Source organism: Jaculus jaculus, chromosome 1, assembly GCF_020740685.1.
Source record: "Jaculus jaculus isolate mJacJac1 chromosome 1, mJacJac1.mat.Y.cur, whole genome shotgun sequence".
In the NCBI taxonomy this organism is placed as follows: Eukaryota; Metazoa; Chordata; class Mammalia; order Rodentia; family Dipodidae; genus Jaculus; species Jaculus jaculus.
Window position 1 is genome coordinate 160,062,400 of NC_059102.1, and position 124,531 is coordinate 160,186,930.

A 124,531-nucleotide genomic window follows, 5' to 3' on the forward strand; every position below is an offset into this window, starting at 1 on the left:
GAGTTTTACTTTGGAGGAAATAAGCAAGTTCTCACGTATAGGTTTAATTTAATAGGAATATGTCGATAACGTGTATAACCCAGAGCAACAGGTTTTCTCAGCTGGTCACAGAGATGTCAAGTCATATACAGAGAAGATAATAAGCTGTGTTTTAATTTTTATTTTATTTTTTGGTTTTTTTGAAGTAGGGTCTCACTCTAGCACAAGCTGACCTGGAATTCACTATGTAGTCTCAAGGTGGCCTTGAACGCATGGCGATCCTCCTAGCTCTGCCTCCCGAGCACTGGGATTAAAGGCATGTGCTACCATGCCCAGAAACTGGCTGTTTTAATAGGCCAATATGCCCCAAAATAATTTTGGCTGTGGACTGGTAACACTGACTTCTCCACAATTGCTGTAGACCATTGTGGAAGTTCTGGTGACACTGGCATGGCGTCTGGGAACCTCAGGTTTTGGATCCCCATTTGCCAATCTTTACTTTGCCCTTCGTGCACATGGCAGCCTGTTGTCCCCTGTGGCTAAGGGACTTTCTCTTAATTATCTCTGAATACGCAGGGAGGTAGCTCTTCAGGAGAGTGATATAATTCAAAAGAAACTCCTAGATCATATTAAGTCTATTAGCCATTATGATCTGGTTATCATATATCTATGTGATTTTTCTCTTTTTAATTTTTTTTTTTCTAGGTAGGGTCTCACTCTGGCCCAGGCTGACCTGGACTTCACTATGTAGGCTCAGGGTGGCCTCGAACTCACAGCAATCCTCCTACCTCTGCCTCCCGAGTGCTGTGATTAAAGGTGTACATCAATGCCCAGGTGATTTTTCTTATATATGCCATGACATTTACAGGTGACACATGAGCATTATATCCAAGGCTGAAAATACAAAAGAGGAAACCAGTGGACTCTGGAGAATTCTCAAAGTCCAGTTATACAACTGTACTTTGAAAAGAAACAGGTTAAGCAAACTTAACTGCGGTTTAGGACTGAATTTTGATAGAGAGAAGGAAGCTGCCCTTTGCAGAGACCCAGTGAAAGAGGCCCAGTGAAAGAGGGCTGTAGTCATCCTCTTAGGCTGGGGCAAGATGAGTAGCTAATGGAAACTGTTTAATGGGGTGGAGAGTAGGTTGTTTCCCAAGGATGGGTGGGAAATTAGCCCACATATTTGCCCAGCTGTCTGCAGCAGCTGCTGCAGAGCTGGAATTACCCAGGTGCGTGTGTTCAAGCCCAGCCCTTGCTGGACACTGCACCAAGGTGTGCTGACTTCTTCTGGATTCAGCCCCAGATTCAGAATAAAAAGCCTGGCTGCTCAGGTGGTTTCTGGTAGGCTTTTTCCTCTTTCTCAGCTTCTGGGCTGTTCATCTCTCAGCATCTGATGTTTTCATCCACTGGTAAGGTTTTGTCCTTCCCACCCTGACAGTTTAGCTGCTGCCAGCATGGGAAAGGATATACATGAGCCCTTAGACCATGTGAATGTATCCACTCCTCAATAAATGTAATATACCACATAAATGGGCTGAGGGACACCAAAATCACATAATCATCTCAATAGATGTAGAAAACGCATTTGATAAAAATCCAACATCCCTTTATGGCAAAAGTCCTAAAGAAACTGGGAGTAGAAGGAACATATTACAACATAATAAAGGCTATTTACGACAAACCTATAGCCAACATAATACTAAACGAGGAAAATCTTGAAGGTTTCCCATAAAATCAGAAGCAATACAAGTGTCCACTGTTGCTACTTAAAAAAAAAGTTTTAATTTATTTGACAGAGAGAGAGAGAGAGAGAGCGAGAGAGAGAGAGAGAGAGAGGGAGGGAGGGAGGGAGGGAGGGAGAATGGGCATGCCAGAGCCTCCAGCCACTGCAAATGAATTTCAGATATGTGCTCCACTTTGTACATCTGGCTTACATGGGTACTGGGGAATTGAACCTGGGTCCTTAGGCTTCACAGGCAAGTGCCTTATCTGCTGAGCATCTCTCCAGCCCTGTTCCTTCTTTTTTTTTTTAATTATTTTTATTTATTTATTTGAGAGAGAGAGAGAGAGAGAATGGGCATGCCAGGGCTTCCAGCCATTGCAAATGAACTCCAGACACATGTGCCACCTTGCACATCTGGCTTATGTGGGTACTAGGGAATCGAACCTGGGTCCTTAAGCTTTGCAGGCAAGCACCTTAACTGCTAAGCCATTTCTCCAAACACATTATTCCTATTTTTATCTAATATACTACTGGAAGTCTTAGCTATAGCAATAGGGCAGGAAACACACGTAAGTGGGATACAAATTGGAAAGGAAGAGATCAAATTATCATTATTTTCAGATGATATGATTTTATACATAAAGGACCCTAACGACTCTACAAACTGTTAGAACTGATAAACAATTTTAGCAATGTAATGGGATATAAAATTAATGCACAGAAGTCTGTAGCCTTACTATATACTAACAACAAACATGCTGAAGATGAAATCAGGGCAACACTCTCATTCACAATTGCCTCAAAAAAATTAAAATAACTTGGAATAACCCTAACTAAGAAAGTGAAGGATCTCTACAATAAAAACTTTAAAACACTCAAAAGAGAAATTGAAGTAGACACTAGGAAATGGAAAGACATCCCATTGTCTTGGAATGGAAGAATCAATACTGTGAAAATGTCAATCTTACCAAAAGCAACCTACATATTTCATGCAATCCTTATCCAAATTCCAATGGCATTCTTTACAAATAGAAAAAAAAAATCCTAAAATTCATTTGGAAGCAAACACACACACACACACACACACACACACAAACCCTCAAATAGCCAAAACAATTTTCAGCAACAAAAATGAGGCTGGTGGTAACATACCTCATTTTAAGCTATATTACAGAGCCCTAATAACAAAAACTGCATTGTACTGGCATAAAAAAGACATGTAGATTAATGGAAGAGAATGGAGGGTCCAGATGTAAACCCAAGCAGCTACAGATATATATGGATTTTTGCCAAAAATATTCATTGGAGAACAGCCAGCCTCTTTAGCCAGGCATGGTGGCACATGCCTTTAATCCCAGCACTTAGGAGGCAGAGGTAGGAGGATTGCCATGAGTTCAAGGCCACCCTGAGACTACATAGTGAATTCCAGGTCAGCCTGGGTTACAGCAAAACCCTATCTTAAAAAGCAAACAGGCACTTCTTTTAATATTCATACCCTTATATTAATGCTACTCTCACTTCTCTTTTCAGATGGCAGTGACCTTGGGATGACCCAGAAGGTATCACGGTGCTGGAAAGAAGTGACTAGAGTACCGAGTAACATCTCGATCACATCTTCCAAGGCTCAGGGTCTAATGCAGAAGAGGTGGTGGAAAGAATGTAAGAGCCAAAGGAAGGGTAGGACTCCTTACAACGTTCTCCCTTCAGATATAAAACGGCCTCGATATCCATGACCTCATAGTGCCTGACACTACCTACACAAGACCATCATAAGAGGAGGGAAAGATCATGACATCAAAATAAAAGAGAGACTTACTGAGATGGGGAGGGGATATGATAGAGAATGGAATTTCAAAGGGGAAAGGGGGGGGAGGGTAATACCATGGGATATTTTTTATAATCATGGAAAATGTTTTAAAAAAATTGAGAAAAAATTAAATTAAATTAAATTAAAAGAAACAGGGCTGGAGAGATGCCTTAGAGGTTAAGGCACATGCCTGCAGAGCCTAAGGATCCAGGTTTGATTCTCCAGGTCCCACGTAAACCAGATGCACATGGTGGCGCCTGTGTCTGGAGTTTGTTTGTAGTGTGGCTGGAAGCCTTGGCACAGCCATTCTCTGTTTGTCTGTCTGTCTCTCCCTCTCTCTTTCTGTCTCTAATAAATAAATAAAAATAAAACAAACAAAAAGCCTCTTAAAGAGTGGTGCTGGGGAAACTGGGTATCTATATGTAGAAGAATGAAACTAGATCCTTATCTGTCTCCATGAACAAGAATCAAGTCCAAATGGATCAAAGACCTTCATATCAGACCTGAAACTCTGTAACTTCTAGAGGAAAAAGTAGGGGAAACACGTCAACATATTGGCATAGGCAATAGCTCTCTGAATATAACTCCAGTTACTCAGGAAATAAAACCACTAATCAACCACTGGAACCTCATGAAATTAAAAATGTTTTTTTCAGCAAAGAACACTGTGAATAGAGAAAAGAGGTAACCTAAAGAATGGGAGACAGTCTTTGCCAGTTATACATCTGACAGAGGGGTATATCCAGAATATACAAAGAACTCAAAACAACTAAATAGGGCTGGAGAGATGGTTTAGCAGTTAAGGTGTTTGCCTGCAAAGCCAAAGGACCCAGGTTCATTTCCCCAGGACCCATGTAAGCCAGATACACAAGGTGGTGCATGTTTCTGGAGTTTGCAGTGGCTAGAAGCTTTGGCATGTCCATTCTTTCTCTCTCTCTCTTTCTGTCTGTCTTTGTCTCTACCTCTCTCTTCCTCTCTCTCAAATAATAAATAAGTAAAAACAAAAAATAAAACACTGTACTTCTTGTTAAGATGGTGGCGTAGGTACCACACCAAAGCAGCCTAGGGGAGAAAAAGCCAATAAAATAAAATAAAACCCAGCAAAATACACTCTTCGATTAAAAAGTGAGGTGTATAAGAAACTACCAATGGCAGCAGAGAAGTAGGAGAGGTCCAGAGCATCCAGAGCCCACATGGGCAGGCAGAAGCGGCTCCAGCAGAGGCAGCACCAGGTCTGTGGCTGTACCAGGTCTGCGGGGCCACAGCAGCAAGGCTCGGCGTGAGCCAGGTGAGGGGACTTTCTACTCACCAGAGCTCTTTGCAAACTCAAGAAACATGAAGGGAGCACTGCAGTGACCAGCAGAGGAGCACATCAAGAGGTAGCGAATCACGTGGACCAGCAGGAGTATTAAAACCACCACCCACAGCCTCCCTCCCCTACCACCAGTGCAAGTGCCAGCAAGCACCAGAGCCCAGGGGAAGGGAGCTCACAGCACCCAGCACCAGCGACCAGAGCAGTGATCCAACGGACCCAGCCAGCCTACTTGAACCCACAGGGCACCAAAGAGGGACCCAAGCAGGAGCACAGCATAACTGAGACCAAAACCATCCCAAAAGGTAACTGGGATTGCACCAGGTCAGTACCCGCCAAATAAGACTGGTATATAGGCCTGAACCAGAAGTGCTAATTGCACCTTCCATATCAGGATAAATTATATGTTAAATCTGATGGATGGCTGGATTTGCCATTCTTAAATAAGCCATATTTTGGGCTTGTTATTTGTTGCTTCTTGATTTATAGTGGCTTTGCTTCCTCTTCTGTTGTACATTAGGGAAGGGTCTCACTTGGTCACAAGCTGACTTGGAACCCTCAACAGACCAGAAATCTTAACCTCTTAGTTGACAGGATTAAGGGTGTGGGGCAACACACATCTTAAGGGAAAGTGCTTTGTTAGAGGATCTGGTTGTCATAATACCTACTCTTGCGTAAATACTCTGTGATGTTTTTCATTGAATGTGTACATTGTTTAGTTAAATTTTAGAATCTGTCTGTATTTTGTTCCACTCAGCCTACTTGAATACTCTCATAGCAGGCAAACCCAACATGTAGGGTCACTTTTGTAGATACTCTGAGAGTCTTAAGAGCCACACCTAGGACATTAAGCTCCTACCTGAAGATATATAACATCAGATTGATTGATAAATCTAATAATACTGCAGCTAACTAGAAAATCCAGGCATTAAATTAATCCAAGATGCAAAAATATATACATTATAACACAAGAAACACCAAAACTCAAGACAATATATATCCACCAAAAAGTATTAATGCATCAGAAATGACCACCAGTGAGAATGAGTTAGAGGAAATGCCCAAGAAAGATTTCCAAAGAATGATTGTAAACATGCTCAAAGAAGTCAAAGATGAAATCAAAGGAATGAAAGAGGAAATCAAAGGAATCAAAGAAGACACAGAAAACCAATTTAATGAAATAAAGAAGTCAATACAAGACATAAATAAGGAAATAGGAATAATAAAGAAAAACAGTCATAATTACTAGCAATGAAGAATACATTGAGAGGAACTACAAAAAAAAAAATGGAAAAAATAAACATGCACCTTTCAGTAACAACTCTTAATAAAAACAGCCTCAATGCTCCAACCCAAAGACATAGGTTTGCAGACTGGGTTAAACAGCAGGATCCTTCAATTTTTTGCCTGCAAGAAACTCACCTTTCTACAAAGGGTGGATACTATATTAGGGTGAAAGGTTGGAAAATGATGTTTCAAGAAAATAGGCCTAGAAAACAAGCAGGGTTGCTATCCTAATATCTGACAAGGTAGACTTCAGCCCAACATTACTTAGGAAAAATAAGGAAGGTCACTTTATATTGATAAAAGGCACACTCCAACAGGAGGACATTACAATCCTAAACATATATGCACCTAACATGGGGGCTCTCAACTTCATCAAGCAAATGCTAATAGAAAGGTCACAGATTGTAGTGGGTGACTTCAACACCCCAGTCTCATCAATTGACGGGTCATTCCAGAAAAAAATAAACAGAGAGACATCTGGATTAAATGAGGTCATAGAAGAAATGGACCTAATAGATATATACAGGACATTTCATCCAAATGCTGCAGAATACACATTCTTTTCAGCAGCACATGGAACATTCTCTAAAATGGACCATATATTAGGACACAAAGAAAATCTTAAAAAATACAGGAAAATTGAAATAATTCCTTGTTTTTTATCTGGCCATAATGGAATCAAACTACAAACCAATACCAAGAAAAAACTATAGAGCATACACAAAATCATGGAAACTAAACAATACACTACTAAATGATGAATGGGTCAATGAAGAAATCAAGAAGGAAATCAAAAAGTTTATAGAGTCAAATGATAATGAGAGCACAACATACCAAAACCTTTGGAACACAATGAAGGCAGTCCTAAGAGGGAAATTTATAGCTTTAAGTGCCTATATTAAGAAATTAGAGAGGTCTCAAGTAAATGACCTAATGCTTCACCTTAAAGCCTTGGAAAAAGAAGAACAAGGCAAACTGAAAATCAGTTCATGGGAAGAAATAATAAAGATTAGAGCAGAAATTAATGAAATAGAAACAAAAAAAATCCAAAGAATCAATGAAACAAAGAATTGGTTCTTTGAAAGGATAAACAAGATTGATAAACCCTTAACAAATCTGACTTAAAGAAAGACAGAAAAGACACAAATTAATAAAATTAGAGATGAAAAAGGCAGCATCACAGCAGATACCAGAGAAATTCAAAAAATCATGGGGACATACTATAAAAACATATACTCCACTAAGTATGAAAATTTGAAAGAAATAATGATTTCCTTGATTTATATGACCTAAATAAATCAATAAATTAAATCAAGATGAGATTAATCACTTAAATAGACCTATAAAAATTATGGAGATACAAGCAGGTATCAAAAATCTGCCAACTAAAAAAAGTTCAGGCCCAGATGGATTCACTGCTGAATTTTGCCAGACCTTCAGGGAAGAGCTAACACCATTGCTTCTTCACCTTTTCCATAAAGTAGAAAAAGAAGGAATCCTACCAAACTCCTTCTACAAAGCCAGCATCACCCTGATACCAAAACCAGGCAAAGATAGAACAAAAAAAGAAAGTTACAGACCAATCTCCCTCATGAACATAGATGCAAAAATTCTCAACAAAATATTGGCAATCGGAATACAAGAATATATCAGAAAGATCATTCACCCCTACCAACTAGGCTTTATCTCAAAGATGCAGGGATGGTTCAACATATGCAAATTGATAAATGTAATACATTATATAAATGGACTGAAGAACAAAAATCACATTATCATCTCATTAGACGCAGAGAAAGCATTTGACAAAATCCAGCATCCCTTCATGATAAAAGTCCTACAGAGACTGGGAATAGAAGGAACATATCTCAATATAATAAAGGCTATTTATGACAAGCCTACAGTCAACATATTACTAAATGGGGAAAAGCTGGAAACTTTTCCACTAAAATCAGGAACAAGACAAGGGTGTCCACTGTCCCCACTTTTATTTAATATAGTACTGGAAGTCTTATCCATAGCAATAAGGCAAGAGATGCACATAAAAGGGATACAAATTGGAAAGGAAGAGATCAAGTTATTATTTGCAGATGATATGATTCTATACATAAAGGACCCTAAAGACTCTACCAGCAAACTGTTAGAGCAGATAAATACCTATAGTCATGTAGCAGGATACAAAATAAGTACACGGAAATCAATAGCCTTCCAATATGCTAACAACAAACACACAGAGGATGAAATCAGAGAGTCACTCCCATTCACAATTACATCAAAAAAATAAAGAAAGAAAGAAAAAACAAAGTACCTTGGAATAAACCTAACCAAGGAAGTGAAATGAAAACTTTAAGACACTCAAGGAAGAAATTGCAGAAGACACTAGGAAATGGAGAAACATTCCTTGTTCTTGGATCAGAAGAATCAGTATTGAGAAAATGGCAGTCTTACCAGAAGCAATCTACACATTTATTGCAATCCCCATCAAAATTCCAATGGCATTTTTCATGGAAATAGAAAAATCAATCCAAAAATTCATTTAGAAGCACAAAAAATCTTGAATATCTAAAACAATACTGAGCAACAAAAATAAGGCTGGTGGTATCACCATACCTGATTTTAACCTATACTACAGAGCCATAGTAACAAAAACAGCATGGTACTGGCACAAAAGCAGACATGTAGATCAATGGAACAGAATAAAGAACCCAGATGTAAGTTCAGGTAGCTACAGCCATCTGATATTCGATAAAAATGCCAAAAAAACTCAGCGGAGAAAAGACAGCCTCTTCAGCATATGGTGCTGGGAAAACTGGACATGTTTTAATAGATGTGTTTTATTAGTCTTAGAAGGATGAAAATAGATTCTTCTCTCTCGCCATGCACAAGAATTAAGTCCAAATGGGTTAAAGACCTTAACGTCAGACCTAAAACTCTGAAGCTGCTAGAGGAAAAAGTTGGGGAGACCCTTCAACATATTGGTCTTGGCAAAGACTTTCTGAATATAACCCCAATTTCTCAGGCAATAAAACCACAGATTAACTGCTGGGACCTCATGAAATTACAAAGATTTTGTTTGGCAAAGGACACTGTGAATAAAACAAAGAGGCAACCTACAGAATGGGAGAAAATCTTTGCCAGCTATACATCTGACAGAGGATTAATATCTAGGATATACAAAGAACTCAAAAAATTCAATAATAAGACATCAAATAAGCCAATTAAAAAATGGACTATGGAACTAAATAGAGAGTTCTCAAAAGAAGAAATACAAATGGCATATAAGCATCTACAAAAATGTTCTACATCCCTAGACATCAGGGAAATGCAGAATAAAACTACATTGAGATTTCATCTCATTCCTGTCAGATTGGTTACCATCATGAAAAAAAATGACCATAAATGCTGGCGAGGATGTGGAAAAAGAGAAACCCTTCTACACTGTTGGTGGGAATGCAATCTGGTCCAGCCACTGTGGAAATCAGTGTGGAAGTTCCTAAGACAGCTAAAAATATATCTACCATATGATCCAGCTATAGCACTCCTAGGCATATATCCTAAGGACTCATTACCTTAGAAATACTTGCTCAACCATGTTTATTGCTGCTCAATTCACAATAGCTGGGAAATGGAACCAACTAGATGACCCTCAACTGCTGAGTGGATAATGAAGATATGGCACATTTATACAATGCAATTCTACTCAGCGGTAAAGAAAAATGAAGTTATGAAATCTGCAGGAAAATGGATGGATCTGGAAAGGAAGAATAGATTAATGGGGGCAAAAAGTCCTAAAGTGAGGTTAGGGGAAGAGTTCGAGTAAAGGAAAGGTGGAGGGAGGGCTAATCAACATCTAAGAGGATATAAATAAATCATATGGAAACCTACTTTTTTGGACAATGGGTCACTCAGGAGCTGTAGATTATTGCTAGAAAAATTTCAGCGCCAGCGATGGGATACCTTCCAGTGAGTTGCTGGCCAGGGAGGTCCTGGATGCCCCCAAAACATAGGCCATTGCCGAGGCCCTTGGTTTCCCACCAGGAATAGATGGTAAGACCCTATTGCTGAAGACTCTACATACTTGGGCTGCAAGATCACTGAGAAATCCTGCTGGAACTGAGCAGATAACCTCCTCCATATAGGCCAGCTGACAGAAAGCTGGAAGAAGCCTTTCTGCATGCAGTTCAATAAGAGAGAGAGAAATCACCAGTGAAGATACTCAACAGTGGACACTGCAAGCCTTATATTTGGCCAGCCAGGCCAAATGAGCCAAAGTATGTAATAGTGGCATGTCTGTCATGGTGGAAACCAACTGCCCTCTAATTGGACTGCAGGCCTGCTCCCTGATACTGAACACTTAAAACAGGGATAGTCATGAGTCCTAGGGGTGTAACATCTGCTCTTGTCTGGCTAAATGTATATACTATGCTTATCAAACTGCCCAGTAAGCACTTCTGTTAATGTTCACACCCTTATATTAATGCCACTCTCACTTTTGGTTGGTAGAGAATCTTCTCTTTTCAGATAGCACTGACCTTGGGATGACTCACAAGGCATCATGGTGCTGGAAAGAGGTGACAGGAGTGCTCAGCACTGCAATATCTCTATCACACCTTCCAAGGCTCAGGGTCTATTGCAGAAGAGGTTGTGGAAAGAATGTAAGAGCCAAATGAAGGGTAGGACTCTTTACAACGTGCTCCCCTGAGACACAAAATGGCCTGGATATCCATGATCTCACAGTGCCTGACACACCTACACAAGACCATCATAATGGCAGGAAAAGATCATGACATCAAAATAAAAAGAGGGACTGATTGAGATGGGGAGGGGATATGGTGGAGTTTCAAAGGGGAAAGTGGGGGGAGGGAGGATATTACCATGGGATGTTTTTTATAACCATGGAAGTTGTTAATAAAAATTTGAGAAAAAAAAAAAAGAATGTAAGAGCCAACGGAAGGGTAAGAGTATTTATAACGTAATCTTCCAGACACAAAATGGCTTGTATATTCATGACCTCGCTGTGGCGGCACTATTTACACAAAACCCTTATAATAAGAGGAAAATACGATGACATCAAAATAAAAGAGAGACTGATTGAGAGAGGGAGGGGATATGGTGTAGGGTGGATATGTGAAGAGGAAAGTGGGGGAGGGGAGGGAATTACGGTTTATTGTCTATAATTTTGGAAGTCGTCAATAAATTTTTTTTAAAGGGCAGTGGGGAAAAAAGAAGGAGCAGAGCCTATGAAGGCAGTAAGTTTTGGGGTACTTCCATCCTAGGTTTAACAATGGAGAACAAAAATAGTCAGCTATTTGGATCTAAGCCTTAAGGTTGGCCAGGAAGCTGGGTGTGGTGGTACATGCCTTTAATGCCAGAACTCGGGGAGGCAGAGGTAGGAGGATCACTGTGAGTTCAAGACCACCCTGAGGGGCTGGGGAGATGGCTTAGCAGTTAAGGCATTTGCCTGCGAAGCCAAAGGATCCCGGTTTGAGTCTCCAGGACCCACGTAAGCCAGATGCACAAGGGGGTCTGGAGTTCATTTGCAGTGGCTAGAGGCCCTGGCGCACCCAGTCTCTCTCTGCCTCTCTCTCTTGCTCTCAAATACATAAATAAAAATAAAGTTAAAAAAAAGTGTAAGCTGAAAGTAAACCCTTAAAAAAAAAAAAAAGGCCAGATGGGAGGGAATACATCTCTGATACTGAAAACTTAAAACAGGGGTAGTCATGAGCCCTAGGGCTGTAATGGCTGCTGTTGTCTGGCTAAATGTATATACTATGCTTATCAAACTGCCCAGTAAGCAATTCTGTTAATGTTCACACCCTTAGATTAATGCTACTCTCACTTTTGTTAGAGAATCTTCTCTTTTCAAATGGTAGTGACCTTGGGACGACTCAGAAGGTAATTCTGGTGATGGAAAAAATTGACCACAGGGCTTAGTACTACAATATATCTATCACACCTTCCAAGGCTTAGGGTCTAATGTGGAAGAGGTGGCGGAAAGAATGTAAGAGCCAAAGGAAGGGCAGGACTCCATACAACATGCTCCCTCCAGACACACAATGGCCTGGATATCCATGACCTCACAGTGCCTGACACTACCTGCATAAGACCATCATAAGAGGAGGAAAAGAGTAAGTCAAATCAAAAGTAAAAGAGAGACTGATTGAGATGGGGAGGGGATATGATGGTGAATGGAGTTTCAAAGGGGTAAGTGGGGGGAGAGGAGTATTACCATGGGGTATTTTTTATAATCATGGCAGTTGTTAATAAAAAAAAGACCATCCTGAGACTACAGAGTGAATTATATAGGTCAGGAAAAACAAAACAAAACAAACAAAAGAGGTTGGTCAGGAGACTGTCCAATATGGGGAACAGTGAAGTTTTAGAAATTTGAGAACCTATGGAAGGTAAGAAGTGTGGGGGTGTCTGAAGATTAGACACCAGAAACCTCCTGGAGGAGGGTGGTAGTGGTGGGGGGCTCAAAAGGAAAGCAGGGGTCCCTGGGCAATTGTTTCTAACCGGAGGCTCCCAGGGCAGTCCTCCAAGGACAAGACAAGAGAGCCAGGTCTGTCTTTCCTAGGTACCTTAGGAAGACAGATGGACGGAGGCTGACTCACCACCTCCCTAGGTTGCAAGAGGGTCCCTGTTAGGAGGACTTGTCCCAGGTTTGGCACCATATGCCAGGAAATAAAAAGGAATTGAAAGAGAGAAGATTGACTCAACAGCATACACAGGCTTTATTTGGGGAAAGCCAGAGAAGGACTCTGATCAGGCAGGTCAGGAACACCTTCCCTTATAGACCAGGAAATACTTATGGGGTGGTGGAGGCCTTGGAATTTTTTGGTTGCCGGGTGATTCACTTTGTTTCAGAGCTTGGGCCACTACATGGAAGTGATAATTGGATGGGGGTCACTCTTAGGAAATAGAGAGTTACCATGAAATGGCAGCCAGAGTCCAAAACTGTAGACATTCTGGTTCTGGGCTGGAGAGATGGCTTAGAAGCTAAGGTGCTTGCCAAAGCCAAAGGACTCAGGTTCAATTCCCCAGGACCCACATAAACCAGATACACTTGGTGGCTCGTGTGTCTGGAGTTCATTGGCAGCAGTTGGAGGCTCTGGTGCACCCATTCTCTCTCTCTCTCTTTCATAAATAAATAAATAAATAATTTTTTAAAAATTTATTTGAGAGCAACAGAGAGAGAAAGAGGCAGAGAGAGAGAGAGAGAGAGAGAGAAAGAATGGGCACGCCAGGGCCTCCAGCCAGTGCAAATGAGCTCCAGATGCGTGCGCCCCCCTTGTGCATCTGGCTAACGTGGGTCCTGGGGAATCGAGCCTCGAACCAGGGTCCTTAGGCTTCACAGGCAAGTGCTTAACCACTAAGCCATCTCTCCAGCCCATAAATAATTTTTTTAAATAACTCACTTTAAATAAAGATATTCTGGTTCTAACAGATATGTGTGACTGTAACCCCAGCATTGAGAAGGGTGGAGACAGGCAGGATTGCTGGCTAAAAAGCAGAGAGTTCCAGGTTAAATGAAGGACGACCCTGTCACAAGGAAATGAGGTGGAAGAGCCATAGAGGAGGACACTCGACTTCCTTTACTGGCGTCTACATGTATGCACATAGGGCACACACATCTGCAAATACATGCGCAGACACATGTGTACCCCACCCACATACCGCACATACTACACATTCCAAAAAAGTTCAGTAAAAGAGCTGGCGTGTTGGCGTATGCCTTTAGTCCTGGCCCTGAAAGGCTGTCTGGGGCTACAGAGTGAATTCCAGGTCAGCATGGGCTTAGAGTGAGACCCTGCCTCAAAAATAAAATAAAATATAACTAGAGAAAGCAGGAGGACTGGAGGCATTGCTCAGTGGTAGTAACTAAGGAACTTTGGGGTTCCTTACCAATGCACAATATGCACCAGTAGTTTGGGGTGTTCCAAGATTCTTATGACTTCGATGAATGAAATCCACAGGCCAGCGGATAAGGTTCAGAAAGATTTTATTAAAGCTTAGAGCTTTAGAAGGGAGAGCTTTAAGAGAAGGGACGCTTAAGCTCCGAATGTAAAAGAAAGCCAGGCAGCGCTCTTGCCCAGGGAGGAAAGAGGACATTTGAGAAGCCCACCTGGAGACTCAGATGGAGGGTTTTTGTTTGTTTTTAATATTTTATTTATTTGACAGAGAAAGAGGGAGAGAGGGTGAGAGAATGGGCGCACCAGGGCCTCCAGCTACTGCAAACAAACTCCACACGCATGCGCCCCCTTGTGCATCTGGCTAATGTGGGTCCTGGGGAATCAAACCTGGGTCCTTTGGCTTTGTAGACTGCTAAGCCATCCCTCCGGTCTCCCACCTTTTTTAAAAATAAGCCTCATGGATGGACAGCTGGCTTAGCCAGTTCTTGCCTCAGGTATCTGGAGTCTCTGGAAAAGGGCAATCTTCCCAGAAATCTTAATTCTCTAGGAAGGGCCTTTTCAGAAGGGAGTAGGGGACAGAGATGAGAAAAAGCCAACCCTTCTGATGCTTCTGCCCTGCAGGGAAGTGTAAAGATTTAGACTTTTTCTCCGACAGGCCCAGGGACAATTCCTCCATTTAGTTAAGGAGAAAGCTGTTTACTTTAGGGCTCTGTCGCCCTAAAACTCTAGCCAATTTTTATCTCTTACAGTAAGTAGTGCACTTGCCAAGCATGTGCATAGTCCTGAGTTCTATTAGTATTTCAGACAGAGGAAGGTAGGAGAGAGATAGAGACAGAGGGAGAGAGAGAGAGAGAGAGAGAGAGAGAGAAGAAGTAAGAGGAGAGGGCTGGGGAGAGCTCAGTGGGCACACCTACCAGTGAGGGACAGTGGCAAGGCCTAGAAGGTGCTAGAAACATTAGCAGTGCCCCACCCAGCAGCACCGACTTGTGCCAGAAATCTGAGGTGATTCTCCCAGAAATCATGACAACTGGGCTCAAAGAGGTAAAATAGTTCAAATAGGGTCACACAATAAACAGGAAAATAAGCTAATAAGTGACATTCTAGCCTGAAGCGGGCTCCTTGCAACTGTCAGGTGCCCCTCCTTTGTCTCAAGTGTACCAGTTGGTCACAAACTGGAAATAAAGCCACCACAATTGCTTATCTAGACAGGGACACCCTGATTGTGTGTGGGGGGTGGTGAAGTTGGGGGAAGATGATTAACACAGGGACCCTGTGAGGGTTTCCTGCACGACGCAGCATTTGCTGTCAGAGCCCTGATGAGTTTTGTCCTGTGATCCCGAGGGACTTCCGTCCTTATCAGCGAACTTTTTTTGTTCTTGTTTTCTGAGGTAAGGTTTCACTCTAGTCCAGGCTGACCTGGAAGTCACTATGTAGTCTCAGGGTGGCCTCAAACTCACAGCAATCCTTCTTCCTCTACTTCCTGAGTGCTAGGATTAAATGAGTGTGCCACCACGCCCAGCTATTTTTTTTTTTTTTTTTTTGAGGTAGGGTCTCACTGTAGCCCAGGCTGACCTGACCTGGAATTCACTTGGTGGTCTCAGGGTGGTTTTGAACTCATGGCGATTGTCCTAACTCTGCTTCCCAAGTGCTGGGATTAAAGGTGTGTACCACCACACCTGGCACTTAAAAAAAATTTATTTTTTGAGGTAGGGTCTCACTCTATCTCAGGCTGACCTGATTCACTATGTATCTTAGGGTGGCCTTGAACTCATGGTGATCCTCCTTACCTCTGTTTCCCAACTGTTGGGATTAAAGGCATGTGCCACCATGCCCGGCAAAAAATATTTTTTATTGACAACTTCCATAATTGTAGACAATAACCCATGGTAATTCCCTGCCCCCCACACTTGCCTCTTTGAAACTCGACTCTCCATCATGCCTCTTCCCCCTCTCAATCAGTCTCTCTTTTATTTTGATGTCATCATCTTTTCTCCCTATTATGATGGTCTTGTGTAGGCAGTGTCAGGCACTGTGAGGCCATGGATATCCAGGCCATTTTGTGTCTGGAGGAGCACGTTGTAAGGAGTCCTACCCTTCCTTTAGCTCTTACATTCTTTCTGCCACCTCTTCTGCAATGGACCCTGAGCCTTGGAAGGTGTGATAGAGATATTTCAGTGGTGAGCACTCCTCTGTCACTTCTTCCCAGCACCATGGTGCCTTCTGAGTCATCCCAAGGTCACCGCCATCTGAAGAGAACCAATAAAGTGAGAGTAGCATTAATATATGGATATGAACATTAAGAGAACTGCTTACTGGACAGTTTGGTGAACATAGTATATACATTTAGCCAGACAGCAGCAGACATTACACCCCTAGGGCTCATGACTTCCCCTGTTGTAGGCTTTCAGTATCAGGCACGAATTCACTCCCATGGAGCAGGCCTCCAGTCCAATTAGAGAGCGGTTGGTTTCCCCTATAACAGACGTGCCACTTTGTATCCGTTGTCCATTGTGGCCAAATCTAAGGCTTGCAGCATCCACTGTTGAGTGTCTCCACTGGTGATTTCACTCACTCCCACTCAACCGCATGCAGCGTAGCTTTTTCCAGCTTTCTGTCATTTACCAGCTAACTTTCTGACCCTTTCCCAAGTGAGTCGGCTCGCAGAGCAGCTTGCTAAGCCTGCCATTCCGGTTCTCCACTGCCATGGCCACAGGTAGGCAGTGAGAGAGGTTAGGTTTGGGAGGTAGGATGCCGCTGCCCCACCCAGCCCTGGTCAGAGGTCTGACGTCGTGCGCCGGCAGGCTGGCAGGCAGGCTGGCAGGCAGGCGTGGGTGTGGGAGCGTGCTTGGGTGTGAGGTGGCTTGGGAGCACAGGCAGAGGGAGAAGCAGAAGCGACCCGGGAGGAGTGGAGAGGTGCGGCTGGAAGCAGCATGGCCGTCAAAGGTGCAGGCTTGGAGCCCACGCTGAGGTATGTGAGACCACAGGGGTGGGATGGGGGCTTAGGGCAGAAGGCTCCAGGCGGGAGCCAGTGGCTGGTGGAAATGGGCTGTGGGCTTACCCGAGAGAGGGCAGAGCTCAGGCAGTGAGCACAACAAGCAGCTTGGGGCTTCAGGGCAGAAAGATGTGGCCTTGTCCTGCCTCTCGCTTCTGAGCCTCGTGACAGGTGGACCAGGGGCTCGAGACAGAAAGAGCTGTGGCTTCCTTTTTCTTTCTTTCTTTCTTTCTTTTTGGTTTTTCGAGGTAGGGTTTCACTCTAGCCCAGGCTGACCTGGAATTCACTATGGAGTCTCAGGGTGGCCTCGAACTCACGGCGATCCTCCTACCTCTGCCTCCCAAGTGCTGGGATTAAAGGCGTGCACCACCATGCCCCGCTGGGCTTCCTTCTTCTGAGCCTCGTGTCTCTGTGACAAACAGGGTCCTAGAAGCACCCAGGATCCCTGGGGGTAGAAACAGACCCCTATCCTGCCTGGAAGCACAGATGGGGGACTGGCAGGAATCACCAGAGCTGTGACCAGGGTGTAGATAAGAAGGAAACTTGCCGGGCATGGTGGCACACGCCTTTTAATCCCAGCATTTGGGAGGCAGAGGTAGGAGGATCGCCATAAATTTGAGGCCACCCTGAGACTCCATAGTGAATTCCAGGTCAGGCTGAGCTAGAGGGAGACCCTACCTTGAAAAAATAAACAAACAAACAACAACAAAAAAAAAATAAAAATAAAAAAATAAAAACAGAAGGAACCTCTTAGGAGGTTAGGATGGAGTTTCTGATTTTAGATTTAAAATGTCACATTTCTAGCCAGGCATGGTGGCACATATGTAATTTCAGCATACTACAGGCTTTGTCAGGAGATTGTGAGTTTAGTGCCAGCCTGGGATACATAGTGAAACCCTGTGGGGAAAGTGGGGTGGACAGGGATTGCCTCACAAATTTGAAGACCTGAGCCTGGATTTCTAGCTCAGGGCATGGAAATGTGCACCTGTAATCTCACATGGGGGAGGTGGAAACAGGTGGACCACTTGGATTTGCTGACTAACTAGTCTAGTCAAATTGGTGAGCTCCACATTCAGTAAGAAACCCTGTCTCACAGAATAAGTTGGCCAGGTATGGTGACACACGCCTTTAATCCTAGCACTTGGAAGAGGCAGAGGTAGGAAGATCGCGTTTGTTCAAGGCCACCCTGAGAATACATAGTGAATTCTAGGTTAGCCTAAGCTAGAGTGAGACCCTACCTGAGGGAAAAAATAATAAGTAGGGGGCTGGAGGGATGGCTTAGTGGTTAAGGCGTTTGCCTGCAAAGCCAAAGGACCCAGGTTCGATTCCCCAGGACCCATGTTAGCCAGATGCACAAAGGGCACACGCACTTGGAGTTTGTTTGCAGTGGCTGGAGGCCCTAGCTTGCCCATTCTCTCTCTCTCCCCCTCTTTCTCTGTCAAATAAATAAGTTTTAAAAAAAATAAAATATTAAAAAAATAAGATGGAGTAGTCAGAGCATGGTGGCACATGCCTTTAATCCCAGTACTCAGAAAGCTGAGGTAGGAGGATCTCCATGAATTTCGAGGCCACCCTGAGACTACACAGTGAATTCTAGGTCAGCCTGGGATACAAAAAACCCTGCTTTAAAATTCCTTCCTGCCAAAAAAAAAAAAAAAAAAGTTGGAGAACAATTGAGAATACCTGACATTGATCTCTGGCCTCCACACACCCACATATACATGGGCACCCGTCCACACCATACACACATACACCCACATAGCAAAATAAATAAATAAATAAATTTAATCTTAAAAAAATAGCCAGGCATGTGACACACTCCTTTAACCCAGCACTCAGGAGGCCAAGATAGGAGGATCACTGTAAATTCAAGACCAGCCTGAGACTACATAGCGAATTCCAGCCTGGACTACAGTGAGACCCTCAAAAAGCCAAAAAAGCTGCATTAATTCATTAATTCATATGGAAGTGTTACATTGCCATTATGCAAAACCCAAGGTTACAGAAAGAACGCATTAAGGAAATGATAAAAAGTGTGGGGTTTGCCTATAATCCCAGCACTGGGTAGTGGGCAAAGACAGGAGGGTTACTGCACGTTTGAGGCCAGCCTGGGCTACATAGCAAGTATCAGGTTAGCCAAGGCTACACGGTGAGATACTGTCTCATAAAACCACACCTACCACTCACAGCATGGAGCACAATGGCACATGTTCCCAGTGTTGGTGAGGGGAGAGGGCTGGCCCTGGTTTCCTCTCTTTATAATTGGGTAATCACACCCGTGAGGCACACATGAGCTGATGCCCGCCTAGCCCCTGCTCCAAATGCCTTTCTTCCAGCTTTGCTCCAAGTTGCATTTGATACCCTTGGTATAAGTCTCAGCTCCCTGTCTGACAGGTTCCATCAGGCCAGCAGGGGCTGGTGTTCCAGAGGGGCTCCTGGCACACCCCTGCTGCGTTTTTGTTTCTCAGCATCAGCAGTACCAACACAGGGTCCTGGAATGTGCTGGTTCCTCACCCAGAATACTGGCAGCTTCTGCCTCTTTACTGCAGTCACAGCCTGGCTGGTGGCTCTCTGGCTCACCTCTGGAAGGAACCCATCAGGCACTGATCCTGTGTCATGACAGTCGTGTATTATGTAACTGACATTTCAGTCAATGACAGCACATGTACACAACGCTAATCCCATAGATTATAAACCTAGCTGAGGGTGAAACAGGCCATAAGTGCATTCACTGAGGCTCACAGAAGGACGGGATTATCTCATTGCTTTTAAAAAAAATGACTATATATATGGGCTGGAGAGATGGCTTAGTGGTTAAGCGCTTGCCTGTGAAGCCTAAGGACCCCGGTTCGAGGCTCGGTTCCCCAGGTCCCACGTTAGCCAGATGCACAAGGGGGCGCATGCATCTGGATTTCGTTTGCAGAGGCTGGAAGCCCTGGCGCGCCCATTCTCTCTCTCTCCCTCTATCTGTCTTTCTCTCTGTGTCTGTCGCTCTCAAGTAAATAAATAAATAATTAAAAAAATAAAAAAATTTAAAAAATGACTATATATATATATATATATATATATATATTGTTGTTGTTTTTGTTTTTCGAGGTAGGGTCTCACTCTAGCCCAGGCTCACCTGGAATTCACTATGTAGTCTCAGGCTGGCCTCAAACTCACAGCAATCCTTCTACATCTGCCTCCACAGTGCTGGGATTAAAGGCGTGCACCACCACATCCAGCCTATATATTGGATAGAGAGATGATTGATAGATAGATAGATAGATAGATAGATAGATAGATAGATAGATAGATAGACATTCCATGAGGGCCGGTGGCTCTGGGATTGCTAACTGTGTAGGTTGGGTCAAGCCAGGGTCTATCTGACAAACATCTGGCAGACCCTAGCTAGCCTTGCCTCCACTAGGGTGCTGTTCCCCTGTAGGGGTTATCAAGGCAAGAAATCACCTAGGATGTCACATAGGTGCAGGTGGTCCACCATCCACCACTGGGGATGTCACATGCATTTAGCCATTCAATCTGTTTCTTCATTTGTCAGTCACCAGATGTGCCCAACTGAGGACACAGGTAGAGGACTTACTTGGGAAAAGTACTGACCCCCACCGTGGCCCTGCTCTGCGGTCGCATTAATGAACCCTGGAGGCCTTAGTATATCCTACACTCTGAGATATTCAGCCCCATGAAGGCACTAGGGAGCCATGAAAGAAGTTAGAGCAAGGCTGAAGTGATGCCTAGGCAGGGGTTGCTGGTGATGGTTGGCAATGTTGGCGTTCCAGAAGGGGTTCACAGCCCTGAAAACTAGGGCCTGGGAATGCCCTAGGTGAACTGTGCCACTGCCCAGGGAATGGGGAACCAAGAAGCCCCAGTCTGGTTCACCTCTCTCCGGAAGCCCCTGTAGGGAATGGTCCCTGGTCCTCTGGGGCAGGGCTTCCCCAGGTCTGGCTGTGGGGAAGGAGGGCCTGGATCAACAAACAGCCTACAACAGGGGGCCGACTTGCTCAGGGAAGTCTTCACTGTGGACCCTAGAGGAGGGGGCCTTAGAATGTAGAAGCCCCAGCCAGGAAAATGGCACACTGTCATGGGGAGGGAGAGTGGGTCATCCTTTCTTGTCTCTCATTCCATACTGAGCTCCATGCTGGGTACTGAAATTGTCCTGTTGTTCTTAAGAGCAGTGGCCATGGCACACTCTGTTCACATAGGAGCTCTGCCCACAAGATGTTGCCTTTCTTTCTTTCTTTCTTTCTTTCTTTCTTTCTTTCTTTCTTTCTTTCTTTCTTTCCTCCCTTCCTTCCTTCCTTCCTTCCTTCCTTCCTTCCTTCCTTCCTTCCTTCCTTCTTTCTTTCTTTCTTTCTTTCTTTCTTTCTTTCTTCTGTTCTTTCTTTTTGGTTTTTTGAGGTAGGGTTTCACTCTAGCTTAGGCTGATCTAGAATTCACTATGTAGTCTCAGGGTGACCTCGAACTCACAGCAATCCTCCTACCTCTGTCTCCTGAGTACTGGGATTAAAGGTGTGTGCCACCGTGCCTTGCTTGCTTTTTAAAAAAATTCATTTATTTACTTGAGAGAGGGAAAGAAACATTGTGTGTGTGTGCGTGTGTGTATGTGTGTTAGACAGAGAGAGAGAGAGCACGCAAATGGGCACACCAGGGCTTCCAGCCACTGCAAATGAACTCCAGATGCATGTGCATCTGGCTTAAGTGGGTCCTGGGGAATGGAACCTGGGTCCTCAGGCTTCACAGGCAAGCACCTTAACCACTAAGTCACCTCTCCAGCCTGGATGTTGCTTTTCTGAGAGGAGCTCTGTCCACAGGGGATCAGTGTCCACACAGGAGTCCTGCCCACAGGGGTGATGTCTTGGGTTTGACTAACTAAGATGATGATCTGCTGAAGCCCACAGAGGATGAGGATATGATAGAGCCTTGGTCTCCAGGTTTCCCAGAAGGCACACTGATTCCTGCTCTTGGGGTTGAGATAGCTCAGTGGTTAACAGCTCTTGCTTGCAAAGCTGGCTGGCCTGGGTTCAATTCCCCAGCACCACGTAAAGGCCGATCCAAAGCGGTCTTGATCCCTTTCTTCCAGGGCCACGCTCAGGTCCTAGCACGTGCTGCTTCCATTCAAACTCAGACACAAAGCACACATCCGTGCCCATCCAACTCACACAAAAATACGTGCACACACATATACACACACACACAAAGACAGACACACTTAAGACAACCATGCTCGTGTGTTTGGACACAGGCACTCATCCACACACAGATGTACACCGACATACATTAAAACGTAGGCACGTTGGGCGGGTGGCACAAGCCTGTAATCCCGGGAGGTGGAGGCAGGAGGATCAGTAGTTCAAACTGATCTTCAGGTCAGTCTGAGGCCAGCCTGAGCTACACGAGACCCAGTCTCCAAACAAGCAAAACAAAACAAAACAAACCCGCAATGCAAACAAAAGGCACATTTTCTGGGGCATTCAGACGCACAGGGACCCCATTCAGCAGCGCCCGGCCCGTGGGGTTATGGGAAGAAGACCCCGCGGGAGGCGGGCGGGGTTGGGGGCGGGGGCGGGATGGGGGGAGGCGGGAGTGCTGCAGGCCCGGGAATTGCCGCAGCACGTCCCAAAGGTGAGCGCAGCCTTGTGCCACCCACTCCACTGCAGCATGGATCCCGACCCCCACGAGGACACCGTGCGGCGGCTGCGCGAGGCCTTCAGCTCCGGGAAGACGCGGCCGGCCGAGTTCCGGGCGGCGCAGCTCCAGGCGCTGGGCCGCTTGCTGAGCGAGCGCAAGCAGCAGCTGCAGGACGCGCTGGCCCGGGACCTGCACAAGGTGACGCGGGCGCGGGGCGGCTTGCCTGTCGGTCTTTGCTCCGCGGAGGAGGCTCGAGCCTCCCCATGTGACTGGCAGTGTGCCCCAATGTATTACTGTGTGTTCAACAGACTCTCCCCCTCCCCCCCCCCCCCGCCACCCTGCCTCCCCCACCCCAGGACTTAGGAAATTCTGACTCAGGAGCCTGCAGGGCCACCCTGAGAGCTACACTTGACTGCTGTTGCCCGGTTAAAATGAGAGCCCTTGGCTGGGGCGGTGGCTGAGTCAGTGATGTTTGCCTTGCACGCACGAGAACCTTAGTTCCAACCCCAGCAGCCACATCAATGCTGTGTGGGGTGGTGTGCTAGGGGGGATTCCTGGAGCTAGCCTCTCCAGGCCAATGAAAGACTCTATCTCCAAAATGGGGGCGACGCCCGCCTTTTAATCCCAGTTCTCCAGAGGCAGAGGTAGGAGTTTGAGTTTAAGGCTGCCCGGAGGCTGCATAGTAAATTCCAGGTCAGCCTGGCCTAGAGTGAAACCTTGCCCTCTGTGCTGTACACGTGCACACACACACGCGTGTCTTACACACATATGACCATGCATACACATAGGCATGCACACCGTACACAACAGGAAAGAATGAGGCTCAGGATTAAGCCACTTGCCCAAGGTCCTAAGGGTAGGCAATGGCAAGGAAGAATCTGTAGTCTAAGCCTGGCATAGTGGTGTACGCCTTTAGTCTCAGCGCTTACGAAGCTGAGATAGGAGGATTGCTGTGAGTTCGAGGCTAGCCTGGGGATAACAGTGGGTTCCCGGTCAACCTAGGCTAGAGTGAAACCTTGCCTTGAAACAAAGCAAAGACTCTGTAGTCCAAGCAGCCTGACTGCAGAGCCCAGGCTCCCAGCCCGTGTGCATTTCCCATGAGGTCACCAGACTGCCTTATAGGGGCCTCTCTGGTGCCTTCCCCTCACAGCCGACTCTGGCCCAGCCATGAGCCTGACTTCCCTGTGCCCCCTGCAGTCCGCCTTCGAGTCAGACATGAGTGAGATCATCTTGTGCCAGAACGAGGTGAACCTGGCCCTTAAGAACCTGCACACCTGGATGAAGGATGAACCAGCAGCCACCAATTTGGTGAGCCCCTCTGGCTGGGGTGGCAGTGGTGTGGCAGGACACAGGGCAGCCCTTTCTGCCTCTGAGAGTGGGATGAGTTAGTGCTCTTACTGGGGACCCCATTGTCCAGGGAGCTGAAGACACGGGTGTGCAGGTGTGGGCAGGGCTGGGGCTGCTCCTCACCGACACCCATCACCTCATCATGTCCTGCACCCCAGTTCACAAAGCTGGGCTCAGCTTTCACCCGGAAGGAGCCCTTTGGCCTGGTACTCATCATCTCGCCCTGGAACTACCCGGTGAACCTGTCCCTGATGCCCCTGGTGGGAGCCATCGCTGCAGGTGAGGCATCCTCCCAGTCTGACAGCCCTTCCCAATGAGGGTCATCCAGAGCCCCATGGGTGTGTTGGTCCCTGACTGCTGCTGCCCCCTAATGCGTGTGGGCACCAGCCCTCCTCTCCCTGTCTCCATCTGCTCCTATAGGGAACTGTGTGATACTGAAGCCATCAGAAATAAGCAAGGGCACAGAGAAGGTGCTGGCTGAGCTGCTGCCCCAGTACCTAGATCAGGTAGGGCTGGCACTGCCCACCAGCACCTGGCATCCCACACCCCTGTCCTGGCCAGTGAGGAGGTCCCAGTGCCTCCTGGGTCTGTCCCCTGAGCCATTATCCTACCTTACAGAGTTGCTTTGCCGTGGTGCTGGGTGGACCTCAGGAGACTGGGAAGCTTCTGGAACACAAATTTGACCATATCTTCTTCACGGGTGAGGACAGCGCTGGCCCAGATGCCAGGAGCAGGGGACAGTAGAGAATACTGTGATAATGAGTAGGAGGATGAGGCCACAGTCGTGGGTTTGGAATAAATCAAGAACCAGAGGTATACCAGGAGGCAGCCTGTGGAGCAGTCTGGCTAGGGCCCCTGGGAATCTTAGAGGCTGGGTTTTAGGGCCACAAGGATGAAAACATATCCTGGGTGGTAGTGTAGGCCAGGACTTGGGCTATGAAGGGTCTCTGTGGAGAAAGGAAGTAAAAGTCATGTACCTGGACCATTTGGCCAGGTAAGGGAGCTGTCTGATTGTGTCCCCAGGGAGCCCTCGTGTAGGTAAGATCATCATGGCTGCCGCTGCCAAGCACCTCACACCTGTGACCCTGGAACTGGGGGGAAAGAACCCCTGCTATGTGGATGACAACTGTGACCCCCAGACTGTGGCCAACCGCGTGGCCTGGTTCCGCTACTTTAACACCGGCCAGACCTGCGTGGCCCCCGATTATGTCCTGTGCAGCCCTGAGATGCAGGAGCGGCTGCTGCCCGCCCTGCAGAGTGCCATCACCCGCTTCTATGGCAATGACCCCCAGACCTCCCCCAACCTGGGTCGCATCATTAACCAGAAACATTTCAAGCGGCTTCAGGGACTGCTGGGCTGTGGCCGCGTGGCCATCGGTGGCCAGACTGACGAGCGTGACTGCTACATCGGTGAGTCCCCCTCTCTTCCACCACAGCCTGCGGGGCTGAGCCTCTTCTATGCCGGAGGGGCCCACACTGCTTCCCCCAAGTCTGAGGCTGGGCTTGAATCTGCTGCTGGACTCCTGCTGAGTCCACGGCTTCTGATGCCACAATTCTAGAACATGAATATGCCATGTCCCTGTGACTTTGAACCTGTGCCTCCTCAGTTCCTGACTCGGGTCCCTCAGCTCAGAGCCTGGAGGCCTGGGAGGTCAGACCCTGGGCCTCCCCATACTGAGCACCTGCTCTCGGGCTGAGCCGCCCCGTTCCCACAGCGCCCACGGTGCTGGTGGACGTGCAGGAGACGGAGCCCGTGATGCAGGAGGAGATCTTCGGGCCCATCCTGCCCCTGGTGACCGTGAGGAGCCTGGACGAGGCCATCAACTTCATCAACCGCCGGGAGAAGCCGCTGGCACTGTACGCCTTCTCCAACAGCAGCCAGGTGGGGCCCAGAGGAGCTGGGGTCACAGAGAGCTGAAAGGGGTGCAGGCTGGCCATGTTTCCTTCCATAGTCCTCCTGCTTGGGGCTTTTAGAACCAGATACCTCCAGTTTGGCTGATCCTAGCCACGTGGTTCCATTGCACACCGCGCAGGCACCTGCGCATGGGGCTCAGGCAGGGCATGTGTGCCAGGGTGCGTGGCTGCGTGGCTGCGTAGCCGTCTGTCTTGGCTCGGGCCACCTGCACTTGCAGGAAGAGGTACTCTAAAGAGATCCCCTTTCGTGAGCTGGGTGAAGTTTCCGTATGGTGAGCGGGAGCTCCAGGTGGGATTGGGGAGCAGCGCAGCCCAGACTTCACAGGCAGAAGCCTGGCTGGCCACAGCAGGGACGCCACACTGTCTGTCGTACAATGCTCTAAATTTCCTAAGTGCCTCACTGTCACCGGCTCTGCACGCTGACCATCTCTAGAAGGCAAGGCCACCTAACTTGTGCCCAACTGAGGGTAGAGGTGGCGAAGGCACTGCAGAGGATTTGCTCGTCTATGGAATGGTCAGGGCTCAAGCTGAGCGTGCTGCCCCGCCCCCCAGGTGGTGAATCACGTGCTTGAATGCACAAGCAGTGGTGGCTTCGGAGGCAACGACGGCTTCCTCTACCTGACGCTGCCGTCCCTGCCCTTTGGGGGAGTTGGTGAGTCCTTGCCCTTCTCCACCATCTGGGAAGAGCTTTGGCTTGATGCTTCGCCTTGATCCAGGCTCTGTGCCTCGGATGGCCTCAGTTTCCCTGCCTGTAAAATGTTTCTTAGATTGACCTGGTTCTTCCTGCAAGTTTTGTGCTTCTGGCCCAAGCAGTGGCTACTACTGGCAGGCAGGGTGCTATTCTCACTCTCTCGCTTTCCGTGCCCACACAGGCAACAGTGGGATGGGCAGATACCATGGAAAGTTCTCCTTCGACACCTTCTCCCACCACCGTGCCTGCCTGCTGCGCAGTTCCGGGATGGAGAAACTCAATGAGATCCGCTACCCACCCTATGGCCCCTGGAGTGAGCAGCTGATAAGCTGGGCCATGGGCTCCCAGAGCTGTACCCTCCTGTGAGCACAACACTGATGCCAGTGCTGCCCAGCTCTTCTTTCCTGCTGCCTGGCACACACTGGACTGCCAGCTGCTCCCATTGTTCAGTGGTTTCCCCAAATGGCTGATGTTTGGCCCAGTATGTAAAGATCTCACTCCTGGAAGTTTCTCTCAGCAGAGAGGCAGGGCCTCTTAAGTGGCCAGCCCGGTCTCTTCACATACCACAGTCCCCTCTGCAGCCTCCTGACCCTCTGCTCAGATATGTGTGGTGACAGAGGTCCCCGCTGAGCAGATTGGCTAAAGAGGACTTCATTCTTCAGATTTAGAAACAGGCTCAGGTATTTATAAACAGGATCAGATTTATAAACAGGATCTGAAAAGACAGAGCAGTTGTTAACAATTCGCTGCTGGGGGAGGTTTGCGTCCAACCTGAAGTGGTGAGATCTTGCACCTGGATCTGGTTAAGTGGCGAGTCTGCCTGAAGTATATTGAATTGGTTTCTTTCCCATTGCCATGATCAAATGACATAGACAACTTAAAGGGGGAGAGATTTGTCTTTGGCTCATGGTTTCAGAGGGTTAAATCCAACATGACACAGAAAATGTGAGGGGACAACTCAGCTCGCATCATGGCAGGCCAGGAAGCAGAGTGGTACAGGAAGCATCCAGTGATATTATATCCCCCAAGGGCCCACCCCCCATTGATCAATTCCCTCTAAGTCCCACCTCCTAAAGTTTCCAGAACCTCCCAAACCAGTGCCGTGAGCTGTGGACCAAGTGTTCAAGACAAAAAAGAGCCCGTGGGAGACATTTCATATTGAAACCATAACACGTTGGTGATAGAAATGAAATCAGTAAGGAGAGTATGGTTGCTTAGTCATGTCTGCAGTGGGCAAGAGCAGGGATATGTTTATATGTTAGCCACATCTTAGCTTCTAGAAGGCAGTCAGGGATTTCAGAATATAGAAATGGAGACTAACATGGAGAAATAAACCCTGGGTCCGAGACAGCTGAGCTGAGTTCACACGTGAAAGCAAGGGCAGAGCTGAGAGAGAGCTTTGTTGAGAAGTGTGGGTCCAGGAGACTAGCAAATAGCATGCCTGGTCTCTGGGACCGGTCTCTACTCTAGGATCCCTTTCTAATCTTTGAGCTTTGCTTTGGTGATCTCCTCGCTCTTACAGCCATGGGAAGTTTGAGCTAGTGGCCCAAGGTTGAGGAAATGAAGAAGTGAGGGTAGGCAAAGCTCTTGCTGTGCAAGTGTGAGAATCTGAGCGTGGATGCCCAGCACCCACGTAAATGCTGTGAGTGTGAGTATGTGTGTGTTGGCTGTCTGTACTCTATTCCAGGCAATCTAGACTAGCTGAATCATTGAGCTCTGGGTTTGAGAAACCCTGTTTCAATAAACAAGGTGGAGAGCAATCAAGGACGACACCAAATACTGACCTCTGGCCTCCACATGCACCTGCACGCACATGCAAACACGCGCGCACACACATGTGCACTACACACATTCAAACAAAGTATGCAAGGGCTACATAGTACGCACAAGGCCCTGGGTTTGATCCCTAGCAGGCATGGTGGCACACTGCCGCAATCTCAGCACTCCAGATGTGGAGCCAGGAGGATCAGAAGTTCTAGTATGATCTAACCCCTGGGCTACATGAGACTCTTGGGGCGGGGGAAGTATGGTCTTCTGGGGGGATGGCATTTCCAAAAGGTATGTGGTGGACACAGTGGAGGTCCTTAGCTGGGGCTTACTGGTGAATGAAAGAGAGTGTGAACAAGTGAGGATGGGTGGATGAATTAAGAGTTTGGATGAAGGGGGAGGCAGGCCAGTGGGAGAGCGAGTGTGTGAGCAGGTGAGTGGCAGCTAGCAGGCTTGGAAGCTATCTCAGGATTCCAATGAGATCAGAGATCAAGTCCAGCTGTAGACATAGGTTCCACAGTTGTCCATGACCATAGTCCAGAATGGACCCACACCCTACCCTTAGCCATCAGGACAGTGAGAAAGAGCCAGAAAGGTGGCCTTGGAGTTGGGATGAAGGGACAGGCATTAGTGTGGGCAGAGGAGAAGCACAGGATGCAGGGGGACTCTGGGCCTCGTGTGTAAACAGGCTTTGGGAGCTATATCTGCCTCCCTGTGAAAGGGCACTGGAAAGGCCATCTGTGTGGTACTAGATCTCCAACTATCATGCCCATCCTAGGGCTGATACAGCCACGAGGAAGATGAACAGAGTCACCTGGGAGCTACGTCCCTGTCAGGTACCACAGACATCCCGGTCTCTCCTCTCTTTGATTTTTCAAGGTAGGCTCTTAGTCTAGCCCAGGCTGACCTGGAATTCACTATATAGTCTCACGGTGGCCTCGAACTCATGGTGATCCTCCTACCACTGCTTCCTGAAGTGCTGGGATTAAAGCGTGTGCCACCATGCCTGGCCAATCTCTCTCTTTTTAGGAAATATTTTTAGGGCTGAAGAGATGGCTTAGTGGTTATGGCACTTGCCTGTGAAGCCTAAGGATCCAGGTTCGATTCCCCAGTACCCACATAAGCCAGATGCCCAAGGTGTTATATGCATCTGTAGTATGTTTGCAGTGGCTAGAGGCCCTGGCATGCCCATTCTCTCTCTCCCTGCCTCCCTCCCTCCTTATCTAGCTGCCTCTTTCTCTCTAAAGTGAATAAATAAGTAAAATATTTTTTAAAAAATGGGGCTGGAGAGGAGAGATGGCTTAGCAGTTAAAGCATTTGCCTATGAAGCCTAAGGACCCAGGTTCGATTCCCCAGTACCCATGTAAGCCAGATGCACAAAGGGATACAAGCATCTGGAGTTTGTTTACAGTGGCTGGAGGCCCTGGCACACCCATTCTCTCTTTCTCTAACTGCCTCTTCCTCTCCCTGTCAAATAAATAAAATAAAATATATTTTAAAATTTTTAGTTAGTTGCAAAAAGAGAGAGATAGCACCAGAGCCTCTTGCTGCAGCAAATGAACTCCTTATGTATGTGCATTTGGTTTTACATGGGTACTGGAGAATCAAACCTGGGCTGACAGACTTCTCAAGGAAGCCCCTTTAACCTCTGGGCCATCACCCCAACCCCAAGACCCTAGTCTCTTCTCTGACACCATGCAAAAGGACAGAGTCATTTCCCATGGCTCTGTCTGCCTTGGCAGGTTTTCAGTGTCCAGTATTATCTGTTCATTAGGCAAAAGATCCAAGAAGGTGGAAGTAGAGCCGTGGCATCCCCAAGATCCCACCAGAACTGGCCTTCACTGGCACCTGCAATGCCTGTAATGAATTAAAGATGTCAGGGGTAAGCCGGGCACGGTGGTGCACGCCTTTGATCCCGGTACTTGGGAGGCAGAGGTAGAAGGATAGCCGTGAGTTTGAGGCCACTCTGAGACTCTATAGTGAATTCCAGGTCAGCCTGGGCTAGAGCAAGACCCTACCTCAAAAAACAAAAACCAAAAACCAAAAAAGAAAAATAAAGATGTCAGGGGTAAAGCAAGAAGCAGGAGAGATGTGGCTCTCTGCTGCCTCCTCTCCCCATCTCTTCTCTTTTACCAGCCTTGTGTTCGCTGAAGAGGGACCACGTCCCCATCTAATCAGCCCTGACAACAAGTGACAGGGAAGGCCTGACCACAAAGACTCTTTTTTTTTTTTTTTTTGAGAGCAGATAGAGAGAGAGAGAGAGAGAGAATGGGTGTGCCAGGGCCTCCAGCCACTGCAAATGAACTCCAGATGCTTGCGCCCCCTTGTGCATCTGGCTAACATGGGTCCTGGAGAATCAAGCCTTGAACCAGGGTCCTTAGGCTTCACAGGCAAGCACTTAACTGCTAAGCCATCTGTCCAGCCCCACAAAGACTCTTGATTAGGACACACCTGGCCTACATGTCTCATTCCAACAAGGCCTAAAATTAAGCTCCTGATTAGTTTTTCCTTCCACCCCAGTGTGGACTATGCCCCATCTTGGCTGAGGTGCTGGCCACTCCACCCGGGACTTTTCTTTCATTTGTCCTTTTTTCTTTTTGAGGTAAGGTTTGCTCTCGCCCAGGCTAACCTAGAATTCACAATGTATTCTCAGGGTGGCCTCAAACTCACGGTGATCCTCCTACCTCTGCCTCTCGAGTGCTGGGATTAAAGGCGTGCGCCACCACGCCTGGGTTAATATTTTTATTTATTGGATTTATTAGACAGAGAGGGAGAGAGAGTGAGTGTGAGTGAGTGTGTGTATGTGTGGACATCTTAGGGCCTCCTGTCAATGCACACCAGATAGATGTGCCATTTTGTGCATCTGGTCTTACATGGGTACTGGGAATTTGAACCTGCATCAACAGGCTTTGCAAGCAAGCACCTTTAACCACTGAGCTATCTCCCCAGCCCACAGATGGTCTGTTTTAGCATGTAAGCACAGAAAATTATTTTGTTGATATGCATGAGCATTTCTTGACCACTGCGTTGCTTCGATAAGCCTTTGCATTGGCTCTCTTTCACGGGGATTGTTGTACCATCCTCCTGCAGTTTAGGCCTCCAGGTACAATCATGAGAGAAGAGACAAGTAGCAAGTGAGACCATCATACCTTTCCATTTTCCAAACCATCCTTCAAGGCAGTCTGAGAATGAGTCACCCATTTCTGAGTTTTCTATTAATCAATTAGCCAGGGCAGTTAATCTCTGAAGGGCTTTAGTAATGATTCCATCAGGGGATGAAGGTACAACACTGCCAACCTGGAATAACACAGAATCTATTATTGACTTTTCAAGGGCTTCTTCAGTATATTTGATGAACCTCTGTGGATTATAATAGATATAATTAATCTAATATACATTTTTATTTATTGCTGATCACCAGAATAAAGCTGATTCAAATCCCTGTGCTATTTGATTCTTAGCTTTTTTCTTTTCTTTTATTTTTTATTTATTTGAGAGGGACAGACAGAGAGAAGGTGGAGAGAGAGAGAGAATGGGCCCGCCAGGGCTTCCAGCCACTGCAAACGGACTCCAGACGCGTGGCGCCCCCTTGTGCGTCTGGCTCAGTGGGTCCTGGGGAATCGAGCCTGGGTCCTCAGGCTTCACGGGCAAGTGCTTAACTGCTAAGCCATCTCCCCAGCCCTGATTCTTAGCTTTAAATTCATCTAGAACTCCCCTGGGGAATCCTATAGAGTAGACATGGAAATCAAAGGACCCAGGTATGGATCGCTTAGCTTGGGAATTAGTTTTGCTAAGAGGAGAAATGAAGGGCCAGAGTCAAGGGTTTGGCCAATTAAACCAACAGGCAGGGCCCATGCCAGTTGGGTGGGAGGCTTGAGTTCAGGTGCCCCTGTCCTCAGTACTACCATGTGTCTGCTCAGAGAATGATTGCTAGTCACTGCTATTTGTCCTCTTGTCATTGGAGACATTTAGACCATGGGTACAGGCTTCAAAATCCCCCACTTGGGCGAGTGAATCCATTGCTCTGTTGTGTCCTACTGTGTGTACAATAATGGCTCTTGCTGAGCTCAGGTCCTGTGATAAATGTAAATCATTTGACCCAAGTATTCAATTCTCTATATCCAGCCCCTAATTCTAAGTTCTGCCTTAAGTGTCTAACTTTTATTATCTTTTTTTTTTTTTTTTTTTTTCTGTAGGGTCATTGCTAAGTTGATCAGATTGGTTTTCTGTCTGGAGTAGGGAGTTCCGTGATGCAAGCAGCCTGATGTCATCACGTAGGGGACCTCTTGTAGGTCCAGTCTGACCTTGGTTGGTCTGATACTCTATTCAGCCACATCTCTTGCTTTTCTTTCTCTTTTCACAAAAAGCTTGTGGGGGGAGGGGAGAGGCTGGAGACATGACTCAGTGCTTGTCTGCTAAACCTAACAACCCAAGTTTAATTCCCCAATACCCAAATAAGCCAGATACACAGAACAGTGCATGCGTCTGGAGTTCTTTACAGTGGCTGGAGGCTTGGCATGTCCATATTCTCTCCTTACAAATAAAGAATTTTTTTTTTTTTTTTTTTTTTTTCAAGGTAGGGTCTCACTCTAGCTCAGGATGACCTGGAATTCACTCTGTAGTCTCAGGGTGGCCTTGAACTCATGGTGATCCTCCTACCTCTGCCTCCCGAGTGCTGGGATTAAAGGTGTGCACCACCACACCCTGCTAAGAAATAAAAATATTTTTAAAAGAACAAAAAAAAAAAAAAAAAAAAAGCTTGCTAGTTTCTGGAGAGATGGCTTAGCGGTTAAGGAACTTGCCTATGAAGACTTAAAGACCCAGATTCAACTTTCCAGAACCCACATAAGCCAGATGCACAAGGTGGTGCATGCATCTGGAGTTCATTTGCAGTGGCTTGAGGCCCTGGCATGCTCATTCTCATTCTCTATCTGCCCCCTTCTTTCTCTCCTCTCCCTCAAAAAAAATTATACACACACACACACATATGTATAATCTTACTGGGTTTGGGCATACATCCATGGTCAGGATCAAATCTTCTCTGTCTAGTAGTATTGGTTCATATTTTAATTTTTTTTTTCAAGATAGGGTGTTGCTCAAGCCCAGGCTCACCGGAATTCATTATGTAGTCTCGGGGGCGTTGAATTTATGTCCATCCTCCTACCTCTGCCTCCCAAGTGCTGGGATTAAAGGCATGCACCACCACACCTGGCTTTGTTCATATTTTAGAATCCAAGAGTCCCTTAATCACTGGGTGTAGGCACTTTCTCCCTTGACCTGATATTGGATAGTGTTTTCTCTAAATATATTTCCCTGGCTGTTTGATTGCTAAAGGGCTTATTTGTAATCCACTCCAGTTACCCTCTTGAAACAACTCACTCGAAGGTATTCCACACTGACACTGAAATTTTCTTGTAATAATCTTATGGCTTCTGGGCAGAGCATTGTCTACCCCCATAGGATACCTCTGTCCAAACTCTTTTTAAAAAATTCATATATAACATAGATATATTAGCTAATGAAGTAGGGCTCCATATGACTTACTCAAAACATCTTTAATTTTTTTTTGTTTGTTTTTTCAAGGTAGGGTATCACTCTAGGTCAGGCTGACCTGGAATTCACTCTGTAGTTTCAGGGTGGCCTTGAATTTACAACAATCCTCCTACCTCTGCCTCCCAAGTGCTTGAATTAAAAGCATGCTCCACCATGCCCGGCTAACATCTTCAATGTTTTAAATTGATTTATTTATTTGCAGGCAGAGATAGAAGAGAAACACACACACACAGAGAGAGAGAGAGAGAGAGAGAGAGAGAGAGAGAGAGAGAGAGAGAAAGAGAGAGAGAGAGAGAGAGAGAGAGAGAGAGAGAGAGAGAGGGAGAGAATGAGCATGCCAGGGCCTTCAGCCACTGCAAACAAACTCCAGATGCATGTGCCACTGCGCATCTGACTTCACACTGGGGCACTGGGGAATCAAACCTGGGTCATTGAACCCTGGTGGTTAGGCTTTGCAGGTAAACACCTTAACTGCTGAGCCATCTCTCCAGCCCAACATCTTCAATTTTGATTAACCTTCTGCCCACTCCCCCACCCCTTCCCTGACCCCACTTGGACCATTCCACCCCCAGTAATCTGATCCTCTGCTTATATTTCTATGACACCCTCCCCCTAAGCCCTCACGTCTCCCCCACTCCCTCCGGGCTCCTTTCTAGCTTCCTGGTCTCTACTACTGACTTTTATTCCAACTAACACACAAATCTAAATTGAAGCTTAGATCCACGTATGAAACAGAACATGCGGCATTTGGCTATCTGAGCCTGGGTAACCTTACTTAGTACAATCTTTTCAGGATCCATCCATTTCCCTGCAAATTTCATAATCTCATTTTTCTTTACAGCTAAATTTAAAAAAAAAAAACTCCATTGTGTATATGTAACACATCTTCATTATTCACTCATCAGTTGATGGGAATCTAGGTTGGTTTCGTTTCCTAGATATTGTGAATAGAATAGCAATAAACTTGGATGGGCAAATATTTCCATAGCAATGTATAGAGTTTTTAGGGTTTATGCCAAGGAGTGGTATATCTGGGTCATATGGTAAATCTACTTTTAGCTGTCTCAGGAAAATTCTTATGTTCTTATGTCTGCACATTCTTATGTTTTTTTTTGTTTGTTTGTTTTCTTTGCATATTCTTATTTTTACAAGACTCATGGCAGGCATGAGAGACTCTGCTTGAAGCAGTGGTAGATGCCCTCATGTGCTGACCCCCTCCACCACCACCTGCTACCTGTAGGTTCATGGCTTAGCCTAGTCAAGCCACTCCAGCTTCTAGAGACTGTTGCCAATGAAGGTTTCAGTGATCCTCCACATGGGCACCTACTGGAGTCTCCACTCCACCTCCATAGAGGCCCCAGATCCCAGGAGAGAGTGCCCAGCCTCACACTTCACCCATCCTTTCAGCTAACCTATAAGGGATGTGCCCTCATGGGGGCAAGGGTGAGTCGCAACCCCCATATTCCCCACTCACCAAGCCCTGAGGTGGGAGTGTGGTAGGAGAACTGAAGGCAGGCCCAAGACACCCCAAGAGTTGGTTGGGAAATAAGACCATTTCAGGAGGCTTAGCTCCGAGGACCCTGGCTGCCTGGGCCCCGAGCCAATTGGCGGCTCTGTATCTGAAGCCGGTGCCAGTTTGGAGAGAGGAAAGTCCTGGATCCAGTGCCTGACTTTCATGCCCAGGAGACTGCCATTTTGCAAGCCATGGCTAGCTGGGCTGCTTGGTACACTGTCTCCACCCTGCCTTCTCCTCGGCGACCTCTGGACAGTGCTTGAGCCCAGCCAGAGGACAGCTGGGTTGGGGGAGGGGTAAGCACAGCCTCTGAGTAAGAAGCAGGAAACTTCACCTTTGTCCTTCCTGGGGCCCCATGCCAGGCAGCAAGGAAGCCTTGGCCTACAACTCCAGCTCTGCCTACAGCCCACGGTGCATCCCCAGCCACTCTGCCTGAGCCGTGGTTTCCACATTTACAAAATGGGTCTCAGAGTAATTTCCGTGATAGGATCCCTGAAGGTGATACCAGAAACTAGGTGAAGCCGACTTCATGGTGCTTGGGAGGCAGAGGTAGGAGAATCACTGAGTTTGAGGCCAGCCTGAGACTACATAATGAATTCTAGGTCAGCTTGGGCTGGAGTGAGACCCTGCCTCGAAAATAACAACCAAAAAATAAATAAAATTAAAACAAAAAGCATCCAGGCATGGTGGCACACACCTTTAATCACAGCCCTTAGGAGGCAGGGGTAGGAGGATGGCTTGAGTTCAAGGCCACCCTGAGACTTTAGTGAATTCCAGGTCAGCCTGGACTAGAGTAAAACCCTAGAGCAGGGGAGAAGCCTAGGTGAAACAATTTGGTGTTTTTTTTTTAAATTTTTTTTTGTATATTTTTATTTAGTTTTTTGAGAGTGACAGACAGATAGAGAAAGAGGCTGTTAGACAGAGAGAGGGAGAAAGATAACTGGCGCACCAAGGCCTCCAGCCACTGCAAATGAACTCCAGAAACGTGCGCCCCCTTGTGCATCTGGCTAATGTGGGTCCTGGGGAATGGAGCCTCGAACCAGGTTTCTTAGGCTTCACAGGCAAGTGGTTAACCACTAAGCCATCTCTCCAGCCCAAGTTTTTTTTTTTTTTTATAAGCATCAAATTACTAACAAGACTTGGGACCTATAGGGCACAGCCTTAGAGAGTAAGGGGACCTTTGGGAGAAGCAAGGACTGAGGTTGCTGCTGAATTGGTAGGGAGAAGGGGACTCTTTTTCCAGTACCATCAACGTACACCCTTTTATAGGCATTTTCAATGTCCTGGGATGGTGTGGCCCAAAACCAGGTCACTATGCACTGATGGCTCCCTCTCTGTAGTCTCAGGGTTTTGCATGCCAAGAACTTTGCACCCACATCTGGTCACTCAGACACTGGTATTCACCAGCCAGCAAAGTTAAATGCTTTCTGTGTGCTGTGTAGCTATTTTTTTCCCCCAAATTGAAATATTTCCTCCTTAAAAATGAGCAAGTAAACAAATCAAAAGTCACAGGAAGAGCTGGGCATGGTGGTGCACACCTTTAACCCCAGCACTCTGGGAGGCAGAGGTAGGAGGATCACCGTGAGTTCAAGGCCACCCTGAGACTACATAGTGAATTCCAGGTCAGCCTGAGCTAGACTGAGACCCTACCTTGCAAAACCAAAAAAAAAAAAAAAAAGGCACAGGACACTCCTGCAACTTGTGATTCACAGGGCCCTGCTACAAGGTTATATTAGGAGTAAGAACTGGTGGGAAAAGGAGAGTCTAACTGGCCCAGCTGCCTGCAGTTCAGGCAATGAGCACAGGGGATGTAGCTTTCCCGATTGTGTCTTGGTCTGTCGTTGCTGCCCTCTCTGGTGCATAGACATTTGCTGACATCGCCCCAGAAGAAGACACATAATACAGGGTTAGGAATATCGTTCCCTGTTCAGAAATCCCCATGAGGAATTCTCCAAAGCTAAGTGTGGTTCCCAGCAGGAGTCCTCACAGGCCCTGGCTGGTGGGACTGCTCCTATTCTCATAGTAGGGACAGAGGACAAGGACAACAACTTGCTTCAGGGACCTGGACCCAATAGGCTGCGGCAGTAGTTTAGGGGTGGGAGAGGGGACTATCTCAGCACTGTGACCTTTGGCTCCGTGGCTCTCAGCCCAGCCTACCCACCCCTTGTTCTTAGCCAACTTGGCACAAGCACGTTCTGCCTGGGGCCTCCAGGTCTATAAATACCACTGTCTAGGAGATAGATACGCCAGCTCTCCCCAGAGACCTGGGAAGTCTGGACTTGCACACGTAGGTAAGTATCCGCCTCTCCGAGACCCTGTGACAGCCGGAGGAGATCACAGAAGGGCAGGAGAGTGAAAGGTGACCTGGAACCCAGATGCTGTATGGTTATTAACTGGTTAATGCTCTTCTGTCCTTCCCGTGCTGGGCACTGGCTTTCTTGTCTATAAAATGAGAACGTAGCCTTCCTATGGGATGTGGCTCAGCAAATGCACCTTTCACATGTCCGGGCCCCTCTTACCAACTTAGTAGAAACAAACTTCCCTCTAACAGGAACAAGAAAGCTGTCTCCTGGGAGAAAAGCAGGGAGGCAACCCTCACACTCCAGGAAGGTTCCAGAAGAGGGACTCAGGTACAAAACTTCTGCTGACGATCCCCTTGAGCTGGGCTCCCAAGGTGCAGGTGGGACACAACGAAAGCCATCACCCAGCTACGTCTAGACAAGCCTGCCTGTGTGGATTCCTTGAACTCTGGGGAACGTACCCTACTAACCCAGCTTTGGGCCCTGAACTCCACACCTCTTGTGGACACACAGCCACACACCGGGATGTGCGCACTGCCCACACCCTGGGAGCCCCTGCGCCGTGTGGCCGTGACTGGAGGAACCCATGGCAATGAGCTAGGTGGCGTCTATCTGGTCCGCCACTGGCTGCAGGCCCCCGGGGAGCTTCAGAGACCTAGCTTCTCTGCCACCCCAATCTTGGCCAACCCAGCGGCCACAGCTGTCTGCCGACGTTATGTGGACCAAGACCTCAACCGCACCTTCACCAACACCTTCCTCACGTGAGTGCCCATGACTGGGTTGGCCAGACCCATGGGTGGGTCCTACATCCCCTCCCCAGCCTCCCTACACAGACACTGCCATTGTTCTCATGACCCCTTCTCAGTTTATGTCACCTTCCTCAGGAAGTCCATCCTACAGGCTGGGTCAGTTACTGAACCTCAGGACCAAAGCGTTAGGCCTGGGTATGTTGCGGATAAAGGGAAGACCTCAGCAATCGCAGCACGGGGGGTGACACACAGGAGTGGAGGTCTACATGAGGCATCCAACCAGGCCGAGAGTCATCAGGGAAGGCTTCCTGAAGTCCAGGGAGGAGATGAGAGAAGAGATATCCCAGGGAAGACCAGAATGGTCCTGGGGAATTGCAGCTGCTGGAGAGGAGGGCGAGGTAGCAAGGCAGGCAGGACCAGGCAGAGGGCCTGCTCTTTTTTTTTTTAAGATTTAATTTTTATTTATTTATTTATTAGAGACAGACAGAGGGAGAGAGACAGAGTGAGAAAATGGGCGCACCAGGGCCTCTAGCCACTGCAAACGAACTCCAGACGCATGCGCCATCATGTGCATCTGGCTTACGTGGGACGCTGGAGAATCAAACCTGGACCCTTAGGCTTCGCAGGCATGGGCCTTAACCACTAAGCCATCTCCCCAGCCCGGAGGGCCTGCTCTTTATGGGGAGGAAGGCATCTGCGCAGGGGGTTCCTGAGCTGTGCAGTCCTCTAGCAGGGTTCCTGTGTGCAGCAAGAGGCTGTCCCCCCCCATTAGCTCTCGATGACTGGTATCCCCCATTCCTTTTCCCCACAGTTCCAAGGCCACTCCTGATGACCCATATGAGGTGACAAGAGCCCAAGAGCTGAACCAACAGTTAGGTCCCAAAGGTTCAGACCAGGCTTTCGACTTTATCCTTGACCTGCATAACACCACAGCCAACATGGGCACCAGCTTCATCTTGGAAGCCACTCGAAATCTCTTCCCAGAAGCCACCTTTAGCATGCACCTGTGCCGCTACCTTCAGGTGGCCCCAGTACCTTGGCACATATTCCCCATAAGCCAGAGAGGGAGGGTGATGAAGGAGGCAGAGGGAATCTGCCAGTTCTACTTGGCTCCCAGACCCTCTAATCCCTTCCCTACCTTACAGAGCGGGAGGCAGGGCAGAGTGGGTGGTACCCTGTGCTTCCTCCATAGTGCTCTTCCTCTGCTCAGCGCCCCCTCCCAAGGAAGCCTGGGCTCTGACCTGTCCCTGTCACTCACCTTCAGCTGCAGAGCCCTGAGCTGACCTACAGCATCCTGGAGTACCAGGCACCCGGGGAGACCAACGGCTTGCCATCTGTGGCCAAGAATGGAATCTGTAGGCCATGGGCTTTGGAGAAGTGGGCGGGAATCTACGAGAGGGGCGGGGCTTAAGGTGGGGCTACAAGCGAGGGCGTGGCTTCGGGCGGAGTCAGGGCCTGGGATGTTGCTGGGGTCCGCTCTTTAGTCTGAAGCCTGAGACCCACCTGGGGAAGCCTACCTGACCTCTCCTTTCCTGATCCCCAGGTTTGGAGATGGGCCCCCAGCCTCAAGGCGTGCTGCGGGCTGACATCTTCTCCCGGATGAGAGCTCTGGTGGCCTCCACTCTGGATTTCATTGAGCTCTTCAACAGAGGTGAGACCACTCTCCCCCAAGGTGATCACATGGGAAATAGGGGCCGAGGGGTGAGGGATGACTTCTGGAGAGCAGAGGGAGGGACAGAATGTCACGTTCAGCCTCCCGCACAGGCACGGCCTTTCCTGCCTTTGACGTGGAGGTCTACAGGATACTGGACTCTGTTGACTTCCCACGCACCGAGGACGGACACCTGGCCGGAACTGTGCACCCGCAGCTGCAGGTCGGTATTATTGGGATCCTGAGCACCCAGTTAAATCCACTGAGGGGAGTGCTGCCTCCTACCAGGTCCCCAGCACCTCAGAATTGGAAGCAGGACTGGAACCTCTAGGGAGTCCCCTCCCCCAGGCCTGGCACCAGGAACCACTGAAATCCTCACACCTATGGAAAGCATGGGGGTGCCTCTCCTGGCTGCCCTCTCCTGGCTGCGAAAGGCAGGAGAGAGGAGATAAGGAGTGGGCAGGACCCAAGTCACCCGTTTGGAGGTGCTCCCAAAATGGGTTCCATGAGCAGCCCTATGCTTGGAACCAATTGTCCACACGATGGTGCTGTCGAGAAGTGTCTTGGCAGTCCCAGGGCCTTTTCCTCTTCCTCATTGAAAGACGTCTGGGGCAGAGAATGCCCTCTGAGGATCTTGATCCAGGCCTGCCCATATATATGTCTTGCAGATGTTAGGTAACGCAGTCATTTTAGGTGATTTATTTTAAAAACTATAGGCGTGAGTCACACAGTAGTAGCATTTCAGTCAACAGACTGCACATTCAGGACCCTGATCTGGTGAAATTGCATTTCCTGTTAATGACGTAATCTTCTTAGTTTGCATAGGTAAGCCCTCTCCATGATGTTCCCACAATGATAAAATTGCATAGCTACAAGTTTCTCAGGACTAACCTGTCGTCAAACAAACCTTGGTCGTCAGGCATGAACAGTAGGCATTTCACCCATGTGACCATCTCTTCAACCTCTAAATGTGTTTTAAGCACTATGAGCCCATTGAATTTAGATTTTAGAATGCTAAGGGAGACATTCCATTTTATAGACAAGGAGTAGAGTGGGGAAATAACACTTCAGTGAGGGTCATAACCAGTAGACACAATTCCCCAGTGACAAAATGTCCTTGCCAGGTGACTGGTGGCTCTTTTTTTTTTTGAGGTAGGGTCTCACTCTAGCCCAGCTGACCTGGAATTCACTGTATAATCTCAGTGAATTCCAGCTAGGATTAAAAATGTGTGCCACCATGCCTGGCTTCTCCATTTTTTTCACAAAGCAAGTTGGCAATCAACTGACACTCTTCAAATGGACAGAGGAAGGGAAGGGTGGGCAGACAGAACCATGAATGAAGGTACCACCACCTGGGATTGCTCCCGTTGGGGACGGTCACTACCCCAGTGACCTTGGCCTTGGCTGTCCTCCCAGGACCGAGACTTTGAGCCACTGCTGCCTGGTGCTCCTATTTTCAAGTTGTTCAACGGTAAGGATGTGCTGTACGATGGCGACTCCACAGTATACCCGGTCTTCATCAACGAGGCTGCCTACTACGAGAAGTCTGTGGCCTTCTTGAAGTCTCGGAAGCTTACAGTCTCTGTGCCCGCCCTGCCAGCACTGACTGCCGCCCCCACTCTGGCTCCCTGACCCAAGCCGCTCCCGTTTCAGTGTCCTCATCTGTGCCCACTGTGGGCCACATTCCTTGCCAGGCCTCAGTTTCCTATGTTGTGTCGTGGTTCCTGTCCTAGTCCTGTGCCCGAGCTGTGGCTGGGGAAGTGGATGGAGGAGGAGAGGGCTGCCGATGGGCTTGTACTTGGGTCTGTTCTCTTTCATGCATGCTCCAGGGGGAACTGGAGGCTGGCCAATGTAGCCTTGAACATGTTGGGCATCCTGGTGCCAGTGTTGCCTGACTCTGTGCTCCAGTTGGCCACATAATGCCCAGAGGCAGATCCTATCGTTTTGTTTTGTTTGTTTGTTTTCTTCCCTAAGGTAGAGTCCCACTCTAGCTCAGGCTGACATTCACTATGTAGTCTCAGGGTGACCTCAAACTCACATCATTCCTCCTTTCTCTGTCTCCTGAGTGCTGGGATTAAAGGCATGTGCCACCACACCCGTCTTGATCCTATAGTTTTGAAGAAGCCCTGGCGCGAAGCTTCTAGAGGGAATTTCCAGCACCCCAACATGCACGTGCCCTGTACACTTACATGTGTGCCTGCTCTGAGCGCTCTGATAGTATGTGGGCGTGTTTCCCAGAGTCCCTGCACCTGAAGCACTCTTCTGAGGAGCTCTGTTTGCTGCTGGGGGAGCCAGGCTGAAGGAGGGGTGCTCCCGGACAGGGGTACCAGCAAGAGGTGATTTGTATTGGGGCAGAGAAAAGTCCAGCTGCAAACCAGAGGAAGCCAAAACGTTCCTCTACCACCTACCTCACCATCCCCAAGCGCCCCCCCCATACTGGTATAGGGGAAGGAACCGGCACAGGGTCTCCTGCTGGAGTCCCCTCACTCCCAGCTCAGGCATTCTGCTGGCTCTGCATGCAGCAGGCAGAGCAGGACGAGCCCAGAGCTCTGCTCTCCCACGGCCTCATTCCCTCCAGCCCGGCCGGCCCATCCATCTCCCTGCGGCCACGGCTGCCATGCCACCTCCCGGTATCGAGCAGCAAGATGAGAAGGTGTGAAGGAAACGGGGGCGCCAGGGACCAGCTGGCAGGCAAGATGGATGAGGGGGCAGCAGGCCAGCAGGCGCCTCAGGCAGGAAGGGCAGGGAGGGGTGCTTTGTGTCACACACACACACACACACTGATTGTATAGAAAATCTGCACCATTTTGTGGTGAGTCAATGGCCTTTTGAGTTCATGGGTGTGTGTGTGTATGGTAGTAACATGTGCATGCTTATGTGAGTGGGAGTTTCCCAAAGGCAAGAACTCACATGTGCTAGAAGCCAACAGAACTCCAGTTCTGGCCCATCTCTGAATGGCTGTGATGAGAGGGAGCCATTGAATCCGGCATGGGTACTCCATGCCCCTCCAGCTTCTCTCCCAGCACTCTGAATCCTGAGGCAAAGTGGCAGGGCCCCATTTCATTGGTGAGCTCTGGGGCCCCTAGGCATCACACAGAGAACCCAGTCTTGCCTGGGCATAAGCCTCAGAGCCAAGGTCAGCGTGCTCCACACAGCAGAGGATGGGTGTGCGCAGGGTTGGCCCTCTTTCTTCATATGAGCTCCGGGGACCACCCTCCTTATCCCTGTAGGACCCTCCCAGTGCTGGAGCTGGAATCTGGGGCTGGAAACAAGGAGCGTGGAACATGCAGCGAGGAGCAGACCTGTCCATCCTGTGCCCTGGGTGCCGCACTCAAGAAAACACCCTGCAGCCGGGCGTGGTGGCACACACCTTTAATCCCAGCACTGGGAGGCAGAGGTAGGAGGACTGCTGTGAGTTCGAGGCCACCCTGAGACTCCATAGTGAATTCCAGGTCAGCCTGGGCCACAGTGAGACCCTATCTCGAAAAACCAAAAAAAAAAAAAAAAAAAAGGAAAAAGAAAACACCCCACCAGACCCTATCCCTGCTGATCCTGCCAGGGGCTGAGGCCTCTGCCAACCTGGCATTCTGGCAACCAACTCTGGGAAGACCTGGAGGCTCCCTCCTAGGCTGGGGTACATTGGGGTGCTTCAGCCAGGCGAACCACTGTGAACAGACCTCTGGTCAGATGGCACATGCAGCCAAGGGTAATGGAAGTCGCCACTCCTTGACCTCTGTGACCAGTCCTCCCCGAATGTTGGGCCAACCTGGAGAACGTTCTCAAAGGAGGCATTAGAGGGGCCAGTGGATATAGCAGACACGTCCCCAAAGTCTGTGACTCAGGTCTGCCTCAGTTTCCATTTACACTCAGGAGTACCCCAGTCAGTGAAAGTAGCGCTGCCCTCTCCGGACCTCACATTAGAGATTATAGGGAAAGAGGCACAGGGACTGCCATTAATGGGTCTGAGCTGTCAAAAGTCTTACCACCCAGGGCTAGCGAGATGGCTTAGCGGTTAAGGCACTTGCCTGCAAAACCTAGGGACCCAGGTTCGATTCTCCACGTCCCACGTAAGCCAGATGCACAAGCTGGCACATGCATCTGGAGTTCGTTTGCACAGTGGCTAGAGGCCCTGGTGCGCCTATTCTCTCTCTCTTTCTCTCCCCCTTTAATAAATAAGTAAATAAGAAAAAAACAAACAGGAGTCCCTCCTTAAAAAAAAAAAAAAAAAGGGGGCTGGAGAGATGGCTTAGCGGTTAAGCGCTTGCCTGTGAAGCCTAAGGACCCCAGTTCAAGGCTCGGTTCCCCAGGTCCCACGTTAGCCAGATGCACAAGGGGGCGCACGCGTCTGGAGTTCGTTTGCAGTGGCTGGAAGCCCTGGCTCGCCCATTCTCTCTCTCTCCCTCTGTCTGTCTTTCTCTCTGTGCCTGTCACTCTCAAATAAATAAATAAAAAATGAACAAAAAATATTAAAAAAAAAAAGTTTTGCCACCCAATCTAGGGCTATGATTGCTCCTCTCACCACATTTCCTGTTCCCTTGATCCCCATTCCACACCAATAGGTTGAGGCCTGGGGGCTGGAGGGAGGGCGCTCCCTCTGCATTCAGCTCTCATCTTCTGTCCCTATTGCTGTCTTTCCAGCCAGCCAGACCCTGGCTCCTGTGGACACCAGCCTGTCCTTAAGATTGGCCCCCACCCCTGCTGCACTGGGCCCATTGATCAGGAATGGCTGGGGGCCTCTTATCTCGGGAAGAGAGGTTGGACCAGGAGACACGTTGGGTGGGAGGGGGGTTGTTACGTCAGAAACTTCCCACTGCCCCCTCCTGCGTATGCCCGCCCCTGAAGCTGGACGAGCCCAGCAGTGGCCCAGCCCCAGATGCTACCATCAGAGGTGCTTGGTGACTGACGACCTCCTCCCAGCTCGGAGCCAGGGCTTCACCTGCAGACCTGGTGCCTGGCTTGGGAGGGAGCGCCTCAACCGGGGCTCTGGACTGAGGGAGATTAGGGCAGAAGGGCAGTGCTGAGACACTGGGTATCTTCCACGCCTGGCAGCTGAAAGGTGGTGCCGTGCATAGGAGCAGACCTGGACTGTCTGGCAGACAGGTCCTTGGGTGAGGCTGCGGTTGGGATCGGCTGCCCCATGGCAGGTATGATATGGTGAGGTGTGGGCAGTCACTTCCCAGGTGGCTCGGGCACTCGGGTGAATGGGCAGGATGGGGATCAGGGTCTGGGCAAGCAGGTTGGAGCTCCACGGTCTGTGGTCTTAGAGCTGATGGACTCACGGTCTCCCATGCACAGGTTTGGGGGTTATCAGAGGGGAGGGACCCGGTGGACTTGACAGAGGACAGCCTTATCTGGCAGAAGTGACCTGGACTTGTCCACTGCTCTCTCTGTACCTCAGTCCCTTGAGCATCGGCGGGGGGGGGGGGGTTGCTGGATAAGGGTCTTCTCATGTCCCTTCTGGACCTGATGCTCTGGCCTCTGAGAAGTTGGCAGCTTCTGAAGAATGGAAAGGGTGTCGGGTGTTAGAGGGATGGGGTGGAGGGAGCTTTCCAGAGCTCTGGAAAGCGCTGGGGCTAACACATTGATTGGAATGGGCCGGGGGTGAGTCTCGAAGAGGCTTAGTGTCAGCGGTGACTGGAAAGCCCCCAGCCCAGGGAAGGTAGGACACCCCCTCCCACGGACCATGGGCTGTCATGGGCTACCCAACCCCACCTGAGTGATGGGAAATTGCTCCTCTGATGGCCTAGTCCTAGGAGGTGGAGGACTCCAGCAATCCAACCATCTTGTCTTGTGCCAGGGTCTTTGGATCTGATGTGGCCCAACCCTCCCTCCCCTCTACCCTACAGCGATCCTGGGGCCCTGTGAATTGCCACTCCTCGGGCAGGGTCATGCAGGGCTGTTGAGGAATGGTGGGATCCCTGGGCTCATGCACCTCAGTGGCTCCTGGTACCTAATTAGGTGTGGACACACTGGGAATCTGCTCCCAGGCATCTGTCTCCGCCATCTCTCTGACATCTAACATTCCCCTGCTGCTCAGAGCACCTCATGATTTTGCCACCATGTAAGTGTTCCATGCCATTCTCCTGCGGGCACCTCTGGGAATGAAAGCCTGGTCCCCTGGCTCTGGGTCACCATGCTTCTATGGCTACCCTGGTTCTCAGCCCCTTACGGACTATTTCCACGAGAAAAAAAAAAAAAAAAAAAAAAAGCAGGGCGTGGTGGCGCATGCCTTTAATCCCAGCACTCTGGAGGCAGAGGTAGGAGGATCGCTGTGAGTTCAAGGCCACACTGAGACTACACAGTGAATTCCAGGTCAGCCTGGGCTACAGTGAGCCCCTACCTTGAAAAACAAAAAAGGAGGAGTTGGGGGATTAGGAGTTGGGGAGGTAATTTAGGAGGTAAGATATTTACTGTGCAAGTGTGAGAATCTGAGATCAGATACCCAGAGCCCACATAAAAATCAGGTGCACACCTGTACCCCAGCGCTTAGAAAGCCCAGGACAAACTAGCTAGACTAACTAAATTGGCAAGCTCTGGGTTCAATGAGAGCTCCTGTCTCAGAAAATTAGGCAGAGGACCAGGCGTGGTGGTGCGCTCCTTTAATCCAGCACTCGGGAGGCTGAGGTAGGAGGGTGGTTGTGAGTTCGAGACCAGCCTGAGGCTACATAGTGAATTACAGATCAGCCTAAGCTAGAGTGAGAACTTACCTCGAAAAAACAAATTAAAAAAAAAATTAATTAATTAGTAAGGCAGAAAGCAACTGAGAGATATACCCAGTGTTGAGTTCTGGCTTCCACATGCATGAACACATACTCCCATACACATGCATACACACATTTTTGCTTCTGTGTGTTCATGTATGTGCAATGTGGTGTGTGCGGTGTATGTAAGGTACATGTCTTTGCAGGGCCCCATATGCTTGTCTGCAGTGGGGGGGGTGGCAGTCACTCACCTGCACAAGCCGGGGTGGAACATTGGGTGACTCGCTTCATTGCTCTTCTGCCTAGTCTTGTTTTGACGTGGGGTCTCCTTTTCGTTTGCTTGTTTTTTCCTTTTTACTAATTCTGGAGCTTGCGGGCTCTGAATAGTTTTGGGTCTCTGTTCCTTCATAGTACTGGGGTTACAGGCACAAGTGGTTGTCACACACAAATGTTTTATTTTTCTTAAAAAGTTTTTTGTTTATTTTTATTTATCTGAGAGTTGACAGAGAGAGAGAGAGAGAATGGGTGCACCAGAGCCTCCAGCCACCGCAAAGGAACTCCAGATGCGTGTGCCCCTTGTGCATCTGGCCAAGGTGGGTCCTGGGGAATCGAGCCTCCAACCGGGGTCCTTAGGCTTCACAGGCAAGCGCTTAACTGCTAAGCCATCTCTCCAGCCCCCACACCCAAATGTTTTATGTGGAAGAAGGAGATCTGTACCCCAGAGACCTCAAGTCCCCTCAAACCTTCCTGTTTGCTCAGGAAGCACCCATGCTTTTGTGATTTTATTTATTTACTTATTTTTCTGAGATAGGGTCTCACTCCAGCCCAGGCTGATCTGAAACTCTCTCTTTATTCCCAGGCTGGTCTTGAACTCACAGTGATCCCTTCACCTCTGCATCCTGAGTGCTGGGATTAAAGGCATGCACCACCATGCCTGGCTTCTGTGTTGTTTTTGAGACAAGCACAATAGACTGGCCTGGCTTTTTTGTTTTTGTTTTTAATGAGAGAGAAAGAAAGAGAGCCACTGCAATCTAACTACAGACACATGTGCCTCCTGGTGCGCTTTGTGTCACTGTGCTTACGTGGGGCCTGGAGAGTAGAACATGAGTCCTTAGACGTTGCAGGCAAGTGCCTTAACTGCTAAGCCATCTCTCCAGCCCTGTTTCTTTTTTTTTTTTTTTTTGAGACAAAGTTGCATGTTACCAAGGCTGACCTTGAACTCCTGATTCTCCTGCCTCTCTGCCTCCAAAGTGCTGGAATTACAGATGTACACCACCACATCAGGTTCAAAAGTAGTTTCTTTTCCTGGTGTTGGAAATTGAACCCAGGGCCTTACACATACTAAGCAAGCTCTTTACCACTGAGGTAATTCCTCAGCAAAAAGAGACATAAACTAAAATTTCCTGTGGTAACCATTTTTAAAGCTATTTTATATATATAATTTTTTTTTTTTTTTTTTGAGGTAGGGTCTCATTCTAGCCCGGGCTGACCTGGAACTATGTAGTCTCAGGGCGGCCTCGAACTCACAGTGATTCTCCCACCTCTGCCTCCTGAGTGCTGGGATTAAAAGTGTGAGCCACCTTACCCGGCTTAAAAAATATTTTAAGTAATTTTATTTATTTGAGAGAGAATGGATGTGTCATGGCCTCTAGCCACTGCAAACACCGGACACATGTGCCATCTTATGCATTTGGCTTATGTGCATACTGGGGAATTGAACCTGGGTCCTTTGGCTTTGCCAGCAAGCGCTTCAACCGCTGAGCCATCTCTCCAGCCCTAAAACTATGTTTATTTATTTATTAGAGAGACTATGGGCACTCCAGAGCCTCTAGCCACTGCAAACAAATTCCAGATGTATGTGCCACTTTGTACATCTGGCTTTACATGGGTTCTGGGAAATTGAACCTGGGCCCGCAGGTTTGAGACAAAGCAAGTGCCTTTAACCACTGAGCAATCTCTCCAGCCTCCAGAAGCCATCTTCCCAGCCCTGGATCACATTCTGTTTATCCACTCATCTGTCAACAAATGCTTGGCTTTTCTCTTTCTTTCTTCTTTTTTTTTTTTTCATTTGTTTTGTTTTGTTTTGCTTTGTTTTGTTTTGTTTTTCGAGGTAGGGTCTCACTCTGGTCCAGGCTGACCTGGAATTAACTCTGTCATCTCAGGGTAGCCTTGAACTCATGGCAATCCTACCTCTGCCTCCCGAGTGCTGGGATTAAAGGCGTGCAACACCACGCCCGGCTCTCTTTTCTCTTTCGACTGTTGCAAGTAATACTGCTGTGCAGCTGGGTATGCAAACATCTTTGCTTGGGTTGTTATTTTTGATTCCTTTGGGTATGGAACTAGAAGTGAAATTGCTGGGTCACATGGGAATTCTCTTTTAAATTCTTTGGCTTCCACAGTGGCGAGACCATTTTAAATTCCCATATCCTCACTCATGCCTGTGGATTTCTTGTTGCTTTTCTTTTTGTTTTTTAATTATTTCTCTGGACGGGGTGGGTTCACGTGCTCGCACGCAGTGGCACACGAGTGGAAGTCAGAGGAAAACTTTTGAGTCAGTCCTCGACTTCCACCTCATTTGAGGAAAGGTCTCCTGTTCACAGCTCTGTTAAAAGAGCTTTCAGGATAGCTTCCTGTCTTCATCTCCTTTCTGGCTAGACAGGCTGGGATTACAGAAATCCACAGCTTCTGGCTTCTATGTGGGGTTTGGGAATCCAAAATCGAGTCCACAAGAGTTGTGGAGTATGTGTTTTACCCACTGAGTATTCTGCACAGCACTTTTATCTTTGTTTCTTTTGTCTATTTTTTTTTTTTTTTTTGAGGTAGGGTCTCACTCTAGCCCAGGCTGACCTGGAATTCACTATGGAGTCTCAGGGTGGCCTCGAACTCACGGTGATCCTCCTACCTCGGCCTCCCGAGTGCTGGGATTAAAGGCGTGAGCCACCACGCCCGGCTTTGCATCTACTTTTTTTTTTTTTTTTTTTTGGTTTTTGTTTTTGAGGCAGGGTCTCACTCTGGCTCAGGCTGACCTGGAATTCACTATGTAGTCTCAGGGTGGCCTCGAACTCACGGCGATCCTCCTACCTCTGCCTCCCGAGTGCTGGGATTGCATCTACTTTTATGTCTGAGGATCTGAACCCAGACCACCAGCCTTTGCAAGCAAGTTCCTTTAACCACTGAGCCATCTGCCCAGCCCCGCAGCCCTTTCTTCTAGCAGCCATGTCAATGCTTGTGAGTGGTGTCTTACAGAAGTTAGCATTGCTGTTTTAACCTTAGAGTGGAAGGCGATGCTTTTGGCTAAGGCTTGTTTTGCAAATCACTAGATGGCCTGTGGAGTGAGAGAAGAGAACAGAGCAGAATGAAGCGCTGAGCCGGGCGTGGTGGCGCGCACCTTCAGTCCCAGCGCTCGGGAGGCAGAGGTAGGAGGATCACCGTGAGTTCGAGGCCACCCTGGGACTACATAGTGAATTCCAAGTCAGCCTGGGATATGGTGAAACCCTACCTTCCCCCACCCCCAAAAAAAGAGGTTCTGAAAGTTGGATTGAGCAGGTGTCAGGATCTGGGGTGGAGCACCAGGCATCAAAGGCTCCACGGAGCTTGAAACAACGCCCACACACTCACGGCATTGTCTGTCCCAAGTATCACCTATGAAGAGGCTCCTGTGTGCCAGGCCCTGTGTGTGTCCTCACTAATCCTCACATTGGCTGATGGGGCCGTTTGTGAGGAGCTGGAGAGATGGCTCAGTCAGCAAAGCAGTGTCTTCTGTGCGAGCATGAGGACTGAGTTTGGATCCTCAGAACTCAAGTACAGAAACGCCAGGCACAGCAGCATGCACCTGTAATCCCTGGGACTTGCTAGCTAGTTTCCAGGAACTGGGAGAGATTCTGTCTCAAAAAGGAAGGCAGAGAGCAATTAAGGAAGGCACCCCATGTCAACTTCTGGCCTCCGCACACATGCACATAAGCACACACATCTGCACACGAGCCTGCACAACCTCATACACATACAAAAGCAACCAAAAGAGAACCCTTTGTGAGAGATGGGGAAACTAAGGTTTAGCAGGTGAAAGAATTTATCCAAGGCCACCTAGACATGAGACGGTCCCATCTCCACCCACCAGCAGCTTGCTGAGGAAAAGACATTAAGTCCAGAATAATGGCTCATGCCTGTAATCACAGCACTTGGGAGGCTGAGGCAGGAGGATGGCCTCAAGTTCATGGCTAGTCTGAGCTACAGTGAGACTTTCAAACTGCCCCTTCCAAAAGCCAAGAATGGGAGGGTGGAGGGATGGCCTAGCGGTTAGGGTGCTTGCTTTCAAAGCCAAAGGATCCAGGTTCGATTCCCTAGGACCCATATAAGCCAGATGCATAAGGTGGCGCATGAGTCTGGAGTTCATTTGCAGTGGCTGGAGGCCCTGGTGCACCCACTCTCTCTGTCTCTATTTCATAAATATAAATATATATTTTAAAAGCCAAGCATGATAACACACACCTGTAATCCCACTCAGGAAGTAGAAGCAGGATCAGGAGTTCAAGGTCATCCTCAGCTACCTAAAGGGCTACATGGGACCCTGTCTAGAGAAGCAAAATCACTGAGGGGGCTGCAGGGATGGCTTAGCAGTTAAGGCATTTGCCTGCAAAGCCAAAGGACACATGTTCAATTCCCCAGGACCCACATTAGCCAGATGCACAACGGGGCACCCATGTCTGGAGTACATTTGCAGTGGCTGGAGACCCTGGCATGCCCATTCTCGCTCTCTATCTGTCAAATATATAAATAAAAATAAAACATTAATTTTTTTGTTTTTTTTAAAAAATTATTTATTTATTTATTTGAGAGCGACAGACACAGAGAGAAAGACAGGTAGAGGTAGAGAGAGAGAATGGGCGCGCCAGGGCTTCCAGCCTCTGCAAACGAACTCCAGACGCGTGCGCCCCCTTGTGCATCTGGCTAACGTGGGACCTGGGGAACCGAACCTCGAACCGGGGTCCTTAGGCTTCACAGGCAAGCACTTAACCGCTAAGCCATCTCTCCAGCCCAATTTTTTTTGTTTTTAAGTCACAGGCCTGTGATGCAGGGAGTGCCTGATGAATGAGAGCTGGCTAGTCTGTGAGCCAGCAGGAAGGCAGCCCACCCACTTTTCTATCCTCTCTCCACAGCCTTCTTGTCCACCAGCCTTGGGATGCTCACACCCACAGAGGCCCATTCCCTGCCCATGACCAACTCCAGTTGGGAGCCTCGGCTGGGGACATCGTTCCCAACAGACCAGTGTGCCAGCTCCGCCGAGGACCAAGCTGTGGCCAGGCCTCCTGGGGAGGGCCCCAAGAACCCGCGTGTGTCCGGCGTAATGGTTCAGCTGGAGATGAAGCCCTTGTGGGAGGAATTCAACCAGCTGGGCACCGAGATGATTGTCACCAAAGCGGGCAGGTGTGGGCATGGACTGTGGGGTCTGGCTGGGCAGGGGTGGGTGGGAGCTCCGGGCAGGATGTTGAGTCCCCGCTCCTGCAGGCGGATGTTCCCCACTTTTCAGGTGAAAATCCTGGGCATGGACACGCTGGCGGACTATGCTTTGCTCATGGACTTCATCCCGCTGGACGACAAGAGATACAGGTGTGTGTGGAGGGGGGCAGGGCAGCAGGCTCAAATCTGGGGAGTTGAGCTTGGAAATTGGACCCCCGCCCAAAGCACAGAGTCAGGTGGAAGCCCTGTGAACAAAAGCCAGAGAGGTCCAGCCTGGGGCAACAGCCAACAAGCAGCAGGGAGGATTGGGCTAGTCCGGGACAGGCAGCGTGGGCCAGCCCAGGACAGCAGAGGTTATCTTTACTCCTACCAGCAAGCTGCAGTTACAAGAGAACTCAGTCCCCGCAGTCTTGACTCTTCATGTGCAAGGTGCCCACCAGAGGGCTGGTGTGGAGCTCAGTGGCAGAGAAAGTGCCCAACATGCCCAAATCCCTAAGTTCGAACCCAGCACTAAAACAAAGTTAAACAGAAAGATGCCATCCAGGGAAAGAACACTTTCACCCACCCGTCTTTGTCAGGCTCAACACAGGGTGGGGACAGCCCTGAATGCCTCCCTCTCCCTCTCCAGGTATGCCTTCCACAGCTCTGCCTGGTTGGTGGCGGGTAAGGCTGACCCCGCCACCCCTGGCAGGGTACACTTCCACCCTGACTCGCCGGCCAAGGGTGCCCAGTGGATGCGTCAGATCGTGTCCTTCGACAAACTCAAGCTGACCAACAACCTGCTGGATGACAATGGCCACGTGAGCCCCGGGCCACTGTGTGGGCGGAGAGGGACTGAGCCAGATGTAGGGACAGGGGTGGGACCTGAGCTTTGACTGTGATGAGGTTGAGCAAGGCTCGTGGGGTGATATTCAGAGATCTGGAGGAAGAGGTGAGGAAGGGAATGGGAGAGGGGAAGCTGTTCTAGGCTGGAGAAACAGTATGTGCAAAGGCCCTGGGTCCAGAGAACGTGGGTGACTTCAGGGAACTGCAAGGTTTCCCATGGGGCTGGAGCGAAGGGAGGAGAAATAGAGTCACAGGTAGGGCTGTTTGCTCTGGGCTACGTGCCTATGGGTTGGAGACAGAAGAGTGTTTAGAGCAGGGGTATGCGTCTTGCTGGGCTGCTATGTGGAGACTGGGCCGAGGACCAAGGCAAAGGAAGTTGACCAGCCAGGAGCAGCTGAGGAACTCAGGGGAAAGTTGACTGGAGCTGGCCAACATGGTAGTGCATAGGAAAGGTGTCCAGTTCTGGATCATTCCAAAGACAAAGCTACAAGTAGTCTATGGGTGAGAAGACAAAGATGCTTGAACACAAGGGGGCTCTGACCAAACTGCAGACTCAAGTTCAGCCTGGCAGTAGCATTCAAACAAGAGGGAAGTGGGCTCCAGTGGGGGTGTCTCCTGGTCCTGGGGGAAAAGTTTCAGGCCCAAAGAGGGTGGCTGCACACTTCCCTGCCCCTCCCACAGATCATCCTCAACTCCATGCACCGCTACCAGCCACGTTTCCACGTGGTCTTTGTGGACCCTCGCAAGGACAGTGCCCGCTACGCCCAGGAGAATTTCAAGTCCTTCATCTTCACGGAGACCCAATTCACAGCTGTAACAGCCTATCAAAACCACCGGGTGGGTCGAACCTGAGCTCACAAGGGCCAGCTAGCTGCCAGCCCATTCCACAAAGAACTCTGTCCTCACAGGCCCAGACTCCCGCTCCTTCTGTCCCCTTGGTCATCCACCCATAAGTGTTCTCTTGCCTTCACACCACTGGCTCTGGAGTTCCTGGGCCAAGGGGTTTGGGGTCTGCTGACTGGGGGGTGACATGGGGACAGGGTGGCTGAGGCTGGGCCCTCCAGGGCTCTATGGCTCAGAGCTAGCCCTTAATTGCACTTTCTCCTCCATAGATCACCCAGCTGAAAATCGCCAGCAACCCCTTTGCCAAAGGCTTTAGAGAGAGTGACCCAGACTCCTGGTACTGACTGACCCCCGCCTTCTACTCAAATGCCCTAAGCCCAACCCTAGCCCCACTTGACCCTAGGACCTCCACTCCTGACCCACTTTAGGGTCATGCCCTCTGCCTTGCTCTGGGGTTCCCATGATGCTTGAGTGGGATTCTCCCCCTTCACCTTCTGCTCCCTCCCCGCTTGCTCCTTCCATCTTCAGGCCTGTGACCCAGCAGCCACTGCTTGGCATCCCATCCCGGAGTCGTGGTAGCCTTGGTCCTTGCCTGCTGAAGGGCTCTGCAGAGAGGGAGAAGGGTGAGTCCCCTACCTAAACACAGTCAACAGGGCCACAGGCCTCCTAGAAGAGGCTTTGGCATGCTCAAGCTCCTAGGTACCTGTGTGGACACAGGCAGGGTGACTCAGGGTCAGAGATAACATATAGAGCAATGGAGGGATGTCGGGTGGTTTTTTTTTTTTTAGATTATATATATTTTTTAAATTTATTTATTTGAGAGCGACAGACACAGAGAGAAAGACAGATAGAGGGAGAGAGAGAATGGGCGCGCCAGGGCTTCCAGCCTCTGCAAACGAACTCCAGACGCGTGCGCCCCCTTGTGCATCTGGCTAACGTGGGGCCTGGGGAACCGAGCCTCGAACCAGGGTCCTTAGGCTTCACAGGCAAGAGCTTAACCGCTAAGCCATCTCTCCAGCCCTTAGATTATATATATATATATATATATTTTTTTTTTAATATTTATTTATTTGAGAGCGACAGAGACAGAGAGAAAGACAGATAGAGGGAGAGAGAGAGAATGGGCGTGCCAGGGCTTCCAGCCTCTGCAAACGAACTCCAGATGCGTGTGCCTTGTGCATCTGGCTAACGTGGGACCTGGGGAACCGAGCCTCGAACCGGGGTCCTTAGGCTTCACAGGCAAGAGCTTAACCGCTAAGCCATCTCTCCAGCCCTTAGATTATATTTTTATTTACTTATCCCAGTCAGAAAGACAGGGGGAGAGAGAGAGAGAGAATGGGTGTTCCAGGGCCTCCAGCCACTGCAAATGAACTCCAGATGCATGTGCCACCATGTGCATCTGGCTTATGTGGGACCTGGAGAATTGAACCTGGGTCCTTAGGCTTCGTAGGCATGTGCCTTAACTGCTAAGCCGTCTCTCTGGCCCTCGGGCAGGCTTCTTAAAGGAGGTGGTTTCCATGCGAGGCCGTGGAGGACTGGGAGGATTTGGACAGAGAAGATGGGGGAGCAGTCCCGGTGGAAAGGAAGGCAAGGACAACGGCGAAGCTGGGTAGTGACAGGCAGGCCTGGGGTGAGGGCTGAGCGAGTGAGGGGATGGCTGGGGTCCACTCAGATCATTCTCTCCCTCAGACTCCAGCAGAACTTCAGTCTCCACCACCAGGATCCCTGCCAGACCACATCATCAGCTCCTGCCCCCACATGAGTCTCTGCTGGCCCCCACCACCTACAGGCCCCTCCCTTACCAGGGCCTGTACCCTGGAGCCCCAAGCCCCCTCAGAATTCCAAGAGCTCGACAGGCACCATACCCCCTTCCCAACAGCCGGGCAGATGGGGACCAGGGAGACCTAACCCTCCCAACTGGGTTGGGGCTCCTGTCCTCCACTGCTGGGTGCCTGGGGCTTGGCCAAGACTCTCTGTGATGAGGAAGCCCTCCTCCTCTGGATGACACCCCTCCTTTTCTCTACAGAGAACCTTCTCTCCCAAGGAAAGCAGGGCAGCTGGAAAACCCAAAGGAGGCCTACCTACCTCGAAAGCTGGGCCTGTCGACCTTAGAAGCAGGCCTCCTGCCTGTCATATAGCACCCTGACTCCTGCTTCCCTCCTACCTTGAGGGGGACTCCTCCAAACCCTGCTTCACTTGTCTCTAAGCCCTATATTAAACCATTTGACATGGGTAGTTTCAGCACTTCTGTCCTGGTGTGTGTATGGGGTGGGGGGCAAGCCTCAGGAACTACAGACCCTCCAGTCCTCACATGGACTTTATAGCTATCCCAAAGCTGGGTCTACTTGTGCCTGCATCTCTAGGTGCATGGAGTGGTGGTGACACCAGACAAGAGGCAAGACTGTTATTAACCCTGTAAAGGTGGCTAGGGCTCCTGTTTTCTGCTTTGTGTGCGCTGATGAGGACGCTGTAAGCTGGGCTCAATGAGGCCTGGAACCTGCTCTTGTCACATGGCCAAGTATGGTTGACATTGCTATTCTATAGTTTGGGGTTGGGGGGGAGGGTTGGGACACAGGAGACTGCGGGGCACTCAGAGGTTAGGGTAAGTAAGGAGGGAAGCAATAATTGTAGAGATTCAATCAAGACTGTAGGCAGGGGCTGGAAAGATGGCTTAGCCGTTAAGGCGCTTGCCTGCAACGTCCAGGTTTGATTCCCCAGTACTCACATAAGCCAGATGCACAAGGTGGTGCATGCGTCTGGAGTCTGGTGTTCGCTTGCAGTGGCTGGAGGCCCTGGTGTGCCCATTCTCACTTCTCTGCCTTTTCCTCTCTCCCGTCCGTCCCTCTTTCTCTCTCTCTCAAATAAGTAAATAATCGAAACATTAAATTTTAAAAAAAGACTCTAGGCAGGATGGGAGAAAAGCTCAGTGGCCAATGGCTGGAGTCCAGTCCCCTGCAGTGCGAGAGGCAAAGGTTTGCTGCGTGGTGTGTGTGGGGGGGGTGCCATTTGGTCCTCCGCCCTCCTGTAGCTGAGCATCCCCAAGAGACTTCAACTGTACATCCTGAAGCGCTTCCTATGAACTCGGGACCCCGGGCCCAACTGACCCTCAGCAGCCAGACAAGCCTACTCCAGAACGCCAAGGTTAAAAGGACCCAGCCATGGGGCTTGAGAGATGGCTTAGCAGTTAAGGCACTTGCTTGCAAAACCAAAGAACTCAGGTGCGATTCCCCAGGACCTACATAAGCCAGATGCACAAGGTGGCACGTGCGTCTGGAGTTTTGCTTGCAACGCCAGGAGGCCCTGGTGCGCCCATTCTCTGTCTCCCTCCCCCTCCTTCTCTCTCAAATGAATAAATTAAATTAAAAAACAAAGAGCCGGGCATGGTGGTGCACGCCTTTAATCCCAGCACTTGGGAGGCAGCGGTAGGAGGATCGCCATAAGTTCGAGGCCAGCATGAGACTACATAGTGAATTCCAGGTCAGGTCAGCCTGGACTAGAGTGAGACCGTACCTGAGGGGGGAGGGGCGGGTAAAGGACTCGACCACCACGGTCAAACACTGGCAGGAACTCCCATCACTATGACAGGCAGAACCCTCCCGCACAGGCCACGCCCACCCAGAACCGTACTTGACCAGACACAGCCCTTCGGTGTCACGCCCCTCCGCGCTAGGGGCCGAGGCCCCGCCCCCGACCTCCCGCGGGAACGCCCACTTCCGGTTCCCTCTTGAGGCCCCGCCCCGCCCCGCCGCCCTCTCCGGCCGGCGCCCCGGGTGTCCCTCCCGGCTGTCCGGGACATGCTGACCGACTGCCTGTCCGCGGAGGGCGAGCGGCGCTGCCGGCGGCTGCTGGCGGGGACCACGGCCCGGCTCCGCGCGCGGCCCGCGGCGGCCGCGGTGCTCGTGCCGCTGTGCCTGGTGCGCGGGGCCCCGGCGCTGCTGTACACGCTGCGCTCCAGCCGCCTGGCTGGCAGGCACAAGGGGGACGTCAGGTACACCGGCCGGGAACCCCTTTCTCGGCCGCCGGAGGCCGCTGAGCCCCGGGACCTCAGGGATCTTGGGCGACGCCCGAGCCTCGGTTCCCCCTCTGCAAAGTGGATCTGGGCAGACTCCCTCCCCCCCCACCACCACTCTTTTCTTCCTCTCCAAAAAAACAATACTCCGCCTCCTACCGGCGACTATGGAGAGCTGAGTCCCGGAGCCTAGGACGCGCGGGGGCCGTCGCTGTCCTCCTTGGTCCCATCCTCCACGGGAATTGAGCATAACCTGGGGTTACACTGGGATACCATAAGCCCAACTGGGGTGTCTTGAGTCCCAGCATCTTCTCACCCTGCTTCCTGACCTCCATGTCCTAACCTGCGGCACCAGGGCCTCCCTTACTTAATGCAGAGAGGTAAAGTCCAGACCTCACAGCAAATTAGGACGGAGGCAGACTAAGCTTAGGTAGGTCGTTGTTCTGCCCAGGCCGAGACTTCCACTCCTCCATGGGCCCAAGAGCCTAAAGACCCACACAGTTGCTTATCCAGTTTCCCAGGCGGTAAGTGTGATCCAGCTGACCAGGATGTGATACACACAGCCCTGCGGGAGACTCAGGAGGAGCTGGGCCTGGAAGTACCCGAGGAGCAGGTCTGGGGTGTCCTGAAGCCTGTGTATGACAAGGTGAGCCACTGAGGCCACCGTCATCCCCTCACTGATTCGGTGCCTTGGGGGAAGAAGCGGGCCAGCCAGCTGTGCTCTGGGATGATGTTGGGAAAACATTGCGGGTGGACAGCATTGCTCCTGAACTTGGATAACAGGTGTGTGTGGGGGGGCGGTTAGGGTGCTACAGGGAAGGGGAGGAGGTTCCAAGGCATTTGGGGCTCTGAGTCAGGCAGCAGGGGTCAGTGGGCATGGTCCTTCTCAGGCCTGCTTTTCCTGATTTCCCACTCTATTCCCATCCCAGGGAAAAGCCATCATAATACCGGTGCTTGCCAGCGTGGGCCCACTGGATCCACAGAACCTCAGGCCTAATCCCCAAGAGGTAAATCAAGGGGCTGTAGGGGACCAGGCTGGACCACAGGGGCAGTCTTCTGTCTACCTTCTCTGCCTTATCTCTACAGGTGGATGAGGTGTTTGTGCTGCCCCTGACACACCTGCTACAGGCACAGAATCAGGGCTATACCCACTTCTGCCAAGGTGGCCACTTCCAATACACACTGCCCGTCTTCCTGCATGGGCCACACCGTGTCTGGGGGCTCACGGCTGTCATCACCGAGTTCACCCTTCAGCTGCTGGCCCCTGGTGCTTACCAGCCTCGCCTATTCTTCCCCCAGCTGGCCGGTGGCTGAGGCCTGGTCATGAGCACCTCTGCCTTCACCTGGTCAGACCTCTGTGAGACTGATTAAAGAGTGTTTTGACAACTCTGCGATCTTGCATCTTCTGTATGGAGGCCTTGACCTTGGTTAGATGTGAGATCCCTGGCTGGGGTTCCCAGAACAGTCACACTTATCCTCACAGGAGGGGGCACTTTCTGTGGTCTAGATACAAGAAGTCATTTGAGCTCACCCTCTTACAGCTCTGCCTCAGAGTTGCCCCTGGCTGGTGGAACAGTGCTATTGGGGAGGATGGCTTCCTTAAACAAGGCTGCCCAAGGCTGTAATGCGAGCTGAGTCTCTGACTCCAGAACTGTACACTTCCTGTCCTCTCTTGTGTTGGGCTCTGGAAACCCAGGCTGAAGTATGTACCCACTCCCTAGGAACTGCAGCAAAATTCCAACACACTGAGCCCTGCTGCGTACCAGATGTGGGTCAAGGTTGGACCAGATGATAGTGTTTCTTTACGTTAATCAACCACAGATAAATAGCAGTGGAATAATACACCAAGGATGTAGACCAGGGTTCTGGAATAGTTGAGGGAAGTGGTTGACTCTGACAGGGTGGTATGAGCAGATGTAGGCAGGACTGGCCAGGGCGCGCACTAGAAAACTATACCTACCAGCTGTCTGCCTGAGAAGGAATGATGATCATAGATTCTGGGAGTAATTACTTTCAGGCAAGACTCCCTCTCCATTCCTGTGACCTCGTTCTGAAGGGGTTGTCTCTAGTCCATTGATGTGAGATGAGAGGGCGACAGCTCTAGGGTGACATGACACCAGCAAACCATCAAAAGGAAAATGCAGCTGGGTGTGGTAGCATGCACTTTTAAGCCCAGCACCCTAGAGGCAGAGGTAGGAATGAGGTAGCCATGAGTTCAAGGCCATCCTGAGACTACATAGTGAATTCCAGGTCAGCCTGGGCTACAGTGAGACCCGACCTCAAAAAAAAAAAAAAAAAAAGAAAGAAAGAAAAGAAAAAAAGGGCCTACAAAGCTGGGCATGGTGGTGCATGCCTTTAATCCCAGCACTTGGGAGGCAGAGGTAGGAAGATCAATGTTAATTTGAGGTCACCCTGAGACTACATAGTGAATTCCAGGTCAGCCTGGGCTACAGTGAGACCCTACCACAAAAAAAAAAAAGAAGCTACAGAGATGGCTCAGTGGTCAAAGGTACTTGCTTGCAAAGCCTGAAGGCTTAGTTAGAAGTTAGATTCTCCATTCTCCAGTACCCATGTAATGCCAGGTACACAAAATGGCACATGTGTTTGGAGTTCATATGTAGTGGAAGGCGCCACTGGCATGCCCATTTTCTGTCTCTCAAATAAAAATATTTTCTTGAGCTGGGTGTGGTGGCGCACGCCGTTAATCACAGCACTCGGGAGGCAGAGAGGTAGGAGGATTGCCATGAGTTCGAGGCCACCTTGAGGCTACATAGTGAATTCCAGGTCAGCCTGAGCTAGAGTGAAACCCTACCTCGAAAAACCAAAAAAAAAAAAAATTATATTTATATTATTTTCCCCCCTTGGGGCTGGAGAGATGGCTGTCTGGTTTAGGCACTTGCCTGCAAAACTCAAACAACCAAGTTTGATTCTCCACTACCGATATAAAGCCAGATACACAAAGTGGTACATGCATCTGAAGTTCATTTGCAGTGGCTAGATGCCCTGGCATACCTATTCTTTCTGTCTCTCCTTGCAAATAAACAAATAAAATATTTATAAAAATATTTTTCTGCCAGGCATGGTGGTGCATGCCTTTAATCCCACCACTTGGGAGGCACAGGTAGGAGGATCACTGTGAGTTCGAGGCCACCATGAGACTAATAGTGAGTTCTAGGTCAGCCTGGGCTAGAGTGAGACCCTACCTCAAAAAACAAAACAAAAAAAATTTTTTTTAATTTAACTTTTTAGAAAATATATTTTCTTAAGCAGTTTTTCTCATCCAGACAGTCCAACCCACGTTTCATTGCCCCACCTCAGTCACATGCTCTTGGAGACTATTGTGAGTTATCTGCTGAATTTAAACTCCAGTGACCAGCAGGGCCTGAATCATAGGCTTAGGGAGGAAGATGAACAACAGAGGGTCACATCAAACACAAAATGGGTTAGAGACTTCAATCCAATTCAGTGCAGACCCACAGGGAAGTGCTCTGGGCATTGGTCTGAGCAAGGATTATGTTGCCAGGACTCTGAAAGCCCAGGCAGCAAAAGCATTGTGGGATGGATCAAACCAAAGAGCAAAGGAAAGAATGGTGAGGTCACAGCCCACAGGTCAGGGTAGATGTCTGAAAGCCATACACCTGGAAAGGGGCTAGTAGCCAGATTATTCAAAGAACTTAACTCAGTAACCACAAAACAAATAGGCTGAGGCAGAAAGGTCAAGGTTTCGAGGCCAGCTGGAACTATAATAGTGAGGACACTCAGATAAGAGACAGATATGGTGTGACCATAGTCGCTGTGGAACCTAAGAAAGTTGAAAACATGGGAGTAGATAGCAGAACAGCAGTTACCAGACAGTAGTTGAGGGATGGGGGAGAGATGTTGGCCAAAGGGTAAAGTTTCAGTTAGGGAAATGAGCTTCATTGACCTATGCACAGTGGCATGAAACAGCTGCATTAATAATGGATTGTTAGCTGGGCCTTTAATCCCAGCACTTGGGATGAGTTCAAGGCCACAGTGAGACTACATAGTGAATTCCAGGTCAGCGTGGGCTACACTAGTGAGACACTACCTTGAAAAACCAAAATAATAATAATAAATGCATTGTTAAAAGTGAAAGCCAGGAGTGGTGGTGCCTTTAATCCCTGCACTTGGGAGGCAGAGGTAGGAGGATCTCTGTGAGTTCCACCCTGAGACTACAGAATGAGTTCCAGGTCAGCCTGGGCTAGAGTGAGACCCTACCTTGAAAAACAAACAAACAAAAAGTGGATTTGAGGGCTGGGGAGGTTGCTCAGTGGTTAAGGTGCTTGCCTATAAAGCCTAATGATCTGGGTTTGATTCCCCAGTACCCATGTAAAACTAGATACATAAGGTGGTGCATGCATCTGGAGTTTGTTTGCAGTGGCAAGAGGTCCTGACACATCCATTTTAGAAGAAAAGAGGAAAAAAAAAGTGGATTTGAGAGCAGGACGTGGTGGCACACGCCTTTAATCCTAGCACTTAGGAGGCAGAGGTAGGATTGCCATGAGGTCAAGGCCACCTTGAGCCTACATAGTGGATTCAAGGTCAGCCTAGACTAGAGCAAGACCCTACCTTGAAAAAACAACAACAAAAAGTGGATTTGAGGCCAGGTCTAGTGGCACAGAACTTTAACTCCAGCACTCTGGAGAATCACCATGAGTTCGAGGCCACTCTGAGATAGATAGATAGATAGATAGATAGATAGATAGATAGATAGATGATAGATAGATAGGTAGGTAGGTAGATAGATAGATAGATAGATAGATGGATGGATGATAGATAATAGGCTGGGAAGATGGTACATCAGTTAAAGGCTCTTGCTTGCGAGCCTGCCAGCCAGGGTTCAATTTCCCAGACCTATGTAAAGCTGGACATAAGCATTTGTGGTCCCAGTGGAGGCAGAGCCAGGAAAATCCAGAAGCTCAGAGACCAGCTAGCAGCTACAAAGCAACAAGAAACCATCTCAAAACGAAGCTGGAAGGAGAGGACCACACTCTAAGGTTGTCTTCCCTCTACATACGTGCATGCACGAGCACACACATACACACACACACACACACACACACACACACACACACATGTTAACTTACAGATAAAAATTTCAGAATAATAAGTAAAAGAACAAGCAGGTGGTTAAAGGCTCTTGCTTACAAAGCTTGTCGGCACATGTTCAATTCCCAAGCCACCCACATAAAGCCAGGTGCAAAATAAATAAATAAATAAAGGTGGGTGCACATGCACTTGGCATTTGATTGCTGTGGCAAGAGGCCCATACACACATAAATAAATAAATACAAATAATAATAAAAGAACAAGCCACGTGTGGTGGCACACATCTATAACCCTAGTCCTCTAGAGGCAGAGGCAGGATGGGGAGTTTGAGGTCAGTCTGGGCTACATGGTGAGACCCTATCTTAACAGCAACACACACACACACACAAATAATAATAGAGCCTGGCATGGTGGCACACACTTTTAATCCCAGCACTCGGGAGGCAGAGGTAGGAGGATCACCATGAGTTCAAGGCCAACCTGAGACTACATAGTCTACATTCTAGGTCAGCCTGGACTAAAGCAAGACCCTACCTCGGAAAAAAAAAAACCATAAATAAATAAATAATAAGCAACCACCTAGTAGAAGGGGAGGGAAGGCTGGGCAGTGAGAGCCAGAGAGCTCCCTGGGCAGTCCTACATGACTAAGGCCAATCCGGGAGAAAGTTGCTGATCAGAAATTCCCCGGGAGCTGAAAGGATAGAGTTCCCCGGGAGCTGAAGCAAGCCGTGGGCCAGCCCACTACACAGAAGACCACCAAGAGCCAAGGGAGCATGGCTGGTGGGGCGAGAAGACGCACGTTGTTAGGATTATTTTCTGAGCCAGGAGACAGGATGGAAGGGTGGTGTGATCTCTAGCCGGCTACTTCGAGAGAACTGGATTGCAGTCCCCCACCTGGCACCCTCTGCTTCAGCATAAGCCCCCATCCCACTTCCAACCCCCCATCACCTCCTTGCCCACTCTTCTCACCTACCTGATCCCCCCCCACTACCCTACCAACACCCACACACCCCACTTTGTCACCTCTGGCCCTGCAGCCTCCTCACCTGGTAGCAGGACCGACCGCGTGACGATGGTAAAAATAACTCTCTTTGCTAGTGTGTGAAAGGGGTAGAGGCAGGAGGGGCAGCTGAGCCCCCAGCACCAGGGAAGGGAAGGTGCGGGCTCACAGCCTCGCTCAGATGGGTAACCTCGGTCACCAGCTCTGCCGCCCCATGCGCACACCCAGCGCCAGCAGCAGCCAACCAGGCCAGGTGGTGCAGCCCTAGGAGGGTAAGGACCCAGGGACTGACTCCAGGCCCACCCTCCAGGGGGTGCCTCCAGCCTGCCCCCCCCCTTAGCCTTAGGACCTCGTGCTCTGACCTAGGACCTCTGAGCGACCTTCGCGATGCTTCCTCGCTCCGTCTTGGTGGCCAGGTGCGTCCCCTGCGCCCGTAGTGGGGGGTTTCTCTGAGCCAAGCCCCCACATCCCAGCCCTCATGGAGGGCACCGGGCCGGCGCGCACGCGGCAGCGGGTGAGCATGCAGGAACACATGGCCATCGACGTGAGCCCGGGTCCCATCCGGCCCATCCGCCTCATTTCGGACTACTTTCCGCACTTCTACCCCTTCCTGGAGCCAGTGCTGCGCCCCCCAGACCGGCACGCTGCGGCCAGCCCCGCCATCCGCTCTGCTCCCCAGCCACAGCCCAACCCAGAGCCAGAGGGGGACTCAGACGACAGCAGTGAGTAGAGGAAGGAATGAGGGGACACTTATTCCAGGGCAGGTGACACTGTGCCATGGGGGCAGGTAAGTGGAGAGGGCTGACTCTGGCTGTCACCTGCCCTTAGCTGCCCTGGGCACCCTGGAGTTCACGCTTCTCTTTGATGCAGACAACAGCGCCCTGCACTGCACGGCCCATTGTGCCAAGGTGAGGATGGGGAAAGGATCTCTGGCACAAGGACTGGGCCACAGGCCTTCCTCACATCCATTGTCTGTTCCCAGGGTCTCAAGCCACTGGCCTCAGGATCCTTGGACACGTATGTTAAGGCCAACTTACTGCCAGGAGCCAACAAGGTGAGGGCAAGGCCCAAACTCCTATTGCTGCCCTTAGGGAGCACCCAGTAGCGCTGCTTTGCCCCTTACTCCCAAGTACTGGATCTCTCAGTTGCTGGGATCAAGAAGGCAGGGCAGAGGGGCCAGGATAAGTATCTGACACAACTGCATGGTTTCCCCTAGGCCAGCCAGCTTCGGACACGCACGGTTCGGGGCTCATGTGGGCCTGTTTGGGAGGAAACGCTCACCTATCATGGCTTCACGCGTCAGGATGCTGGGCGCAAGACCCTGCGGTGAGAATCCAGCCCGGGACACAAGGGGGGCAGGGCAAGAGAATGGGGCTCATATGGCTAGGTCTAACCAGGGTGGCGGGCCACCAGGCTGTGTGTGTGTGAAGACCCACGGTTACGGCGCAGGAAGCATGCACCCCCACTGGGTGAGCTGAGGGTACCCCTGAGGAAGCTGGTGCCCAACCGAGCCAGGAGTTTTGACGTCTGTCTGGAGAAGCGGAGGCTGGTGAGTGGGGCTGGGGCAAGGGGTGAGGCTGCAGAGCTAGGAGCCTTGTGATGAGGCAACAGGGTTTGGGAAGGCTGGGTGGCCAGCTGACCAGGGGCTCTGCTTTTTCAGACCAAGAGGCCCAAGAGCCTGGACACAGCCCGTGGCATGTCCCTGTATGAAGAGGTGGGTAGGATAGCTGGATTGAACAGGAATCGGGGCAGGCAGACCTGGACAGCCCAGGCTCAAGTGGGTCAAGCAGGGGCATAGGTGAGCTGGACAGGGGTCCAGGCCCTGGCAGGCTTGGGAGAATTTGAAGTCATCTCTCACAAGTTCTCTGAGCCTGGGGAACCGCTAGGGCCCCAATGGCTAAGCAAGGTAAGGTGACTCCATTGCCAGGAAAGCCTGAAGGTGTGTGTGTGTGGGGGGGGGAGGTGCTGGGACAGTCCTGTAGAGCTCTTGGGGACATAGGCAGACAGGGACCCAGCATTCTAGCAGAGACCGAAATAAGTGGTGTTTGGGGCTACAAGTGGGAGGGCTGGTCAAGACAGAAGACAGAAGAGGTGGGCTGGGCTTTCTGCTTGTCTGACTCTGGGGCTGTGTGGGGTCACTAGAGATAGATCCTTCTCAGGAGGAATGAAAGCAGCTCTTTCCAACCCTACCTGAGACCAAAGACCTAGCCAGAACTGAGCGTCACCACAGGGGAGGACAGCACCAGAGGCTGGGATCAGGCCCACCACCCTCTCCTCTGCCAGCATGGCATGGGCAGTGTGTCCCGCCCCCTAGTGGAATCAAAGGTTGTTGCAGTTGCCAATTAGCTAAGCCCAGACTCATGAGCCCCACTTGGTGGTGGTGGACATCCCTGGAACAGTCTGTGACAGTGATCGCCAGTCCCAGACACCATGCACATGGAGGCTGCTGTGGAGTGGTCCTGCATGTGGTGAGGCAGTTCAGGTCTCCGCAGTCAATTCTACCCCTAGGGTGGGAGCAGAGGGGTATACATAATCTGATCTGCCAGCCAGTGGACCTGAAGAGGGTAGGGGTTTTGTTGTTTTAAGGCAGTGTCTCAGTCTAGCCCAGGCTGCCTCAGAACTCACATTGTATCCCAAGTGACCTTGAACTCACAGCTACCCTACTACCTCAGCCTCCATAGGGCTGGGATCAAAAGCATGCACCGCCATGCCTGGAGAGGGTGGGTTTTATAGTTGGAAGACCTCTATCCCTCCAAGCAGAGAACAGCCTCAGAGGCTGGGGTAGGCCCTCCACCGGCTCCTCTAACATGGGGTGTCCTGCCCCCTCGTGGAACCAAAAGTTGCTGCAGTTACAATTAGTTAAACTCAGGCCTGTGAGGTGGTGGACCCACATGCCCAAGCCACCAGGCTGGTGCTGCTGGGGTGCCTGTGGGTATTTGTTGAATGCCACTTAGGCTCCTGGCATGGCTGTGGTATTCAGAGACCATCAGGTCCCTTCCTCTCCATGACAAAGACATGCTGACCAATAAGCCCTCTCCCAGGCCACTGGGCAAGTAGCTCTGGGAAAAGAAATCAGTGGCCCTGTTTCTCTCTAGCTGTTTGAACTCTCATATCCGGGGCCTGGACCTTAGAGGGTGTGGGCTTTGGGATGACTGGGTCTGACCACAGCTTGCACCCACAGGAGGTGGAGGTGGAGGGGATGGCTGGAGAGGAACGCGGGCGCATCCTGCTGTCCCTGTGCTACAGCTCCCAGCGCGGCGGCCTGCTGGTGGGCGTGCTGCGCTGCGCACACCTGGCCCCCATGGATGCCAACGGCTACTCCGACCCCTTTGTCCGCCTGTGAGTGGGAATGGTGGGGAGGCTGGAAGGGTGAGGGGATGGTTCCTTAACTCTCCCGGGCCATCCTTAACCCAGCCATCTTCCCCTCCAGTTTCCTGCACCCAAGTTTAGGGAAGAAATCCAAATACAAGACCAGTGTTCGGAGGAAGACACTGAACCCTGAGTTCAATGAGGTGGGCCAAAGCTAGGAAGGTCTCAGCCAAGCTTGGTCCTAGTTTACCAAAAGCCTGCTGCTAAAGATGTGATGGACCTGCCTCCCCTTCCTGCCCTTGTCCTTGCAGGAATTCTTCTACGCAGGCCCTCGGGAGGAACTGGCCCAGAAGGCGCTGCTGGTGTCTGTGTGGGACTACGACCTGGGCACAGCTGACGACTTCATCGGTGAGCAGGACTGTGGGGTGCTGGGGAAGGCCTCATGAGACCCTGCTGGCAATGACCCATCCCCCTGCAGGTGGGGTGCAACTGAGTGGCCAGGCCAGTGGAGAACGCCTGCGTCACTGGCGTGAGTGCCTGGGCCAAAGTGACCGCCGGCTGGAGCTGTGGCACCCGCTGGACGGCGTGCTCCCCCAGCTTGGCAACCAACCAGCATAGGGCCCTTCCTGCTTGCAGTCCCATCCCAGCAGCCAAGACATACGCCATGACTGGAAGGAGCACCAGGGCTGCCCTATATGCTCTGCCCATTTCTGCTTCTACCTTCATCCACCTCATACTGAATCACAAAGCCAAAATAAACATCTGCTTCCGGCTAGACTGGAGCTTGTCCTTTCTCCTGCCATGTCCACCCTTCCTTGAGAACACCTCACAGAACAGACCAGGCCATGTTCTCCTATTTCCCACTCCCAAGAGGCCTGCACTGGGCCAGTCCTAAGGTCTGGGGATGTAGCTTAGTGCCAGAGTGCCCATCAGGCATGCCCAAAGGCCCAGGTTTGATTTCCTAATGCCACAAAAAAAGTTGGGTCAGGCCCAGGCCTTGCAACCCCACCTCACCCTGCCCCCACACCAACTGAGGGACCATACCTCCACAAGGAGTACATGAAGAACAAAGTGAGACAAGCTGTGATTGGAGAGTGGGTGACACTTTATTGTCCCAAAAAGACGAGGAAGCATGGCAAAGGTTCAAGAGGCTGCCTGCCAGGATTGGTGCTGCTGGGCAAACCTCTGCATCCTATCCTCCAGCTCTGGCCGGAAGTGGCGAATCAGACCCTAGGAGGGGAAGGGAAGCACTGTATAAAGGCAGGGTCCAAAATTCCTTCAATGTCCTGTGCTCTCAGTGGCACCTGCCACGGTACCACACAGCAAGGCAGTAAGTACCTGCACTGGCCAGGCAGCCCCATCACCCAGCGCACAAATGGTGTGGCCTTCTATCTGCTTGCTGATCTCCCACAAGGAGTCGATCTCAGCTGGCCGGGCATCCCCCTTCACGAAGCGAGCCATTACCTTGTTCATCCAGTCCACACCTGCAGCCAGAGCAGCAAGAGGGGCCTGAGGATCCCCGCCAAGGAGTGGGATAGCATTAGCGGGTGCAGGCCATGTGGCAGGGAGAGGCTAAGAGCAGCTCAGCCACTGAACCTTAACCTGACCAGATGCTCACCTTCACGGCATGGGGTGCACTGCCCACAGCTCTCGTGCTTATAGAATTCAATGAGGCGGGCTATGGCTTTCACGATGTCCGTCTATGAGATCCAAGGGGCAGTGAGTAGGTGCACAGCCAAACAGAAGCCTGGCCTTAGCCCCCCAGCAACGCCCTGGCCCTCAATTCCAGCATTTGGGCCTCTTCAGCTTCCTTGGACCCCCTGTGTCACCAACTTTCTCACCACAGGAGTATCTCAGGCTGCAGGAGCTGAGAGTTGGTTAGAGGGCTTTCAGAGAAGTCCAGGGAAGAGACAGCACCCGGGCCAGTGTGAGGAAGACTGGGTGGGACGTAAGGGCCCCTTACCGAGCGGTCCATGACGATCACCGCAGCTGTGCCCAGGCCTGTCTGGGCCTGTATCAGTGCATCAAAGTCCATCAGCACCGTCTCACACACAGACTTGGGGATCAGTGGGGTGGATGAGCCACCAGGGATCACAGCAAGGAGGTTGTCCCATCCACCTGTGACACCTCCTGGGACCCCAAGGGTGGTAAGGGATGAGGTTGGCACACCTGCCTAGGCCTGAGCCAGGACAGCTGTTAGCCCCTGGTCCCCAGGCTGGTTCCTGAGACCCTCCCACCCCGCTCTCCTTGTGGTCATGCTCCCTGCCTAACCCACCCGATGGCCCCCCACCTCACCGGCATGCTTCTCAATCAGCTCCTTCAGAGGCACAGACATCTCCTCCTCAACGGTGCAAGGGTGGTTGACATGGCCGGAGATGTTGAACAGTTTGGTACCAGAATTACGTTCTCGGCCAAAGCCAGCAAACCAAGAACCTCCACGACGGCAGATGGTGGGAGACACAGCTACTGTCTCCACATTGGCCACAGTTGTGGGGCATCCAAACACTCCTTCACGGAAATGGAAAGAGATCAGTGGCTGCCAGAGAGTGGGACAGGCTTCCTGGTAATGGGTATTTCATGTCTTACTCGTAGCAGACAGCTCCTACTCTCATCTCCTGACACTCTTGTCCCAACTGGAACTAGAGCCTAGATTCCAAGGGAGCTGTTTTTCTGCATACCATCTTACCACTGCTCCCAGAACAGGTAGAGGACACAGGCTGGAGGAGGTGTGGGGGTCTGACATCGGCTCTGGCAGGCTGAGGGACTGCAGGTGGCACTATTGGAGCCTGTGTCATTACCACCCTTCTCTCTCAGTACGCTCCTCCTCCCCACTCCAGCCCTCAGAAATACTGTAGGAAGGTGCACCCAAGGGGCACCTGGTCAGATCCAGGATTCCACTAGGCACAGCCAAGAAAAGGCCCAGGACCAGGTAGGGTCTCACCCACATCTGCGGGGAAGGGTGGCTTCAGGCGTGGCTTGCCCTGTTTGCCCTCAATGGACTCAATGAGTGCGGTCTCCTCTCCACAGATGTAGGCTCCAGCTCCACGGACCACAAACACATCAAAGTCATAGCCAGAGCCACAGGCATTCTTGCCGATCAGACCTGCTTCATAGGCTTCTCGGATGGCCACCTGTGGGACAAGGTGTGAGTTACTCCCAGCCCAGCCCACCCTAACCCAGGAGTCATCCTGTAATTCTAGGGGTTATGGAGCCCTTGAAGACTTCCTAAGTTGAGCTCTGAAGCACATAGGAAGGATAGCGTTGAAGCCAAATCTTTCTTCTTTTCTTTTCTTTCTTCCTTTCCTCCTTCCCTCCCTCCCTCCCTCCCTCCCTCCCTCCTTCCTTCCTTCCTTCCTTTTTGTGGTAGGGTCTCACTCTAGCCCAGGCTGACCTGGAACTCACTCTGTAGTCCCAGTCTGCCCCCAACTCAGTGGTCCTTCTACCTCTACCTCCTCCTGAGTGCTGGGATTAAAGGTGTGGGCTACCACATCTGGCTTTCTTTCTCTTTTAATGTCTGTGTGCATGGGTGAGCCACAGCATGTGTGTGAAGGTCAGAGGACGATCTTGGGGTGCTGGTTGTCTCCTCCTACTTTCAAACAGTATCTTTTGCACGTGTATGTATGTGTGTTTGCTGTTGCACAGAGCAGAGTAGCTCTCCTAGGAACTTTGGTATTCTCCTGATTGCCTCCCATTGCTGTAGGTGCACTGGGACTATAGATGCATGTGCCACTGTGAGTCAGCCTGGCTTTACATGGGTTGTGGGCATCCAAACGCCAGTCCTCAGGCTTGCACAGCATGCTCTTGACCATGGAGCCATCTCCCCAGCAAAGCCTCTCACCCCAGTCTTGTCCCCCACTCCCCACGCCAGCTTGACTCCACAGAACTTCTGCTAACATCTAAGAATAGCTCTGCTAGGGAAAGGGTCAGGTGAGGTGTGAATGTACTGCCTATCTTTCCCGTGTGCCCACCTGCAGATTGGAGGCCTCATTGTAGAATTCCCCGCGGATGTAGATGTAGGCAGCCCGGGCACCCATAGCCCGGCCCCCTACTAAGCAGCCTTCTACCAGCTTGTGAGGATCATGGCGCATAATTTCCCGGTCCTTACAGGTGCCCGGCTCCCCTTCATCAGCATTCACCACTAGATACTTGGGCCTGTGGGGGCACAAGCATGTCTGGTTACAGGCCTACCAGCACTTGAGCCCTCCAGCACATGCCACTCCTGCTCTACTCAGGGAGAGCTCTAAGACAGTTTTTCAACACCTGATCCTCTGCCTCTGTGCTGGGGCTCTGCTTGCTCACCGTAAATGACAGGGAACTCACTGCCTAGTTCATGTATGATCACAAGAAAGGTTTTTGCTCTGCTCAAACCCAATGTCTCTCCCTGTGCTTTCCCTTGAAAGCCAAATTCTGCTGTAGTCACAAGGAACCTCTTTAACCTCCACTACAGTTCTATGGCTGACAGACTTATACCATTTGTTTTCTGGGTACCAAAGTACAGGCCAAAAGTATACTCGGGTATAAACTGAAGTTCAAAAATACCAGATTTCAAGCCAGGCGTGGTGGCACACACTTTTAATCCCTGCGCTTAGGAGGCAGAGGTAGGAGAATCACCATGAGTTCCAGGCTATCCTGAGAATACAGAGTGAATTCCAGGTCAGCCTGGGCTAGAGACCCTATGTGAAAAAAATTCCAAAAGCTCTCTGAGTTCTAGAAGGGAAAGCTGGATTCAAATAATTAGGCCAAGCTAGGCATGGTGGTACATGCCTTTGATTCCAGCACTCAGGAGGCAGAGGTAGGAGGATCACTACAAGTTCGAAGTCAGCCTGGGTTAGTGTGAGACACTGCCTCAATAAAAACAAAAACAAACAAAAAAAAAACAGGCCTGCCTACATCAAAATCTTGGATTGACTGCGATATGTTGAACCTCCCCTGAGGACATCTAAAAGAACTCTATGTACTATCTATCTGCTTATGGCCTGGTAAATTTCCCCCACTCATTCATGCTACAGTTTCTAACAAAACAGCCCCTAGGTGCAGGGTCTCGGCCACCCAAAGGCACACCCGCAGTCTTTCCTGAGGCACATCTCAGGCTTCCTCCCACACACCTGCCATCCGAGGGCTTATTCATGAAGCTCCATTTGAGGCCAGTGGGGAAGCCAGCACCCCCACGGCCCCGCAGGCCCGACGTCTTGATTTCACCCAGGATCCACTCAGGGCCCTTCAGCAGAATCTCCTTTGTCTTGTACCAGTCACCTCGACTCTGAGCACCTTTCAGCCTAAACAGTGTGGAGGAGGTTGTGAACAGGAAGCTCTGCTAAGGGACCCAGGAGGCTAAGAGCACAGTCTCACCTCCAGTCATGGCGGCCATACAAGTTGGTGAAGATCCGGTCTTCATCCTTCAGCGAACCAAATGAGGTTTTCTTAGGTGCTGTCTGGAGAGATAAGAGGGTCAGGAAGCCCAGCAGAGCTCTGGGGGACATGAGAGCTTGGGGTAGAAGCTATAAATTCTTGGATCCTCCTGCATCAGAAGACTGGACCACAAAGAGAGCAGAGGCCTCAAAAATGTGAAACATCATTGCCACACTACCACTTATTTCAGCGAAGTCCTACTTAGCAGGGTTTGGGTTAAACGTTTCATGCCCCAAATCTCAATTCATCAAGGATCCAGAGACAGGAATGAGAGCTTCCTGTTTACAAAGAAGGAAACTGAGGCTCAGAGCAAAAAGAACTTATGACCACACAGCCAAAATCAGCAGACACTTCCTGCTAAGCCCTGGTCTGTGCCTGGCCATGAACTTCCCCAAGTTCAGCAAGACGTGTGCGCTTAATTTGTTTGGCTCTCCCACTGGACCAAAGCATGGCTAGACTAGTCTTTATCCTAACTCCGCTGAAGAGGCAATATATCTTTACTGACAGAAAAGAAATACCTCGGGTTGCAGAAATGGCTCAATAGTTAAGGCGTTTGCCTGCAAAATCTAACAACCTGGGTTCAATTCCCCAGTATTATATTCAGCCAGATGCACAATGAAACCTAAATCTGGAGTTCATTTGCAGCGGCTGGAGGCCCTGGTGTACCCATTCTCTCTCTCTCCGTATGCTTGCAAATAAATAATTTTTAAAAATACTTCACTGGGGCTCAGGTACAAAAGGGATTCGAGGCCCAAGAGGAGAAAAAAAACTGAGAGGCGAAGACTGGAATTGTATGTTACTCAAAGGAGTATGGCTTCCATTCTTAACCCCTTAAAAGCAATTTTCCCCAGGTGTGTGGTGTATGTCTGTAATCCTAGCACTTGGGAATCTGGGACTGATAGTTCGAGGTCAGCCTCGGCTACACAGTGCACTCTTTTCTTGCACAGAGGAAAAAGGGGGAAAAAAAGCGTTTTTAGTCACTAGAGAGAGAAGAGGACTGGCGAGGAAATCGGTAGGTAGGTATCATGCCCCAAAGCTGCGTTCTGCGTTCGGAAAATGGGGCAATGACCCTTTCACATTCTGCAACACTTGTGAGGAAGGAATGGGAAATTAGGACTCCTCACAACTTGCAAAAAAAGTTCCTCGTTAGGTCAGGGGCTGTAAAACAAGGCAAGCCAGACTGGGGAGCATCAGCCTCGGGTTGGGACGCGGGCGGGGCGGCATCCTTCCTCGCCGGGAAGAAGGCGAGGGCTCTGCAGAAGGGATTACCGACCCGAGGGGCCGCGCGCGCAGAGACCCGGCCGCAGACATCCCGGGCCCAAGCCAGGCCGGGCCTCACCGTGTCGCCGCTGAAACGCACTGATACACGAGCGGGGAGCGACCCGCCGAGAAGCCGCCGTGCCGCCAGCATAGCCGGGACCAGGCCGGTCACCTCCCGCTGTCACCTTCACAGCTCGGAGCTGAGGAGCCGGCGCCACACAGACGCCAGGAGGCGCACAGGAAGAGCGTCACGCGCGCCGGACCCAGCGGCCCCCCCAGGCACCCCTGCGCCACTCAACTCTGCCCTAGGCTCCGCCTACTAGGAGGTAAGCACAGAGGCCGGAAGTGACTTGTCTAGCGCAAGGGCCTCTGGGAGATGTAGTCCAAACGACCCGGCCCATTCTTAGGTTATGGATGTTTGCTGGGCTTCCTGGGGTACAACCCCTACTTTTAAAAACTCTAGTAAACAAGGCCGCCACATGGCCCTCTCCCGAACCCTACAGGCTCTGCGTTTAGTGCGTCTGCACGAAAGAGACTTGGGGGGAGAATCAGGCCAGATCCTGGCTGAAATTACGCTGTTTTGTCAGAAAACCTGCAAGCAAAGGAGCTAGGTCCCGGCATCTATGTGTGCAAAATGCTCATTAACTCCAGATCCGAGTGACACCGAGACAGACAGGGATTTTTTGCGTTGGTCTTCCCAGGGAAGAGTATACCCGGAGTCCTGGTTGGGCTGGGGCCCATCTTTTTCTTTTTTTGAAATATTTAAAAAAATATTTAGGTCAGGTTTGGTGGCACACGCCTTTAATCCCAGCACTTGAGAGGCAGAGGTAGGAGGATTGCCCTGAGTTAGAGGCCACCCTGAGACTACATAGTGAATTCCAGGTTAGCCTGGGCTAGAGTGAAAGAAACCCTACCTCGAAAATAAAAATAAATGAATAAAAAACAAACAATAATATTTATTTGACAGAGAAAGTGGGAAGGAGGTAGGGAGGGAGTGAGGGAGAGAGAGTGGGCACTCCAGGGCCTCCAGCCACTGCAAACGAACTCCAGGCTCTTGTGTCACCCGGCTTTGCAGGCAAACACCTTAACCGCTAAGCCATCCTTCCAGCCTCTGGGGCCCATCTTTGGCTGGCTCTGCAAAGCTCTCCTACTCCTTGCCTGGAGGTTCAGCCCTTGGCTCTGCTGCTTCATAGCTTGGCATGAGCCCAACATTCTTAGGAATTTAGCCCTAGTTTGTCATTTAAAGGCTCTAGTACCCCTTCCTTGGCAAGACATCAAGGCCCAAACTACTACTGTCACTCCCAAGACCCCTTCCTGGAATCATTAGGCGATAGGGTGTTTATGTGGCTATCAGCACTCCAAGGCCTCCAGCCACTGCAATTGAACTCCAGATGCATGTGCCACCTTGTGCACATGCACAAACTTGCATATGCATCACCTTGTGTGTCTGGCTTATGAGGGATCTGGGGAGTTGAACATGGGTTCTTAGGCTTTGCAGGTAAGCGCCTTAACCACTAAGCCATCTTTCCAGTCCCTCTATTTTATTTTATTATTGACATCTCCATAATTACCTTTTAATTTTTATTTATTTCAGAGACAGAGAGAGAGAGAGAAAAAATGGGTGCATCAGGGCCTCTAGCCACTGCAAATGAACTCCAGACGCACATGCCACCTTTTACATCCAGCTCCATATGGGCACTGGGATTCAAACCTAGGTCCTTTGGCTTCGCAGGTAAACTCCTTAACTGCTAAACCATTTTCCAGCCCCCCTTTCTTAAATAGGGTCTTGCTATGTATCACAGATTGCCCTCAATTTACAATCTTCCTGTCTCAGCCTCTTGAGTGCTGGGATTGCGGGTGTGTGCCATCACACCTGGCTTAGACGTGTGCTGTTTACAAAACTCATGCGCACTTGTTTTCTCATACACACCCCATAGTGGCCTCAAATGGTGTTAACTCCATTTTGAACTTGAAAAAAGTTGGGCTGGAGAGATGGCTTAGCGGTTAAGGTGCTTTCCTGTGAAGCCAAAGGATCCAGATTTGATTCTCGAGGACCCATGTAAGCCAGATGCACAAGGGGGTATATGCATTTTTGCAGTTTGTTTACAGTGGCTGGTGCACCCATTCTCTCTGTAATAAATAAATAATGTTTTTAAAATAACAAAATATTATTTTTTAAAAAAGGAAGAAAGAAATGGGGCTCTGGGGAATTTCCTTCCTGGTTCACGGGCAGGAAGCTGCTGACTGGTAGAGCTGTGCTTGATTCCAGGCTTTCTCTCCCTGAGTGGTCTGTACACAGCAAGGCCAGCTGCCGTGGAACAGTCACTGTGAATGCCAATTGGGCTCCCCAGAGAAGCACCAAGAACACCCAAATCCAACCTGAAGTTTCACAGCCTGGTAGGGCAGCCAGCCCCCTCTTCTGTGCAGAGAAGAGATGCCCATGCAGAGCCAGGGATTACACAACTAATCCAGGGCTCAGACTTGAGTCCATGAGCCCTCCCTTGGGGGTAGAGGAAGGGGAGCAGGAAGGGGCCAGAGGGTGGATTCCTTTTCTCTCTCTTTCTCCCTGAGTCAGGGGGACTAGGACTGAAGAAAATCATGACCTGGGGTGCCCTGGATAGAAGTGTAGGGGACAGAGGTGATGGGAAATAGAAAATGAGGGACAGGAGCCTGTCTCATTTGGTGCCAGGCTCAGTGCCAAGCACTTACCATGTTATCCCCTTAATCCTCCCACATGCGCAGCACAGGTTTGATGAACTCCTGTCAGCAGATGTGGACAGGATAGCTGCAGTGCTGAGTGGCCCCGCATGGCGTAGCTGTAAAACTGACCTCATACTGGAGTCCACTGCTCATACCCCCTCCCACTTAGTCCCCATCCATCTGGAACATCTGCTCACCGGGCTTCTGGAGTAAAGAAGGGAGGTCTGAGGCAGAAGTAGGAGAATTGCTACAAGTTTGAGGCTAGCCTGACTTGTAGAATGAATTCCGGTCTAACGAAGGCGACATAGTTAAGACACAGTTTTAAAGAATGAAAGAGAGCCGGGCGTGGTGGCGCACGCCTTTAATCCCAGCACTCGGGAGGCAGAGGTGGGAGGATCGCCGAGAGTTCGAGGCCACCCTGAGACTACATAGTGAATTCCAGGTCAGCCTGAGCCAGAGTGAGACCTTACCACGAAAATCCAAAAAAAAGTTAAAGAATGAAAGAGAGTGGGGAATAAGCAGGTAGCCGGGCATGGTTCTCTATACTGGAGCCTTGCCAAGGTGCTCAAGGTTCTGTTTTCCATATCCACTGGGGGGGGGGGGGATGCTTTTAAACTGGGTGTGTGTGGTGGCTCACACCTGTATTCTCAGTACTTGGGGAGCTTGAGCAAGAGGACGGCCATGAGTTTGAGGCTAATCTGGACTAGACAGTGAGACCCTGTCTCAAATCCAAAAACAAACAATCAAACAACAACAACAACAAAAATCCCTAGAGATACATTCTGGAGTCACCTCATATGCAGCCTCTTTTGGGGTTGCCAGTCCTTGCCTCTTAGTTCTTCCTCAATTCCATCCCACCCTGTGTCCCTGTCTATGTGTCTGCCTCCTCTGCCAGCTCCCAACCAGAAGCCAGGAAGCACTGGAGGTACCTGATGGTCCCACAAGCCCCACATCCACTGTAGCTTCCTGATCCTGTGTCCAGTCCTTTGGCCACCTGGAATTGCAGAGTCCTTGCCTCTTGGGCACTCCAGTTTCCTAGAAAAGCATGGGTGCAGCAGACTACAGTAAAGCTCAGACCCACTTGGATGTTCCCCTGCCTGCGCCTCCTCATGGTTTCCCCAGGCCTAGGATTAAATCCAAGTCCCTGGGCCTGACAATCAAAGATCGGTTGCCCCAGCTCTGATCCTGTCCGCACAAGTGGTTCCCCTCTCAGCCCACCTCTTCCTGAACCTCCTGAGGTTACTTGTGGATATCACTGCCCAGAGGAAGCTTTTCTTTCTTTCCTTCCTCCTTTCTTTCATGATGGATTTATAGTTGACTTTTTTTTTTAGATTTTATTTATTTGAGAGAGAGAAAGGGAGAGAGATTGAGAGAGAGAGAGAGAGAATGGGCGCCCCAGGGCCTCCAGATATAGCAAATGAACTCCAGATGCATGCGCCTCCTTATGCATCAGGCTTACATGGGTCCTGGAAATTCGAACCAGGGTCCTTTGTCTTTGCAGGCAAACACCTTAACCGCTAAGCCATCTCTCCAACCCTTTCTTTCTCTCTCTCCTTTCTTCTTTCCTTCCTTCCTTTCTTTGTCTCTCACTCTCTTTCTTTCTCTCTCTTTTTTGTTATTTCTGCTTTTTTTTTTTTTTTTTTGGAGGTAGGGTCCCACTCTAGCCCAAGCTGACCTGAAGCTCATTCTGTAGTACCTGCTTGCCTCAAAGTCACAGTGACCCTCTGCCTCTGCCACCCAAGTGCTGGGATTAAAGGTATGCACCACCATGCCTGATCAGGAAGCATTTGCAACCACCCAAACCAACTATGAAGTAGCTATTGTTACATGTCCAGTAAGACTAAGTTCTCTCTTTGACTCCAAGCACAGAGCCAAGGCAAATGCTTATTTTTTTTTAAAAAATTTTATTTATTTATTTATTTGAGAGCGACAGACACAGAGAGAAAGACAGATAGAGGGAGAGAGAGAGAGAATGGGTGTGCCAGGGCTTCCAGCCTCTGCAAACGAACTCCAGATGCGTGCGCCCCCTTGTGCATCTGGCTAACGTGGGACCTGGGGAACCGAGCCTCGAACCAGGGTCCTTAGGCTTCACAGGCAAGCACTTAACCACTAAGCCATCTTTCCAGCCCAGCAAATGCTTATTCAGTGTCATAATTAACTTTATATTTCAAAAATGAAAAATATGGGGTGGGAGAGATGTCTTAATAGTTAAAGGTGTTTGATCCACATGTCTGCTGACTGAAGTTCAATTTCCAGCACTCTCATAAAGCCAGAGGTGAAGTGGTACACACATCTGTAATCCTAATGCACCTCCAGCAATGGGAGGTAGAAAAAAACAAGAGAGGCCTTGTCTCAAAAACAAAGTAGAAGGCTGGAGAGATGGCTCAGTGGTTAAAGCACTTGCCTGGAAAGCCTAAGAACCCAGGTTCAATTACCCAGGGCCCACATAAGCCAGATACACAAGGTGGCACATGCATCTGGAGTTTGTCTGCAGTGGCTGGAAGCTCTGACATACCCATTCTCTATCTGTCTCTCTCTCAAATAAATAAAAATAATAATTTTGGGGCTGGAGAGATGGTTTAGCGGTTAGGCACTTGCCTGTGACGCCTGAGGACTCTGGTTCGAGGCTCGATTCCCCAGGACCCATGTTAGCCAGATGGAGGCCCTGGAGCTCCCATTCTCTCTCTCTCTGATTCTTTTTCCCTCTGTCACTTTCAAATATATAAATGAAAATAATATTTTTTAAAAATAGGACCTCTGCGTAGTGGCACATGCCTTTAATCCCTGCACTTGGGAGGCAGAGGTAGGAGTGTTATGGGGTCTGGTGTTGCACAAGACCATTAACTCACAGAATATGAGGCAAAGTTTTATTGGATAAAAAGAAAGAAAAAGAAGAAAGCTGGTGCGTCAGGTCTGCATCCCAGAGTTCAGGATCTCAGGATGCAGCCCTGATCTCTTCAGAGAGTCAGCTTTTATTGGAAATAACCACATGATGTTCATAGTAAAAACAGGATCAGGAGGTAAACCTCAAAATTACATACTGTTAAACAAGGGGGGAGGTGGCTATTACAAGAAGTCACAAGGTTACGTAGGTCACATAGGCAGAATGGAGGCAAGAAATGTTCTATGCTATGTAGTGGCAAAGATATTTAGAAACAAAGAGGCACAGGGAGGTCATGGTACATTGCACAGAGGGATCATCCCATTCCTTTCACATTCCATTTTTCCAGGAGGATTACATGAGTTCAAGGCCACCCTGAGACTACATAGTGAATTCCAGGTCAGCCTGAGCTAGAGTGAGACCCTACCTCGAAAAACCAAAAAAAAAAAAAAAAAAAAAAAAAAAGTAGGAGAGCTGGAGAGATGGTTTAGTGGTTAAGTGCTTTCCTGTGAAGCTTAATGACCTGGGTTCGGGGCTCAATTCCTTAGGACCCACATAAGCCAGATGCACAAGATGGCACATGCATCTGGAGTTCATTTGCAGTGACTGGAGGCCCTGGTGTGCCCATTCTATCTTTCTCTCTCTATCTGCCTCTTTCTCTTTCTGTCTGTCTGTCACTCCGAAATAAATAAATAAATAAAAATTAAAATAAATTTTTTTTTTTTGGTTTTTCGAAGTAGGGTCTCACTCTAGCCCAGGCAGATCTAAATTTCACTACATAGTCTCAGGGTAGCCTTAAACTCACAGCAATCCTCCTACCTCTGCCTCCTGAGTGCTGGGATTAAAGGGGTACCACCACACCCAGCTAACAACAACAACAAAAAAAATTAACAAAAAAAGAAAAGGAGAGAAACAATACTTTGACATATCGTCCGACCGCCACACACATGCCAATTTATCCTGAAAGACATTAGGTTTCATGGATAGCACTTAGAATGATCTTATAGTGTCCCTTCTCTAATCTGTGGTTACCATTTTTATTTTATTTCTCTCTCTAGCCCAGCTGACCTGGAATTCACTATGTAGTCTCAGGGTGGCCTCAAACTCACAACGATTCTCCTACCTCTGCCTCCCAAGTGCTGGGATTAAAGGCGTGCGCCACCAAGCCCGGCTTAGCCTTCCCGAACGAGAGCAGAACCATCATCGGTGGCAAGTGGCAGATGCAGCACAGCAACATCAAGAGCGGCTTCACGCTCAGGAGAGAGCGCTGCACCTCCTCAGCGTGGTTTCCGGTGCTTTACACAGTCAGAGAAACTCTAGTAACGAACTATAGATGCAATCCCTGAAAGTATAGTCTTATTTTTTTTAAATATATTTTTTTAAAGATTTTATTTATTTATTTGAGAGAGAGAGTCACAGAGAGAGAGGGAGAGAGAGAGAGAGAGAACAAACTCCAGATGTGTGTGCCACCTTGTGCATCTGGCTTATGTGGGTCCTGGAGAATTGAACCGGGATCCTTTGGCTTTGCAGGCAAACGCCTTAACCACTAAGTCATCTCTCCAGCCCTTTTTAAAATATTTAAAATTTTTTGTTTCTTTAAGAGAGAGAGAAAGAGGCAGATAAAAATGGATGCACCAGGCCTCTAGCCACTGCAAATAAACTCCAGATGCATGTGCTATCTTGTGCTTCTGGTTTACTGGGAAATTGAACCTGGGTCCTTTGACTTTGTGGGCACATGTCTTAACCGCTAAGCTATCTCTCCAGTCCTGTGGCTACCACTTTAAAAAAAAAAAAAGTTTTATTTATTTCTTAGAGAGAAAAACAAGAGAATGAGTTGCCGGCTAAAAGGGTTTGAGCCTGATGGGTGTGAGGATTAAGGAAAGACAGAAGACAGAAGAAAGACTGAAAGCGAGGACTCCAGTCCAGGGCTGAAGCAAGGATTCAAGCCAGGACTGAAGACCCAGTTTATTTCATAGCATTCCTTTTTATATCTTTTTACAAACAGTTTTTCCATGGACAAAGATCTTATGAGCTTCACAAGTTTCTATCAAAAAAAAAAAACCAACTTCCTGTTATAGCATTTTTGCACTTCAATCACTTCTCAGTATAAAAGACTATTAAGGCCAACCAAATGGCTTCCTGACACTGAATATACATAATCTTGCTTACATGTAGGTGCTAATGTCTTGCAGCCAAACTTCATGACACTGAATATACATAATCTTGCTTACATGTAGGTGCCATAGTTTTGCTAAAACCTTGCTATAATTTTGCTAAAGTGTTGCTGCAGAAAGCCCAGAGCTATGGATAAAAGTCCAACCAAAATGGCTCCTGACAGTTCCCCCTTTTTTATTTATTATTTTTATGAACCAGGCCCCACCGGGCCTTAGGTTGTCCTCTATGCTATTTAGGCCTTACCCGTCATTAGTACATGAATTCCATCATTCGTGCCCTGTTTCAGGTTGACCTAACTCGAGAGAATCTTACCTGTCAACTACCAGCCTACCAGATAAGGTCTCAGGTCAGGTCGGTAGCTGTATCCCATGTATTTCTGCACGGATATCCATAATGGATCTCAAAAGGCATTTAACGAGTATGGGCAGCAGACACAGAATGAGCAAAAGACAAACACCTGTAGCAGCAAAGCTTCCTATCCAAGAAGTGAGAGAATTTCATCCAGGCAAGGCAGACTTAAAAGCAGATATTAAGTCATCAGCAGCTTTTGCTGCATCAAAAGTAAGATGATTATTTTGCAAAGACAAAATCTCTGAATGCAACTGAATCAGATCCAAGGAAATATTACCATTATGCCAAATACCTCTTAGATGTGTTTTTATCTTTTCCCAATGCTGTTGACTGTCATTATATTTTTTAGAAGTAACACAAATCCATTGAAAATCTACATGACACTCCAAACGAGTTCTAACTTTCAACCCTAATATCTCTTCACCCAAATATGTAACCTCATCATACAGAGCATCTATTTTTTCTTCCAATTTTCTATCTATATCTACTTGAGTTCCTAGAGAAATAGAAACATTTTTGGATAAATCATTAACAAAAATGTGCAGTTTGAAGTTCTTGTGACAAAGCAACAGCTGCAGTAGTAGCAGTAGCTAACAATGTAATAAAAGCTAGGATGCCTGCAATTTCTAATCCTATCACTCTTTTTGGTCTACTTAAAGTATTCTTTACTTCCTGTAACAGCTGTATTCCCTTGTCAGAATACCAAGGCCTAGTTACATTAACAGGAATCATGACAAATGCTGGTTGCTTGAAAATCATAACTCTATCAGAGGACAATTCTGAAACACAATTAGACAAAGTACAATGGTTACATGTAACACTGAATATTTCCTCAGCCCATGTAATATTTATGTCTCCCATTAACATAGCATAGGGTGGAGTAACACAAGCCATGACCCTTCCCTTTGGGAGGGAAGAACTGTCACTCCTGGGGGAGGTGACATTCACTCCTCCCATGCTGCAGCAACTTTCCATAAGTAAGTCTGTTGGAAGCCCTCATCAGACCACCAAAGTCCAGCAGAGAGTCCACCAGTCCAGTCATTGTTCCATTTACCACTCCCTTCTGCTCCAGGATGTCCTGACCAGTCCATAATATGCCTTTTAGTTCGAGATGTTACACATGATGTAAGCAGTCCCAACACACCTTTTCCAATGCAAAGACCTATTATGCCAAGGTGATTGTCCCTCACAAGGGGCAAAAGCATCTGGTGACTTGGCTCCTCAGACTTGGTTCCCTGAGGGGAGCCAAATAGAGACTTGTGAAATAGACCCTTGACTTGCCTTTTCCCCTTGTTGCAGTCCGGTTCGCATTGCTGTTAGAAATCACCCAACCAAGAGTAGCTTCTGGGAAAAAGAGATTTATTTTGGCTTACAGGCTCGAGAGGAAGCTTCATGATGGCAGGGGAAAACGATGGCATGAGCAGAGGGTGGACATCACCCCCTGGCCAACATAAGGTGGACCACAGCAACAGAAGGGTGTGCCAAACACTGGCATGGGGAAACTGGCTTTAATACCCATAAGCCCGCCCCCAACAATACACTCCCTCCAGGAGGCATTAATTCCCAAATCTCCATCAGCTGTGGAGCTAGCATTCAGAACACCTAAGTTTATGGGGGACACCTGAATCAAACCACCACATTCCGCCACTGGCCCCCATAAACTGATATCCATACATGATATAACATATAATGCATTCAGTCTGACTTTAAAAGTCCCCATAGTTTTTATCAATTCCAATGATGTTCATACATCCCCATAGTTCAAGATCTTTTAACTGAGCCATAATACCAAAAAATAATCTCAAAAAAACCCATAATGGCACAGAATAAATATTCACACTGCAATAGATGGCATTGGGCATAGCAAAGGAGCATTCAACCAATACAAGATTTAAAATAACCAGGGCAAACATCAAACTCTGTAGCTTCAAGTCCAGCAATTCTAGCCAGTGACAAATCTTCAAGTCCGCTAATTCTAACCAGCAACAAGTCTCTGGCATTCCAATTCCACTCCTCCAGCTAGGCTACTCACAGTCCTGGAAAACTTCATCGGGGCCGGCAGCTCCTCGGCAGCCATCTCATGGTCCCGGCATTTCCACTGGGTCTCCACTGCAAGCCACGGTTCATCTTCATGGCCCCATGGGGTCTCTATGCAGGCAACCAGCAAACCTGCTTCACACTGCCCATGGCCATTTCCAAAACACAAGACCGAGTTGCAAACTCAATGACCCTCTTTCCTGCATTTCTTATACTCCACAATACCAGGTAGGGTGCCAATTTGTTAATCCAGGGGGGATTAAAGCAGACTTTGAAGAACAGGACTCCTTGAGCACTCAGGCCCCTTCAAAAGAGTCTACATTCTTCTTGTTTCCCCAGCACAGGTCAGCTAGCCCAGTCTCATAGGTTGTAATCTCTCAGTTGCAGCTGAACGGGCAGCAGTTCACCCAAAGATTTTTCTTTCTGTGCCATATCCTTCTGCACACACCAGTTCATTTCTACGCAAAGCAACCCTGCACAACTTCTCAGGACATGGGCATAAGAGCAAGCTTCTCACACAAACTGCTAGCCCAGTCCAGGCAAAGCTTTTTCTCACCCTCATAAGCCAAACCTCACAGTCCATAGTTCTTACTGTATTCAGGTTTTGCAGTCAGACCAGAACAGTCCATCAAGCTGTACTTACAGCACTGCAAGGCATCCCTTAGGCCAAGGTTTCAAATCCTTCCACATTCCTCTTGAAAACCAGCTCCAAAAGGCCGTAGCCACATAGTCAGGTGTCTAGCAGCAATCCCACTCCTTGGTACCACTTTACTGTTGCAGTCCGGTTCGCAATGCTGTTAGAAATCACCCAACCAAGAGTAGCTTCTGGGAAAAAGAGATTTATTTTGGCTTACAGGCTCGAGAGGAAGCTTCATGATGGCAGGGGAAAACGATGGCATGAGCAGAGGGTGGACATCACCCCCTGGCCAACATAAGGTGGACCACAGCAACAGAAGGGTGTGCCAAACACTGGCATGGGGAAACTGGCTTTAATACCCATAAGCCCGCCCCCAACAATACACTCCCTCCAGGAGGCATTAATTCCCAAATCTCCATCAGCTGGGGAGCTAGCATTCAGAACACCTACCTTTATCTGCTGAAGGCTTTACTATCACATTCCTTGGTTGAATTTTTAAACATCCAGTTACTTCTGTTTTAGTTAGGAATATAGGAACACCAGTGCCATGACCAGTATAATTGACTCCAAATTTCTGATGAGCCTGCATATTCCTACTGGATGGCGTACCTAGTAAACGAGTACTGTTTACCAAGACTATAATTTCTCTATCTTCCCAAGTTGCTGGTTGTAAGATGGGTGGGTCTGGAACATAAACCCAATATAGCTCACTGTGGATCATTGGGAGTTGAATCCACACCATCAGGAGCAGAGGCATCATTCTTCTGATGTTCAGTCCCTGCGAACCGGACCAGCCTCTCTGGCAGCCACCTGGCATTGTCAGCGTCCTGTGGGAAAACACAAACACACCCTCGTCCCCATATTAATACTGGGTTGGGCCCATGCCATTGTCCATCAATGGGGTCCTTCCATCCAACCTGAGCATAAGTGTCCAATGTCCTAGGATGCCATAATCTGTCTGCAGCAGAATGACCAGATGCATCCACATTTAAAAAATTTAAAAAAAGAGTACATGATTTAAAGCATTCTGTGGTGACCAAGGATATAACTCCCCCTTTTCTATTTTTTGTAATTGATTTTTTAAAGCTCCATGAGCACATTCAACAATTCCTTTTCCCTGAGGGTTATGAGGGATGCCTGTTTTATGAACATTTGATAATTGAGCACAAAAGCACTGAAAAGATTGGCTAGTATAACCTGTACCATTATCTGTCTTTATAATTAATGGCATACCCGCTACAGCAAAACATTTGATGCAATGTGCTATGACATGTTTAGTAGCTTCCCCAGTCTGTGCTGTAGCCATCAGAAATCCTGAGTAAGTATCAATGGATACATGAACATATTGTAATTTTCCAAATTCAGGAATATGAGTTACATCCATCTGCCACAGATAATTTGGTTTTAATCCTCTAGGGTTTATTCCATAGTGAGGAATTGAGTGATATTCAGGACAGGTATTACATTGTTGCACAATTTGCCTAGCAGCTTCTCTAGTAATTTGAAACTGTTTTCTTAAACTTTGACTATTTTGATGATGTAAATTATGAGATCTTTGAGCTAATTCCAATTGAGATATACCTATGATCTGTGTAGCTTTATCTGCCATTTCATTTCCCAATGCTAAAGGACCTGGAAGGCCTGAATGAGCTCGTATGTGACCCACAAAACAAGGATGAGAGCGAGCCTGCATGCATCTCTGTATTTGACTAAACAAATCTTGCACTTGAGTATTGGCAGTTTCAATATAAGACACGGTCTCAAGCACCTGTAAAGCTCTAGCAATATAGTGACTATCAGTATACAAATTAAATGGAGTTGCAGCTAAACCATTAAATTCTGTAGCTACAGCTCTAAGTTCCACTACTTGAGCTGACGCTGGGGGAGTAGAAAATGAATAAGACTGTTCTTGAATAACATATGCTGCTCTGCCATTAGAGGATCCATCTGTAAACACAACTAAAGCATCTTCAATAGGCTCTGCCCTGACTGTGCAGGGGAAATGAAGGAATTTGCAAATTGCAACAACTTATCTTTAGGGAAATGATTATCTATAATACCAGGATAATGTGCAAAAGCAATAGCCCAAGAGTCCACATTTTGAAATAGCCAATCTACTTGTTGCTTTGTAAAAGGAACCCCTATAATAGCTGGTTCCTTACCAAAATATTTTCTAGAGTTTACTCGAGCCATTTGAATTAAACAAGCTACTGCTTCATAATAAGGAGTTAACACTCTAGCAGGAGAAACAGGTAAATGTAGCCACAATAGAGGTCCTGAATGGATTGTTTTGCTGGGCGATAAAGTTCTGTAGTGCTCCATAACATTGTTGCAGGGCCTGGAGCTGGCCCCTCCTCCTGTTTCCCTGCGGGAGAAGATTCCCCATATAATCATATTTAGATTTACATTCATTGGCCCAGTGTTTGCCCCTTTTACATTTTGGGCACAACTCTGGTTCCTTTCTGGGTGAATCATTCTTTTGCTTCTGAGGACATTGTCTCACCTGATGTCCCATTTTACCACATCCAAAACAACTTCCTGGGGGAGCATTAACTTTTCTCTTATTACCTTTTTGTTGCTGAAAAAGAACCTCCTTTACTGACTTGCCTTGAAGGGCAGCAACCAAGGTTAGCCCTTGTGTATAGGATGGACCTATGTCAGAACATAGACTAATGTGATCAGTTATGTTCCCCTTTCTCCTAAATGGCCTCAAGGCCGCTTGACAAGCAGAGTTAGCCTTCTCATAGGCTAATAATTTTACAAGTGCAAGTCCTGCTTCAGAATCTCCAACCAGTTTGCTAGCAGCCTGTAATAATCTATCTACAAAGTTTTGATATAACTCATCAGGTCCTTGCCTAATTTTTGACAAATCTTCAGACCCTCTCCCAATAGATGGAAGTTTACGCCAAGCCTTTTTAGCTTGTGCATTAACCTGAGCATAAACGCCTACATCAAACCTCAATTGATTCTCAAGTTCCCAATATGGTCCCTCTCCTGCCAGCACATCAAAAGTAATAGGTACCCCCTGAACCTTATTCACCTCAGCAATAGCCTGACAGTTCTCCGTATATTCTGTTTTCCACAATAAATAGTCTCCTCCTGACAAACATGCCTTTGCTACTTGTTTCCAGTCCCCTGGAGGGAGCGCCTCAAATGCCATAGAGTCTATAGAAGCAAGCGTGAAAGGAGCTGTAGGGCCATATTGCACACAAGCTGCTTTTAATTCCTTCAACCCTCAAAAGGTATAGGGTCATGAGATCTTACTTTATTCCCTTGACTATCTTTTTGTTCAAAAATAGGATATAGGGCTGGAGAGATGGCTTAGCGGTTAAGCGCTTGCCTGTGAAGCCTAAGGACCCCAGTTCGAGGCTCGGTTCCCCAGGTCCCACGTTAGCCAGATGCACAAGGGGACGCACCCATCTGGAGTTCGTTTGCAGAGGCTGGAAGCCCTGGCGCGCCCATTCTCTCTCTCTCCCTCTATCTGTCTTTCTGTGTCTGTCGCTCTCAAATAAATAAATAAATAATATAAAAAAATAGGATATACATCAAATCCCTGCATATCTTCTCCTCTTTGCGCTGCTCCTGCAAGAGTGGCCTGCAGGGGTGAGACGGAAGGCCGAATCAAAGATACAGGACGAAACTCACCCTCAGGTGTTGACACTGCCGCAACAGCAGGAGGTTTCGTTACAGCGGAAGGACTGGGAGTGGCTGCATTTCCTGGAGTACGCTTTCCCTGACATTGCTGTACTTGTAAAGACAGTGACTTAACCATACTTTGCAAACGTTGCATCTCCTCTAAATATTTTTCTTTCTGTTCATCCTCAGATTTAGTAAAAGTTATAAAAGGTGGAAAGTCTTCCTCTTGGTGACCTTTTGTCACCTCCTCCTATACTTCTGCTTCCTGATCTGAATCTGAAGGATCAAGACAAAATTCTTCTTTTCTAAATAATAGCTTGGATCCAGACTCTGGTTCCTCAGGTGAAACGGAAAGCTTAGTTTCATTTTCTAAGTCCATGCTGGGAAGCAGTCCTTTGTCTTTAATTGTACCTGATTTAATTTTATCTCTTTCATGTCTAGGATCTAAACTATCTCTAACTAAAGCCCACAAGCTAAAAGTTTCCACTGGTACTTTACTTGGCCCGTGGGTATTATAATCTTGAAGCTCAGTCCCTACCCTTTGCCAGGTTTTTAAATCAATAGTTCCTTCTTCCAGGAACCAAGGACAGACTTTTTCTATAAATTCCAAAAAATTACTAAGTTGTTGCAGACTAACTTTGGTTCCCCGAGTACGCAACATATTTTTCAGCATATGAACAAAAAGCATACGACTACTACCTTGTCCTGTTTTTACTTATATTACTCACCGCTCCCTTTTTCTTTTTCCGAGTGCTCCTTTTCAATCCAGCGGTGTCCTTCACTTTGGATCCCGGTCTTCAGGCCCCATGTTCGGGCGCCACTTGCTGGAGCCTGCCGTCTGAAAAGGTTCGAGCCTGATGGGGAGTGAGGATTAAGGAAAGACAGGAGAAAGACTGAAAGCATGGACTCCAGTCCAGGGCTGAAGCAAGGATTCAAGCCAGTACTGAAGACCCGGTTTTATTTCACAGCATTCCTTTTTATATCTTTTTACAGTTTTTCACAAGTTTCTATCAAAAACAAAACAAAACCTTCCTGTTACAGAGTTTTTGCAATTCAATCACTTCTCAGTACAAAAGACTATTAAGGCCAGCCAAAAGGCTTCCTGACACTGAATATACATAATCTTGCTTACATGTAGATGCTATAGTTTTGCTAAAGCCTTGCTATAATTTTGCTAAAGTGTTGCTGCGGAAAGCCCAGAGCTATGGATACAAGTCCAGCCAAAATGTCTCTCAACAATGAGTGCCCCAGGGCCTCTTGCCACTACAAACTCCAGGTATAAGTGCCCTTTGTGCATCTGGCTTTAATATGGGTATTGGACAATTGGCCTGGGCCAGCAGACTTTGCAAACAAGATCTCTAACTTCTGAACCATCTTCCCAGCCCCTGGTTACCTGGTTTGGTAATCTAGTGAACTACTGTTGACCTAAGGGGAAAACAGTGTGTAGCTGCCAAGAGCAGAGTCTGAAGGAGGCCAGCATTAAAACCCAGGCTCTTCTATTGATCAGTTGTGTGCGTTTCAGCAAGTTGCTTGACCATTCTGTGACCCACGGTGTGGATACACTGATGAAATGCATTTATCTGCAAAGCATTAGAATAAGACTGGATATGTGGTGTGTGCTCTTTCAATTTGCTCTTCTTACTTTTTCTCTGTGAAAATTATCTTTTGGCCAAGATGTAATAAACTCTTTGTTAGATTTTTGTTTTATTTATTTATTTTGGTTTTGGGCGGTAGAGTTTCACTCTAGCCCAGGCTAACTGGAATTCAGTGTAGTCTCAGGGTGGCCTCAAACTCACAGCAAACCTCCTACCTCTGCCTCCCAAGTGCTGGGATTAAAGGCGTGTGCCACCATGCCTGATTTGTTTATCTTTTCTTTGAGAGAGGCTCTCAAGTAGCCCAGGCTGACCTTAAATGCACTAAGTAGCCAAGGATGATCTCGAATATTTTTTCTCTTTTTAAAAAAGTATTTTGTTATTTATTTAATTGGGGGGGGGGGCATAGGCACGCCAGGGCCTCCAGCCACTGCAAATGAACTCCAGACACATGTACCACCTTGTGTATCTGACTGACGTGGGTCCTGGGGAATCAAACCTGAGTACTTTTGCTCTGTAGGCAAGTGCCTCAACCACTAAGCCGTCTTTCTGCCCTGAATTTTTTCCCCCTGAGGCAGGGTCTCACCGTAGCCTAGACTAATCTGGAATTCACTATGTGTGCCAGGCTGGCCTCGAACTCGTGGTGATCTTCTTCCCTCAGCTTCTAAGTGCTTGCTGGGATTATGCCTGGCTCAGATGATCTTGAATGTTTTATTTATTTATTTTTAAGAGGTATGGTCTTCTCAAGCTCAGGTTGATGTGGAATTCACTATGTGTTCTCAGGGTAGCCTCAAACTCACAGTGATCCTCCTGCCTCTGCCTCCCAAGTGCTGGGATTAAAGCCATGCACCACTGTGCCCGGCTGGTTTCTTTGTTCCTTCCTTCTTTCTTTTCTTTTCTTTTCTTTTCTTTCTTTATTTCTTTCTTCCTTCCTTTTTACTTTGTGTGAGTACACGTGGTATATTACATGCATGTGCTGATATGGCACCTGTGCATTCTCCTCAGTGTTCTGGAGTCACCTGCAGTGGCCAGAGAAGAACATCAGATGTCCTGCTCCATCGCTTTTGGCCTGTTTCTTACTAGACTCAGTCTTTACTGATCCTGGAGCTTTTATTTATTTTATTTATTTATTTACTTATTTATTTACTTACTTACTTACTTACTATGGCCTCCCCACTCTTGTAATTCTCGCCCTCTGCTCACTTATGGGACTAGCATTACAGACATGCATGCCCAGTTCAGCTGTTTATGTAGAGCCTAGAAATTGAACTCAAGAGTCCTCTCAGGCCTCCTCAGGTCCTTGTTCTTGCACAGGAAGTGCTCTTAGTCTCTAAGCCATCTCCCCAGCCCAACCTGGGATTCTTTAAGTACTTTTAGTTATTTATTTGAGACAGACAGAGAGGGAGAGAGAGAGAGAGAGAAGACAGAAGAAGAGGGAGAGAGAGAAGGCATGGAATGCCCAGGGCCCCTGCCTCTGCAAAAGAATTTCAGACATATGGGACACTTTGTGCATCTGGTTTTACGTGGGTATTAGGAAATTAAATTGGAACCATCAGACTTTACAAGCAAGCTGCTTTAACTGCTAAGCAATATCTCCAGCCCCTAGTCTTGAATTCTTTATTTTGTTTGTTTGTTTATTTGTTCGCTTTTTTGAGGTAGGGTCTCACTGTAGCCCAGGCTGACCTGGCACTCACTCTGTAGTCCCAAATTTGCCTCAGACTCACAGCAATCCTCCTACTTCTGCTCCTGAGTGCTGGAATTAAAGGCATGCACCACGACATCTGGCTTTGAGTTCTTTCTTTCTTTATTTTTAATATTATTTAAAATAAATTTATTTATTTGCAAGTAAAGAAATACAGATAGAGAGAGAGAGAGAGAGATACAGAGAGAGAGAGATTTAGCGAAAGAGTATGGGCATGCAAGGGCCTCCTGCTACTGCAAACAAACTCCAGATGAATGCATCCCCTTGTGCGTCTGGCTAATGTGGGTCTTGGAGAATTGAGCCTCGAACCAGGGTCCTTAGGCTTCACAGGCAAGTGCTCAACCACTAAACCATCCCTCCAGTCCTACCCTCTTAGATTTAGATTAATCCTCCCCACCTTTCCTTTAATCAATCTCTTTCTCTTACCTCACTTAGGCCTTTCCACTCCTAGTAATCTGCTCATCTATTTACATATATACAATACCATCCCCTTAATTCCTCCCCTCTCCTCCCTCCCCTATAGCCCCTTTCTAGTTTACCAGCCTCTGCTACTAAATTTTACAACTCACATTTATTTATTGTCATTTGATTTCTTGATAATTGCCAGTCTGATGGGAGTGAGATGAAATCTCAAAGTAGTTTTAATTTGCATTTTCCTTATGGCTAAAAATGTAGAATTCTTTTTTTCTTGTCATGCATCACCATGTCTGGAAAATAATCTTTTTTTAAAAAATTTATTTATTTATTTATTTGAGAGTGACAGACACAGAGAGAAGGACAGATAGAGAGAGAGAGAGAATGGGCGCACCAGGGCCTCCAGCCTCTGCAAACGAACTCCAGATGCGTGCGCCCCCTTGTGCATCTGGCTAACGTGGGACCTGGGGAACCGAGCCTCGAACCGGGGTCCTTAGGCTTCACAGGCAAACATTTAACCACTAAGCCATCTCTCCAGACCCCCCACCAAATTGTTTTTTAAAGATTATTGGGCTGGAGAGATGGCTTAGTGGCTAAGGCATTTGCCTGAAAAGCCAAAGGACCTCAGTTTGATTCCCCAGGACCCATGTAAGCCAGATGCACAAGGTGTTGCATGTGTCTGGAGTTTACGTGCAGTGGCTGGAGGCCCAGATGTACCCATTCTCTGTCTGCCTCTCTCAAAAAATATATATATTAAATTTTCTTGTTTATTTTTATTTATTTATTTGAGAGCAACAGAGAGAGAGGGGTGGGAGAGAATGGGCACACCAGGACTTCCAGCCACTGCAAACAAACTCCTTGTGTGCCCCCTTGTGCATCTGGCTAACGTGGGACCTGGGGAACCGAGCCTTGAACCTGGGTCTTTAGGCTTCACAGGCAAGCGCTTAACCACTAAGCTATTTCCCCAGCCCCAAGAATCTTTATTTTAAAAATACTCATTTATTTCAGAGAGAGAGAGAGAGTTAAAGAGCCCTAGAACATTTTTTAAGATGTTTATAGGCCATCTGTATTTCTTCTTTTGAGGACATTCTATTTAGTTCCATAGCCCTTAAAACTTTTTTTCTTTTCAAATTTTTTTTGTTAACAACTTCCATGATTATAAAAAATATCCCATGGTAATGCCCTCCCTCCCCCACCCTTTCCCCTTTGAAACTCCAATCTCCATCATATCTCCTCCCCCTCTCAATCAATCTCTCTTTTATTTTAATGTCATGATCTTTTCCTCCTATTATGATGGTCTTGTGTAGGTGGTGTCAGGCACTATGAGGTCATGAATATCCAGGCCATTTTATGACTGGAGGGAGCACATTGTAGGGAGTCCTACCCTTCCTTTGGCTCTTACATTCTTTCTGCCACCTATTCCGCAATAGACCCTGAGCCTTGGAAGGTGTGATAGAGATATTGCAGTGCTGAGCACTCCTATCACTTCTTTCCAGCACCATGATGTCTTTTCAGTCATTCAAGGTCACTGCCATACGAAAAGAGAAGATTCTCTTCACAAAAAACCTCGAATATCTAAAATAATACTGAGCAACAAAAATAAGGCTGGTGGTATCACCATACCTGATTTTAACCTATACTACAGAGCCATAGTAACAAAAACAGCATGGTACTGGCACAAAAACAGACATGTAGATTAGTGGAACAGAATAGAGGACCCAGATGTAAGCCCAAATAGCTATAGCCACCTGGTATTCGATAAAAATGCCAAAAATACTCAATGGAGAAAAGACAGCCTCTTCAGCAAATGGTGTTGGGAAAACTGGATATATATCTGCAGAAGGATGAAAATAGATTCTTCTCTCTAGCCATGCACAAGAATTAAGTCCAAATGGATTAAAGACCTTAACATCAGACCTGAAACTCTGAAACTGCTAGAGGAAAAAGTAAGGGAAACCCTCCAACATATTGGTCTTGGCAAAGACTTTCTGAATACAACCCCAATTGCTCAGGCAATAAAACCACAGATTAACCACTGGGACCTAATGAAATTACAAAGATTTTGCACTGCAAAGGACACAGTGAAAAAAGCAAAGAGGCAACCTACAGAATGGGAAAAAATCTTCGCCAGCTATATATCTGATAGAGGATTAATATCTAGGATATATGAAGAACTCAAAAAGTTAAATAATAAGGAATCAAACAAGCCAATCAAAATATGGGCTATGGAGCTAAATAGAGCATTCTCAAAGGAAGAAATACGAATGGCGTATAAGCATCTAAAAAAATGTTCTACGTCACTAGCCATCAGGGAAATGCAGATTAAAACTACATTGAGATTCCATCTCACTCCTGTCAGATTGGCCACCATCATGAAAACAAATGATCATAAATGTTGGCAGGGATGTGGAAAAAGAGGAACCCTTCTACACTGCTGGTGGGAATGCAATCTGGTCCAGCCATTGTGGAAATCAGTGTGGAGGTTCCTAAAACAGCTAAAGGTTGATCTACCATATGACCCAGCTATAGCACTCCTAGGCATATATCCAAAGGACTCATCTCATTTCCTTAGAAGTACGTGCTCAACCATGTTTATTGCTGCTCAATTTATAATCGCTGTGAAATGGAACCAGCCTAGGTGTCCTTCAACTGATGAGTGGATGATGAAGATGTGGCACATTTATACAATGGAGTTCTACTCAGCAGTAAAGAAAAATGAAGTTATGAAATTTGCAGAAAAATGGATGGACCTGGAAAGGACTATACTAAGTGAGGTAACCCAGGCCCAGAAAGCCAACCGCCACATGTTCTCTCTCATATGTGGATCCTAGCTACAGATGACTGGGCTTCTGCGTGAGAATGAAAATACTTAGTAGCAGAGGCCAGTAAGTTAAAAAGGAGACATAAAGGGAAGAGAAAGGAAGAGAGGAGGGTACTTAATAGGTTGCTATTGTATATATGTAAGTACAATGATTGTGATGGGGAGGTAATATGATGGAGAATGGAATTTCAAAGGAGAAAGTGTGGGGGGGAGGGAGGGAATTAACATGGGATATTTTTTTATAATCATGGAAAATGCTAATAAAAATTAAAAAATAAAAAAAATAAAAAATAAAGAGCTGGAAAAAAAAAAAGAAAGAAAAGAGAAGATTCTCTACCAAAAGTGAGAGTAGCATTAATATAAGGGTATGAACATTAGGAGAGGTGCTTACTGGGCAGTTTGCTAAGCATAATATATACATTTAGCCAGAGATCAGCAGATGTTACATCCCTAGGGCTCATGACTACCCCTGCTTTAAGTTTTCCGTATCAAGGATGTATTCCCTTCCATGGAGTGGGCCTCCAGTCCAATTAGAGGGCAGTAGGTTTCCACCATGACAGATGTGCCACTATTGCACCAGTTGGCTCATTTGGCCTGGATGGCCAAATATAAGGCTTGCAGTGTCCACTGTTGAGTATCTTCACTGGTGATTTCTCTTTCTCTCATTGAACTGCATGCAGAATGGCTTCTTCCAGCTTTCTGTCAGCTGGTTAATTTTTTTTATGTTTTGTTTTATTTATTTATTAGAGAGAGAAGAGAAAAAGGGAGAGAGAGAGAGAGCCTCCAGCCACTGCAAATGAACTCCAGATGCATGTGCTATTTTATGCATCTGGCTTACATGGGTCCTGGGGAATCAATCCAGGGTCCTTACAGTTTGCAGGCTAGCACCTTAACTGCTAAGCCACCTCTCCAGCCCAATAGCCCATTTTTAAAATTGGGTTGTTTGATTTCTTGTTTTTTAGGTTTTTGAGTTCTTTGTATATCCTGGATATTAATCCTCTGTCAGATGTGTGGCTAGCAAAGATTTTCTCCCATTCTGTAGGTTGCCTCTTTGCTCTATTCAGCGTCCTTTGCTGTACAAAAGCTTTGTAATTTCATGAGGTCCCAGTGTTTAATCAGTGGTTTTATTTCCCGAGCAATTGGGGTTATATTCAGAAAGTCATTGCCTATGGCAATATGTTAAAGGGTTTCCTCTACTTTTCCTCTAACAGTTTCAGAATGTCAGTTTTGATATTAAGGTCTTTGATCAATTTGGACTTGATTTTTGTGCATGGAAACAGATAAGGATCTATTTTCATCCTTCTACATATAGATATCCAGTTTTCCCAGAACCACTTGTTGAAGAGGCTGTCTTTTCTCCAATGAGTACTTTTGACATTTCTGTTGAAAATCAGGTGTCCAGCCCCTATTTTAAATACTTTTATTTATTTGCAAGCAGAAAGAGCTAGAAGACAGACAGAATAGGCACAGCAATGCCTCCAGCTGCTGCTCCAGATGCATGTGCCACTTTGTGCATCTGGCTTTATGTGGGTACTGGAAATTGAACTTGGGTCATTAAGTTTTGCAGGCAAGCACTTTAACCACTTAGCCATCTTTCTAGCCTTGAATTCTTTTTTTGTATTTCAAGGTAGGTAGGTTCTTGCTTTATCCCAGGCTGATCTTGAATTCACCATGTAGTCTCAGGCTGTCCTCAAACTCACAGTAATCCTCTTCCCTCTGCATCCCAAGTGCTGGGATTAAAGTTGTGTGCCACCACATCCGGCTTCTGAGTGCTGGAATTAAAGGCATGCACCACCATGCCTGGCTGAGACTGAATTCTTTTAAATATATACTTATATATATTTAGGCAAGCCCAAAAGACTGGCCTTTTTTATGAGAGAGGGGGAGAATTGGCATGCCAGGGCCTCCAGCCACTGCAGTCAAACTCCAGATGCATGTGCCCTCTTGTGGGCATGTGCAACATTGCTTGCTTGTGTCATGTGCATCTGGCTTATGTGGAACTTGGAGAATTGAACATGAGTCCTTACGCTTTGCAGGCAAGTGCCTTAACCACTAAGCCATCTATCCAGCCCCCCCCCCAATTTTTTTTTTTTTTATTTTAAAGAGAGAGAGAGAGAGAGGATAGGCACATAAGGGCCTCCTGCCACTGCAACCAAAATTCAGACACATGCCACTTTATACATCTGGCTTTACATGGGTACTGGGGAATTGAACCTGGGCCAGCAGGCTTTGCAAGAAAATGCATTTAACTGCTGAGCCATCGCCCCAGCCCAAACCTTGAATTCCCCCTGCCTCCACACCTGGTTAAAATTTTAAGTCATGTCTGAATTTTACTTCTGCACAAGAGCTAATGAATAACTATCCTGTTGCTGAATATGAAACAAAAGCGGAGTCGAGTTGTCAAGCCAGGCATGTGGTGCACACCTGGAATCCCAGGACTGGTGAGAGTGAGGCAGGAGGATCAGGAGGTTCCAATATCTGGATGCTCAAGTCCAGGTAGTGTTTTCCTATGACCCATTTTCTCCAGGAAGGAGGTGGGGTCCTCCTAAAGGTTTCACAAGCTTCCCAAACAGCGCCACCACCTGGGGACCAAGTGTTCAAACACATAGGCCGGTGGAGCCGTTTCACGTTCAAAGCACAACAGGGAGATTTCTAGGTTAGAGCACAACCCAAATCCATTCTGTCGTCCTCAAACACACCCTAGGCAGAGGAGAAAAGTCCTCTTGAGTGATGCCATCTTGGCCAGGCAAAACTGAGGCAGGGAGTCTGCACAGGTTGGAAACAGGCCTCTCTTCAAGGAAAGAAATGAGAAGAAAGTCATCACCAGGCCCTGGGCCTGTCCCCAGCCCGGGTGCTCCGGAGGCTGGTGTTCCTGCTTCAGGGCAAAGACTCAGGCATCAGTCCCAATCTGGCTGTGGCCCGGGTCCCCTCCCTGCTGCAGGCTGCTGTCCCTGCGTCCTTCTTTGCGCTGGTCCTGATACACCAGGCATCACCTGTAGTCTCATGAGGTAGGGTCACTGAAGTTGGAGTCCCAGGTTCCAGTGCCCTTTATTCACCCCTCCCACCACCCCCTCTCAGCCACCTGAGTGAGGCGGGTCAGGGCTTGTATCACAGTGTCTCCATCTTGGTCCTCTGCCCATTTCCCACTTGTCCCTGGAGTCCTGCTGTGCCCTCTTTGTCCCTCAACACAAGTCTCTTCTTTTTAATGCATGATGGCTATGTGGGATGACAGACATCAGGAAGAGTTTGTACATGCCTCAGCTAATCCCAAACTGTTAGAAAGGGGAGATTTAGCTCCCTCTCTTCTGAAGGATCCAGCATTTAGAAAGACCTCCTTTTGTTAATCAACAGAAAGAAAGAAAAGAAAAAAAAGTTTAAGGCTTTATTATTAGAGAACGGTTGTGCAGCTTATCTTGTTATATTTTCTTCCTCGTGTGATCACTTTGTACCTTGCAAAGATAGTTTCTTCCCATCCTCTCTCTGTATCTGCCTCTTTCTCTCTCTCTCTCTCTCTTAAATAAATAAATTAAAATTTTTTTTAAAAAGCCAGGAGTGGTGGCACATGCCTTTAATCCCAGCACTTGGGAGACAGAGGTAGGAGGATCGCCGTGAGTTCGAGGCCACCCTGAGACTCCATAGTGAATTCCAAGTCAGCCTGAGCTAGAGTAAGACCCTACCTCCAAAACCAAAAACAAAAAAACAAACAACAACAAAAAAAAAAGATAGGCTTGCTGGAGAGATAGCTTAACAGTTAAGGCATTTGTCTGCAAAGCCAAGGGACCCAGGTTCATTTCCCCAGGACCCATGTAAGGCAGATGCACAATGTGGCTCATGTGTCAGGAGTTCATTTGCATGGCCTACCCATTCTTTCTCTCTTTTTCTCTCAAATAAATAAATTAAATTAAAGGAAAATACAAAAAAACATTAAAAAAAAAAAAAAGACAAGCCGGAAGTGGTGGGGCATGCCTTTAATCCCAGCACTCGGGAGGCAGAAGCAGAGGTAGGAGGATTGCCATGAGTTCAAGGCCACCCTGAGACTCTATAGTGAATTCCAGGTCAGCCTGGGCTAGAGTGAGACCCTACCTCGAAAAAAAAAAAAAAAAAGATGGGCAGAAAGGCTTCTTTTGCATGAGGCCCTGGACCATATTTAGGACTTCCTTCATCCATTATGGGCTCCATAGCCCCTGGCCTTAGCCAGCACCTCACCTTCTCAGGGACTTTATTAGCGGGGTGACTTGGTAGCAGAAAGATGCCATAGCTTTCCAATCTGCAGGTTCTGACCAAAATACCATCAGGGATTTTCCCAGAGCTGAGAATTTGACTTTCATGTGGATATGGAGCTACAGACAAGAATGGCCAAGCTATATCTGTTTTTATTGCTCGGGATGGAACTGCCCCCATCTCCTCACTGGGTGACTGGAAGCAGTTGTCCTTCCCATAAGCCACACCCCAGCTCTTCACTGGTGTTCTACCACTGAGCCACACTCTCAGCCCCTCGCTGGGGGGCTCTAGAAAAGCTCTGTGCCACTGAGCCACAAGCCCCACCCTCAAAGGTAGGGTTATTTTATTGTCACCGTTAGTTTTGGTCTGATGCTGAAGATCAAAGCCAGGGCCTTGCTCATGCTAGGCAAGCACCTAGCCACTGCGCCCAGCCAATCCCAAAGAACACAATGGAAGCATCCAGTACCTGCCTGCCAGAAAGAGGGAGGAACTGATTTTTGTTTTTGTTTGTTTAGATGTTTTGCAGCCTTGGCTTTGCTTTCTTTGTTGGGAGTCTCACTCCTCAACAGGCAGGGTCTCACCCTAGCTCAGGCTGACCTGGAATTCACTATGGAGTCTCAGGGTGGCCTCGAACTCACTGTGATCCTCCTACCTCTGCCTCCCAAGTGCTGGGGTTAAAGGCGTGCGCCACCACTCCCGGCATTGGGAGTCATCCTTTTTTTAAAAAATTATTTGTTTATTTGACAGAGAAAGAGGGAGAGAGAGAGAGAGAAAGAGAGAGAGAGAGAGAGAGAGAGAGAGAGAGAGAATGAATGAGCATGCCAGGGCCTCCAGCCACTGCAAACTCCAGACGCTTGAGCCCCCTGTGCAGCTGGTTAATGTGGGTCCTGGGGAATTGAACCTGGGTCCTTTGGCTTTGCAGGCAAATGCCTTAACCACTAAGCCATCCCTCCAGCTCGGGAGTCATCCTTAAGGTGCTTGTCTACAAAGCCAAAGGACCTCAGTTCTATTCCCCAGGATCCACATAAGCCAGATGCACAAGTGGGCGCATATGTCTGGAGTTCATTTGCAATGGCTGGAGGCTGGAGGCTTACCCATTCTCCCCCTGCCCACCTCTTTCTCTCTCAAATAAATAAATAAAAATAAAATATTTTTTAAATGCACAGGTTCCAGGGTGTTACTTTTGGTTTCACTAGTTTATAACAAGAAGCTGCTCATACTGTTTCTCCCTTTCTTTCTCCTGTTTTCTGAGGTAGGGTCTTGCTCTAGCTGAGGCTGACCTGGAATTCATTATGGAGTCTCAGGGTGGCCTCGAACTCATGGCAATCCTCCTACCTCTGCCTCCCAAGTGCTGGGATTAAAGATGTGTGCCACCACGCACAGCTATTTTTAATTTTTTTGTTTTTTTTTTTTTAAATTTTGTTCATGTTTATTTATTTATTTGAGAGTGACACAGAGAGAAAGGCAGAGAGAGAGAGAGAGAGAGAGAATGGGCGCGCCAGGGCCTCTCAGCCACTGCAAACGAACTCCAGACATGTGCGCCCCCTTGTGCATCTGGCTAACGTGGGTCCTGGGGAATCGAGCCTCGAACCGGGGTCCTTAGGCTTCACAGGCAAGCGCTTAACCGCTAAGCCATCTCTCCAGCCCCTATTTTTAATTTTTATCTATTTATTTGTGAGCAGAGAGACGCAGAAAGACTATGGGCTCACCAGGGCCTCTTGTCACTGCAAACGAATTCCAGACATTTGTGTACCTGGATGTATGTGGGTATTGGAGAACTGAACCCAGGACGGCAGGCTTTGCAAGCAAGTGCCTTTAACCACTGAACAATCTCCCCAGCCTGGTCTATGTTTAAAACTGCCAAAATTGGGCTAGCGAGATAGCTCAATTGATAAAGTGTTTGCCATGTAAGTATGAACAATGACACCCAAAGTTGTCCTCTGTCTACACACATACACACACACACACACACCCCTCATTAGGTTTTGTTTGCTCTGTTTGACACAGTCATGTTATGTAGCCCAAAATGGCCTTAAATTTGCCGTCCTCCAGCCTCAGCCTCAGCCCTTTAAGTGCTGGGATTTCAGTCCCGTGCCACCATGCCCAGCTTCCTTGTTAGCTTCTGGTTTGTTAATTAAAGGGGGCGCAGTCTGGGGCTGGAAGTTCTCCACGTTTCCCTGCTCTCACGACCGATGGGATGTGTTGTAGTATTTGTGGTCTTTGTGGTTTGGGGGTTCTGATAGGTCAGTGAGAGCACCAACTCCCTACTGAAACCAGCTCCTTCCCTCCTCTGCCCAAGGTTGCAAATATTTCCTTTGAGCTGATGACCTCTCTGATAGTCTGATAACCGACAATGAGCTTTGGATAGAGAAAATCCTAAACTGTGACAGAGTCAAGTTCATACACATTGGGGCCTTGTTTAAGAAATTCATCCCCAACAGAGGGCCAAGCTGGCCTGTGTGGATGCGCAGTTAAGGCAAACTGAGCCCTCTGAACGCACCTTTAGGGAGAATCCCCTAAAGGTCTATGCATGACTGGGCATGCATATGATTAAAAGCAGATGTGACACGTGCAGTCAGAGAAGCATGCATAACCAAAGCCTGCTAATCAAAAAAAAGAAAAGAAAAGAAAAGAAAAGAAAAGAAAAGAAAAGAAAAGAAAAGAAGAGAAAAGAAGAGAAATTCATCCCCAGCACAAAGGCATTTTCTTTCTCTCCTTCTATTCTTTATTTTTATTCTATTCTTTATTCTTTATTTTTATTTATTTATTTATTTGCTGGGAGTGGTGGCACATGACTTTATGAGAGAGAGGGGTGGGGAGAGAGGGAATTGGCATGCCAGGGCCACTGCAATTGAACTCCAGATGCTTGCTCTCCCTTGTGCACATGAGCAACCTTGTGTATGCGTCACCTTGTGCGTCTGGCTTACATGGGATCTGGGGAGTTGAACATAGGTCCTTAGGCTTTGCAGGCAAGTGCCTTAACCGCTAAGCCATCTCTCCAGCCCCTATTCTTTATTTTTGAGGCAGAGTCTTATTATGTAACCCTGGTTGGCTTGGAACTCATTCGGTAAACCCAGGATGGCCTTGAATTTACATTTCTTTTTTTCTGTTGTTTGTTTTTTTTTAAGGTAGGGTCTCACTCTAGCTCGGGCTGACCTGGAATTCACTATGTAGTGTCAGGGTAGCCTTGAACTCACGGTGATCCTCCTACCTCTGCCTCCCGAGCACTGGGATTAAAGGCATGTGCCGCCATGCCTGGTTCTTTATTTTTTATTTTATTTTATTTTTTCATGGCTACCCCTTTTTCGTTTTTTTTTTTTTTTCCCTCAATTTGTATTAACATTTTCCATGATTATAAAAAAAATATCCCATGGTAATACCCTCCCCCCCCACATTTCATTCTCTATCATATTCCCCCCCCATCTCAATCAGACTCTCTTTTATTTTGATGTCATGATCCTTTCCTCTTTTTATGATGGTCTTGTGTAGGTAGTGTCAGGCACTGTGAGGTTATGGATATCCAGGCCATTTTGTGTCTGGAGGGAGCACGTTGTAAGGAGTCCTACCCTTCCTTTGGCTCTTACATTCTTTCTGCCCCCTCTTCCACATTAGACCCTGAGCCTTGGAAGGTGTGATTGAGATGTTACTGAGTACTCCAGTCACTTCTTTCCAGCACTGTGATACCTTCTGAGTCATCCCAAGGTCACTGCCATCTGAAAAGAGAAGATTCTCTACCCAAAGTGAAAGTAGCATTAATATAAGGGTATAAATATTAAGAGAAGTGCTTACTGGGCAGTTTGATAAGCATAACATATACCTTTTTTCCAGACATCAGCAGATGTTACATCCCTAGGGCTCATGACTACCCCTGTTTTAAGTTTTCAGTATCAGGGATGTGTTTCCCCCCATGGAGTGGGCCTCTAGTCCAATTGGAGGGCAGATTGGCTTCCACCATGATAGACATGCCACTATTGCACCCATTGGCTCATTTGGCCTGGCTGGCCAATTATAAGGCTTGCAGTGTCCTCTGTTGAGTATCTTCACTGGTGGTATCTCTTTCTCCCATTGAACTACATGTAGAATGGCTTCTTCCAGCTTTCTGTCAGCTGGTCTACATGAAGGAGGTTATCAGCTCAGTCCCAGCAGGATTTCTCAGTGGCCTTGCTGCCCAAGTATGTGGAGTCTTCAGCAATAGGGTCTTACCATCTATTCCTGGTGGGAAACCAAGGGCCTTGGCAATGGCCTATAATGTGTTGGGGGCATCAGGGACCTCCCTGCATGCCCGGTTCTTGAACTTGCATTCCTAAGCTTCCTGAGTGCTGGGGTTGCAGGCCTGGGTCACCATGCCCAGCAGTATTTTATTCTCTTTATCATGTAGGGGAGCACATCACAGGGCTTCTCAACCTCAACACTGGACATGCGAGATGGGATGGTTCTTTCCATGAGCTGCACTTTTGTCCATTCTAGAATGTGAAGCAGCCTCTGTGGGTGATGGTGGCACTGACAAGTTGTGACAACAACAATGTTTCCAGGCACTGATCAATATTTTCCAGAGGACAACACTATCCCAGTTAAGAGACTTGAGCCAGCTGTGGAAGCTCATGCCTACTAGCCCACTTGGGAACTAAAGGCAAGAGGATTGGGGGCTCAAGGCCAATCTTGGCCATATAGCAAATTTGAGACTAGCCTGGCCTATCTGACACAGTGCCTCAAAAAAAAAAAAAAAAAAAAACAGGGCTGGAGAAATAGCTTAGTTTTTAAGGCATTTGCCTGTGAAGCCTAAGGACCCAGGTTCGATTCTCCATTACCCATGTAAGCCAGATGCACATAGTAGTGCATGCATCTGGAGTTTGTTTGCAGAGGCCCTGGCATGCCCATTCTCTCTCTTTCTCTGTTTCTTTTCTATCTCCCTGCTTTTTTCTCTCTGCTTTCAAATAAATAAATTTAAAAAAAAATTTTTTTGGGTTTTTTGAGGTAGTGTTTCACTCTAGCCCAGGCTGACCTGAAATTCACTATGGAGTCTCAGGGTGGCCTCAAACTCAGTGTGACCCTCCTACCTTGCCTCCCGAGTTCTGGGATTAAAGGCATGCGCCACCACGACCAGCCTAAATGAATTAAATTAAAAAAATGAAGAGAGAGAGAGAGGCATGAAGGCCTATGTGGGTTTATTGTATATGATGTGAGATAAAGACCCAGGAACTTCCTTAATTTGTTTTATTAATACTATCTATTGATGATGATCTTGGATGATCATGGTGGTGCATGTATGTAATCCCAGTACTTAGGAGGTAGAGGCAGGAGGATGAGAAGTTTAAGGCCAGCTTTAACCACATGGCAAGTTTGGGGCCACTTTGGGTTACATGAGCTGTTGTCTCAAAAAGAGCCAAATCAATCAGTCTCAGGCTGGGATGCAGCTCAGCGGTAGAGTAGTTGACCACATGCAAGACCCTGGGTTCCATCTCCAACACAGGAAATTAAAAAAAAAAAAAGAACATCTTCTCAAACATACAGTTATGGCTTCACAATGATGTTTGGTCAAGACAGTCTGTATAACCACAGTCCCATAAGATTGCATCCCCTGGTGTGATTACACCGTCCTGGTCTGCGCGTGAGCGCAATAGCGAAACCATGCAGCTGTGCCTCTCTCAGGACACATCTGTCCCTGTTGTAAAGATGGCACTACTATCATTACATCCAGGCTCCTCAGACACCCGGGATGCTAGCTGCTGTGTGCAGTAGACACCTGCTGGGTACCACTGATGCTTTTCTTCTTCGTGGGCACAAGAGCTGAACTGTTTCTCAGCCTGTTGCACCAAAATGCGTCAGAAGTGGAGTGTGTCACTCCCAGGCTGGCAGCCGGGAGCAGGCATATCTTCACCTCTCCCTCTCTTTCCACCCCCCCTTCCCAAGAACACCAATGCTCTGAGCCCCACTAGGCGGTTCTCATGCAGGCTCTCATGTGCTCAACATATGGTAACCGTAGTGAGGTCACCTCAAGGGCCCATATCTAGCTGGCACTTGGGCTGGGTGAGCAGCTGGAGGGAGACCAAATATGGAAGGTTCTGGAGCATCTCCCCAACTTCACCCCTCCGCACTCACCCTGTGGCAGCCTCACAGTACCAGGCAGACGTTTTGCACCATAACTGAAAAGAGCGTCTCCGAGCAGTTGTGCAGTGGTGTGATGCCTTCTAAGTTGCCTTTGGGGCCGGAGATGCAGAATAGTGGGCAGAGTGCTTACCCGGCATGTGCAAGGCCTTTGGTTCAATTCCCAATGCCGCACACATACAAAAACAGTATAATTACCATACTAGTTTGCCTTGGTAGCCACAAAAACCCACTCCCACAGGTGGCCAGGATGTCAGATTGTTTGTAGACTTGTTTTAAAAATCACGACAGGCATGGGCTGCAGAGATGGCTTAGCGGTTAAGCGCTTGCCTGTGAAGCCTAAGAACCCCGGTTTGAGGCTGGATTCCCCAGGTCCCACGTTAGCCAGATGCACAAGGGGGCACACGCATCTGGAGTTTGTTTGCAGTGGCTGGAGGCCCTGGTGCACCCATTCTCTCTCTTTCTCTGCCTCTTTCTCTCTCTGTCACTCTCAAATAAATAAATAAAAATGAACAATTTTTTTTAATTTTTAAAAAATCACCATAGGCAGACTGGAAGGATAGCTAAGAGGTTAAGGCATTTGCCTGTAAAGCCAAAGGACTCAGGTTCAATCCCCCAGGACCCACGTTAGCCAGATGCACAAGGGATGTATGTGTCTGGAGTTCATTTGCACTGGCTGGAGGCCCTGGCATGCCCATTCTCTCTCTCTCTCTTTCTCTGTCAAATAAGCAAATAAATAAAAATAAAATACTTTTTAAAAATCACCACAGGGGGCTGAAGAGATGGCTTAGCAGTTAAGTGCTTGCCTGTGAAGCCTAAGGATCCCTGTTCGAGGCTTGATTCCCCAGTACCCACGTTAACCAGATGCACAAGGTGGCACATGTGTCTGGAGTTATTTTGTAGTGGCTGGAGGCTCTAGTGTGTCCATTCTCTCTCTCTTTCTCTGTCTGTCACTCTCAAATAAATAAATAAAAACAAACAAGCAAACAAAACCTTTAAAAAAATCACCACAGGGCTGGAGAGAAGGCTTAGCAGTTAAGACGCTTGCCTGGGAAGTCTAAGGACCCAGGTGCAATTCCCCAGGACCCACATAAGCCAGATGCACATGTACATGCATTTGGAATTCATTTGCAGTGGCTGGAGGCCCTGATGTGCTCATATTATCTCTGTGTGTCTGTAATAAATAAATAAACATTTTTTTAATCACCCTGTTGCAGTCAGGTTCACATTGCTGCCAGGAAATACCTGACCAAGAGCAGCTTGTGGGTGAGGGAGTGGAGGGGATTATTTTTCCTTATAGACTCGAGGGGAAGCTCCATGATGGCATGGGGAAAACGATGGCATGAGCAGAGGGTGGACATCACCTCCTGCCCAACATCAGGTGGACAACAGCAACAGGAGAGTGTGCCAAACACTGCTAAGGGAAAGCTGGCTGTTAACACCCGTAAGCCCGCCCCCAACCCTACACTGCTTCCAGGAGGTGTTACTTCCCAAGTCTCCATCGGCTGGGAACCTACCATTCAGAATACCTAAGTTTATGGGGGACAGCTGAATCAAACCACCACACACCCCAAAGAAACCTGATGCAATTCCAGTTGTGTCCGCTGGAGGGTGTGGCCCGCGTGCTTTTTCATCTGGGTGGTTGCTGGGTCTTCATTTTATTCCTGAGGTTCTAGAACTCCACGCCATGGTTTTGTGTCAGGCTTGGGTCCTGTAAGCCTTTCATTCTGAAACCTGGGGCTCTTCACTCCAGTGAAATTGTACCGTCATACTGTCATCTAGCCTTTTGCTCTCTGGTATTAGATTTTCTGCCCCATCTTCCCTCTTCTCTGGACCACCTCAAATAATACCCTATTATTCTTATATGTCCACACTTTACCTTTCTGTTCTATTTTATATGAATTTTCAACTTTATTTCCTGAGATTTTTGTTTGTTTTCGAGGCAGGGTCTCACTAGCCCAGGCTGACCTGGAACTCACTCTGTAGTCCCAGGCTGGCCTTGAACCCATGGAGATCCTCCTACCTCTGCCTCCTGAGTGCTGAGATTATAGGCGTGCGCCACCACGCCCAGCTTGTTTTTAATTTCCATTTTCTTTAGTTTTGGCCAACTCCACAGGGTACTTCTGCCCAAACACTCATTTTATTTTATTTTGAGATTTGGGAATGTCCGTTGATATTTGGTGCATGGGGAATGAGTAGGAAAGCAAAGTTATTCATAAGAGAGGCCTTTGCAAATTCCAGGACCCATCTACTGAACCTGGTCACTGCCCCCCTCTGGGGGTCAGTTTCAATTTTCCTGAGATTCTTGCAAGCACCCACTTGGTATGAGCCTAGTTGCACGTGTGCCTCACCGCGTGCAGGTGAAGCTAGTATGTCCAACCAGCTGTTTGCTTCCAAGATGGCCCATTGTGCCCTGCTTGAATTCTTCCTTCCCTCTTTTTTCTTCCTCCCTTCCTTCCTTCCTCCTTCCCTCCCTTCCTTCCTTCCTTTCAGAGAGAGAGAAAAAAAAAAAGAATTGGCACACCAGGGTCACCAGCCACTGCAAACAAACTCCAGATGCATGCATCACCTTGTGCATCTGGCTTACATGGATACTGGGGATTCAAACCTGGGTCCTTGGGCTTCACAGGCAAGTGCCTTAACCACTAAGCCCTCTCTCTCTAGCCCCCCACCCCACTTGCATTCTTTTTGTTTGTTTGTTTTTCAAGGTAGGGTCTCACTCTAGGCTGACCTGGAATTCACTCTGTAGTCTCAGGGTGGCCTCAAATTTACAGCGATCCTCCTACCTCTGCTTCCCAAGTGCTGAGATTAAAGGCGTGCGCTCCCCATGTGCATTCTTGACCCACAAATGTGAACAAATGAATAGTGCTTGAAGCCAGAAGGTGTGTCCACCCAGTAGCAGTAGAGCCCCAAAACTCACTGACCAGATTGGGTGGACTGAGAGAGGGGGACACTGTGACAGCTTCTTAGTGTATTATCATCAGGGTCCTCATTGTAGGAGACCTTTTCTGAAGCAGGGCCCTCTGGCCCAGCGTTCCCAAGGGACATCCATGTTTGCATGCATGGACCACCTTTAACCCTTTGCATCGGTAACTCCAATGTCCAGCCTCATTCTCCCCTCTTCCAATTTCACTGGCCTCTACCAGAAACTGCATGCTGACTTTGTCCTTCTCCCCTGACTGGCAAGGTGGATAAAGAGGGGTGCTGCTCGAAGTTCAGCACTTGAAAGCTTCCTTCTTCAAGGTCCTTCGCGGCTGCCCATCTCTGCTGTCATTCTGTGCAGAGCCCTCCTCAGATCAAGCTCTTGGGCTTAGTTCCCAGGACGTGGACACGGTCGCAGCCCTGAAGCTGAGGTGTGGCAGATGCAGGCACGTTAGTCTGAGTCACTCAGTTTCCCAGGGCCTCAGGACCTGCTCAAGCAGGTTCCACTATCACGGCCTCTCCAGAGGCACCATGTTTGTGTTATGGCATTCCTGTGCATGACTCAGACTGTTCTCTGGACACCTTGGAGTCAAGCGTAGTCTCCTCTGGAGCCCAGAGACTACCATGGGTTGTTCTGCCTCAGGAGAACCTGAGAGCTCCTGCGTTCTCACTGTGAGATGTTTCTGCACTCAACTTCAAATTGTTATTATTATTATTATTATTATTATTATTATTATTATTATTTTGGTTTTCCAAGGTAGGGTCTCGCTCTAGCTCAGGCTGACCTGGAATTCACTATGTAGTCTCAGGGTGGCCTCGAACTCATGGTGATCCTCCTACCTCTGTCTCCTGGGTGCTGGGATTAAAGGCGTGCGCCACCATGCCTGACAACTTTGAATGATTTTACTTATTTACAAGGAGCAGGTAACATTTCCTTGTCACCTGTGCAAAGTCTGTGGAGCTTATAAGAAGTCATCTCAGCCTTCACTGTCCTCTTCCTACATCCATCCAAACTCCAGACACTTGCTCCACCTAGTGGGCATGTGCGACTTTGCACTTGCCTCACTTTTTTGTGTCTGGCTTATGTGGGATCTGGAGAAAAAGAACATGAGTCCTTAGGCTTCGCAGACAAGTGCCTTAATCTCCAAGACATCTCTTCAGCCCCAACCTCTTTTTTTGAGACTGTCTCATATAACTCAGGTTGTCTTCGAATTTAGTATATAGCTGAGAAAAACTGAACTGATTCTTCTGCCTCCACCTTTCATATGCTGGGATTACAGGTGTGCACCACCATGACCAGCTAAAATAAATCTTTGCTTTTTTTTCTGAGGTAGGGTCTCACTAGCTCAGGCTGACCTGGAATTCACTGTGTAGTCTCAGGGTGGCCTCAAACTCATAGCAATCATCCTACGTCTGTCTCCCGAGTGCTAGGATTAAAGGCTTGTGCCACCACGCTCAGCTCCAGCAATTTTTAAAAATATTTTTAGGGCTGAAGAGATGGCCTAAAGATTAAGGCACTTGCCTGAAAAGCCTAAGGACCCATGTTTGACACTCCAGGTCCCACATAAGTCAGATGCACAAAGTGATGCAAGTGCCCAAGGCTGTAGATGCACTCAAAGGGGCACATGCGTCTGGAGGTCAGTTACAGTGGCTGGAGGCCTGGCGTGCCCATTCTCTCTCTCCCTTTCTTGCTCTCGCTCTCTCACATAACAAAAGGTTAGTCCATTGGGCTTGTCTAAAAAAATATTTTTAAATGTATTTATTTGAGGGAAAGAGAGTGTGTGGGTGCACCAGAACCTCTTGCCACTGCAAACAAATTCCAGACACATGCTATACTTTGTGCATCTGGCCTTACATAGATACTTGGGGATCAAACCCAGACTGGCAGGCTTTGCAAGTAAGTGACTTTAATCACCAAACCATCTCTTCAGCCCTAACTAAAAATATTTTATTTATTGATTCACAAAAAGAGAGGGACAGAGAATGGGCATGCTGGGGCTTCTAGCCACTGCAGATGAACTTCAGATGCATTCACCACATTGTGCATCTGGCTTTATGTGGGTACTGGGGGGAATCAAACCCAAGTTATTAGGCTTTGCCAACAAGCACCTTAACCTCTGAGTCATCTCTCCAGCCCCTCCAATATATATATATATATTTAAAAGCACACAGGTCCGGGTGTGGTGGCTCATACCTGTAATCCCAATGCCAGGCAAACTGGGGCAGGTGGATTGCCATAAATTCAAAGCCAGTCTGCTCTACACATTTAGTTCAAGACTGCCTGAGCCTCATGAGACTCTGCCTAAAAAAAAAAAAAAAAAGAGGCTGGAGAGATGGTTTAGTAGTTAAGGCACTTGCCTGCAAAGCCAAAGGACCTAGGTTTGATTCCCCAGTACCCACATAAGTCAGATGAACAAGGTGGTGCATGCATCTGGAATTTGTTTGTAGATGCTGGTGGCCCTGGTGCATCCATTCTTCCTCTCTCTCTCTCTCTCCTCTCTCACTATCAAAGAAACAAAAAGAAAAAGAAAGGAGGCTGGAGAGATGACTTAGTGGTTAAGGCGCTTGCCCGCAAAGCCAAAGGACCCAGGTTCAATTCTCCAGGACTCATGTTAGCAAGGTGCACAACGTGGCCCATGCGTCTGGAATGTGTTTGCAGCGACTAGAGGCCCTGGCACACCCAATCTCTTTCTCTCTATCTCCTTCTCTCTCTCTCTTTCAAATAAACAATAAACAATTTTTTAAAATATTAAAAAAAAAACAATGAGGACACAAGTTTGGCATAGTACATGCCTGCAATTTGGGAAGCTGAGGCAGGATTGTTATGAATTTGAGTTCAGCTTGGGATACACAGTAAGACCATGTTTCCAAAAATCAAAACGGAAAGAAATGTCATAACTAATTTTAGAGACTTGTATTAAGACTAAAGAACACAAATTGGAGTTAGAACAAAAGTAAACACACTTGCTATGTACAAATTCTCAGTTTTTTTACCTGTTTGCTCCTTTACCTCAACACTCTGTATCCAATTCCCAGAAGGCTTTTGGATGTGTTTTCTACAATGTAGGGTCTCACTCTAGGCCAGACTGACCTGAAATTCACTCTATAGTCTCAAGTTGGCCTCAAACTGACAGCAATCTACCTACCTCTGCCTGCTGGGATTAAAGGCATGTGCCTTATCTTAAACCACATTCTCAAAACCCAGCTCCATCTTCCCAGTGTAATCCTCTCACCCCTGCAAGTCCCCCAACTCCCCTGAAAGCCTTGCACATAAACAGCTGCCTGCTCTAACTTCCTTTCCTCTGCAAGATGTGTGGAAAGCACCCCACACACCTTCCCTCAGGCCGAGGCTCTGAGATGTGCAGGGCTCCCACAACCATCTTTCCCCCTGACATTCTTTTATGCAGAGTAAGTCAAAATTTCAGCCACACCTGAGAGTGGAAGTCTCTAAGTGAGTAACAAACTTGGGCTCTTTTGTTCATGAAGTATGGCATATTTGGGCCGGAGAGATAACTTTGTGGTTAAGGTACTTGCTGGAAAAGCCAAAGGACTCAGGTTTGATTCCCCAGGACCCATGTAAAGCCAGAAGCACAAGGTGGCACATGCATCGGAAATTCATTTGCAGTGGCTGGAGGCCCTGGCACATCTATTCTCTCTCTCTCTCTCTCTCTGCCTCTTTCTTCCTCTCTCTCTCTCTGCCTCTTTCTTCCTCTCTCTCTCATAAATAAGTAAACAAAATATATTTTTTAAAGTCTACCATATCAATGTACTAAATGTTATATTAAAAACCCCCGCCAGCTGTATAGGGCTGTGACTTCTGCTACTGACTGTTTCACAGTCCCACCTTCTTTCCAGTCTTGATATCTCCAGGACTTGGAACTGAGGAGACTGAGAAAACATCCTAACTCTTTTCCCAAAAAACAAGGAACAAGGAAGCCCTCACAGCAGTCTCTAATGAGTTCGCCTCTGTAGTTAAGACTCTGAACATTAAGACAGCCCAACATGGCCAGGCAGCTGTCATCACTGCTAGAAAATGTTGACCCAGGTAAATAATGTCTAACCCACATGCTTTAAAAAATATTTTTATTCATTTATATAAGAGAGAAAAAGAGAAAGAGATAGATAATGGGCATGCTAGGGCCTACAGCCCCTGTAAACAAACTCCAGACACATGCACCACCTTGTGCATCTGGCTTATGTGGGTACTGGGGAATCAAACCTGGATCCTTAGGCTTCACAGGCAACCACCTTAACAGCTAAACATTTCTCCAGCCCTGAACTTGCCTTTTTGTTTAAAAAATTATTTATTTATTTATTTGAGAGAGAGAGAAAATGTGTGTGCCAAGGCCTCCAGCCATTGCAAATGTACTCCAGACATATGCGCCCCCTTGTGCATCTGGTTTACATGGGTCCTGGGGAATTGAACTGAGGTCCTTTGGCTTTGCAGGCAAATGCCTTAGCTGCTAAGCCATCCCTCCCCCGCCAGCCCTGAACTTGCATTTTTAACACAGCTAATGAATTCCCTTGTAAAAGATGCTGCCATGGGGCTGCAGAGATGGCTCTGTGGTTAAGATGCTTGCCTGCAAACCTAACGACCTGGGTCCAATTCCCCAGGACCCATGTAAAGCCAGAAGCATAAAGTAGTGCATGCATCTGGAGTTTGTTTGCAGCAGCTAGAGGCCCTGGTGCACCTATTTTTTTCTCTCTCTCTCCTTGTAAATTAAAAAAACAATTAATGTGCTGCCATGGCTTGAATATAGTTTGCCTCACCAAAACTCACGAGCACATTTAATTGGCAACATGATGGCACTAAGGAAGTGAGGCTGTTAACAGGTGTGGGTCAGGGGGCTGGGAAGATGGTCCTGTCTGTAAAGTGCTTGCTGCACAAGAGTGAAGACCTGAGTTTTGAATCTCCAGCATCCACATATAAGCCACTCATGGTGGCACATGCCTATATCCCAGCACTGGGGATGTTCAGTCTGCAGGATTCCTGGGACTTACTGGCTAGCTAGTCTAGCAGAATTGGTGAGTGCTGGGCTCAGTGAGATAGCCTGGCTCAAAAAATAAAGTGGGAGCCGGGCGTGGTGGCGCACGCCTTTAATCCCAGCATTTGGGAGGCAGAGGTAGGTGGATTGCCGAGAGTTTGAGGCCAGCCTGAGGCTACATAGTGAATTCCAGGTCAGCCTGGGCTAGAGTGAGACCCTACCTTGAAAAACCAAAAATAAATAAATAAATAAATAAATAAAATAAAGTAGGGGTTGGAGAGATAGATGGCTTAGCAGTTGAGGCGCTTGCTTGTGGAGCCTAAGAACTCACCTTAAAATCTCCAGGTCCCACATAGCCAGATGCACAGTAGCACAAAACTCACATATGAGCATGCACCACAAGGGGGCGCACGCGTCTGGAGTTCGCAGCAGGCGGAAGGTTCTGGCGTGCCCGTTCTCTCTCAAAAATAAAATAAAGTGGAGCCCGGGTGTAGTGGCGCATACCTTTAATCCCAGCAATCGGAGGCAGAGGTAGGAGGAATCGTGGACAGTTCAAGGCCACCCTGAGACTATATAGTGAATTCCAGATCAGCCTGAATTAGAGTGAGACCCTACCTTGAAAAAACAAAAAATAAAAAATGAAGGGGAAAGTGGCTGTAGAAGATATCCACCATCAATCTCTTGTCTTCATACACATGCAAGCATGCCTGAACACACATGTACACACACACACACACACACACACACACACACACACACACACACACATGAAAGACGTGTTGGGTCCTGGGTGGGGCAGAACCCCCATGAATGCTTTTTCTGCAATGCTGAATAATTATCTCGGTATCACATGCTTCCTCTCCCAGGGCCTTGCTTGCTCTTTTGTTATGAGGCCATTGCCCAAACTGAGCAAGTTCTAACACCATGTTCTTGGGCTTCCAGAACTGAGAGCCCAAATAAGTATCTTTCTTTCATAAATTACTATTCTGAGTGAGCTATGTCAGAAACCCAGACAGACAGACACAGTGTCAGAATTTATTAACAACAAATTCACAATCTAGGTTAGTTTCACTTGGCTGTAACTTACTAAGTAATCTTAATTTCCACTGGTATAGCATGACCATTGGCAATGATAGGTTCTTTTATTTCAACTTTAATTAGTAATGTTAACTGTTTTTTTTGTTTGTTTGTTTGTTTTTTTAGTGCTGAGGAGGATGCGGAAAAAGAGGAACCCTCCTACACTGTTGGTGGGAATGTAGTCTGGTCCAGCCATTGGGGAAATCAGTGTGGAGGTTCCTGAGACAGCTAAAAATAGATCTACCATAAGACCCAGCTATAGCACTCCTAGGGATATATCTAAGGACTCATCTCACTACCTTAGAATTACTTGCTCAACCATGTTTATTACTGCTCAATTCACAATAGTTGGGGAATGGAACCAGCCTAGATGTCCCTCAACTGATAAGTGGATAATGAAGATATGGCACATTTACACAATGGAGTTCTACTCAACGGTAAATAAAAATTAAGTTATGAAATTTGCAGGAAAATGAATAGATCTGGACAGGATTATATTAAGTGAGGTAACCCAGGCCCAGAAAGCCAAACATCATATGTTCTCTCTCCTATTTGGATCCTAGCTACAGATGATTGGACTTCTGTGTGAGTAGGAAGAAAACTCAGTAGCAGAAGCCAGTAAACTAGAAAGGAGATATAAAGGGGATAGAAAGGAAGGGGCGGGGGGAGAGACTTAATAGGATGGTATTGTATTTTTGTAAGTAGAAGAACAGATTAATGGGGTGAAAAGGCCTAAGTGAGGTCAGGGGAAGAGACTGAATAAAGGAAAGGTGGAGGGAGGGCTAATCAACATCTAAGAGGATATAAATAAATCATATGAAAACCTACTTTTTTGGACAATGGAGCACTCAGGAGCTTGGGTCCTTTGGCTTTGCAGGCAAACGCCTTAGCTGCTGAGCCATCTCATCTCTCTAGCCCCTCCGGCTGCTATTTTCTGCCTGCTGTGGCAGAGGTGAGCCTCTGCTCATGTCACGTTCTCCCTTGCATGAAGCTTCCCCCCGTGATTGGAAGCCAAAATAAAAACTTTTCCTCCGGCCTTTTAGCTGCTTTTAGTTGGTCCCAGGATGAGAAGGTAACTGTAACACACATCACACTTATCTGCTACAAAACGGCTACAAAGGGGTGAAAGAGTTGCAGGGTTCAAAGGGGCCTTGCTGAAATAGGGACACAGTCAATGCAGGTGGTTTGAACAAGCCCAGTTGGAAAACTGCTCTTAAGTAAGCAGAGCCTAGCCCACACAGGCCTAGGCCTGTCAGGATGAAGGACAGGACAGGCCGACGGATGGCTGGACAGACAGCAGTGTGAGTGGGCCACATCAAGCAGTGGGGACCACGCACACGATGTGGCGAGGGTGGCTGGCCTGCGGGGGCTGTAGTGGAACGTCGGGTGTCCTGCTCCTTCACTTTCCCACCTGGTCTAACTTTGAGCCGGAGCCCTTTTTACTGATCCCAGAGCTGGTGGGGCTCGGTGGATTCTTGAGTCTCTGCTCCCCTGCATGACCGGGGTCACTGATGTGTGTGGCCATGGCCAGCTGTTTTCACTTGGGATCTGGAGATTTGAACTTGAGCAGTCTCAGGCCCCCCCTCAGGCCTTCACGCTTGCACAGGCAGTACACATAACAGCTGGTTCATCTCTCCAGCTGGGTCTGCATTTTATTTTATTATTTATTTATTCAAACTCATGGCATTCCTCCTACCTCATTTAGCCTCCCCAGTGCTGGGATTATAAGCCTCTGATATAGTTATTTTAAGATATTTTAATTTATTTATTTATTTGAGACTGACAGAGACAGAGAGAAAGAGACACAGAGAGAGAGAGATTGAGAACGGGCGCGCCAGGGCTTCCAGCCACTGCAAACGAACTCCAGATGCTTGCGCCCCCTTGTGCATCTGGCTAACGTGGGTCCTGGGGAACCGAGCCTCGAACCAGGGTCCTTAGGCTTCACAGGCAAGCGCTTAACCGCTAAACCATCTCTCCAGCCCAAGATATTTTAATTTTTTATTTGAGAGATACAGAGGCAGATATATATATATGTATGTATGTATGTATGTATGTATGTATGTATGTATGTATGCATGCACGCACGCATGCACCAGGGCCTCTTGCCATTGCAAACAAACTCCATAAGCAATGAGCCACCTTGTGCTTCTGGCTTTACCTAGGTACTGGGGAACTGAGGTTGGGTCCTTAGGCTTTGCAGGCAAGCACATTAACCAATAAACCCAGCCCAGATATAGTTTTTTGTTTGTTTGTTTGTTTGTTTTGGTTTTTCGAGGTAGGGTCTCACTCTAGCCCAGGCTGACCTGGAATTCACTATGGAGTCTCAGGGTGGCCTCGAACTCACGGCAATCCTCCTACCTCTGCCTCCCGAATGCTGGGATTAAAGGCGTGCACCACCACGCCCGGCCAGATATAGTTTTAAAAAATATTTTTAATTATTTGCAAGCAGAGAGAGAGAGATGGAGAGAATGGGCATGCCAGGGCCTTCAGCTGCTGCAAATGAATTCCAGATGCAAGTACTACCTTGTGCATCTGCCTTTACTTGGGTACTGGGGAATCAAATAGGGTCCTTAGGCTTTGCAGGCAAACACCTTACTAGCTAAGCCATCCCTCCAGCCCCTGGCACAGTTTTAATACATCCATGTACCCATGTGTTCCCAATCTACTTGATGAGCTATAGGGCGATACCTTTTCACGTGTAGAGATCACTTATGTGTTAGTCAGAGTTATACAATTGACTCTGGACAGGTAGTGTTGTCTTCTCCCACAAATGAGATGCTTGGTCACCTGCCTCTGTATATGCACTCAAAATGGAGTCTAATGCAGTTTTGTAAAATGGAGTCACCCACAGCAAGGCATTGCCGGGAAGTCACACAATTTAGAATATGGCAGCAACTCAGAGCATTTAGAGCAGGGAATAGCCAGACTGCTACAATTATCTAGCCTTAGGTGTTCCATTACAGCAACAGAAAACAGACCAAGAGGAAAATGTCATTCTTAGAGCTGGAGAGATGGCTTAGTGGTTAAAGCGCTTGCCTGTGAAGCCTAAGAACCAGGGTTCGATTCCCCAGAACCCACATAAGCCAGATGCACAAGGTGGCACATGCATCTGGAGTTCATTTGTAGTGGCTAGAGGCCCTGGTATGCCCATTCTCTCTTTTTCTCTCTCCCCTTCTTTCTCTCTCACAAATAAATACATACTTTTAGAAAAAAAGAAACAGGTCATTCTTATCAATGAGAGAATACCAAAACCAAAGGAATACACAAGAATGGACATACTGAAAGTAGCCCTCATCTGCCTCACTTTTCTTTTTCTTTTTTTTTTTTTTATAGTTGGTGAATTGTGGTCACCTGTGTTTTTTTTTTTTGTAATTATTTATTTATTTATTTATTTGAGAGCAACAGACACAGAGAGAAAGACAGATAGAGGGAGAGAGAGAGAATGGGCGCGCCAGGGCTTCCAGCCTCTGCAAATGAACTCCAGACGCGTGCGCCCCCTTGTGCATCTGGCTAACGTGGGACCTGGGGAACCAAGCCTCAAACCGGGGTCCTTTGGCTTCACAGGCAAGCGCTTAACTGCTAAGCCATCTCTCCAGCCTGCCTCACTTTTCTACCCAATTAAATACCCCAGCCCAAGCCACTGAGCCTGACACATTTTCACAATTTTCTGCTATCTCATATATAAGTTTAACACTTACTGTCCCTTTGGGTCGTCATTTCCTTATGAAAGCTCTTGTGCCACAGAAATCTTGCATTAAATAAATTTGAATGCTTTTCCTCTGTTGATCTTTTTAAATATTTAAGAAAGAGCGAGAGAATGAATGAGCATGCCAGGGCCTCTTGCCACTGAACATGAACTCCAGACACATGTACCACTTTGTGCATCTGGCTTTACATGAATACTTGCAAATCAAACCTGGGCCTTCAGGCTTTGCAAGCAAGCACCTTTAACTGCTGAGCCATCTCTTCAGCTCATTTTTTCTTTTTTCTGTTTTTTTTTTTTTTTTTTTTTTGAGGTAGGGTCTCACTCTAGCCCAGGCTGACCTGGAATTCACTATGGAGTCTCAGGGTGGCCTCAAACTCACAGCAATCCTCCTACCTCTGCCTCCCGAGTGATGGGATTAAAGGCGTGTGCCACCACGCCCAGCTCTTTTTTTCTTTTTTTTCTTTTTTTTTAATTTATTTGAGAGAGGGATGGATGGAAGAAAATAGAAAGGAAAAGGCAGATATTGAGAATGGGTGCGCCAGGGCCTCTAGCCACTGTAAACAAATTCCAGACTCATGTGCTACCTTGTGCATCTGGCTTATGTAGGTACTGGGGAATTGAACCTGGGTCCTTAGGCTTTGCAAGCAAATGCCTTAACCACTAAGCCATCTCTCCAACTCGTCTTATTTTTTGTTTGAAATGATCTCACTATAGTCCAGGCTAGCTTGAACTCATAGCAACTTTCCTGCCTCAGCCTCCCAAGTTGGAATTAGCAGCTAAACCACCAGGCTTGGCTCTGATCTGCGACCTTGCAGTGCAATGGTAGCATATCTGACTCCAGATCCACTGCATATTCAAGTAACACTGGAGTCAGGATTAGTTTGGGGGCTAGGAAGATGACTGAGTGGTTAATGGCCCTTGTTTGCAAAGCCTACTGGCCCAGGGTTCAGTTCCCAAGCCCCCCACTAGGCAGGCAGTACACAAAAAGTGTGGCAAGTGTTTATTTGCAGGGGCAAGAGACCCTGGCGAGTATACACACACAAACACACGTGCAAACCAGTACATAAAATTTAAAAATAAATAAAAATAAAATTCTCAGTTCAAGGTCATCCTGGACTACATAGTGAGTTCCATGTCTGTCTGGACTAGAGTAAGACTCTTCCCTAAAAAAAAAAAAAAAAAAAAAAAAATCAAACAACAAAAAACTCTGGCCTAGCCAAAAATAAAATTAAAAACAACAACAACAAAAAAATCCAACCTAGGGCTGGAAAGATGGCTTAGTGGCTAAAGGATTTGCCTGCAAAGCCAAAGGACCTAGGTTTAATTCCCCAGTACCCATGTAAAGCCAGATGCACAAGGTGGTGCAAGTGTCTGGAATTCGTTTGCAGTGGTCCTGGTGTGCCCGTTATTTCTCTTTATCTGCCTCTCTCAAATAAATAAATAAAAATAAAATATTTTAAAAAACAGTGCTCACTTTGGCAGCACATATAGTAAAATTGGAATGGTACAGGGAGGATTAGCATGGCCCCTGCGCAAGGATGACATGCAAATTCATGAAGCGTTCCCTTTAAAACAAACAAACAATAGCCAGGTGTGGTGGTGCATGTCCCAGCAGTTGGGAGGCAGATGCAGGAGAATCACCATGATGAATTCAAGGCCACCTTGAGACTACATAGTGAATTCCAGGTCAGCCTGGGCTAAAGCGAGACCCTACATCGGGTGGGGTGGGGGGAAGGCTGGTGTAATGGTTTGGTTGTGGACTGTCACCCAGACTCCTTTATGAATGCTTGGTCCCTAGCTGGTGGTGTTCTTTGAGAAGTTTGTGGAAACTTCTGGAGGTGGAGCCTTACTGTAAGAAGTGCGTTGCTGGAGGTGGACCCTGCAGTTTTAGAGCCTGGCCCTGATGGCTGCTATTGCATTTCCTCTCTGCTGATGCGAAAATGTGAAGCCAGCTGTCTGCCCATGTCATGCTTTCTCCATCATGGATACATTTCCCAATAATTGTAAGCTGAATCAAACCCTTTCCTCCCACAAGCCGCTTCTGGCCAGGAATTTTGTCCCAGCCCTGAGAAAGTAACTGATACAGGTGGAGTTCACATTTCGCCTTCCCTACAGTATCTCATTGGTTCTGAGAACTCCATGTCCCTAGGATGCAACAAAATTTACATATCACCAGGAAGCTAGCAGAACAGTAAGTGACCCTCCACCAGCCCAGCCTAGTCAGAGGTCCTTGGCTGCCTGCCCAGAATCCCCGGATGCAGAACCCCTCCCACCCTGTGGGCTGGGAGTCCTTTCAATTCACACTGGGCCTGGAGCCAGGCACTCTGGTGGGTGCTTCTGGGACTGACAGGAACATTGAGACGAAATGAGCATTTCGGCCTCATTAGACACTGGATTCTTCCTGTTTTTCAAGTTCAGTAAATATTAACCAGGTTAAAGGCACCTTGGAGGGACTGGAGAGATGGCTCTGCGGTTTGGGCTCTTGCTTGTAGAGCCAAAGGACCTCGGTTTGATTCCCCAGAACCCATGTAAGCCGGATGCACAAGCGGGCACATGCATCTGGAGTTCGTTTACAGGGCCAGAGGCCCTGGTGCACCCATTCTTTCCCAAATTAAAAAAAATATATATATATATATTTTTTTAAAAGGCACCTTGGAGATGCTCTACTGTAGGTGACCCCTGCTCTCCCCCTACTCCAACCTGACAGGTGAGGGTCCCAGAGCCCCCCCCCCCCCCCCCAGGCAACACAACACTCACAGCACAGTTCTGTCTTGGAAATTTTATTGATCCTGGAGAAAGAGAGGCAAGCCACAACTGCCTCCTCTGAGGGGCCCCACAGCCCTCACTGTTTGCCATTGCCATTGATGGGCCGGTTCACATGGTCAGGGGAGGCCAGGAAGGCCTTGATCTTGGGCCGGGCACTGAGGCGTGCCACATAGGCTGAAAGCAAGGGGAAGGCATCCAGGCAGTTGGGTGCCAGGACCTGGTGAATCAACAGCAAGTCCAGCAAGTTGTAGTCAGCGAAAGAGATCTGTGGAGCAGGGGCATGGATCTCAGCAGGTCAGAATAGACTGGGAGCAGCGTGGGCAGCCCACCTGGCAGGTCCGCCCCACTAGACGACACAAAGGTCTCCTGCATGTTTCTAGCTATAAGAAGGCAGCAGGCAAGGGACAGGACAGAGCCAGAACCTTACCTGGTCACCCACGATGAAGGCCTTGCCACCCTGGTTCTGGGACAGGAGCGTTTCAAAAGGTTTCAGCTGCCCAGGCAGTTCCTTCACATAGTCGTTCTTGCCCGCCTCCTGGCAGAAGGGCATCCCAGGCAGTATTACCATCCTCCTGCCCTCCTAGCACTGGGGCCATGGAGATACTCCCCACCCCCTTCCAGTCATTCCTCGCCCTGGACACACCCCACTCTCCCAAGACAACTCCTGGGCTGCTACGAGGCAGGAACCTGACTGGCTCCCCACATCCAGGATATTGCCAAGTCTTGCCCACTTCTGCTGTTAATTCTTTCTCATTCCACTCCTGCTAAGATCTTTAAGCTTGTTGTTGTTTGTTTTTCAAGGTAGGCTCTCATTCTAGCCCAGGCTGACTCAGAGTGGCCTCGAACTCACAGTGATCCTCCTACCTCTGCCTCCTTAGTGCTGGGATTAAAGGCATGTGCCACCATGCCCAGGAAGATCTTTAAGCTTAAAATTTTTTTTTTTATTTGTTTTGAAAAAGAGTCAGATAAGAGAGAATGGGTATGCAAGGGCCTCTAGCCACTCAAATGAACTCCAGACACATATATCACCTTGTGTTTCTGGCTTACAGGAGTATTGGGGAATTGAACCTGGGTCCTTAGGCTTTGTAGGCAAACACCATAAAGTGCTAAGTCATCTTTCCAGTCCTAACTTTCTTTTATTGCTTATTTATTTATTATTATTTTTTTGAGGTAGGGTCTTGTTCTAGCTCAGACTGACTTGGAATTCACTATGTAGTCAGGGATTCACCTGTTTCTGCCTCCCCAGCACTGGGATTCCAAGCACATGCCACCATGCCTGGCATTTTGGGTGAGGCCCACTCAGACTCTCCTCGTGCTTGTACAGCAAGTGCTCTTACCCACTAAGCCATCTCTCCAACCCTGGCATTATGTGGGTTCTGAGATCAAACTCAGGTCCATGAAGTGATGGCTTCAACACTTTTATCTTCCCAGCCTTGCTTTGTTTCTTTAAGACGGGGGTTTCACTCCGTAGCCCAGGCTGGTCTAGACAACTCACTGTGTAGCTCAGGTGAGCCTCAAACTGGCAGGAGTGCCCTTGCCTCAGCCTCCCAAGGTCCGGGACTGCAGCCACTTGCAAAAGTTCCCAAGCTGGCCCCCCTGAGGCTTCCTCTCCACCTCCCATTCAGACCTAACTCTGCTGAGATTTCCTCATGGGTCCACTGCCCACCAGAATCCAAGTCAGTAAATTCAAGGACTTCAGAACAGCCTGCTGCCCCATCTCCTCATACTGTGCTCTGTACCCGCACTTCCTCACAGCCACGCACATGTGGGCACACCTGCTCTGTGAAAGCCATCCCCATATAGCCTCTGGATTTCAAGCTTCGTCCACCTATAACTGCCAGCCCCTCCCCCATTCCAGAAACTGCCTTCTGGTCCCCATGCTGCACCAGGAAGCCCTCCCCAACCCGAGGCCCCGAGGAGCCATCTCTGTCCTTGCACTGTCAGTCACTTGACCAGCTCATCCCCAGGCACTGAGGCTGAAGGTTGTCTAGTTCATTATGGTCCCTGGCTCCAGCTCCACTGTCCGACACAGGAAGTCAGGGTGCCGCGGAGGGGAGGTTGCTGACAGGGTACAAGGCCCTTTCTTCGTCTACCCCAACACCCACGCTCACATAATTGGTGTAGATGAGCTTGACGTATTTGCAGCGAAGGTCTTCCACACCATCATTCACCATGTCCACCAGGGCAGCCTCCCGCTGGTCTTTTCCGTACAGCCCTATGGGTCAAGGGGGGGCGGGTGGCATGACTGGCACCTGACCAACACCACTGATTGATCCACCTGCAGGCACGTGGCTGTCTGCAGGCCACAGCGGGAAAGGAGAGGGTCATGGGTGGGCACGTGATCTTGGAGCTCATGACAAGCAGCCCACTGTGAACAATTGCCATGCGCCAGGCCTCCCCGGCTTCGGGACTTACCAAAAGAACGACCCAGGTGCCTCAGGATAGCATTGGACTGGTACAGGGTGAGGTCTCCATCCTGGAACTTGGGGAGCTGCCCATACAACTGGAGGGAGGGATAAGGCTCTATGAGAGAGGCATTGGGCCTAGCTGCTCTCCCCCATTTACTGCTCCCCAGCCCCTGTCCCCACCCACACGTGTCACTCACACAGGAGGCCTTGAGTGAACCCTGCAGCCAGGTATCCAAAGTCACCACCTCCTCCTTCCAGCTCTGGCCCTGGTCCGCCAGCAGCATGCGCATGGCCTCACAGCGGCCTTGGGGGACAGGGCAGAGACCCAGCCTCAGAGCAAACTGAGGAATGGTGGTGGGGGAGAGCCCTGGGGGGTTGGACTGGGCATGGCTAAGGAGGCACGGCCTTGCAAGCAGAAGGATCAGGGGTGGGTTGGGAATCTCCTCCGGGCGGATGAGGGGTTGTGGGCTTTACCCCTTTCCTCCCCTGCCCGCGGTCTCTGGCCCCTACCTCGAACTGGAAAGTAGACCACGGTGTACGGCGGCACTACAGTGGACAGGAAACGTTGTTGTAACTTGGGAGAAGCGGGCAGATTGCGCACAGGGCGAACCCGCCTGCCCCCTCCCGGGTCCGCTTCCTGTTCTGGGCTTCCAGGGTTCCCTGGGAGTCCCCTCCCGCCTGCCCCCGTCCCTGCCGCTGCATGTGCTGGGTGCAGGCTGCTCGGGTGCTGGGAGCGCCGTGTCCCGGGGGCGCCGGGGCGGCGTGGACTCACTGGCTGCTGCGTGGACGGCGGCTGGGACGAGCGGGGATCTGCACGGCGGCGGGGATCGGCGCGGGCCCACGGGCCGCCCGCCTTATAAGGGGCGCCCCGCCCCGCCCCGCCCCGCCCCGGATGCTGAATCACGCGCTGGCCCGGAGCTGGCCTCGCGAGCGCCCCGGGGCTCGGAATCCGCAGCTCGTCCCTCCTGCCCCGGGCGCTCAGCTGCTGGACCCAAGCGAGCATCCTGGAAGTGTGGGTGGAGGGGACTTGTGATTGGGGAGGCCCCCAAGAAGAAGAAAGAACTCTCTGAGCCCTTCTCCACTCTTCCATTTTGACACCCCACAATAGCGATCTGGGGGAGCGCAGAAGCAGAAGGGAAGGAAAAGAAAAAGGGCAGGAAAAAAGGACAGGAACTGAGAAATGGCTCAGCGGTTAAGGCACTTGCCTGCAAAGCCTAATGCCCCAGGTTCGATTCCCCAGGGGCCACATAAAGCCAGATGCAGAAGGTGACCCATGTATCTGGAGTTTGTTTTTAGTGGCTTAGAGGCCCTGGCGCACCCTTATCTCTCTCTGCCCTGACCCCCACCCCTGCTTGCAAATAAAAGAAAAGAAGAAACAAAAGCCAG

General features: G+C 48.4%; 7 protein-coding genes, 1 non-coding gene and 1 pseudogene across 8 annotated transcripts; 6 read left to right on the forward strand and 3 right to left on the reverse strand.

The window, feature by feature from the left end:
- Positions 1-16,885: 16,885 nt before the first annotated feature.
- Positions 16,886-27,319, forward strand: LOC123453224 (aldehyde dehydrogenase family 3 member B2-like). Its single transcript, XM_045158049.1, has 10 exons — positions 16,886-16,986; positions 22,671-22,839; positions 23,839-23,949; positions 24,147-24,267; positions 24,409-24,494; positions 24,607-24,688; positions 25,012-25,398; positions 25,704-25,870; positions 26,455-26,554; positions 26,775-27,319. The coding sequence occupies exons 1-10, from the start codon at positions 16,949-16,951 to the stop codon at positions 26,957-26,959; spliced, it is 1,446 nt and encodes a 481-aa protein (XP_045013984.1). The 5' UTR covers positions 16,886-16,948; the 3' UTR covers positions 26,960-27,319.
- A 10,363-nt stretch (positions 27,320-37,682) lies between these two features.
- LOC101606566 (N-acyl-aromatic-L-amino acid amidohydrolase (carboxylate-forming)) lies at positions 37,683-42,022 on the forward strand. Its single transcript, XM_004656487.2, has 7 exons — positions 37,683-37,717; positions 37,978-38,487; positions 39,287-39,497; positions 39,740-39,830; positions 40,019-40,126; positions 40,240-40,349; positions 41,543-42,022. Exons 2-7 carry the CDS (start codon positions 38,252-38,254, stop codon positions 41,756-41,758), a joined length of 972 nt encoding a protein of 323 aa, XP_004656544.2. The 5' UTR covers positions 37,683-37,717; positions 37,978-38,251; the 3' UTR covers positions 41,759-42,022.
- Positions 42,023-42,642: 620 nt separating this feature from the next.
- Tbx10 (T-box transcription factor 10) lies at positions 42,643-56,193 on the forward strand. The gene is made up of 8 exons (XM_045136363.1): positions 42,643-42,817; positions 51,984-52,251; positions 52,333-52,434; positions 52,913-53,084; positions 53,791-53,946; positions 54,222-54,289; positions 54,481-54,575; positions 55,642-56,193. The coding sequence occupies exons 1-8, from the start codon at positions 42,643-42,645 to the stop codon at positions 55,929-55,931; spliced, it is 1,326 nt and encodes a 441-aa protein (XP_044992298.1). The 3' UTR covers positions 55,932-56,193.
- Positions 56,194-57,746: 1,553 nt separating this feature from the next.
- On the forward strand, positions 57,747-59,352 carry Nudt8 (nudix hydrolase 8). Its single transcript, XM_045138741.1, has 4 exons — positions 57,747-57,940; positions 58,475-58,607; positions 58,891-58,968; positions 59,048-59,352. Exons 1-4 carry the CDS (start codon positions 57,747-57,749, stop codon positions 59,273-59,275), a joined length of 633 nt encoding a protein of 210 aa, XP_044994676.1. The 3' UTR covers positions 59,276-59,352.
- A 5,157-nt stretch (positions 59,353-64,509) lies between these two features.
- LOC123455545 (double C2-like domain-containing protein gamma) lies at positions 64,510-67,958 on the forward strand. Its single transcript, XM_045136451.1, has 10 exons — positions 64,510-64,753; positions 64,860-64,939; positions 65,014-65,085; positions 65,248-65,357; positions 65,445-65,580; positions 65,692-65,745; positions 67,213-67,370; positions 67,462-67,543; positions 67,652-67,748; positions 67,819-67,958. Exons 1-10 carry the CDS (start codon positions 64,510-64,512, stop codon positions 67,956-67,958), a joined length of 1,173 nt encoding a protein of 390 aa, XP_044992386.1.
- A 464-nt stretch (positions 67,959-68,422) lies between these two features.
- LOC123462782 (NADH dehydrogenase [ubiquinone] flavoprotein 1, mitochondrial) lies at positions 68,423-74,257 on the reverse strand. The gene is made up of 10 exons (XM_045156206.1): positions 74,089-74,257; positions 72,690-72,772; positions 72,446-72,616; positions 71,309-71,492; positions 70,282-70,471; positions 69,636-69,848; positions 69,304-69,470; positions 68,959-69,040; positions 68,679-68,824; positions 68,423-68,570 (listed from the first exon to the last, which is right to left on the reverse strand). Exons 1-10 carry the CDS (start codon positions 74,158-74,160, stop codon positions 68,484-68,486), a joined length of 1,395 nt encoding a protein of 464 aa, XP_045012141.1. The 5' UTR covers positions 74,161-74,257; the 3' UTR covers positions 68,423-68,483.
- A 6,490-nt stretch (positions 74,258-80,747) lies between these two features.
- On the reverse strand, positions 80,748-80,948 carry LOC123458062 (annotated as a pseudogene).
- Positions 80,949-119,437: 38,489 nt separating this feature from the next.
- Positions 119,438-119,544, forward strand: LOC123458221. The gene has a single exon (XR_006635518.1). It is a non-coding gene; the product is annotated as a U6 spliceosomal RNA (small nuclear RNA).
- A 1,191-nt stretch (positions 119,545-120,735) lies between these two features.
- Positions 120,736-123,982, reverse strand: LOC101605408 (glutathione S-transferase P). Its single transcript, XM_045159213.1, has 7 exons — positions 123,918-123,982; positions 123,656-123,691; positions 123,343-123,449; positions 123,153-123,240; positions 122,849-122,952; positions 121,165-121,272; positions 120,736-121,002 (listed from the first exon to the last, which is right to left on the reverse strand). Coding segments are annotated over exons 1-7 (633 nt in total). The 5' UTR covers positions 123,919-123,982; the 3' UTR covers positions 120,736-120,813.
- Between the last annotated feature and the right edge of the window lie 549 nt (positions 123,983-124,531).

Coding starts and splice junctions, on each gene's coding strand:
- LOC101606566 (XM_004656487.2), top strand. CDS start 38,252: ATGTGCGCACTGCCCACACCCTGGGAGCCCCTGCGCCGTGTGGCCGTG. Junction 39,831..40,018: donor TGTGGCCAAGAATGGAATCT/GTAGGCCATGGG, acceptor CCTGATCCCCAG/GTTTGGAGATGGGCCCCCAG. Junction 40,350..41,542: donor CTGTGCACCCGCAGCTGCAG/GTCGGTATTATT, acceptor CTGTCCTCCCAG/GACCGAGACTTTGAGCCACT.
- Nudt8 (XM_045138741.1), top strand. CDS start 57,747: ATGCTGACCGACTGCCTGTCCGCGGAGGGCGAGCGGCGCTGCCGGCGG. Junction 58,608..58,890: donor TGAAGCCTGTGTATGACAAG/GTGAGCCACTGA, acceptor TTCCCATCCCAG/GGAAAAGCCATCATAATACC. Junction 58,969..59,047: donor TCAGGCCTAATCCCCAAGAG/GTAAATCAAGGG, acceptor TTATCTCTACAG/GTGGATGAGGTGTTTGTGCT.
- LOC101605408 (XM_045159213.1), bottom strand. Junction 123,450..123,655: donor GGTCTACTTTCCAGTTCGAG/GTAGGGGCCAGA, acceptor CTGTCCCCCAAG/GCCGCTGTGAGGCCATGCGC. Junction 121,273..122,848: donor AGCTCATCTACACCAATTAT/GTGAGCGTGGGT, acceptor CCCTTCTGCCAG/GAGGCGGGCAAGAACGACTA.
- LOC123462782 (XM_045156206.1), bottom strand. CDS start 74,160: ATGCTGGCGGCACGGCGGCTTCTCGGCGGGTCGCTCCCCGCTCGTGTA. Junction 72,773..74,088: donor TGCGTTTCAGCGGCGACACG/GTGAGGCCCGGC, acceptor TTATCTCTCCAG/ACAGCACCTAAGAAAACCTC. Junction 69,849..70,281: donor ACCCTTCCCCGCAGATGTGG/GTGAGACCCTAC, acceptor ATTTCCGTGAAG/GAGTGTTTGGATGCCCCACA.
- Tbx10 (XM_045136363.1), top strand. CDS start 42,643: ATGCAGCAGGCAGAGCAGGACGAGCCCAGAGCTCTGCTCTCCCACGGC. Junction 53,947..54,221: donor CAGCCTATCAAAACCACCGG/GTGGGTCGAACC, acceptor TCTCCTCCATAG/ATCACCCAGCTGAAAATCGC. Junction 54,576..55,641: donor CTCTGCAGAGAGGGAGAAGG/GTGAGTCCCCTA, acceptor TCTCTCCCTCAG/ACTCCAGCAGAACTTCAGTC.
- LOC123453224 (XM_045158049.1), top strand. CDS start 16,949: ATGGCCGTCAAAGGTGCAGGCTTGGAGCCCACGCTGAG. Junction 22,840..23,838: donor TGGCCCGGGACCTGCACAAG/GTGACGCGGGCG, acceptor TGCCCCCTGCAG/TCCGCCTTCGAGTCAGACAT. Junction 23,950..24,146: donor AACCAGCAGCCACCAATTTG/GTGAGCCCCTCT, acceptor CCTGCACCCCAG/TTCACAAAGCTGGGCTCAGC.
- LOC123455545 (XM_045136451.1), top strand. CDS start 64,510: ATGGAGGGCACCGGGCCGGCGCGCACGCGGCAGCGGGTGAGCATGCAG. Junction 65,581..65,691: donor GTCTGGAGAAGCGGAGGCTG/GTGAGTGGGGCT, acceptor CTGCTTTTTCAG/ACCAAGAGGCCCAAGAGCCT. Junction 67,749..67,818: donor CACAGCTGACGACTTCATCG/GTGAGCAGGACT, acceptor ATCCCCCTGCAG/GTGGGGTGCAACTGAGTGGC.